The sequence below is a fragment of the Mixophyes fleayi genome, chromosome 11 (assembly GCF_038048845.1).
Source record: "Mixophyes fleayi isolate aMixFle1 chromosome 11, aMixFle1.hap1, whole genome shotgun sequence".
NCBI classification, from domain to species: domain Eukaryota; kingdom Metazoa; phylum Chordata; class Amphibia; order Anura; family Limnodynastidae; genus Mixophyes; species Mixophyes fleayi.
The window spans coordinates 6,987,848-7,106,405 of NC_134412.1; the positions used below are offsets into that span (position 1 = coordinate 6,987,848).

Sequence of the window (118,558 nt, forward strand, 5' to 3'; positions counted from 1 at the left end):
CTATCTTTTGAAATCTGTGCTGGTGTTAGATGTGGGATTTGGGTCCGTGACAACACTGTAGAATTTATATTTTTGAATTGTTTGTCATGTGGGACATCACATATCCTCTGTATAGCAGGGGGAGTGGTCCAGCCCATTATGTCATAGTATATTATAATATACAAAGAAAAAGTTATTTTTACTTTAAGACATACAGTGTACTTCTGGGAGGTTGTAGGTTTATCTTACATTATATTTTTATCATTTAGTGTTTTTATTAACTGATCACTAAGTCTTATCAAGCCCTTAGCCGGACTAATGGATATTTTCACATATTATATTGGTAATGCTGACTCCTTATTAATCATTTCTTCAAAATCTATGTTTAAAAAAATATACATATATATATATACTGTGACAAAGAGGATTATTTGCCACACCTCTTCTGCATCGGGAAAATCCCAAAGAGTCTCTGGGTACAGGCTGAGACAGGGTTAAATTTCCACACAGTCTTTCATAGAGCACATACATAGGTGCACCACATGGGTGTAATTTGATAGTTATTTCCTTTATTAGTTAAGTAGTGCTTGGGAGGAGAATAAAAGTCTGTTTTGTTGTTTTGGGGGCGACCGATGCCAGTTAGGTGGGCGGTGACTAGGCAGGAGTTCTTTATCTAGCCAAACCTATGGTCGCCTGGTGTCATCCTGACAAAAGTCTACTTTGTTACTTCTGATGTGAACAATAAAACCAGTTATTCAAGAAAGAAGCTGTTGTGTCTGTCATCTGCCGGGTGTCAGCATTTCAATATATAAATTGTCTTTTATTCCTCTTTTTCCTATTATTGCAGCCGCTAGTTCTACAACCATGGCAGGACAGTGGAAGCTATACAGCTTTGCTGCAGATTCCAGTCTCTGTAATGTGCAGCTGACATTGAAATACGGAGAATTCTTCTGTGACCTCCCAATATCCAACTGTTCCCAATCTGAGACCATCTGCAAGGACAAGGAATCAAAGCTGGTCTGGAATAATAACACCTTTCTGTATTTGGTCACAAGAAATCAAAGTAAATACATCCTGGAAATTGGGCACATGAGTTCTTTGAATTCACACCATGAAGGTACACCACAAACTTTTTACATACAGTACATTAATGGGGCCTGATTTCGAGCTAGATGTAAGTGCATTTGGCAACATAAAAATGCATTTTGGTTCAAAATTGTTGCACTGTGCACACATACAATTTGCATCTGTATTTAGCGTTGCATCTATCTTGCATTTGGAAAGGCAGATCATGGGTATTTATGTGTAACTGAAGTACAGTAATGGCATCAGGCTTACGTTAAGCACGTCCGTGAGATGCATCTCTTTTTAATCAACATGGATCTTGCAATATGTTAGCCACAAGACAAATATTTTGCATTAGCCGTTTGCAAGTTTTAACATTGAAGATGATTGTCGCATCTTTGCTTCAGACAAATTTATATGTTAGATTTAAGGGAACGCGCATCTGACGTTGCATGAAATGCAAAATATAGGTGTGAAAATGAGGGTGTGCAGAAGCACCCTTGCTCATATGCAAAGAGGGCAACTTTTTGTTCAACTCTAAGGGCCTGATTCATTAAGGATCTTAACTTGAGAAACTTCTTATTTCAGTCTCCTGGGCAAAACCATGTTACAATGCAAGGGGTGCAAATTAGTATTCTGTTTCGCACATAAGTTAAATACTGACTGTTTTTTCATGTAGCACACAAATATCAACTTTAAGTTTCAGTGTACAAATAAGCTATCAAGTATTTGTGTGTTACATGAAAAAACAGGCAGTATTTAACTTAAGTGCAAAACAGAATACTAATTTGCACCCCTTGCATTGTAACATGGTTTTGCCCAGGAGACTGAAATAAGAAGTTTCTCAAGTTAAGATCCTTTTTGAATCAGGCCCTAAGTGTGTAATCAACATTAGTAGTCAGAAATGAATATAAATGAATTTATGGAAAGTGAAATCTAGTGGTAGCTGAAACTCTCATATCCCCACCTTTAGTACTGCAGAGAAATGTTTCACTTCATATCTTGTTGTCAACCATAAGGGATCAAAAAAATTAAAAACATTTTCAGAAAGTCATCTCTTTATAAATTGGAGGGTAGTAGTTTCTTTTAGAACAAAAATCTGATTATATTACAAAATAACATTAATGTGTAACTGACCTGCTAAAATATAACTTTGTACATTTATTTTCTAGGGTCATTCAATGAATACAACGATGCTCTGGAATATATAAATCATAAAAGAGAAGACTCTCAAAACTTAGGCAATTCTACAATGGAAGAGGAACAGAGCCAAGGACTGGGACAAGAACCGGGACTGAGATCAAGACTGGGGATAGGAGTGTCTCTAGTGGCACTTCTGATCAGTGTCATAGTTGGAACTATTCTGTGTAAGAAGTGTAAGGAACACGGTAAGCTTCTGGCATTGAGTAACTTCATATTGCCGAAGGCCTTTGTACAGAAATGACCTTTGTGACCTATTTACAGGTACCTGAGTACATAATTTCGCATAGAGAGAGTTATGACCTGTTATAAGATGAACACACAACGTTTCGTCATACAGATTTGCTCCTGTCTTTGTTGTTATCCTGTAATCAACTTGGTTTTGTTTATTGCCGTCTTGTCATATCCTCAAATTTAATCTTCATTCTGCTGTTATATCATTTGTGTTTTTGTTTATTAACAGGACGTGGAGACAGATTCTCCTGGAGACCAACAATTAGAGTAATTTCTCTGAGAAAAAAACAACAATTAAGAAAACACTGACAAAAGACTTTGATATATTTATAGATACGTATTTTCCTCTCACAAATTGTAACACGGAGACAGATACATAAAGGGATGATGCAAACTATCTATAGGAGGTCTGATGTAACAGAAAATTCAAATTCTTTTAGATGGAGAAAACAGCTGTGCGCCCCCTAACAAAGTGCCCCAGTAAACCGCCCTCTCTACACTTTTACTGCATCTTAATAATCCTTTCTCACAACACGAGAATTAAGTGTTTGTATTGCGTAAGTATCCCTAAGGCGGCCTAGGATGTGACATCCGCCAAACACATTCCATCGCCCAATGCAAACTCACCTCAAGGTGCCGCCATCTTGTCCCAGAGATCCGTGATCTTCAGAGGAACATTAATCACACTGGCTTATACGTAGGCACGTGACATCTCAAAAGAACATTAGAACTAGGATTTTGCCCTTTTACGGTTTATAAATTACCTCACTGTTGGTATGTACATCCGTGGAACATGCAGTGGATGCATGTTCAATATTATCCGAAAGGCCAATCATTGGTTTGGTTGAGCAAGTGAACCATTATGGCCATTGTACCTGGTCTGACGAACTCTGTTTATTTTTGTGTTTCATGCTGATGGGAGGAGCAGGAAATGGATAAATATGAAATGAGTCCATGTATTCATCCTTCATGTGTCTTGTGGGAGGTGTTTTCATCGCAGACACTAGGGGTAATTGACCAACAATACACTTAGATGTTAAATGTGCTCTAAACCATGGCAGCCAATCAGATATTTCCTTTCATTTTGTAACTGGCGCTAGACAGATAAAAGTTCATTGCTGATTGGATGTCCACAATTATCAGCCCGTTTCGGCAAAAGGTGACTCAATGCGGCTGTCAGTCTGCATCTCTGAATGAAAGAAAGTCTAAAAGTCGCCCTCCCCCCATGATCACATACTTATCTCACAGACCTGCTGCTCTATTAATCTTCGGGAACCTTTCCATATATATAGTTGTAACTGTTATTAGTAATGTTACTTTGTAGGCAAACTCGTATATCAGGTTTGGTGTTTTCTAAATCAATGATTTTGCACTTTGCAGAGAAATATTTTCCTATAGGTCTTTGATGTGATGCAAACTGAGCTTAGTAACAATCAGTCTCTAAACTTTTATTGCTGATACCCTTATTTTATGCCTCTTTTAATCCTATCTGCATATCATAATAATCTATATTTTAATAAATGCTTTACTATAATAAAACAATACTTGAGAATTTCATATTTTGTTGAAATTGATGCACAAACAGCCCCAGCAGCCTGAGTCCTAGGGTCCAGTTCCGACCAGGGAGATTGTGTGTTCTGGTGGTTACCTGGGTGTCTACCCATAGCCCAAAATCATACAGACAGGGTACTTGGCTTCTTATTAAAATTGACCCTGCTGTGTGTACTGATGTGCTTGTGGTAGAGCTCCACCAGACAGGGACCGACGTACATGATTAAAATGCAGACTGTAAATTCCTGCTTAATAGGTTGGTGCGATATAAATAAAAGATTATAATAACAGAGGTAATGGGGAGGTAAACGCACTGTTTAACTTTGCTTTGATTTGAGACGTGTGAAGGTTTATTCTTCTGTGCACCTTCCCTCCCCTATATTCTATAATATCTATTTGAAGAGCACGGAAACAGTTTGGGGCAGATTTAATAAAGCTTCCAAAAGGAAAAAATAGAGGTGTTGCCCATAGCAACCAATCAGGCTCCAGCTATTATTAGCTAGCATATACTAGATAAATGATAGCTGGATTCTGATTGGTAGTTATGGACAGCAACTCCACTTTTCCTTTATAGAAGCTTTAGTAAATATATCCCTTTGAGTCTTCAACCAAACCTTCTTGGCCTCTGCGGTCTCTTCTGCTGCTGGTATTTAGCTGCAAGTGCTTCCAGTAAACGTTCCAGTTTAATATTCGTATCATTCTAACTCCCGACAGATGTTGGCCGTAGGTTGTAAATACCATTAAACCTTCCCAAAACTAAAGTTATCATACAAGAAGTGTTACACAGCCGACGTCAGCCAGTTTCCCCTTTAGAAACAGTGTAGCATGTGGGCAATAAAGTGACTAATCCAAATGTGTCAGAGTGGAATAGACAGGATGTAAATGATGTTGACCATGTTGTCACATATAAGTTATTAGGGAAGTTTGATGTGGCCATGTTTGGCTGACCACGTATGTGGTATACTTGGCGTAATATGTATGCCCACATCTTCTACATACCTGAGGTTCACCGAATGAAATGTTTGTGGGTGCAGTGACAGTACTCAGCCACTAGGGGCAGTTACAAATGATAACCCACTTCCTCTTTCCCCATTTTTGGTTTATAGGAAGAAAATAAGGGATAGAAAGTGACTTGAAGAGGATAAAGTAAAATGTAGGATGTCTTGGAGGAGAGAATTGAGTATACAGAGACATAAAGGGCATCGGGGGACATGCGCAGGTCTCCAGAGAAATATAAGCGGTGTAGCTGTGTGTAAATGTGCTCACAATGATAGTGCTAATGGGTACACCCGAAAGCTCCAAAAATATGTCATAAAATGTGATAAAATAGAGGCGATATTTATGAATAATTTCCACACTGGTAACTGCCCATTGTAGTTTACTGTAACATTGTATCTATTGACAGTGTTTTCTGATACACTCTCTGATGGCAAAGGATGAGATGGCTGTTAATTAATATATGAATGCATTGATTGCAGTGCAAAAAATATATACATAATAAACAAGAGTGAACACTCGAAAAAGATACAAAGATAGGATAAAAAAGCAACAAAGCCAAACACTATCAATATATTCAAAGTCCACAGGCTCTAAGTGAATAGATGGCCGCAATGGTGGATAAGACTGTCAGTGCTCTTTCAATATTGATGGGAAACAGGTATAAACAAACCTCGGGCGTACCTAATAAACCGAGTAGGTTAGATCTCCACCTTTAATATTTAATACAACTCAGAATAAACTGATAGAAATGGCACCAATATACGCCACCACCTGATTATCCCCAATACGTTCAACTTATTTGAAAATGTTTTATATTTCTCTTTTTTTCTCTGTTTCAAATTATTTTATTGACACGTCATAAAAGTTACATTTTAGTAGACGTTTTGTGTTTGGCCTGTTTGTAGATTCAGTAATCAGCTCCTATAGAAATACCCAGCAGTGCCTCTTAAATAGTAGCACTTTTTCTTACATCTATTGACTTATAATATATGAATTCAATCAGAAAATGAAAAAACTCACGACTGCACTAGCAGCACATATAAGGAAATCTAAAAACCCCCTGCCGACAAATCCGACAACATAACTAACAACACACTTTGTGGGTTTCTGATCTGAGAATGACATTGACACTTTAAACTATCCTCATCCTAGGTCCTTCTCCCACTGACATCTCTCCCCATATGCTTTTCTGTGGTCTAAAAACCTTCCAGCGTCCTCTGAAAACTCACCCCTTTAGGCAAGCTTATAATATTCCTCAACCACCCTCTTAACGTTACGAGGTTACCCTACTACCACCTTTTACACAATTCTCACAAGACAATAACCCTCTGACCCCCTGACCAACATTGCTGTGTGACTGTGTTATATCGCATACGAATCACTTTTATCTTTGCAATCTGGCTGGACCGAAATGCAATATGTAGATTTAAACTCATGTATCATTGACCTATAGATTGTCAGCTTGCGAACAGGGACTTCTTACCTCTTTGTCTGTATTACACAGTATTGCTTATTACTGTGTTTGTCCCCAATTGTAAAGCACAACGGGATTTGCTATATAAATAGATGATGATGATGATATGCTGACTATGGCACAAGTGCACAATATAGCTATATTGGGATAAGCTCACCTGACAACTTCAAGGCATCTCCTATAGGTGAGTCCCTAGCCAGTTTAGCATATTAGCCACATTGGCAGGTGAGCTTACCCCAATATAGCTATATTATGCACAAAATTTTCCTCTATGTGTATGCCGACACATAGTGATTTATAACTTTTCAAATTATTTTATTCACTTGTACACTTTTTTCTTTTTCTTTTGACTGTGTAACAAGTGGCCTAAGCTGAACCACAAAAAGGCATCGCTGGCGAGAACCCAATGACGCATTTCGCCCACACTCTGGAGTTCTTCCAGATCTTGCTGCCCTCCGGCAACTATATTTTAGCCCATATTAAATCAATTACTAGTCCTTTCATGGTTCATTTAACAGTGCAGTATGATTGTAGCTGTAAAAGAAATTTCCTCCTTTGATGGGTTTTAATCTCCTTAATATTCTGGCCATTTAATACCGTTATATATGACTATTATCGTCAACCAACTCCTCGCAAAGGAATTTTTGATTTAACCTAAGAAATATAATTCTTATATTCCTTTGAATCCACAGGATCAATAATCATATAATAGCTTATGCTCATATCTTCAAGAATAACCACAGCAAGATATAACTTCATTTAAAGTGTGTTGTATTATATTATAAAACAGTATATAGTATAACAATATTTTACACAAAGTATAGATTTTGGTGCCGTATATAACACTTATTGGCTGTATCATAAATATATAAGTCATTGTGTGTGTGTAAGTGTATGTGTGTGAATGTATTGTGTGTGTGTGCAGTGGGAGGAGGGGGAAGACCCATCTGACCTGGGGCGAGGGAGACCAAACAGACACAATCCATTCATTTCACATATCTCATTCAAAGTCCAACAACCATTTTACCACATAGTATTTCAACCACATACTAGATCCATTTCCTCTACTTTCCCTTTAAACCAACAGTCTAACAAAACAATCCCATCACTTGCTATGCATCTAAATCCTTAGCAACATAGCAGACTTTCCAATACCCTCTACGCGATTTCTTCACTATCCCAGGAAATGCTTTCTGACACCACAAATCTATTTAACAAACAAACTATGCACAACCATTTCCATACAATTACAGCATTAAACCAACACAGAACCACACAGGACTATGTATAACACAAATGCTCCCATTTAATCCAACAATCTATCCCAAACACAACAGGAATTCCAAGAATTGTACAGCACTACAGGAGTCAAACACAGTGTCAGCCATCTTAATACATCTGCTCGCAATGGCCTAATTTACTGCCAATGCATTCTCATTAGACTGCACAATCACATACAAATCAGACTAACACCATACCTATGTTATATCTATACAGCATTGCAACATTACTACAAGGCATGCATTTAAAATTATTCATACCAAACCGAGGTCTAACTTTTAAAACCAACACAATCTCGAAATATCTCTTGCACTAATACTTAGGCAATTCCGATCACATTTACCAACTGTATAAATGATCATTGATTCTCATATACTCTACACATATGACCATCTGTATAAATGATCATTCATTCTCATGTACTCTACACATATGCGTCCAGATTCAAAGTCCATCTTCCATTCAACAACACATTACAACATTTATAAAATTTATGTTTCCAGTCTCACACTCACCTTTCATTCATTCCATTCAAACTCCATCATTCCCACTAGTCAGGGCCTTTGTAGGCTCACTTCCCTGCATGTCCACCTAGGAGCAAGGGCAGCATGTCCCCTCAGTCTGGGGACCAAGCATGAAGAGACTCTTCTTCCTCTGTGTAAAGTGTAAAGTGTAAAAACCCTTTCTTGTGGGTGGAGACTACCTTCCACAGGAACTGCTCACAGCATTCATATGGTAATTACTGACCAATTGCTCCAAACCTGTTTCTCTGGTATTCAAAAGCCATAGTCCCAGGTAGGGGAGGATTTTTATGTGCACAATCACTTTCTAATGCAATTATAAAATGAAACATAAATAATAGATTATTTATGTACTCTTCATTAGTAGCCGTATTATCCGTAAGATAGATGTGAAGTTAAAGTACTTTAGAAATGAAAAATATAAGTGAGGAAAAGATGACACTTACAATATATTACTATATAGGGAATCATTGCAATTTTTTAAAGCACTAAAGTTACCTGCTTATTATAGATTGCTGGGGGCTGACAGGGGCAAACGCAGGACTTCAAGAGGGAGGTTTACAAATTCTGGGTTTCGGAATAAACCAGGAAAAAAAAAACTTGTTGCAATAGGCCAGACCTGAATCAAATTGTTTTACTGTAAAATAAAAGTACATTAGAGTCAGAAAATGCTGCTTATTCACACAGTGTATGATAGTATATTGTAAAGTGTAAAAATCGAAGAAAAAAAAATTAAACTAGCATAATATTTCGCAGTACTGTCCCTTAATATAACAAAATGTATCACAAACTTTCGGGATGGGGGGATTCTGGGCAACTGGAAACCCAGATTCCCCCAATTTAATAACAGTTCTGGGGATTTGCAAGACAGAAAATATTCTAGGAACCTCCCAGTTGGTGTCTGCATGAAATAAACTATAACACTGTGTGCAGTCAGTCAGGTGTATTAATAATCAAACCTTATAAAAAAAAAAGTAAAAGTAGATGTGTAACCTACAGCAACCAATCAGATTCTATTATGTTCTAGACTGGACGAGCTCCTAGTGTCAACTCCACAATATACAGAAGTGGTTATTTAGTTAGATAAATCTGTTTGGTTTTCCCCTCAAGTTAAATAAAACTGTCTAATAAGTGGCTGTGGTTTAGTGAATGTTTGCAGCTAAATACACTTATAGTGACATAGAAAGGACCTGGGCATTAAGCCATGCAAAACTAGCGTAAATTGTGTTTTTATAAATACATATGTAAATTGAGAATACACATGTCCGTATTTAACTAGATGCTGATCAGTAAAAACGGTCTCTTGTTGAATACGGTCTAGGTGCGCTCTCCATGAAATACATTTACCATTATATTATTAAGGTCTGCTGTACATAAAATGCACTTTACAGTTGCTCTTGCAGACACCCGCTCTGGCGGGTGTGGTAGGAATTAATGGCGGTGGTGTAAATGACAGTGACTATCACGAACCCTCAGAAACGAAACTCACTTGGCCGACTGATGATAAATGATGACTGACCTTAACAATGACACAACAAGTCCCCACAGTGTGATACCAAATCCCGGTTAGCAGTAAGAGCGGCAGCGTGTTATCAGCACCGTTAAAGTGACTACCACACGCTCTGGCATGCATACACAGCCGTCATCCCTAGTAGTCGGCAATTTAATGCAAAATACAGCACATATCAGCATTTACGTTCCTTAATAAATCAGGCCTACTGTCTTTACTTTTTCAGTTTGTATCTCACCCCCTCCCCTGTAAACCAGCCTTGTGTACTCATTCCTTAATCTTACAGAGGCTAAATTTAACGTCTTGTCAATGATCCTTTGCTACGGAAGCAGAGAGCGCAGTGACATTAAGGGGTCTCAACCAATCAGGTTCTCGCGAAGATCTCTTCAGTAAGTGGCCAATACAGTGGAAGTGGGATGAGCAGTAATGTGTTGCTGTACATTATTGAAGGGGTAGTGGGTACCAAGAACAAGCTTCAAGTAGAAGTGGTAGAAATGTAAAACATTTAGGAAGTGTTGTGATGTAACATTGGTGGGACAATTCTGTAGCCTTTGTGGCTGTAATGTTTATGTGTTTCCTGAATCCTCGCTGATTAATCGGATAAGCAGTCTGGCCCCTCTCAGATGGGGCTAATAGGTTGCTAACTAACTCCTAGAAACTGAACTGAAATAGTTCTATAAATTTGGCAGATATATGCACTTTTACCTAAACAATGGCTAATTCAGGAAGTGAAACACGCCGTATATCCCACAGGACCCCAAGAAATAGGAAGCAGTAGAAGTGTATTGCTACTCTCTGAGAAAACCACATTTTTGCAGTGGATAAACGCCTAAGAGATTTTATGCTTTATTTGTGGTTTTTAAAGTTTATTTTCTGGATGTACTTATCAACAACCCCGCATCTGTAATTGAAAGAGTTTAATACGTAGCACCGTACGGTCCTTATTTACAAAGGTGGGCGGATATCGCCGCAAGAGTCTGCAAGCATTGAATGTTAGAGGAAATCTCTGGCCAGAGTATTGCTACAAAAGGACCTGCAGGTAAGAATATCCTGCTCACTTCTAGGGGACTGATTAACAAGGAGCCGCAGGAGGAGTGATTCTCATTTCACACTAAAGGAGGAATATTGCTTTGTATCCAAGAAAGGTCTGTTTTAATCTCCAAGGCACTTTAAACTACATCAGTGGATTGTGGGCATCAAGAGCCTAGAATTTATTGAAGTATAAGTGGCTAAGGAACTAAAAGATCTTCTCATTGCTTTTTCAACCTGATTCCATATTATCTGAATTATTATCAGACTGCATGTAACACCCATGCTGGTTTTCAACTGACTTTTTCTTTGCGGGGAGTGTGTAATATGACTTTCCGGGGAGTGCACCCCCAGGATTGAATAAATAGTCCCCCTAGAAATAACTTACAAGAACTTTAAGAGGTGGATTTTTGTTACTATGTTTTATTCATGTTATCTGATAAATTGCAGTGGATGAGTATTTTATATGTTGTGGAAATGCAATGGCTATGTGTTATTGATGTTTACTTATATTAAATTAACGCTTTATTTACAAATTGGTTGGTGTTTTGAAATAATCAGAGAACAGCGCCTTTTCTTTGTCCCCCTTTTTTTTCTTGTGCACTACATTTGCTGGTTCCGAAAATTGGTTTAAAAATGGTCTTAACGATGTAACAAGCTATAAACACCCTTGTAAAAGCTCCACATTGGCCGACCAGCAGGCCAATGACAGGGGAGAGGGATTTTACTTTCCAAAGCAAATAAAATAGCTAAAGAGGTAACTATGTTAGTGCTTTATTTTGTTCTAAATAAATGTTATTCTTTAGAATATGGGGTTGGGCACATACAGGGTTTTTAGAGGGAGGGGGGGGGGGGGGGCGTTAAAATGCTTCCGATAGACCAATTTTCTCCGTAGATGTCGACTAAAAAATGTTTATTTAAATTTTAGCTGAGAGGCAAAAGTTTTTCCACCCAACAATTATACACAGAGATGAGATCATCTTCACTTGGCAGGAGATTCTGTAATGTTGACAGTGATCCAGTCTTTAAACTCATTAGAACTTTGTCTCTAATCTTTTGCAATCATTGGATTCCGGGAAAGAATTTGACCTGGCTATAATAATATATCAAGGTGGGAACACTGGAAAAATAATCTAGTATTATCAGTGGACCTTAAGCTGCTACTGGTTTCAAGGTCTGAGAAATGATTACCAGTAATAATAGACATTCTAAATATTTTTGGGATACACAGTGAACTGTATTACATCCACTCTAATGCCTGAGTCTGAACACCTGATCCCATTCCCCAATTGGCTTCCTCTGCAGACTATAAAAGGCCCCACCTACACTCAGCAAGTTGCCAGTGCAACACTTCCTAGTTCCAGAGCTACAGTGGCTGATGTTTTGTTGCTCCAAACTACCTGCTGAATAGAGATCTACTCTTCAGGTGAACTTAGCTTCATCCAGATTACTGCTTCTATTCTTCCGCTGTGTACAGGTCTCCACCATTACCTCTGAGTGAATTCAACCTCAACCTGCTGCGGTGCTATGGACTTCTGTCAGTGAGTTCAGCTTCTTCTGTTGCTATTACATGAACTGCAAACCTTTAACCATTCGTGTGAATTCACATTCATCTGTTGTTATCTGAATTGCAAACCATTAACCACTCGTGTGAATTCAGCTTCATTCTACTGCTGAAATAAATACCTTTGGTAGTTATTCCTCATGTGGATTCACCTTCTTTGCATCTGCAAGCAAGCTCTATGAGCAAGACATTTATCCAGCCCCCCAGTGTCCACTACACTCCTGCCACAGCTAGTCCCTGGGGTCCCGAGATGGATCCCAGAACCCCTATTGCCGTGACACACACTATACATGTTGTACACGATTTACCGTCAGATCTGTGATCTTCATCCGTCATAACCATCGGCTGAAAAGATGGTGACTCTGCACGGTCCATAGAGATCTATGGACACTGCCGGTCCTGAGTGCTTACACCAGGGTTTCCCAAAGTCAGTCCTCAGGGCTCCCTAACAGTGCAGGTTTTCCATATCTCCTTGCTGGAGCACAGGTGTATTCATTACTGACTGACATATTGTAACAGATCCACAGGTGATCCTAATTATGTTACATGTGATCCAGAAAACCCGCACTGTTGGGGAGCCCTGAGGACTGGGTTTGGGAAACCCTGGCTTACACACTGCAGGACTGGAACAAAATCATTCCATTATTGAACAAGATTTTTAGTTAGTTTTAAAAATCGAATGAAACAAAATGATGCGCTTTGGAATGATAATCGTTCATCGTTGGAATGTACACACCTATGTGATATCGGGCCGAACGGTCATTTATCGTCTGGGGAACCTGGCCGTTTCACCCGACTGCTAAATGGCCAAATCCATCCAAATTGGCCACCTATATGTGGGTTGAGTGAATTCTGGTAGAAATTTATTTTTTTTGTCTCTGCAGACTGGAAGTCATCTGACAGTACCGTGATTCCATTATATAGTAACTGAAGTCATTATAGTTAATTGGATTACTGTTGGCTGTAAATTAAATATAATATTCTTATTAATACAAAATACAACAGATCAGTTAGTTGACTAAAAGAGCAATCTGTGGCTTTGTCATAAATGACAGCCGAGAATATACCAAGCATACTAGGAAAATGTTTTAGTTAGTTGAGTAAGAAAAATAGTTGTTGTCTTAGCATAAAACCATAAATGAGACTATAAAGCTGATATTGGTATTCAGACGATACAAATTCATGTGATCACGATCATAAAATAAAACCGCACAATACGTTTCCTGGGTAGATAGCTCTGTGATAAATATCATTTCATAATGCACAATAATCTGTACATTGTCTATCAGAAAGTATTATATTATACACCCAGTAATAACGCCCGAGACCTGCTATCTTAATTGCTTTTATAATGTGGCATAACAATTACACACTGAGTGAAACAAAGACACACACAGACACAGCCAGACTTCTGTGCACTTTTCCTGTTCTTTGTATAACCCAGCACTCAGGAACTACGAGAAACACTTTGTAGCTCTGTAGGGAATCTGCAATTACTTCCCCAGAGGGTGAGAATATTGCAGTGAGGATATCATTCATTTTTCTTTTATTAATAAACAAGATCTTGTTCTGTGTGTCTCTTTATTAACAGGTTACCAGTTGTGTGCTGTTTTTACACATTATTTGCATATCTTTTATCACATTCCACAGTGTCCTGCAAACCCAGCTCTTTCAGCAATTTAGAACTCAGACAATAATTATTTACCATCTCAACGTAAATGTTGATTTTAGGACAGAGATATTATAAATATTTTTATATTCTTAAGTATGCTTTGTAATGTTTGTTTAAGCAATATATGAATGTAACAGTTTATATTGCAAACTTAGCTGTTATACTTAGAATAATACTGTCCATTACAGTATGGCATCAGCATTCACTATAATGTAAGGATTGTACAAGGATGGTTATTGTTCTCCGTTAAAGCATTCCTTGATGCATGATTCAGCTTGAGGGTGCTTGCTGAATATGGGGTCTGCATGCACTGATTCCGAGGAATTATGAGCTTGTCTAAAAAGTTATTGAAGTTAAGTTATTTTAATAATGATATTAATTGTTAAACACTGTTCTTATACATAGGCTGTGAGTGTATCATTATTTCTTTGTGCTAGTATTTCATGATACATTTTTAATTTAAAGATTTTCATCCACGATAAATACTGCAATAACCCAGCCACACTCCAAACTTGGAAATCACTGGAGAATCCAGATTTAAAAAGATAATTTCACACCAAGATGAAAATTCAGTCCTGTGTTGCATATTCTTACGTGAACACCAAAGCTTAATTACCTGGGGTCCAGCATTTGGACCCTACAGGGCGCTCCTGCGCACCTCCAACCCAGTACAGAACTCAAACACAGACGTTGGGCAGTGAGCGCTGAACAGGACATAGAACATTCTGAATCTATATCCATTTAGTATAATCTGTCACAACTTTATTTATATTAGTGTCTGTTGAGCTGTCTTCACCTAACGTTGAACGCATCTTGGAATAAATTTACACGTCATCCACACTTTGTTTGTTTTTTATTGTCATAGGGAAAGAATTCAGTAGCAGAAAGAAGTAATAATACCACTGTATAGGTCATTGGTACGGCCTCATCTAGAATACTGTGTTCAGTTCTGGAGGCCATATCTCCAGAAGGGTATAAATACATTACAGACTGTACATAGAAGGGCAGCTAAAATGGTGCATGGCCTACAGCACAAAACTTACCCGGAGAGACTAAAAGATCTTAATATGTATAGTTTGGAGCAGAGAAGGGAAAGTGGGGACATGATAGAAACTTTCATATATATCAAGGGTTATAACAAGGTGCAGGAGGCAAACATACTACAAAGGAAGAGAAGTATTAGAACACGAGGACATGTACTGACACTGGGGGGAAGTAGGTTCAGAGACAGAAGGGGTAGTGGATAAGTGGAATAGCCTCCCATCAGAGGTGGTAGAGGCTAATACAGTACAGTAATTGAAACATACTTGGGATAGACATGAGGATATCCTTACAAAGAACTAAGGATCAAATAGGGTTGGAGGTTACCGTGGGTTAAAAAATGGGCAAACTAGATGGGTCAAGCGGTTCTTATCTGTCGTCAAATTCTATGTTTCTATAAAACACAGCAGAGAACAGATCTGTTATTGTTGGGGAGAAGTCTGCATTTTAGATGGAAGACTGATTTATTTTCAGATGAGGAAATAATGGACAAATTGAGACTGCCCCACACTGATATCACTGGGACTCCCCACATCCCTGGGCAGTAGGTGTTGGGGTAATAATGTAATATTAGTATTATAATATGTGGCACTAGTGCAATAAAGGGATTTTAATACAATGTGGGAATGTTTCTTTGTAACTTACTAGTCCCAGCGGGCCCTGGATGCCAGGACATGCTGATGCTTGTAGTTCTACAAGCACCAGTACGGTGTAGCAGCAATGGGTAAAGTTCTGCAAGTGCCAGCATACTCCAGCAGCTTAGAGCTGTCAGGGCTTGCTGGAACCAGTGGTGCCACAGGTTCAAATCCTCACCAGGGCCTTTTATTTTTGTATGTTCTCCCCGTGATTGTGCCTGTTCCTCCCACACTCTAAAAAAACATACTAGTAGGTTAATTAGCTGCTGACAATATGAACCTGAATTTTCACTGCTGCTAATGAGAACAAATTATCCCTGTGAAATGTTCAGTAAGCCAAGTAAACTACAAACTTTAAATAGTACTATCTTCCGAATGTGGCCAAATTTTGTGTGCCAGGATCCAAAAGGAGCCTATTGATGCGCTTATCAGTTACTGCAACATGCAGGCAGATTTATGGACATGAGCAACAAATTATTGTCTATTTTGATCCGATAATTCTAGTATTGGTGACCTTTTTTGGCTCCCACATCCAAACTGAAACTAATGCATGTGTAGTCAGCTTTACTATCTGTATTTATTGCCCAATTCTCCTGTCTTCCTCAGTGTGAGGCTGGTGTTTTATGCCAAGGTTTCCGGCAATGACACAGAGAGCCTTGTGCCCACGCTCACAGGAACTGTCATTACTCAAAGAATTGAGCAACTTAATATTTTCTTTATTTAGGAGGAAACGTTATGTCAGCATAAGGCTCCATTACAGACCTCACTCTTTGTTTCCATATTCTCAAAACATTTGCGGATTCACCAATTACATTTAATCGAGCCATATAAAACACATTTGATTAGTGATAATGAGGTTTGCACGCGACACCCCAGTATTATTTGAAAGTATTGTTTGGAAGTAATCTTACACTGCTGGAAGCTATGATGCTTTGTGGTTTATGCATTGCAAAGCTTTTATGAGAAGTTTAATTAAACCTTATTGTCACATTAACAATGAAATCTGCTTCCAGCCTTATATTCCTAAAGAATATTGGTGTTTCAGGAAAGCCTGACGTTTGTGGTTGAGGTAGGGTATATCACTGTCATAGTGACCTTTTTGTGAGAACAAACATGTTTGTAATTAAACCAACACACAAGGAAACAGTTTGTATTTATACCGAAGGAATGAACAACTGGGTCCCTATAGAATACAGGTCGGGACAAGTGGCTGAATATAATCACGGACCTTATCCACTGTTTTGTTGCTGACGTCTCTAAAAAAAATTCCTGGTGTGATCGAGGGCCAGAGGGCCAGTTTTATTTCTTCTCAACTAGTTTGAAATTATTGCGTAATGTTGTTCTAAAATCAGCCAGTATATAAAGGGTTATTTGGCTATTTTGTTAAATCCAAACTTATAGTAACACACTTTCTGTACACCCCATAATTCTATGGTCCAAGTCTCCAGAGCGACCCATGTTTAAAAATAAACTCAATGGAAATTATTCAGAAACAACTAAGGGTAAATTAAATGTTAATAACAGACAACTTTGAGCCGCTGAAACACTCTGTTTGAGCTGTGGGAAAACACAGCGCTGAGGGGAGGAACCTCTATCGAATTGTTACGTGGAAGGTGGGTGTTTGGGAGGAGCAGGGGTCATCCCAAATCTGACAACTTCACCATAGTATAATTACTGGGGAGAAGAGATTTGTTGTCCTACATAAATTCTGTATAGGGATGTTTAATACTTACCGACCTCTCTAGAGATCTAGGGATTGTTGCTCTGTTCATACTACAACTCAGGAAAATAGATCTAGGGACTCATAAACCCTCTTCATACCTGAAATTGCGGGAGTGCTATATGAAATTTTGGGCCATCTTTGTAAATAAAGAGCTCTGTTGCAGGAAAAAAACACCCGCTTTTGCCGTCAACTCCTAACACATCGCCCAATATCTGAAAACGGTTGTCACCGACAATAGCACTGCTATCATTGCCGATAACCCCGCCAGCGGTAATATTCGCTAGTTTGCATGGCAAAGCCGAAATAAAAGGTATTTCAGCGACACCTATTCCTCCGCAGTACCTATTCTGCTATCGTTCATCTCAGGATGCTGATAAAAGAACAAAACAATTGACAGAATACTTTTTTATTTGGACAAAACTTTTTTTAGTGTATAAAGTTTTTTTTTAACGATTTCAAAATTGAATTTTCAAACTTTTTTTTTTAAAAGAACTGACATTCTAACCTCTCACACGCCCACATAAGACAGTATTTCTTTGTTATTTTGAATCAATAACTGATTTTTTTTATCCTTATTCTGTCAGAGGTTGTCATATTTTAATTATACTGATCTCTAGGCAAAAGTTTCCGATGCTACTGCAAACATTACAGGATACAGCCAGTCGAGCGAGTTTATTGTCTCTTACACAAACAATTTAAGTAAAATGTTTTGATTCATTCAAAGAAAGTTTTCACATGTTTCGACTATGTCCTTTGTTTTCTGTGTAAATAAACCTTTGAATCTACAACCCTTTGAAATTAACTTTTTTCACCTCTCAGTTATTGTCATATCATATTGATGTAATCAGGAAGTCCTGTATTTTATCTTCACTGGACATTGCCATATTTCCGGGACAATGTATCCCACTTGTGTCACTGACCTGAATGATGTATATACCTGGCCTGTTCTGCTCCTGTTCTCAGCCGTGTCTTCATATCATCCTGCAGATTTGGTTATTTTTTGCATAGGACACAAAGCTGATCTCATTAATTATATCTAATACAGAGAGCAGAGCAGAGGTGTCGTATCCAAGGGCGGTGAAAACATAAACCTAAAATCCCTGATTAATAAAAAAAAATGCTGAAACACACTGAAGGAAGACAGAAAGATAAAGCAATGTATTTAGTAAAAGTTGCATCAGGGTAACTAATAAATTATAGTGACTGTGACGAATGCCCAACCTGTCCCGGACACAACAATCTAAAGAGCTGACCGTGACTGGCGTCACCTTAGTCACTTAGCAATTAATACACATTTTCTGCCACCATGAAGGATTTATTATAGTGTCCTTACGTTCACCAAAACCACTTAATAATGTTTCACACTTAAATCACATACACATGTAGCATGAGCCTCGCTGGGCTTTGTAAGTTCACAAAGAATCCCAGAGAATACGCTAGATAAAATGTAATATCCCACCATTAGCCCGGAGGTTCCTGTAATTATACAGATGTATAGGACAAAAGCTACGGCACTACAAGCTTCAGTAGATGGGTGACAATGGCGGACTCCCCTTCCTCAGCAGTTGGATGTGCACAGCTATAATGACTGATGTGAGTGAGTTCTCTGTGCTTAATGGTAAAAGTTTTGTCATTCGGTGTCTAGTATTTGGTGTCTCATAAAAAAAATTGTGGCAGTTTTAAGTGAGTGACACTTCTCTATCTTTTATGATAAATTTTCACAAAAGTTTCACTTTGCAAAATGTGTTTTGCTGAAAACAGGTCTGCTAGTCCCAATATCTGAACCACAAACTCAAGCGCAGTTCATGTCGTAATAATTGAACCACAGTCCACAGAGGCAAGCCACTCATTCCAAATTTCTAAATTGCTCTGGCTGTACAGTAAATGTTATTCCTATACAGTTCTCCACACTGGACCTACAGCTGACTAAGTGGCACCATAAATCCTAGTGCAACTAGCCAACAGACAGATTAATGTCGGTACACAGCAGCTTGAGCCCAGACACATGGTGGCTCAGTGGTTAGCACTTCTGCCTCACAGCACTGGGGTCATGAGTTTGATTCCTGACCATGGCCTTTTCTGTGTGGAGTTTGTATGTTCTTCCCGTGTTTGCGTGGGTTTTTTCCCCCACTCCAAAAACATACTGGTAGGTTAATTGGCTACTATTAAATTGCCCTTAGTCTCTCTCGGTGTGTGTGTGTGTGTGTGTGTTAGGGGATTTAGATTGTAAGCTCCAATGGGGCAGGGTCTGATGTGAGTGAGTTCTCAGTACAGCGCTACGGAATTAGTGCCGCTACATACAGGGCCTGTGCTAGCCACCATGGCGCCCTAGGCATTTTTACAAAATCGGCGCCCTCCTCCCCCCTCACCCTGTCTTTCCTTACCTCACCACCGCCGCCTCTCTGCTCCGTCTCCTCCCCTCCTCTCACTGACACTAGTGAGTGGAGGGGAGGAGCTTGAGCAGAGAGGCGGCGGTGGTGAGCAATAGCCTCTTACCCCCCCTCCCCCGTGCATCTGAATGCTGTGCGGCGGCCGTGACAGGTATGGTCAGCGGTCGCCGCACAGTTTTAAAGTAATTTTCATTCTGGAGGGCGCCCTCCAGAGCCCGGCGCCCTAGGCAAGTGCCTAACCTTGCCTAATGGGAGCGCCGGGCCTGGCTACATAAACAAAGAGATGATGACACATCAGAGATATATTCAGTGTTATGGGGAAGTGTCCACTTTAGAGAGAGAATTTTAATTCACTAGATAACAGGGTTGAAAATGTGCAGTCAAAAGGAGATACAGCGAAGCTCCCTTTAAGACCATGAAGGATCCTCCCTCCGTTTCTCTACAGCTTTAGTGCAGGGACTGTAAATTGTAGTGTTTTTTAAATGTGTACGAGAACTGCATCCTCCAACATTTGTTCAATGTTGTTTAGCACGATGGCCCAATATGTAAAAAGAAAATAGCAACAATAAAACGGAGGGTGATGGTACAGTAGTGTCGTTTTGAGAAACTGTAATACGTTGCAAGAGGGTGTTGTGTAAGTTACACTGAAGGTTTGAAGATGATATATATGGAATGATACAGCAAATTGGATTTAATTACAAGTGCATGGCCATGTGGCTGCTATCCTGGCATAATTTTGGATTGTCAAAATCTCTTGCTGTGACAGGATGGGCTTACTTCACCTCTCTATCTGGACGGCCACCTGGTCAGGGGGTGTTGATCTCAGCCTATGTGACCTTGTCATTCACTATTGCACTATTTGTCCTATGCAAATCCCACATAGGCTGTGATCAATACTACCTGGGTGGCCGGACGAGAGCCCAAGGTAATCAGTAGAAGCTTATTTGTCAGTAGTGGGCTCCTCCTAGCCAGAAGTCTTCTGCTAGTACCCTGCTCCCTGCCATGGGGGGCTGCGAGGTGGGGTTCTAACTAGACCCTTGATCTTTGTATTATCTTTATTAGACCATGTGATGGGGTGTTGTGAATTTGTTACTGAAAAATATATTGTACAAATATAGAAACAGAAATGTTGAGTAAGAAGGGAAAAATTATTCCTGTTGTTTCACAAAAGATGCATAGAAAGGACAAATCTTTAAGGCTCACACTTGGGTAGAATGAACTCATTGTTTATAGTTTGAGGCGTATATCTAGGGGAAAAAAATAGCCCTTTGACATGTAACTTCAAAGGAAATGAAGTTTGTTATTCTTCACCTCTGGGTTAAGACAACATTGATCTAATATTAATAGTTAGTATGGCTAGACTAGTTATTCATGGCTTGCAATCTAAATCTCCATCACGACCAGTGGCGCACGCAGGGGGGGTTTCTGAGTCTCTAGAAACCCCCCCCCCTGCGCTAACTAAGTGGCCACTGTCCTATACAGCAGCCACGGCGCTGTCAAAGAAGCGTCCGCGGCGGTGCTGTATTGTATACAGCACCGCCGCAGACGCTTCTTAGACAGCGCCGCGGCTGCTGTATTGGACAGCGCTGGCGAAACGTTTTTTTTGGGTTTTTTTGGGTCGTCGGGGAGAAACCCCCCCCCCCAACAATCCTCCGTGCGCCCCTGACGACTCTGTTGTGTATGTGCAGCTACCAAAATAGACTCATAGTAATATATGGAATACTGCACGGATTGCAAGCTAAAATAAGTCAAATGTGGGACACCAATAGAATGAGTCCCACTAAAAATTTTGGGGATTGCTTGTAGATTGAGTCTGGAGGACTAGTGAGAAAACAATCTGAGTCGATTATTTGCTTTAGGCAAACCACACAATTCTTTCTACATATTTTTCGGTTTGCACAGCTGGAATTGGGGTGTATGAGTATGATTCAGCAGCTAGAAACAGGGGGAGTCCAACCTCCCTAGCGTAAAACAGCAAAATATTCTACGCTTGAATCAAGGCTGGGGATGAGCATGAACAAGGTGACTAAGATGAAAACCACTATTTATTAATAACAATCAGATGATAAAATTAATGCTAGATACCTGACATGATATAATAAGGACATGTATTCAACAATAGTGAACAGATTCCTCAAAGGAATTCCTCATCCCCAACCTTGACTCAAGCGCAGAATATTTTGCTGTATTAAACATCACAATCTATCTACAAGGTGCACGTTTTATTATATGTTTATATTGTGGTCCTTACAGTACTGACAAATACACAGCCAGGTTTACACTTACCCACACTAGGCCTATAATATTAGAGACAAAGGGCCTGATTCACTGAATAACGCAAAGGCCGATACATGCCGTATTTAGCGCAAAATCACACTGCCCGTGCCCAAAACCGGACTATACGCCTGAGAACGCAGCAATAACCAATTCATTTTCGAGCGCAATGAACCCTTACTACAGCCTATGATATCATGGGCAGAACGGGGAGAGGACTGGGCGTATGCCCGTAGTCAGTGTACAGTGAGGGCGTGCCAAGGTCGAGCGCACGCAGCAGCGTCCAGTTCAAGTTTTGGCATCTCTCAGGTAAGGGATTTTCTGTCGTATCACTTGCACCAGCTACAGGTCAGGTGTAAGTGGCGATTACTAGTGATGGCGGCTGTGTATACAGCTAGCACATGTGATGCAGTAGAAAAGAAACAAGCTCTGTAGAGGTAGAAGATAATAGAACAAGATCTTTTATAGCTAATATAAAATACAGAACAAATAGATCATATTTGCCAACTCTCCCTGAATGTCAGGGAGACTCCCTGAAATAGGGGTGATCTCCCTCACTCCCTGAAGAGTCTGGCATTCTCCCTGATGCTGAGCCAGTACAAGACGTGGTTGGCTTCGCCATCTGTGGCATGATGACACAGTTCAGAAATTGTGTCCTATGTCCATGTATTGATGCTTATGGAGGTGGTCATTTTCATGGAGACCAAGATTTAATCAAAGACTGACAGGTAAGACAACATGACTTCAGTAATGGAGACAGAAATGTAAAAGACACTTCAGTCTCTAGAGATTCATTAGCTGCTTTTCTATAACGCATAGTTGCCTACTCTCCCGGAATGTCCGGGAGACTCCCACATTTCTGGGAGACCTCCTGGGAGAGCAGGACGATCGGGCGTAATGATATTGCGTCATCTTAGCCCTGCCCCCTGCTGTAATTGGCCAAAATTGTGACAACCATTTAGTGGGCTGGGCCAAAATGATGCAATATATCAAGCCCCCCCCCCCCCCACACGCCCACCTCCCCCGGGATCTCCCTGAAGCCAAAGAGGAAAAGTTGACAAGTATGAAATAGATCGAAAAAATTTTACTTGGACATTGGAATATTTTATTAGGAGACCCGATTTTGGGTCCAGTACCTCCAAAGAAACTCCCAGTAATATATGAAAAAGCGAGAAACCTAAAATCAAATCTGGCCCCTAGTATGTTGCCAAAAATAGGAGAAAAAACTATTCAAAATGATAAATGACTCACAGAAAAGAAAAAAACAAGGTTGTTTTCCTTGTTTACATTGCACGTTTATGGATAAATAACTCTCGGGCTTTGTTTCTATCTCTAAGGAGAACTTTAAATTGAAACATTTAATTACATGTAACACAACTTATTTAATTTATCTTCTGTGGCCTGAGCCTCTAAGGGATGTATCTTTCTTCCTGCCCGCAAATAGGCTCTGCTTACAAACCTAGTCACCAAGGGACAGATCTGTAGATACATTTCATGTTGACTACGGGTTATTAATGTCGGGTTAACTGTTTAAACACTTAACCTTAGGGGTCCCCACATTGCTGCTTTCAGGGCCGGTGCTAGGGTCCATGGCGCCCTAGGCATTTTTACAAAATCGGCGCCGCCCCTCCCCCCCGCAAAAATCGGCGCCCTCCTCCCCCCTCACCCCGTCTTTCCTTACCTTGTCTCGCCACCGCCTCCTCTCTGCTCCGTCTCCTCCCCTCCACTCACTGACACTCACTGACACTAGTGAGTGGAGGGGAGGAGACGGAGCAGAGAGGCGGCGGTGGTGAGCAATAGCCTCTTCCCCCCTCCCCGTGCATCTGAATGCTGTGCGGCGGCCGTGACAGGTATGGTCAGCGGTCGCCGCACAGTTTTAAAGTAATTTACCATTCTGTGGCGCCCTCCAGGCGCCCTCCAGAGCCCGGCGCCCTAGGCAAGTGCCTAACCTTGCCTAATGGGAGCACCGGGCCTGGCTGCTTTAAATTTCTATAGACAGACTTCGCGATGACATCAGCCTGCACTGCTGAACACTTGTCCAATCGGAATCACTTGCTATCAGCTTGGTGCTTTCATCGGAGATGTCCAGCGTCAGGTTGAAGGTAAGTCTGTTTATTTTCCAATCGGTTTTTCATCATTTTGGATTTTCTTTGTAGGGCTTAAACATGTCGGAATAGTGGTAATCGGAAGCACGATTACCACCATTATAGTTGGGGTAGGGCATGTCCTAGATCAACTTTAAAATTCAGTGCAAAAATAATCATGTATTAGTGTCCTAGATGAAAAAGCAGCCAATATTTCCTTATATGCAGAATAATAAATGAATTTGCACCCCTTGCATTGTACCATGGTTTGTCCAGGAGCAAATTTACTCCTTTTTTGCTTACTTTCTTTAATAAATCAGGCCCAATATTTGGTATGAATGTCTAACATGTCTATTACAAAGTACAAAACAGGAAACAGTTTGACAAATTAATGTTACTATTTAAGTGAATACGTAGAGCAGTGAGAGGGTTAAGTGCCACTAATCATAAAATACATGTTTACTACAAGTAAGCTCTTCAAATACTTCTTATTCACAGTGATTGAAGGCATGTAACAGAGTTCTGGGCTAACCACACACTCCTGTCTATACAGCTGTCACTTAGAGGTGAGGTGATAAGTTTGTTTTAATATTGCATTTTGAGCACTTCAAAACACACCATTATGATGACAAAATAGAAAAGTGAAAGCTACTAGTACAGAATCATATTCAAACATTTAAAATAAATATGGAAAAAAAAGTCAGGTTCACTTCTGTAATAATATGACTGGCAAATATATTTGCAAAATTCCCTCTACAGTGACAGAACCTGGTATATGCAGCATGGTATGTACTGTAAGTCTGATGAGTGCAACATATAGCCATACTCAGCTTGTAGTCACTGGGTCTGAATCATTAAGGCACGTAAAACGAACGGAATTCAGACATACACGTCTATATTCAAGTAAACAAAACAATAAATTTATTCATAAAAACAAGCACAATATATCACAAATTATAATTGATAAAATCTTAATTCGGTTGAAATAAGCTATGAAACGGAAGGTATTTAAACAGTCACCATTAGAAATGATTCTCCTAGAACACAAATGTTTTTTCTCATACCAATAAACAGGTCTGTTAATATGGAAGGGAGGAATACACGTAACAAGCTCAAAATTTACAAAAAATCAACAGTGCTGTATTCAAGCCAAACATCTTACCATCAGAATATATGAGCAGACAGGAAAAGTATAAACACTGATGTAATGCTGGGATGAAATGCAAGAATTGTGTAGTATTGGGATAAACAATATCTCTTAAAGTTATACTGGAATAAGATAAACACTTTTTAGGCATGGCATGGTAATGCAGAATGTCTCTTGAAGCAATGCCTGTGCAAATTAACACAGAGTCCAGTAATCACTGTGAAGTATCTCTTTAGTACTACTGAAACACTTCTGGTAATACAAACAGAACCCAATAGCCAGGTAGTTCTGTAGTAAACAGGATTTATTTTGATATATATAAATCTAAAGTATCCAACAAGTGAAAGCAAAAGTCTCAAGGTCTGGTAGAAATATGAAATCATTGTAATCCAAATCACAAGAGGGAGCAAGGTTCTGTGGAAGCATCTTGTTCAGATACAAACACAATACTCAAGCAAAGGCTTCAAAACAGGAAGTGCCATTTTCTAGGCCCAAACAGGAAATGAGATCTAAGATGGAATCTTCATGAAACAGTCCCAGCCATCTTGAATGAGGGTCATAGTAAGGGCAAGTTCATACCAGGCAAGTTCATAACACAAACAATTGCTCTTGTAGTAATACTGGAACATATTACAGTACTTAGGCAATGCGAGATAGGAGTCCAGTGTAAGCACAGTCAGAATCCAGAAGATTTTGATGATGCAATCAAAATACATCAGAATACAGATAATGCTGAACCAGGAACTGGTGTAAGGACAGAAACAAACTTGAACAAGATACAAGAGTCTAGAAGCACACGACTCAAAACTCTATCCAACACGTTATCACTGCCAAGGCATGAAGTCTTTTTATAGTTCAGCTCACCAGTCCGATATTCAGGGAAGGCACACCGGCACATCAGCTCAGACATTATTGACAGCAAGATGCAGGGAACAGCTAGCTGAACCCTAACATACTGGTTATATGGGGACTAATCCAAGACAGCACTTTTAGTTATGTTTTGTGCAGCCTTCACCTTGGCCTTTTTTGGGTGCTGGGAAATTGGAGTGGGTCAGAAGCAGAAAAAATTAGCAGATTAGGAATAACAAGTAGCAGTGAAGTTTAAATTCCAAAATGCTATGAAAATCTATTGTCTACTGATGGGTGTTAATAAAACATAAGAATGAGGTTTCATTTTAATCCCAATGTGTGGAGATCAATGACATAAAGCAACGTATAATAATGATATCTGTAAACATATTATAACCACTTTATTGGTTTTATACGCTGCCAGTTCTGAGCTTTACCTGACTCGGACTGATCCATGGATTATTACGTGTCTTAACCTTTTCATTTTGGATCTAACCATACTCTGGATGGCCACCGGTCCTGAAGTTTCAACTGGATATTGACCATTTATGGTCTGCTGTCAATTAGATCTCCTCCTAAACAATCGACCTTATTCCAGACTTGTGCGAGTACCTGCACTTCCTTATATTTTATTCCTTTTACAGTATTGACTATTGTCTCCAATATATTCCTGTTTCATTCAGAAGGCGTATAAAACAGCTGTCATTCCATAGTAATCAGCCGTTAGGGCAGCACAGTGGCTTAGTGGTTAGCACTTCTGCCTCACAGCACTGGGGTCATAAGTTCGATTCCCGACCATGGCCTTATCTGTACGAAGTTTGTATGTTCTCCCTGTGTTTGCATGGGTTTCCTCCCACACTCCAAAAACATACTAGTAGGTTAATTGGCTGCTATCAAAATTGACCCTAGTCTGCGTGTCTGTCTCTCCCTCTCTGTCTGTGAGTGTGTGTCTATATTAGGGAATTTAGATTGTAAGCTCCAATGGGGCAGGGACTGATGTGAGTGAGTTCTCTTTACAGCGCTATGGAATTAGTGGCGCAATATAAATAAATGATGATGATGATTCCACATTATGACACTTGTGTAGTGGGGTATTGTCATAGCCGTTAAAATAAAATATTCAGAGGATCTTGGTAAGAGCCTTCCCACTAATCAGAGAGTCCTCCTTTTCTTACGAACACCTTTATCATCACACGTTCACCTGGATTTAGATCATGACATTTATCAATATCAGGTGGATGAGTATGAAGCAGTGCATCATGGATCTACTTTATTTGTCTGCTTACTTGATCCAAGTATTTAAACAGTCAAGTAATTTCCTGTGGGTCAGTCTAGTAAAGGACCATTGCAACCTTGGGGAGCTTCCCAAAAAGATTTTCATAAAGTAAAATATTCAGTGACCCTCTGGGTGTGATCCTCATGCTGTGTAACTGTTGCTTTATACCCATCAAATCACACATTACTTTAAACACTTTACCTGTGAAATGTATACCTTGGACTGAGGATATCACTTGTGCTAACCCTACCCGTATACAAATTCCTGAACTGTCCTTTTTTTTCAGTTATGTTCCATTTCTGCTTCTCTCTTCAAAAACATACCTTCTGACCTTCTACGACATACAGAAAAACCTCCTAGTTCATGCACTTGCTATGCGAATAGCCCATAAAGTCTAATGTCTCTTTCCAAAAAATAGTAGTTATTACTCAGTAGAGTCTACATCACTTAAATCTTTTACTATGGTCTACTTATTTTTGTTGTGGCTGTAGCCATGGGCCATGTCTCCACCTACCCAGAAAATAAATTCACGCATACCAAATCATATTGCAACCTTCTCCTCATTGGGAGTTGAATAAAATCAGTCTGGATTATCTGGAAGGGTCCCTCTGTAGCTGGTTCTGTGGGTACAGTGCGTCTAGGATTTACCTGTAAACAGGTTAAATAGCTAGCAAAGAATTTTGTAGCTACCATATATAATTCTGGAGCATACCAATAAGCCTTAATCAATTGAGTCATAGCAGTCTTTGAAAAGTGTGTTAAACCACGACTAAGATGTGTCAAAACCAGGTACAAATTTTTTTATTTTATCGCTTGTTTTGCTGCTGACTTTTCTACTTTGTCAGTTCTGTTATTACCTTTGGATACCACATCTATGTTTGTAGTATGTGCTTGGCATTTCATTGTGCCTTATTACTTTTGGTAGCATTAATGCATTCAACAGTTCTTGTTCCATCTTAGCATGTGCAATGGGTGTGTCATTTGCTGTGAGGAAGTTCCTCATTTTCCATAACAACCTGCAATCATGGGGTACACCAAATGCATTGTCCCTGCTAGACAGAGGTTGTGAAGCAGTGTTAGAGGGTAAACAAGTCTATTTGCAGAAAGGACACAGAACTGAGTGTGGAGTAGGTAATGCCTTAGATTCCATTACCTCATTGGCAGTGACTACTGCATATCCTGACAGTAAAACTCCTTGTTCAGATGTGTTGCAACTCCCATAACATACAGATTAGGATCAAACTGGCTGTAAACAAGATCTGACATTGGAGAAAGAAAATTTTTAGTTCAACAATTTGTAAACAAGTATGATGTTTGCCCCCATCCCCCCCCCCCCCCGCCCTTTGACAGTGATAACTCCCATCATCCCCAGGGGTGGTCAGAAGTGTGGCAGGATTAAGGTCAAGGTTATTTGAAGGAACCAACAAACTAAGTTTACATGTTGTAAGCCTGGCAGTAGAAATGATTTGTGTCTGTTTACAAGTTAGCAAAGCTTCTACTGTATGTGAAACATGCAAAAAAAAAAAACGATATCTCCATTTTTCAAATAGCAGTGCAGCTGCAGTTACAGCTCTGAGAAATATTGGTAGACCCCCTGAACAGGATCTAGGCCAGTGTTTCTCAACTGCAGTCCTCAGGCCCCACTAACAGTGCAGGATTGCCAGGTGACCAGTGAAATAATTATACCACCTGCTACACTGTGTCAGTCAGTAATGAATACACCTGTGCTCCAACAAGGAGATATGGAAAACATGTACTGCTAGGGGGTCCTGAGGACTGGGGTTGAGAAACACTGATCTAGGGGAACACTGTAGCATGCTACAGTCCTTTGTTTGTCACCATGTTCCTGTGTGAGAACCCATTATACATGTCCTAACTGCTCATGTGTAAAAGAAGATTATTTGTCATATGTTGGGATACCCACTGCGGGTGAACTACATAGAGCTTGTATCAGTGCAGCAAAACATCCCTTTTTTTCTGTAGTGTATATGACTGGATCTGGGGCTGTGCTCTTTCTGACCCTTTCTGTTATTTTGCCTGTGAGCCATTTTACAAATGGCTTCTGCAGCCTTAATTTAATAAGCACCTCTTGCTGTAATAGTATTATAATACGATATATAATTGTATTACTGGAAAAATGTGCATTTCCACTTCAGGCTTCAAAATGGTATTGAGGCAACTTAGGTGGGCAGGCATAGTTCTTAAGTGAAATTTGTACATGAGAGACTGTGGTAATCCAACCTACACAGGGCCGGATTTAACGCTAGGCAACCTAGGCAACTGACTAGGGCCCAGCGGTCCCCAGAGGGCTCCTCCAGTGCCGCCAGTGAGCAAGGTAGGCAAGGTGGGAGGGGCTCTCCCCTTGCCACTCCCCTCTGTCTGCCGGCATAGGAAAAAAATACAAACAAAAGAAGAAGAAAAAATAACATGTCCGCGGCTCCAAGCAGCCTCCTCTCTGTCCCACTGAATGTTGGGAGTGCCGTTCTCATGCCCAACGCCATATTCAGTGAGGACTCAGCGAGGAGCAGAGAGGAGCACATAATAAGAGAATAAAGAGAAGGGGGAAGAAAAGTATGGAGGGCACAGAGTGAGGGAAATAAGAGAAGGGGGAGCAAAAGTATGGAGGACATACCCCCAACAATGCAAGTCAAGCCCCCAGTGGTATGACCATGCGGCACAAAGCTTCTCTGCTTCTCAACTATAGGGGTATATTTTATGCTAAAAATACTATACTGCTATGGATTATTTTGTGGATGGACCCCCAAACAGTATCTTGCCTAGGGCCCCATGAGGTCTAAATCTGACTCTGATCCTACATCATGTGGGCCCTCTGTCCACAGTGCTGGAGGAACTGATGAGAGGAGTGTTTCATCCATATGTGTTTGCAACATGCACAATTTAGCCTCATGTATCCATAACAAATCCTGTACAAATCACTTATGTTTTTCAGGAATATAAAAAAAACACTTTGTTCAGAACAATGAATGACACATCCTAGTTTACACAGTAGATTTCTTTCTAATAAACTGACAGGAGCATCAGCAGAGAAAAATGTGACAGTCACAGCTTCAGATTCATTCAATTGCCCAACTCTTCCAGACACACCAACAGCATTCGTAGTTTCAGGAAAAAACAGGGAGAGATGTAACCTTAGCAATCAGAGCTAATGCAGCCTTCAAGTCAACCTAAAGGTTTATCACTGGTTCAGGAACATGATTATTGTCACATGTCATTGTCATGAGGGCGACTCTTTGTGAGGTTATACAGTGATCAATGTATGGAACCTTTTTTCTCCGGGTATAACTGCATTTTGTCTTTAGAGACCTTGGGGTAAATGTATCAAGCTGAGAGTTTTCCTGCGGGTTTGAAAAACCAATCAGATTCTAGTTATCATTTCTTTAGGACATTCTACAATATGACAGCTAGAATCTGATTGGTTGTTATAGGCAACATCTCCACTTTTCAAACATTATATATATCTTTTTTGAACTACAGTGTTCTGTGATTGGGATACAGAAGTAATCTTTATCTTATACAGCCATACACACCCACACAGTTCCTCATCCAAAAATTCACTTGCACACACCTGCAGTAGAACTAGCTGGAATCCCGGCACTTTATCACAAGTTAAATAGAAAAAAACCAAAAAAAAAAACCTTCATATTGGTATCCAGAGATGTAGCAAAATTATACTCATTCAAGTTTAGAAGGTAAAAAATTATATCTTCCAGCCTATACATATAAAAAATGAACAAGCAGAAAACAAACGTTATTCTACTAGTAATCCGCGATAAAACAAAACAAGTACACTCAAACCCTCACTGAGCGGCACATTTATCAAACTTACGTTAAAGTGAAAAATAGTTTTCAATCCTTATCGCATTGATGCCTATGGATTTCCTATGGGTCATCTTCATTTTTCTTTACAATGGATTTGCGCATGTGCAGTTCGAAGAACTGCACATGCGCACAGACATCTCTGCTCTGTCTCTGCAGCTATAGTTGCAGAGAGCGAACGGTGAGTGACAGGGAGGGATCACATGATCCCTCCACACATGCGCTGTCCAGCTCTGCTCTTCGGAGCAGAACTGACAGCACTGAAATCTTTCAATTATGATAATGTGTGCCAGCTTCACTTTGTCTAACTGTTTCACCTATACACATTTGTGGGACGTAAGGGGGCGGATGTTTTTAGCTAGTTTACTTTCTTCAAATCACAGATTATATGACATTCACCAAACTGTTTGCTTACAACATATATCTTTTTTTTTTTCACTTTTTCATCACCCAAAATTTCAACATGAAAGGTACCTGCTACAAGGAAGGTTAATTTGTCAGAAGTCTGCTCATGCCAACGCATTAATGTACTTAACAGCAATTAAACCATTGTTTCCTTTACTTGTAACTAAGTCTCCGACCCCCTCTGGGATATACATTAGCAAAGATTTTTCTTTCCCCATTAAAGTGACAAATTCACAACACAACAAACCTCAGAAGTTTGCACAACGCTAGTAATAAAATTACTCTTGACTTTGCAAGTCTTTGTCACCGCGTCCGGTGAAAAGGTCACACCACAAAACCAGCAAAAACCAATAAACCTCAGAAGTTTGCACAACGTTAGTTACAAAATTTAACTCTGTCTGGGGCCTGTACCCCTGAGGAACACACAGGACAAATTTCTCTTGACTTTGCAAGTCTTTGTCATCGCGTCCGAAAGGGTCACAATGACAAAAAATCAATAGCCAGTGGACACAAAAAGTTACCATCGCACCAGGTAATCGCTACTTTGATTTGTTAATTGCGATCTTTTTTAATAATACTAGTATCGGATGGTGCACCCACACATTGAAATATAGATGTATATATTCAAAAGAAAGAAAAGAAAGAAAAATGTGTTCAATTGGGGCACTCAGCGATTCCAAATCTGATAAAATTATATCTCTTTATTGTTACAATTTAGGTAATTCCTACCTAAATAAATAATTAGTTGCTAGCGAAATATTTGAAATCAAATACAGTGACTGAAGTGCAAGTGTGAATTAAAATAGCAATAAGATTGCTTTGCCTCTCTGCTATATATATATATTAAATATCACACAATGTTGTGTCTCTCATGTGTTATATCTGACTCCATTTATTGAGAGATATCACATCTGAATATATTATTTTGGTAATATTGTGTTGAGGGTATAATCCAGTAGTATAATAATAATCCCTTTATGTTGGAACCAGGATAATGATTTATAGGTGAACCCTTGTCTGTTATCTCACAAGAGAGGCCCTCGGACCAGTGCCCACTACAGAGTATCTCACAAGAGAGGCCCTCGGACCAGTGCCCACTACAGAGTATCTCACAAGAGAGGCCCTCGGACCAGTGCCCACTACAGAGTATCTCACAAGAGCGGCCCTCGGACCAGTGCCCACTACAGAGGGCCTCCGGTTGTGTGGCTTTCCTCCTATAACAACTCATATTTCCTTTTGCAAGGGCGCATGCAGGGGGGTTTCTGGTTCTCCAGAAACCCCTCCCCTCCGCGAAGATCGGGGGCTAAACAGTGCCCCTACATAGTACTGTACGGCTGCTGTACAATACAGTGCCGCCGAAATGGAGCTGTGCAGCTTTCTCTATTTTTTTTTTTTTCTGGGGGAGGACCCCCCCTTTTAAAATCCTGCGTGCGCCCCTGTTTTGGGGATAAAAAAACATAGAAAACCGGCTGCATGCTGGTCCTCGGGTTTTTCCCTGTGTCATCCTAACAGTAACACCTTAAATTCCAAAGCATTTTTGTTCAGAATGCGATAGTAACAAGCTCACTATTGGACCTAATTATGAAACATAATTCCTCAGTTAAATCCCTGCAAACTGACATTAACCGCAAAACTAATTTGAATTTATGATTATAACATCGCTCTGCTGCTGTGCATCTGCGTTCATTTTACTGAGCAGTCCCCACAAGATGTAACCCAGCTGAAGCTGGTGTACATTTTCGTAATTGAAAGCTTTCATTGCTGTCAGCTCTGCTCCGAAGAGCAGAGCTGGACAGCGCATGTGTGGAGGGATCACGTGATCCCTCCCTGTCACATGACTCACCTTCTTGCAGTCCGGGATCTCTGTGCGCATGCCCGAGGTTTTCGGTCGGCGCATGCGCACAGGGATTGAAAGGAGGAAACGCGATCGCTGTCAGCATCACATGGGAGGAGAGGAGAAGAGGCAGTGAAAGGGGAGTTTTGTGCTGTACAGGAACAGCCGTTTTTCGGAACTGGTGTTCCTGTGACGGTTTTTTCATAAATATGAACAATAGTTCAATCCTTGAGGAATGAAAGCTATCATGTTTTGCAGTGGGTCCTCTCTCACCTCTAAGCGACAACTGTATAACCAGGGGAGTGTTCTTAGTCTTATCTTTCATGCACTTTCATGACCTTAGCTTGTGGGTTGGGTTACAGAAGGTCTGGGAGCACAGGTCAGGCTAACCTTGCAGTCAGCATCAGCGCACACAGTAGCTCCTCTTATGGACTCGACGTCTGGTGACATCACCAGCGCCGGACGAGCCTCAGCCGCTATATCAACCGGGTGCACTGAGCACCAACTTGTCAGATTATTGTGTATCTGACCTCCGGCTCTGATGTGACCGCGAGGATCGGTGTTTCTCGTCGCTTACGTCTCCTGAGCGTATGTCTTTAACCCTGTCTGTGCCTAATATTGCACCCTTGCCTCTATTATTCACTAAAACCGGGATTAGTGCTCCGACCACAGTTCCGGACTCTGTTTTGACCATATTGTGTACACGGCCCTCGGCTTTCATCTCCACCACGATTACAGATATTTCCTGGTCCCTGATCTCTGCAGGCCACAATATATTTTATTAAGAAAAATGATCCCGATGTTTGGTTCCAATTTCCTAGGACCATGTTTGGTGTGGTCTCTCACATTAAATACCGCTCAAACTCCATTTGACCCTTATTATTAATTATTGACTTTAACTACAGGGGTTCATTACCTAGAACAATCGCTGTTTGCATCAGTTGTTACACCTCTGTGATATGTCTTTAATTACAGTTTCTGAGCTGCCCTCCAGGACTGACCTCTGACTCACACAAAGACACACACACACAGTAGCCTAAATGCTTCCGGCTGCTTGTGTTTCAGTTCTGTCAGATACATTTCCTTCTGCGGCTGCACTTGCCCCTCAGGACTGCTCACTCTGTAACCTGTCTAAACTTATCTATCAGATAAGGGCAGCACGGTGGCTTAGTGGTTAGCACTTCTGTCTCACAGCACGTGGGGTCATGAGTTCGATTCCTGACCATGGGCTTATCTGGGTTGAGTTATTGTGGGTTTCCTCCCACACTCCAAAAACATACTACATGATTAATTGGCTGCTCTCAAATTGATCCTAGTGTGTTTTCTGGGAGAACAGTGGTTATAAACGGTTTTATCATAGTCATGCATTAGGTGTTTGGTGGGGTGACCACCTCGTAATTGTTTCTAGAATAGCTTTAATTCCTGTGTGTTGTAGTTTTGCAATGAAGGAGGAATAATTGTCTGGGGCTGTTTTTTATGGTTTGGCCTGTGCCTCTTAGTTCCAGTCAAGGATCTTAATGCTACAGCATACAATGACATTATAGAAAATTGTATGCTTCCAACTTTGTAGCAACAGTTTGAGGAAGGCCCTTTTCCTGTTTCAGCATGACAATGTCCCCGTGTACAAAGCGAGGTCCATCAAAAAACACCTTTGGCATTAATTGGAAACTCCAACTGCAAGCCGGGCTTTATCTCCCAACATCAGCACTGCAGAATTAGTGGCGCTATATAAATAGATGATGATGATGATGATGATAATGATCAGTGCCCAGACTGTCTAATGCTCTTGCAGCTAAATGGTTGCAAATACCCACAGCCAAGTTCCAAAATCTAGAGGAAAGTCTTCCCAGTGTTTTGGCTGCCGAGACCCCGGGGACTCCACATCTTAAGTACGGATTGTCATCTATCTTTTCCGACTGCTATAGTGGAGGAAAACGTTCTCTATGCGCTATATGCGCTGGACTGATAGGACGGAAAGATTACCAGGTGAATTTCATTTACTAACTATACGGGACTTGCACATTATCCACCTCTTTGTGAGAACCGCGATCTCTGGAACATGCACACGTAGCTGTGCCAAAGAATAATTCAAGAGAGATAAACAGCTTTTTTCTTATAAGTCTCTTGGGATATTTGAACATACAGAATACAAGGGACTTTGAGATTTATTTCCACAGGCTGGAACCTCTTTGGATTCAGGTGACTCATGTTTCCCTAGTCCCTTATCTATCAGTATGGACTGTATTCATTCAGGTCCTTAATGAGTAATATCTCCACACTAGTATATATTGACAATTCTTCTATGGTGTGAACTAATTACTCTTTGAATTTTATTAGACTATATTTATATGTGATAGTCATTTGTATTGCTACATATTAATTTTTAATCTTGGTGTCTATGGCCATATTCACTATTTATGCTACTAGTGGTTTAATAAAACATTTTTATTGAAATGTCTACCTAGCGCTCCTATCCCCTTTTTTGTGTATATTGTTTCTAGAATAGCTTTAATTCCTGCGTGTTGTAGTTTTGCAATGAAGGAGGAATAATTGTCTGGGGCTGTTTTTTTATGGTTTGGCCTGTGCCTCTTAATTCCAGTCAAGGATCTTAATGCTACGGCATACAATGACATTATAGAAAATTATGTGCCACTAATGTCACACCTTGATTGGTCCAATGTACGGTAGTAAGGAGTGTAGTTTAAGGTACTTGTGCTAGATACTTTATAAACTTGCTCCACCTTCTCTCTGCGCCCCTGCCTGATATTAATCAAACACTCAAATACACTGTTAGTTTCTTAAATTCTTTTACTTTCCTTTGTCCAACTTTTGCCTTTTGGGTTAGTTTAGTTTTGGTAACATATCAACTAAACATTTGCTATGACCAGGATCCGTGCTGTTGATTATATCCCATCCTAAAATGGATTATTTACATCTTAGAGAGGTCTGGAGTCCAGTCCAGGGTGTAAAACCGACATTGCATCACCTAAGACTAAGGGGTATATTTACTAAACTGCGGGTTTAAAAAAGTGGAGGTGTTGCCTATAGCAACCAATCAGATTCTAGCTGTCATTTTGTAGAATGTACTAAATAAATGTTAACTAGAATCTGATTGGTTGCTATAGGCAACATCCCCACTTTTTCAAACCTGCAGTTTAGTAAATATACCCCTAAATGTAATACCAATAATACTTTTTACATTGCTCCTTTTCCCCATGAGTTTCTAAGTACTTTATACTTCCATTTGTGAACATTTTATGGAATGACAATAATTACAGTGATTAGCTTTGGTGAACAGTTGTGTATCTCGATACCTCTAGCGAGGGGACCTCCGGGACTGTGGGTGGTAGGGTTTCCAAAGGTAACCATAATGATATCCAAGGGGACTTTAGATAGACTTCGGGTATTTTTGGTTTGCCCTGAACAGGTGGTGCAGCTTTGTATCAGGAAGATTTTGGTAGAGGGCATTGTAGCAGACTCGCTACAAGAACTCAAGAACATGGGCTAGATTTATCACATACTTAGCTTGATACATTTACCCCCTGATCCCAGTTGAGAGTTTTCTGGTGGGTTTGAAAAGTGGAGATGTTGCCTATAGCAACCAATCAGATTCTAGCTGTCATTTTGTAGAATGCACTAAATAAATGATAACTAGAATCTGATTGGTTTTTCAAACCCGACGGAAAACTCTCAGCTTGATACATTTACCCCCAGGTGTTTTATGCTTGTGATAGGGTAACAAGTTGGATGTTTTGGGTCTGATTCATTAAAGAAAGGAGAGCAAAAAAAGGATTAAATTTGCACCTTGGCAAAACCAGGTTGCATTGGAGGGGAAGGTAAATTTAAAATGTGATGGCAGATTTATAGTTGGGGTAGGGCATGTTCTAGATCTACTTTAAATTTCAGTGTACAAATAAAGCTATCAAGTATTTGTCTGTTACAGGAAAAAACAGTCAGTATTTATCTTATGTACAAAATAATAAACTAATTTGCACCCCTTGTATTGTAACATGGTTTGTCCAGGAGAAAACTTACTCAATTTTCTGACTTACTTTATTAATGAATCAGATCCTTTATGTTTGGAATATTCTAATACCCTAATCAGCTATAGGCTACAGCTCTGTGAAAGCTTTAATGTTATTATTGTCTGCAGCTTAACTTACTCTCATAAACATTGTAGAACTATGAGTGGCTGCAGGGCCATCTTTTCCATTGGGCACAATGGGCAGGTGCCCGGGGGCCCCACGGGGAAGGGGGCTCCATAGGCAAGGCTCTTAATGCAAATAAATAATCCTGCAAAAAAAAAACTTCAAGGGTCACTGAGCGAGTACATTTAAAAAAAGCAATGCATCGGGGCCCATATATATATATATATAGATGGGCCCCGATGCACTGCTTTGCCCGGGGGCCCGTAATGTTGTTAAGATGGCCCCGAGTGGCTGTAGGTTGTTCTGTGAATGTTCTAATGGTTTGGTTATAGGATAATCTAGTCCTATCAATGTTGTCATTCAGGCCTGTACAGCTGGCTGAAAAAGTAGTATCAAAACAACTGCTAAACTTACTTATAATGCATTCCATGGACGGGCGGATTGGCCATAGGGCTTACTAGGAATTTAGCTGGTAGGCCGGTTGTCTAATGAGGACGACTGTAGGCCGCTAGATTTTTTTTTTCATTACATCTTTGTTTACTCTGTTTTCTTTTTTATTTATCATTGGGTGCCGGCCGACAATCAGAGCCCGCCTAACATGCTGACGGACTGAGAGGGGACAGCAGGGGCCCCCCTGATTAGGGGTGCCAGCGAGGGAGCATCATTGTGGCTGGTCCTTGTTTCTTGTGGCCCCGAAACTTATCTTAAACCCCGCCCCCCCATGCGTGGCCTTGGCCTCGTCCTATCCAATAATAAACAAAGATCACATGGGACGCGGACCTCGTGACAGGTGCCGTCACATGTGCACAGTGCAGGGAGCGAGGCTGGAATAAGGTAAGTGTAAGTGTGAGGGTGTTTTATGTCAATGTAGCGTGTGTCAGTATTATATCAATGTAATGGGGGTGAGGGCAGGGGGGGCTTATGTCACTGTAGTGTGTGTTAATGTAATGTGTGTGTTATGGCAATGTAATGTATATGTGGGCAGGGGAGCTTATGTCATTATAGTGTGTTTGGGCAGGGGGGCTTATGTCAGTAATGTGTGTGGGGGCAGTGGGGCTTATGTCACTATAGTGTGTGTTAATGTAATGTGTGTGTTATGGTAATGTAATGTATATGTGGGCAGGGGGGCTTATGTCATTATAGTGTGTTTGGGCAGAGGGGCTTATGTCATTATAGTGTGTTTGGGCAGAGGGGCTTATGTCAGTAATGTATATGTGGGCAGGGGAGCTTATGTCATTATAGTGTGTTTGGGCAGGGGGGCTTATGTCAGTAATGTGTGTGTGGGCAGTGGGGCTTATGTCACTATAGTGTGTTTGGGCAGGGGGGCTTATGTCATTATAGTGTGTTTGGGCAGAGGGGCTTATGTCAGTAATGTGTGTGTGGGCAGGGGGGCTTATGTCAATATAGTGTGTTTGGGCAGGGGGGCTTATGTCAGTATAGTGTGTTTGGGCAGAGGGGCTTATGTCAGTATAGTGTGTTTGGGCAGAGGGGCTTATGTCAGTATAGTGTGTTTGGGCAGAGGGGCTTATGTCAGTAATGTGTGTGTGGGCAGGGGGGCTTATGTCACTATAGTGTGTTTGGGCAGGGGGGCTTATGTCATTATAGTGTGTTTGGGCAGAGGGGCTTATGTCAGTAATGTGTGTGTGGGCAGGGGGGCTTATGTCAATATAGTGTGTTTGGGCAGGGGGGCTTATGTCAGTATAGTGTGTTTGGGCAGAGGGGCTTATGTCAGTATAGTGTGTTTGGGCAGAGGGGCTTATGTCAGTATAGTGTGTTTGGGCAGAGGGGCTTATGTCAGTATAGTGTGTTTGGGCAGAGGGGCTTATGTCAGTATAGTGTGTTTGGGCAGGGGGGCTTATGTCAGTATAGTGTGTATTAATGTAGTATGTGTGTTATGACAATATAATGTGTGTGTGGGCAAGGGGGCTTACATCACTGTAACAGGGGTGAGGGCAGGTGGGCTTTTGGCAATGAAATGGTGGTGAAGACAGGGGGCTTAGGGCAATGAAATGTGGGTGTGAGGTAGGTGGTGACTAATGGGTGATGGAGGGGCAAATTACTTTAATAGTGGGGGCCTTGTAATTTAAGATGAGTAGACAGGACTTTTAATTTAATGCTGGTTTGGGGCTATTAATTGAATGTGGGGCTGAGTTTTGGGAGGAGGGCTATTTATTAAATGTGAATACGAATAATTTAATGGTAGGGATGGTTTTGGGAAATGGTTATATTTATTAAACCTAAATGCTATTTATTGCTGGTCCTGTTTAGAGGTAGGGAAATAGGTTAATTTATTAAATGGGAATACTATTACTTTGATGAAGTTGGTTGTACGGAAATATCTCTATTTATCAAATGTGAATACTATTATTTTAATGGGGCTGGAGGGAGGCCTAATTATTAAACGTGTGTGCTATTGATTTAACGCCGTGGCACGTTGAAGTTTTCTTACTTTCATGTACCCATTTTTTCCCCAGGTAGGGCCCCAAAATTCCAGGATGCAGACAAGCAGCAACTGAGCTAAAGACACCAGCAGCCACAGGTAGGGAAAGCAACAAGAACAGGACACACATACTCGGGTACATACAGTGGGCGCACAGACACAGTAAGCGCACACACATACAGGGACATACACAGTGGGTACACAAACATACTGGGACCAACCTACCATTTATTTGGCCGCACTAAGTTCTTTAAGTTCCCAATCCGCCCCTGATTCCATGGGAAGCCGAGCATTAAGACAGAACCCTTGGCTTCCCTGCTGTATCAGGAAGCAACACGTGGTTTAGTTTTGCTTGTTACCGGGAGCCAAGTTGTAATGCGAAAAGTTTACTGTGAAACTGTTCCAGCTTCAGTACTGAAGATCATTGTAGTTTCCTTGGTTAAAATCATCTGTCATTTTCTTGGAGAGACTTCATCGGATGCACTGCCTGCTAGTGTGGACAGCTACCCCCGACAGGGAAGGAGAAAATACTGATAAATGTCATGTTTGGGACATTATGGGTTAACTAAAACTTCTAAAAAGGTAAGGTGGAGGCGTGGTCCATAGCAGCCAATCAGATTTTAGCTATCATTTTGAATGCAGAATCTAATTGGTTGCTAAGGACAACATTTGTATTTTTCCTTTGTTGATCCTCCCTAGGGACTTCTGCAAGAATTTCCCAACCACCAGATGTCTCTAATGTATAGGCAAAATTGTCAGGCAGGACATGCTGTGGCTAGTAGTTCAACAGCTGAAGAGCATGCAGCAGGCGTAGCAAACCAGTAGCACTCCAGAGTCTGACATGCCTTGCTGGGACTTTTTGTTCCACAACAGATGGAGAGCATGCAACACGTTAAGCCAACCAGTTCTCTGCTTGTTGTGAAACTACAAGTCCCAGCATGATCTGTCCGACTGTCAGATGTTAAACCTGGTCAGATGATCTGTCCGTGTATACGGTCTTCATCCAACCGTGATGTCGGCTGTGACATCATAGCCGGGTGTCTAACACTGACGGGGGAGCAGCATCGACACATGTAAAAAAATCTGCTGCAGCTACTCCTTACTGACAGCAGGTGGCGCTCTAGACAGTGCCATGTGTTAAAAGTGCATAATCCCTGATACAATTTAACAAGAGGCAATTCAAAAACAAAGGCCTATTCATCAAGGCACGTGAGCGCACACAGCCATATCCGAATCAAACTCTGGGCATCTCAAAGTTACTTGTTTTTCTGTCGCATCTCTTGCTCCAGCTACAGGGTTAGTCTAAGTCCTGATCACTAGTGATGACGGCTGTGTATGCAGCTATAACATGTGTCTGCAAACAGGAGCAACTGTAAAAATTTATTTTATGTACAGTAGTCATTAACAACATTCTAATAAATGTATTTCATGGGGGGAAAAACACTTTTTTTTTTTTTTTACTGTTTTAACATCAATGCCTTCATTATTATCTGGTAACAATAATGCATACTTGACAACTTTTTCTCGTTGGCTTCAGGGAGATCCCGAGAGAGGTGGGCATGCGGGGACGGGGCTTGACGAATCACATCATTTTGACCCCACCCCCTAAACAATTGTCACAATTTTGGGCAATTACAGTAGGGTGCGGGGCTGATATGATGCAATATTTGCATCATTAAGCCCCGCCCCCATTTATCTACTGCGGGGGCGAGAAACGGGAGGTTGCCCTGCTCTCCCAGGAGGTCTCCCAGAAATGCGGGAGTCTCACAGACATTCCGGGAGAGTATGCGTTATAGAAAAGCAGCTAATAAGTCTCTAGAGACTGAAGAGTCTTTTACATTTCTGTCTCCATTACTGAAGTCATGTTGTCTTATCTGTCAATCTTTAATGACATCTTAGTCTCCATGAAAATGGCCACCTCCATAGGCATCAATACATGGACATAGGACACAATTTCTGAACTGTGTCATCATGCCACAGATGGCGAAGCCAACCACGTCTTGTGCTGGCTCAACATCAGGGAGAATGCCAGACTCTTCAGGGAGTGAGGGAGATCACCCCTATTTCAGGGAGTCTCCCTGACATTCAGGAAGAGTTGGCAAGTATGCGATAATGAAAGATTTTTCTTTTTTTGTTCTTTTGCAAATTGATAATCCATATAAGTATTGGACGCATCCTGCTGTGTTCGGTTTACTAGAGCACGGCAGACCTGCCCCCAATTTTAAAGGCACATCTATCTTGAGATTTGTGCCTTGATGAATGATGTCTGCAAAGCCTAAATCCGTGCATATAGTACTGAACATGGGGTGCGCTCAGACTACATGAGGAATCAAGCCCAATATATGTAATTACTCATTGGCATAAGAAATCACCACTCCCAGGGCAGAGAAAGGCTGCACGTAGGCACCAAGGTCCTTGTTCCTAGATGTGCAGACTGATCTCTAAAAACAACATTCTCAATCTCACAGCTGCATTTGTCAGCAGTCTCGCACTGATCTGACGTCTGTTCTGATCCCAGGAGACCTCACCCCCTTCGTTTGGAAGAGTCTGGATATATGACTAATATAAACAGTTTGTATTTTGACAGCAAACCTGGGGAGAGAGCACAGACTCCAGACAGATAGTGTCCTGTTCACGACTGTGCCCCTGCAGGGGCTATACAGCGTATATTAGTTGTTACTGTGTCCTAATTAAATATATAATATTCTTTATTTATTTTTATTGATATAGTAATTTAATTATACAACCTCTAGATACATCCTACTATTATCCCTTCATTTGAGGATTCTGAAGTGCATCCAATTTATCCTCCCCTATCATACAGGACTGACAATTGTTAGACAAGGTCCATCCCAGCAAGAGCTGCAGGTCACAATGTCAGACAAGGTCAGAGACAGACAGAGGTCAACGTGTCAGTGGTCAAACACAAGGGTCAGTACTGAATCCCACAATGCTATAGATGCACCCAGGTCATATAGACTAAACCTATAATGGAACATGCAATGCAGCTTCTTAGTTTTGTAACATATATGTGTCAAAATGAAACCTGGGGGTAAATGTATCAAGCTGAGAGTTTTCCTGCGGGTTTGAAAAGTGGAGATGTTGCCTATAGCAACCAATCAGATTCTAGCTGTCATTTTGTAGAATGTACTAAATAAATGATAGCTAGAATCTGATTGGTTTTTCAAACCCGCCGGAAAACTCTCAGCTTGATACATTTACCCCGTGGTCTCTTCCATAAAACTTGGGAGCAAGAAACTATTTTTGGCTCAGATATGGCAGAGATTCCCGCAGTCTTCTGATGAGGACAGCTGCAGAGTTTTTCCCTAAAAACTTACCCAAGAGAAGAAAATAAAAAAAAAACATGTTAATAAAATACAGATAGGAGAATCTATCTGCTGCTGCAGAAATCCAGCTCTGGCTTTATAAGTAATAAATAATAAATAATAACCTTACATCCATGATCACAAGTTCAGGAACCCAGCAGCACATCCGAGGAGAGGTTAGTGTCTGTGACCTGAGCAATCCAGTGAACAAGTATAGAAAACACTAATAAAGTTAACTTAGTAATGCATAGTAATGTTTGCTTATCCAGTGGTACTCTGATATGGGGTAATACTCAGTTAGAGATAATTATGCAATTGCAATGATTTAAGTGGTCAGGGGTAGTAACAACAGACAATTGGTCAAATCCGGGGATTTTTTTTTTTTTTAAGTAGAAGTGAGAAATGCAAAGTGTGATTTGTGCCCCCGACAGCTGGATAGAGGAGGAGACACTGACCCCTCCATAATCACTTCTGCATTTTACACCTTAGGAGCCCCCACTTGTCCTCCTAGCAGTGTCACTATACAGATTGGTAATTGAACCCCATGCGTCAGAGGCAGGTACCCTGTCTGGCTCCGTGTGCAACAAGTCAGGGCATGCTGGGACTTATAGTTCCACAGCAGCTGGGGAGAGCCTAAGCAAAGAGATCACGTGTTCCCACGCCATGGCTGAAATGTTACTTTCATTTTGCAAAATTACATATTAATACATAACATCCGCCTATGTCATTACGTTCATTCACTAAGAGGAAACCCACTCAGAGTCAGAGTTCTGCAGCCAGGTAGGTGACGGGGCCCCCCAGCCTACACTGACCCCCGGGTGTCTGGCGTTATTAATTATAAACTATCACCTATATAACGTGCTTTCAGTTTGAAGAGGAAGTGAGTGATTGTTTTTTTTTATTATTTACTAACTTTACCCCCTTTCCACCCCTAAATTTCAATCAGAGGGCTTGTTGCAAGCGAAAAAGGGGCATTTATATATAAAACTATATATATATAGTGAGAGTATCAGAGGGGCAAGTTGTCTTAAACAACCACCCCTCCCCCCCCCCTCCATGTACCCCAACTGACTCTGTTCTGTACCCAGATATCTTTACAGATGTCCCTTTCTACATCTGATTTATAGATTTGCAGAAGTCAATGTCTTAGTATCGAGCTGTTGTAATTTTGTTTTGTACTTTAAAGTTGCAATATGTTTACTTGTCCCCCCAATAGCCCATGTCTGTTTCTTATAATCTCATGTTTTGGTGGCAGGGAGACCTCACTATTTTTTGTCATTTGTGTTCTTTTATTGACTTTTTCTGTTAATTCTAAAAAGTCTTAAGCTCAGATTCTATTTCCTGTAAATGACACTAGTTCTTTTTATTGGGTGTGTTCCTGGTCTCCATGGCACACTGTGCTACAATATAATAATAAACAGCAGTAACATGGGTATTTTGTATCTGTAGGGTATAATTATGTGGCTATTATGTATTCCTAATCTAAGGATCAGCAATCAGCAATAAGCACAGAGCTTATATTTATTAAAAAAAAAAGCAGGGCAGACAGTAAACAGTGAAAAACAAATGCTAAATATTTTTTTTTTGAACTGTGTAATATTATTAATCGCCTTTGCATGTTTTTTTTTCTGTTTTTATATTTTTTATCCCAGTGCTGGAGTGACACAAGTGATATAAAAAGTGGGCACAGCTTATCAACGCCCACCTGTGTCTTATTTATAATGTTACAGTTTGCGCTGGATTTTTTTAAGCAGCAAACGTAATGAAAATTCCTGAATACTTCTCACATTTGGGGATCATGTTAAGATGAACGCAAATTGCATTCTTAGGGGCATATTAAATTGTTTTGAATCCCCGCAGTGTTAAAACTAGTACCGTTATTACGGTAATAGTAAGCTGGATTTCAGCTCGCGGCTCAGCGAGAAAACTACCGTAATGATGGTAATAGTGTGTGCACCGCAAGATTTTGGGCGTTTTCACCAACAATTGAATATGCCCCTTAGTGTAGAATACATCTGAGGGTGCGCACGGAGCACTAGTTTCTGAACTAGTCCTTTATGCGCTTGTAAGGAAGTAAAAAAAAAAGAAGTATATTCTATAATAAGACCACAATCTGCATTCACCTTAATCTGAGCCCCATAGTGTCACAGTTGTGCAGGGTTCTTGATGTGTTTGATAGGGCTACAGTTGCATTTTTTTTCATTTTTACATAATATTTGTTATCGCATTGTGTTTCTTGTAATAATGTTGCGCCAATTGCTTAATTTTCCTCAATGTCACAGGACAGGTGTCAGTACATCAGCCGCCCCTGTTTTATAATTGTTGCTCTGTTCACTGTAATGATTTTTGAACTCTGCTTTGGTATCTTGGGTTGGAGTGTGGGTTTCTGTACTGACGTACGGTATCTGTCATGGTGAAGGCATGGGCACTGCATTTGATTTCCTGACCAAACTGGTAAAGAAAATATCGGTGTTTGAAGCCAACTTGAATTAGATAGAGCAGGTCATACTTCCCCGAAGATGAATCAGAGGACAAAGGCCTGGAGTGGGTCGGGGTGTCCACGGTTTACCCGACTGGTGGTGCCAAAATTAAGTAAAAGGAAATTAAATTAACAACGTTTGCACACAAAATAAAAAGTATCCCTTCATCGAGCGAGGGGTCCCTACCTCACAGTGGGCTTTTTCCAGACCTATCTGGAAGGGGAGGGTTTCGGTAGTAAGAGATTTTGACCCTAGGCATAGGCAAACCGAGGGGTTTTCCTAGAGCCTGGAAACCCCCCTCCAAGCCTGGGGCACAGTATAATTGAGGTGGCTGGACCCTGCTCCCGCTGCACATGGCTCTGATTGAAAAGGGAGAGCTGCGTGCACCTAACAGTAGTGCACCTAACAGTAGTGCACGCAGCAATGCCCATGTATATTATGGGGATTGGAAGAGTTGGAGAGCAGACAAGAACTGTCTAATATTATAGCCACGCCCCTATGCATTCTAGTCACGCCCACTGGTGGTGTGGTGTGGAAACCCCCTCTACAAATCCTGCGTTTGCCCCTGCTAGGAGTGACATCTTTACCATCTTTACCATAATGGGCAAATGCCCCTGGTCCTTTGCCCATTGTACCCAAAATGTAAAAATAAATAAACCACACAAATATCTAAACATCATAAATAAACTTCAGTTAAACAAAATAAAAGAATTGATGCTGTTTTGAAGACAAAGGGTGGTCACACCTAATATTGATTGGATTTAGATTTCTCTTCTGTTCATTCACTTTGCATTTTGTCAATTGATGATAATTAACTATTAACACTTCTATTTTTTGAAAGCTTTCTTACTTTGCAGCATGTTTTCCACGCCTGCCTAAAACTTTTGCACAGTATTTTATATAGAGTTTTCACAATCTTCTCCTGCTGCATAAAAGTCAATTATCTTTATTTTAAAATCAGCTGCGTAGAGGGTCCCATCATTATAGAGAGATGCAGAACATCATCTCTTAACTTGAATTACCCTAAGGCCTAACAAGTGAATCACATTTGAGCGCCTTATAAAAATAATAATAATTTAATTCCAATTAATTAATGAATCCACTGGCAGAATGTCTAAACTGTTGCAAATGCTGCATTCACTGATTGTCTGTTTTTTTTTTGGGGGGGGGGGGGGTCAATCTACTCGGTTCAGCATATAAAAAGCAATTGTGCATTAGAATGAGCAGAAATTTGCAATTTTTATGCCAGACAGAGAATGTGTTAACATCTTTATACCTAGTGACGTTTTGCCCAAACTGTTGCATACTGTATAGACAAGTGTTGGCTAACCTGTGACACTCCAGGTGTTGTGAAACTACAAGTCCCAGCATGCTTTGCAATATATATATATATATATATATATATATATATATATATATATATATATATATATATATATATATAGCAGCTTATTGCTAGAAGGGTATGCTGGGACTTGTAGTTTCACAACACCTGGGGTGTCAAAGGTTAGCCAACATTGGTATAGACACACACCAACACAGAGTTAGGCAATCTTAAGATAATTGGGGGTGGGGTAAGATGTTTTTAGGGGCATGACCTGGTTGATAAAATGGAAAATGACAGAGAGCAGTTGGAGACAGACCTCTGTACGGCTGTTTGTAGTGTGTAAATATAAACTGCACGTTCCACAGGGCCAAGTACCGTTGTGCATTATTGTAAGGATCTGACACAACATAAAATGTGGAAAAGACATATTTTTATTAAGAGTGTCAGATACAACAAGAAATATAGGGGCATATTCAATTAGCTTTTGGATTCGCGGTAACGCGCCGGAACAGCCGCGAAACGTAATACACGGTACCGCAATAACGTGGATTTTCGTTCGCAGCCCATAGGATTGCGAACGAAAATCCGCGTTAATGCGGTACCGTAATACCCGCAAGAACGCGCACTTTTCGCGGCAACGCGCGTTACCGCGAATCAAAAAGCTAATTGAATATGCCCCATAGAGTCATATAGTAAGTTAGTGCAAATCAGAACTGAATGGGGATAGTTGTGCAATAGCCATCACGGGAAAAATATAACATCTACTTTCTGAGCAGTTACTGGGAAACTTAAACAGAAGTTTAGTAAATCAACAACCAGGGCTGCGTGGAAGGATCAGGCTGCTGGGTAATGCAGGAACAGAGAAGCCACCATGACTAGGCAGACTAGGCCCGAGACCATGGTAGAAGCAGGAGAGGCCTCAGTACAGGAAGGCAGAACAGAATGAGAGCAAGGCTTAGTCATACATATATATATATATATTAGTCTAAATTACAAGGCTAGGCGCAAGAAAGAATGTTGAAGTAGCATTAACTCCAGGGGGTGTATTTACTAAAGTGCAAGTTTGAAAAGTGGAGATGAGGACTATGAAAGCCAATCAGATTCTAGCTGTCATCTGTAGAATGCACTACGTAAATAACTAGAATCTGATTGGTTGCTATAGGCAACATCTCCACTTTTTCCAACCCGCAGTTTAGTAAATATACCCCCAGATGTCCTGGGATGACACAGAGACTAATTCTGCAAAACAAAACGAAGGACCCTGACAATGATTAAAAATCCTCTGTAAGGCACTGCGGATTATGATAGACCCTATTTAAATATCTGTTACAAAATAAAATAAATAAAATGTAAAGATAGGCACAATATAGAGGTGCAGTCACAGTGTTTTTAATTTGAGCAGCCAGGGACAGAGCACTATGTACATCCCACTGCATGGACCTTATTGTCCTCTGTCCAGACCACGCCACGTTACTCTCCGCTACAGAGCCTACGTTGTCGAGTTGCCTGTAATGTGTTGCCCACCATGTGGCTATTATAGGATGAGCCTCTAGAGGGCGCTGTGCATTATACCGCTTCTGCCACCAGTACTAGAAATGGGAACACAGCATGGGTCATCACACCGATTGTCCCACCTTCAGAATACTTTCTTTTATTGGTCTTAAATATATTAATATATTCAGCGTATTATATTCTGGCTTCCTTCCTTCTGTGCATTTCAGCCATGTATTTATATCATCAGTCAGAATTGTTTTATGTTTGCTGTAGTGGATGTGACACGGATCTGATGCACTCTATTTCCAGGAAGCAGCTTTATGCTGTATCCCAAGGCAACAAAGATATAAAACCCCTGATGGTATAAATGCATTGCTGAAAAACAGAGAGGGAAGCAAAAACATAGCTCAGTGCATGGTAGTTTGCAGAATGGTAAAGAAGTTGAAGAATCTCATGCACACTGCAAAAGCCTGATGTTACCTTGGTCAGACTGTGGGGCCAGGAAACAATATGATTGTTTGGAGAAAACTTTCATAGAAGATTATGTGGGCATGGCAGAGTATGATCGCATGGAGAGGATTATTAGAGAAGAAATCTCCTGGCTGGAGAAAGAGTTGAGGGACTCAAAGCAGTATTGTGCTGAAAAGGTAAAAATCCAAATAGCTATTTCTGAGTCCCTGAGAATGTGGATTACAATAGTTGTTTGAGGCGATAGAAAGAGCAGTAGAAGCTCTTAAAGATGAAGTAGCAGAGAAAGACATTGCTGTGCTGAAAGAAGAGCTTGTCAAGGCTCATCCCAAAGTCACTCCCCGCACCGTTCATCCCGAGGTCTCTTCCAGCGCCGTCCGGTCCGTGGAACCTCATGGCGCCGTCCGGTCCGTGGAACCTCATGCTGTTATTCGGCCAGGGATGCTTTGTGGTACTGCTATTGTACGAGGTCCAGCTGTGAAATTGTTGAACCGAAGGTGTTTCAGGTATGGACAGCTTGGACACTTTGAAGCCGAGTGCATTGAACCCCATAAACATGATTGGAAAGAGGTCCGATGTGAGCAGGTCCGACTGGACATGCCGGCCATTAAGACACTGGTCAGAAGCCCATTCTTACTGGATCTGCCATGGAACTTGCAGCATGTGGATCTCGGTCGTTAGGACTTGCTATCTCTGAATGCTGTCCTTGGGGACATGGTAAAACTGGCCCAGAAGAGTCACCGTTTTGGCAAGCCTTGACAGACTAAATTGTCAGTGACTTGTGGCTTCTCGGGTGTGCCCGTCTCACCTGCTGGTGAGAGAATAGACTGGTCTAAGTATCCAGAATTGTTGAGTGTGACGAACTGGACATGAGACCAGAGGAATGATGGGACTTTGCAACATGTGTTTAAATTGGTTAATAATGTTGGGGTTATTGCGGAACCTGTTGACAAGACAGGCTGTATGCCAATGTATGTTGTAAAAGAAAATGTATTATTTTGTATTGTTACTGTGAAGGGGATGAGGGTAGAACAGATTGTGGTTCCAAGAGTTCATGTACGCCTAGTGTTGAAGGCTGAACACACACAGGTGGGTGGCGGACACTCAGCGGAAGGGAGAACAAGGGAACATGTTCTGTGCAGGTTTTATTGGCCTGGGGTCTACTTAGCCATTAAGAGGTTCTGCAAGAGAATCTACCCCAATGTCACAGTACAACCACAATTGGAGGGGCTCACAAACGTCTGTTGAGAAATGTAAGTGGCCATGAGTGGAAACAGAGAGAGGATAGGCTGTTCAGGAACATTATCAAGGTTGGCGACACTAAGGGGAAGGGTATGTGCCACACCTTTCCTGCATAGGGGCAGGTGAGGTTCGGGGAATCTTCAGAGAGAGGCTGCATACAGGGTTATATCCTTGCAGAGTCAGGCTCCTCGCCCACACACCCACACACACACACACACACACACACACACACACACACGTGGTACAGTGAGGTAATTAGACTTGTGCACTTAATCCTGAATTGTGCACTTGTTAGGGGTGACTGATGCTGAGCTAGCCGGCTAGCTATGAGAGAGCTGAACCATGTTTAGTTAGCATTAGTGTCACCAACAGGTGTAAATAAAGGGTATTGCTTGCTGGTGTTACCGTTTATTGTGATACAAACAATAAATGTACATTCCAAGAGGAAGTTGCAATATATATAATGTAAGTGACTGGAATGTGATAATGATACAATGTAGCAGTAAGAGAAGTGGCGATATGACATACCCCGTATACCCCCCACTTCCACCACTGAATTAAAATGTATAAACTATAATTGGGCTGATGAAGGATGTTGAATTCTTTCATATTCCTTTCAGATAAATTAATACAATGAACCTTAACGACACTGTGCATGAATCCTTCACAAGCATTACAGTCATCAACAGGGCTGTAACGAGGGTGGTGCGACCGCCCAGGGCGCCGTGCAGAGGGGGCGCAACGGCTGCCCGCCCGCTCTTTGCTGTACACAACTATGTGCAACATACCCAGCTGTAAAGCTTGCTGGAGACGGCAGCAGGATCTCGTTCACAATCAGGATTGGCCTCTGTATATGTGGCCTATGCTGTCTGTTTCTATATAGAAGCATCATGCGACCACTCATCGCACAGGCGCGCCCCCTGACCTCTCAGCTCCTCCTCTACATTGGGCACGTCTCCTTCCCCTGCTTTTCTGGTGTCTGTTTCCACTTCTCCCTCACCGTGTGTCTGCCTGTCTGTTTATCTATCTATCACCACGTCTCTTCTCCCGCTTTCCTCTCCCCCCTCCTTTTCTGTGTGTGTCTGTACTTTTCTCAGTTCTTACATGGACTCGTATCTTCCAGCTTCTTCTCCAGACAAGATTAGCAGTGAGTGGTAACCAGAGCCGGATTTAGACCTCATAGGGCCCTAGGCAGGATACTGTTTTTGGGCCCCCTCCCTGAAACAATCCATAGCACTATATTTTTGCAGCCTACCATATACCCCTATAGTTACGTAGATATGAAAGCATGTGCCGCCGCGCTTTGGCGGCACGCCGCCAAAGGAGGTGAGGGCGTGGCTTGCATCTTTGGGGGCGTACCTAACATGTGAAAAGAGCAAGGCCACCCTGCTGCAGAAAAAGGCTCCCCTTAATAATTACCAAGCAGTCCCGTTTTTTTAAGTAGTTGGGTCAAAACAACTTAATTAATATTGTCAGGGCAGAAATACTTACTTAAGTTGTTTGCAAAAATAATACGCATAAATCCAAGTATGTGCTCTTGTCACTTTTGTCCCTCTATCATCACACTGTGCCCCTTCATTGTCACTTTTGCCCCTTCACAATATCACATGTGCCCTTTCACCATCACCTCTGTGCCCATCACCATCACCACCTCTGTGCCAATCACCATCACCACCTCTGTGCCCATTACCATCACCACCTCTGTGCCAATCACCATCACCACCTCTGTGCCCTTCACCATCACCACCTCTGTGCCCTTCACCATCACTACTTCTGTGCCAATCACCATCACCACCTCTGTGCCCATTACCATCACCACCTCTGTGTCCATCACCATCACCACCTCTGTGCCAATCAACATCACCACCTCTGTGTCCATCACCATCACCACCTCTGTGTCCATCACCATCACCACCTCTGTGCCCATCACCATCACCACCTCTGTGCCAATCACCATCACCACCTCTGTGCCCTTCACCATCACCACCTCTGTGCCCTTCACCATCACCACTTCTGTGCCAATCACCATCACCACCTCTGTGCCCATTACCTTCACCACCTCTGTGTCCATCACCATCACCACCTCTGTGCCAATCACCATCACCACCTCTGTGTCCATCACCATCACCACCTCTGTGCCAATCACCATCACCACCTCTGTGCCCTTCACCATCACCACTTCTGTGCCAATCACCATCACCACTTCTGTGCCCATCACCACCTCTGTGCCAATCACCATCACCAATTCTGTGCCCCTTCACCATCACCAATTCTGTGCCCCTTCACCATCACCACCTCTGTGCCCTTCACCATCACCACCTCTGTGCCAATCACCATCACCAATTCTGTGCCCCTTCACCATCACCACCTCTGTGCCCTTCACCATCACCACCTCTGTGCCAATCACCATCACCACCTCTGTGCTCATCACCACCTCTGTGCCCATCACCATTTCTGTGCCTCTTCACCATCACCACCTCTGTCCCTCCGTTGTTTTACTTACCTTTCTATTGCCTTTCTTCTCCGGCGCTGCTCCTCCTCGGTCAGTCCAGATTTAAAAAAAAAAAAAAAAAGAGTCACATGATCGCTCGTCGGGTCCCGGCAGCCTCTCCTCCTCTCTCTATCACTGAGACACTGAGAGGAGAAGAGGCTGCCGGGACCCGACGAGCGGCACCCGACCCCCCCTCCCCCGACTCGCGGCACCCCTCCCCGCGAGTCGGGGAAGGGGCCGAATTTTTTTTTATTTTTTTTTAAAATTGCTCCTGTCCCCCCCAGCTGTGCCCCCGAGAGCCGCTAGGCCCTAGGCAGGTGCCTAGGTTGCCTAGCGGTAAATCCGGCCCTGGTGGTAACCCATCCATTATCATGTTTCTGATTAGACCAATAACGCTATAATGCAATCAGAGAATGCCAGTGTCTGACTTATAAAGCCTGGAAGAGAGGTCACTGTTCAATACCTTTACTTTGTTCTAAGCAGATATATAGCTCTGTAATACTGGAGATTCATGACACTGAGACCTGACCTCTGCAGTCAGTATGGGAAGACCGGTGAAATGGAGCAGTCTGTCCCACTTACAAACTCCTCATCAAAACATCCTGTACAGCAGCAGTCACTAAAACTTATGTCATGTCTACACAGTGTTGCTCTTTCTCCAAACAGATGAGGGGTTCTAAGAAATTAATTGCTTAAGTAACCCATATAAGTATTTTCTGTTCATACACTTGAATAAATTAAGAGTTCTGCAATTAATCATAATCATCACCATTTATTTATATAGCGCCACTAATTCCGCAGCGCTGTACAGAGAACTCATTCACATCAGTCCCTGCCCCCATTGGAGCTTACAGTCTAAATTCCCTAACATACACACACAGACAGACAGAGAGACTATGGTCAATTTGATAGCAGCCAATAACCTACTAGTATGTTTTTGTAATGTGGGAGGAAACCGGAGCACCTGGAGGAAACCCACGCAAACACGGGGAGAACCTAAAAACTCCACATGAAAGGGCCTATTACCAGTAAAAAGTAGAGTTTTTGCCGGAGATATATATATATTTTTTTTCTTTTTTATCTTAAACATTAAAGGTTTATTGCCAGCGACAACAAAGAAACATATATAGCACCAGGTAGACAAATCCTCTTTCCTCCTTGATTTTCCAATTTTTTATTTGATCAATTTATATTTATAGAGTCCTTTTATAGGTGCACCCACACAGTAAGTCATAACTTTAAAGGGGAAAGAAAAAAATAGAGCTGTGTTCAAGGGCACTCTTAAGTCAAAGTTAATAATTATAAATCTTTATTCATATGCATTAAAAATGTCCCTATATATGGAACACTCCTTATTTGTTAATAGAAATGAAATAGCGGAATATTAAAAAAAGGGAAACGCGCGTTGGCAGCTCAGCACGCCGCTATCCTGCTCATTTATACATTAAATTTAGATTATCAGATCCAGATACTCTGCGCTTGTATAGCGCTGTCTTTATTAAGCTTTCAAATATATAAATCATGAAACAATGCGTGAAGGGTAGCTTGTTCATCGTGACAGCTAATTATATAACTCTGGTGTGAATTTCTTATCCCAGTGAGCCTATCTTATACACTAAATTGATATCATTAGATCCAGATACTCTGTGCATATGTAGGGCTGTCTTCACAAAGCGTTTAGATAAACAAATTACAATACAATGTGTGAAGATTAGTTTGTTCATTGAGGCAGATAATTATACAGCTCTGGTGTGAATTTCTTATCCCAGTGAGCCTGTCTGATCTAATTATCAGGGACAGTGTTTATACTACGTATAGGAGGGATTAAGAAGGGGCTGTAGACAATAGATAGCTACCATCCCTCTTGTGTATGTGACCCTATTACTAACAGATCACTAGTATTATACGATATTTTTAGAATGGATCTCGTAACTTATACATAGCAGGTGTTACAGAAATACCACTTTTTATCAAAAATATAATATTGTTCTATTATGTCTATAGCGGCGTGCTAGGGTAGTTTTCAGCTACCTTTTTTAGCAGTTATTTTCAAATCTACAAAATTGCTTACATCCCCCTTTTTTAATATTTCGCTATTTCATTTGTATTAACAAATAAGGAGTGTTCCATATATAGGGACATTTTTAATGCATATCAATAAAGATTTATAATTATTAACTTTGACTTAAGAGTGCCCTTGAACACAGCTCTATTTTTTTCTTTCCCCTTTAAAGTTATTGCCAGCGATAACCCTGATTTTGTAAAGCACTAGTCTGTACATTAGCATTTTCCCTCCTCCAAGGTTCCCACCCACGGGACAAGCATAGAGTGCTAAATACGGGACTGTCCCATTGTAATCGTAATACACTTGTAATTACAGGATGTGATACACTTGTGGAACTGTCATTGAGATGAGCCACTGGTTGTGCAGGCTTGCTATTGTAATAAAAAAGTCTTGTTTTGTGTTTATTAATTATACACATTGGGCTGTAATTAGGGCAGTGTGACCTCCCAGGGCGCATATAGAGCATTTGTCACGGCTGGGAAAGGCAACCTACACCTAACAAGATAGGGTTGGGGGGGGGGGGGGGCGTCATTGCTCTTTTTTGCCCAGGGCACTAAAATCTCTAGTTACGGCTCTGGTCATCGATCTATACGCTGGGGCACCGGCATTGTAGCATTGTCCAATGAATTGAATGACTGGTCTGCATGCTGACATTTAGCCGTGTCAGCGAGCCCACAATGCGGCTAAGACAGTGGTCAGGGAACAAGGGTAAATTACCCCAAATGGGGTAAAAATGAAATTCCTGGGGGTAATGCTGCCAATTCACATGCTGTCAGTTGGATTGTAGACCCCTTTAAATGTGAAATTGCTGTTGTACCAGAAGAGCCTCAAGGGTTGGCAGAGGCACTTCTTGAGCTCTGATGCAATAATGAAGCACGTATTGCATTTGAAAACAAAGCAGATCTGTCATATTTTTGGATGTCAACAGCTGCAAAGGCATCAAAATTGCACATGAGGAGGTAGTCAAAAAGTTGCTGCCTTTTGCAACAACCTACCTTTGCGAACAAGGATTTTCCACTCTAACGAACATAAAAACAAAGCAGAGAAATCGATTGGACGCTGAAGACTGTATCCAAATTGCTCTGACATCAAAATGCCCCAATATTGATGCTCTCGTATCAAAAATGAAGCAACATCATTTCTCCAAAACCTGAAGTGTTTAAGTTGAAGCCTTCAAAGAAATTTTGAATAGATTCAATAAAATTTTGAATTCCAATAATTAATAATATATGATTTCCTTCCTTTCAAATCAAGGGGGTAACGTCGGCGTATCTAAATATATTTGGGGGTAAAAGGTAAAAAAGTTCCCTGACCCCTGGGCTAAGACATTACGGTGCTGTCTTTTTCAATGAGCTAACTACTGTTTTCAGTACTTGTGCCCAATAAAGCTTTTAAGTAAACTGTTTCAGATACATACCCGTGTATTATTAAATATGTGAATGAACCACTCGTACTATTAGAGACCTTACAAATGGTTGAATGAATGTGACAGATTCATTTAGGGGACAGTATTTCAGGGATTTTATTACTGACACAAATGTTTGTGAACATGTAATAAGAATCTAATTTACGTGAAGACTTGGCTCATACGAAATGTGAACTAGTTGGCTGCATTGTGTAACGACCTGCCTACTAGTTTGCTGCTTTGTATTGTCAGCTCCTGCCTCCTGGACTTTTGGAGTTTATCTGTGTTTCATTTTATGTGTCAGCAGCAGTACCTCTGATCACCAGAGGTGCTGCTATTGTGCCTGTTTCTTGTTCTTTAAGGGTTAACCTTGCGGAACTAAGTATTCCTTACACCTGGGTTTTCCCCTATGTATACTTGTCACTCCCAGCATACATTGCTGGTTATTGTTGTCACATCCTGTTGTTCATTATTGTTACTTCCTACTGCTATGCTCCTGGGTTTATGCTGCTTGGGATCTCTCCTTACATTCTGCTTACCTGCATCACCTGTGAACCTGGTAATTACTGCAAAGCTCATTATTACACCTTCTGTTTATACTCTTTAGCAAATAAACATTGAATGTTTTTCACCTTATTCGTGGCTCCTTAGCTGTATTCCTGCATTGATTCGTGACACATTGTGGTTATGGTTAATCTCAGTCTCCTACTGAGCAATGAAAGACCTTTGAAGAATTGCAAAATATATTCTCAGTGTAACTATAAATAATGATAATTTGTATCTATCTTATTCACAATAGTGGAAAACATTACTAGAAAATAGAAAGAGAATTTCAGAATTGTTGTTTAAACTTTGCAATAACTAAATAGCCACAATACCATTGACATATCTAGTATCATAATAAAAGTGCATTTCTACAACTAACCAATAAGCTATGTGATATAATAAAGGTAGATCTAATATCCGAATGCTCATAAACTAAAATTAATGTGATTAAATGTAGCCCCTTGTGAGAGATATACAATAATACAAGAATCTGATTTTTTATAATCTGATTAATCAGCCCAGATGCAATATATCATCTGATGGGGATATTGTTATTTATAAATATCACCACTGAAAAATTCTGCAATTCTAGAATAAGTAATCAGAATAAAATATAATGACACTTTAGGAACAAGGGGCCTGATTCATTAAGGATCTTAACTTAAGAAACGTCTTATTTCAGTCTCCTGGACAAAACCATGTTACAATGCAAGTGGTCCAGATTAGTATTTTGTTTTGCACATAAGTTAAATACTGACTGTTTTTTCATGTAGCACACAAATACTTGATAGCTTATTTGTACACTGAAACTTAAAGTTGATATTTGTGTCCTACATGAAAAAACAGTCAGCATTTAACTTATGTGCAAAATAAAATACTAATTTGCACCCCTTGCATTGTAACATGGTTTTGTCCAGGAGACTGAAATAAGAAGTTTCTCAAGTTAAGATCCTTAATGAATCAGGCCTAAGATCACTATTAATAGCAAGATTCTGCCCATAGGGAGATATAAGTGTGGATCGAATAAATGAAAGTTTATGAATAAATTGAGACAATTCGAGACTGAACACAACACATTGGCTGAGCTCTAAAAGGAATTCCTAGTATCCGTATTGAGCTGACTATAAAAGAATTCTACATCCTTCATCGGCCCAATTATAATTTATACATTTCAATTGGTTTTAATATTTCGCTCGGCAGTGTTAATACATTTTTAATGGATACTTAATGAAAATTATATATCTGCTTATGGTGGGTTACAAAAATTGATGTGAGGATCCTTACCAATGCTTAATCTCTCTATAGGACTACCCCAGGGGAACCTTGGGTGAAAAGTGGATCTTTATCTACTATTTAGTCTAAGCATTGAATTATTCTACTTTGAGAGCACCCAGATACATAAATCAAAGACATTAAGGAAACAATAATAAATTAAATTTTTTTGGGTTGATTTGAGACCACTGATTTCTAGGGTGGAGAGTTTTTCACATTTATTCTGCAAAAAATGTGTGTTTCCACCAGTCCCTAAGTCACTCTACTGTTGCCAGGCTTGACGCACTGCGGTAGTGTCTGATGACGGCGGCAGACGGGCGTTTAATGTGGTACCAATTTCCCCTCCGTTCCTTTCTTTTTATTTTTGTGTATCGTATGTAGTTTATGTATTTTAAAGTTTGCTTTTGGAAGGTTTACAAGAATAGATGATACTGTTTTATAATCATTGTGGGCTGATTTCTGAGGTTTAAGAAATAAATAAAAATAAATAAATTCGGGGGTTACTGTTTTACAAAGTTTCCAGGTGGTTTTATGAAGTCTTTAAAAAATGGATTAGGTGTTAGTGTATCAAGGTTATAGTTTGTGATAGATAAGTAGTAATGTATGGTAGTGTATCTTTAAGATTATTAGCAGACAGGTGACCAGGAAGTGAAAGTAAGAGAGACAGAGAAGAAAAAACGACGGCTGCAAGTCAATTGCAAGTATTATTACTAAGAAATAAACAATACCTGATGATTTATTATTATGATTATAACCAGACTCTGAGTATAAAACCCTTATTGATATTGTAAGAGTCATTGATGTCACGCCTGCATAGACATTAATAAGTTACTTGAGAGAATTTGGATAATTCTGGTCACTGGTGAAGCTTATTACACCAGTATATGAGGGGATCTCAGGCAAGTTCTGAGGGGCAATTTATCTCTGCTTCCGCCATTTTTGTGATGATAAATTGCAGAGATAGAAGTCACTTTATTCTGTTTTACAAAAAAACAACTTTTCCATTTCCAGCAAACCTGATTTGCTTTTGGTTTCACCTTTACTATACGTTCATGACCATGAGGTTGTTGAGAACACGTTGACGCGTTTCTTTATTCCATGTTTATTTGTTTGTTGGTTCTGCTAAAAAAAATATTCAAGTATTCTATACTTGTAGTGTGGATCCAGCAGGTTTCCATTAAATCATTATGTCTTTTCCTGATCATTTCTACTAGGGTTGACTTATAATTCTTCATCACCCACAATGTCATCTACAATCTGGATTTCATTCTCATAAATTATCAAATCTTAGCTCCCATTATCAATACTTATGTAACCCTCCCCATCACCATGTGTGTGTCATCCTGCGAAATGCGTAATGCATTTCCTCACTTGCAGTTTCCTTTGCCCCTGCTAGTTCTGGGTTTGGGCACGTGACCAGAGGGTCCACACAGATGAAGGGTTTTACTGCCTTGTCTGTTATGTGTGGAATATTCTCTGTACATCGCTACGGAATTGGTGGTGCTATATAAATAAATGATGATAGCTTTTTGGCCAATGAATGTGTGTATTTATGGTTTCACTTTATTGGGGTAGAATATATATTTTATGCTATGTATACATAATTAAATATTCTGAAATTTTGAATACTATAAAAGATTGTAACTTGTTTGTGCTACTGACCCGCTGAGCTTATTGAAATGGCAAAGGCACAATAAGGGTTACTTAAACGTCACTTAATAATAGTGTATTCCTATTGGTTATTGTGTATTTAGAAACGTGTCCATTAACCATGGTTTCCATGTACTTGTGAGGAAACCAACAGGGACATGGTGAAACGCGTTGAGTGGTCTTTCAAATAATATTGTCGAGAAAATATAGCTCAAATATATTTTTATAATGTATTTGTGGGACTGTTTGTTTTAATTAGCCTCTTGCATGGAAATCCATTTTTTTTTTTGTTAACTCGAAAGTTTTATTACACAAACACAAGTGACAACAAGCATTAAGGAAATAGTGGTAATAAAGAGACCTACCAGTGTCGCATTTCACAGTAAGAGGGCTATTTGTAGTAAAACATGTAAAAAATGATACGAGGGAACTAAATCAAGCTATAACAATGTAAGAACCACGGATCCTTTCAAACAGGGCATTTCAGAAGGGAGGAGAGGAGACCAGCAACCCTATCCCAGAAGGAGGGTGCATGGAAATCCTTTTATCATAAGGAGCCTCAACATTCAATAATACCTCCCGCTGGAGGCCACCTGAAATAGGATCTATTTTTGCAGCTATTATCATCAACATTTATTTATACAGCGCCAGCAAATTCCGTAGCGCTTTACAATTGGGAACAAACATTATTAATAAGACAATACTGGGTAATACATAGACAGAGAGGTAAGAGAACCCTGCTCGCAAGCTTACAATCGGGAGCAGATACAGTGTTTTACTAATCTCTAATTGGTGCCACATCTCTCACTATCGGCATACATAAGTGAGTGACTGCTTTACACTGATAGCGCTATTTCATTGATAACTTTATGAATGAAACTGTTACAATTACAAACATTAGTCAGCAGTGGTTTGTTAGTGGGACCGAAAGCTGATTCAATTTTTAACTAAAGTGTGGTCATAACATGAGTTTATGAATTACACTGTTTCACCATTCACTGTCTCAGTACTGATTAGTGGTGTGAACCAATTGAACTGGACGAAACTTATTATACTCCAGTTATATTAGTCATCTTAGATTGTGGAACCTATTACCTAAAGCCACTATACCAACTAGTGGTAATACATTTACATTCAGTGATTTAATAGTGGGAAGATATGTCTGTCAAAGATGTTTCTTAGTATACTGGTTAGATTGCATACCTCATGTATATGGCAATTGTTGAATTGATGAAATATCAGACCACAGCGCTACATAGACAGCTAATCCTGTATCACTAGGATCTGCAAATACAGATTGCTTTGTATTGCTCGTCATTGGCACAATGACTTAGCACGGTGGCTTAGTGGTTAGCACTTCTGCCTCACAGTGCTGGGGTCATGAGTTCGATTCCCGACCATGGCCTTATCTGTGAGGAGTTTTTATGTTCTCCCTGTGTTTGTGTGGGTTTCCTCCGGGTGCTCCGGTTTTCTCCCGCACTCCTAGTCTCTCACTCTGTTTGTCTATGTGTGTGTGTTAGGGAATTTAGACTGTACGCCCCAATGGGGCAGGGACTGTACAGCGCTACGGAATCAGTGGCGCTATATAAATAAATGGTGATGATGATGATGGTTGACAGAAGTTTGCTATCCATTACATTTTTTTATTGTAAATAAGTTGGGTGAAGATGCACTTCTCTTCTTTACTTCACCACCACTTACACTAGCATTGCTTCTTTTCTCGTACACTGTACAAGAAAATGCACAGTACTACTGTCTCACCATACTTTCTTCACTGCTGCTCTGTTATTACTATCACTGTTATTACAAGCCATTGCATTGCATGGGGTATCTTACCACTGATATATGGGCACTTTGTACAATGGGGAAACACCCAACACAGATCTGTTAGTCTCCAATTGATTATGAGTCAACATAGGAGGATGTTCTATAAAAAAATTAAACAGATTAGACAATGCTACTGAACTGTTCATACAGCTAATTACTAAATACAGCATACATAGAAGTGATGAATAGTCAAGCCAATGGTACAGCTTATGTTACGCTAACAAGTACCATTCACACATGTTTTCCCCTAGAACAATCAAGGAAGAATGAGTGGCACAGGTTCTGTAAGGGACTTTTGCAAGGACATCTGTGACATTAATTGATGATTGATAATTGGCTTCTTGCATTCTATGCACTGTGATTGGCCCTGATTCTTCAGTGGACATAAATTATTAAGCAAATTTGGTGCAAATCTAGACCCATTCACAAATTAGTCAGCAAATTGCATAAATTTGTGCGAATTAAGGATTCTGTCAAATTAATTTACCCAACTCAACATATCTTGCCAAACAGGCTTTATTTAGTTCATTTACATTTTTAAAAAAAATATTTTATGATTGTGTATTTGAAAATACTTTAGACCAAAACTGATTACTTGTTACTATTTCTCTTGCCTGGTCTCTTTTTGTTTATTAGGCTTTAAGCTAATATATGATATAAAGTGTAACTCTAACTGTTAATAAGTAGTGTTTAATATCTTATATCACTTAAGGCATAATAAGATTACCGGTGAAAGCCAAGAAGAACTTCAAGACAACAATATTTGTTGTGGTCAGAAGCTCCAGCAGTTGATAACCGTGTAGCCAGAGAGAGAATGATGAAAGATACAGTCAATGTGATGAGTTCCAACACCAACGTAGGAGAACCCGAGCAGGAGAACCTCACTTTGCTAGCTGGAGAACATGATGATCGGGACATCACTTTGGACATTTGTCCGGAAGTAGGTGAGGTCGATGATGAAATTGCTAAGAGCATCAAGATCGGAACGAGTGAAGTAGAAGATAAAGACATAACAATTACCGACCAAGAAGATGAAATCATGATAGTCGGTAACCCTGTAGAAGCTGGTGAGAATGAAGATACAGACGTTGATATAGAAGTGGGAGCACCGGATGACAGAAGCACTGCCTTACCGTTGGGTGAGTCTATGGCTGAAAATGGCAGCAGTGGCCCAAAATTGAATCAACACGAAAATGAGGATTTACCGGTAACCGACACTGATTACAATGATGGTTTAACGTTGGACATGGTTGAAGATAACAATATACTTATAGAGGAAAAAGATGATACTACTGATGTTTTAGAAGAAGCAAAAGCTTGTTCCCCCAACACTTCAAAGAAACTGTATAAGAACAAAAATCCAATTACAAAGAGCATCACCAAACCCAGCGTCGGCTTATCAAAGTATAAAGCCAAGAGTAAGACCAAAGGTACGGGGGTGTTGAGTAAGTCAGAGGCCACCGATCAGTTCATGATAGAAAGTAAACTCAACGACGGTGGTAGCACAGAATTGATTAAGAACGCAACGCCTTTGTCTCCGTCAAAGCGTCCAAGACAGAAGAGAAACCAGACTTCCCATGGTGAGTGATTTTCTAGTGGCGCCGTTAAACGTTTAAAGAGCACCTTTCATGTGACTATATGCTTAAATTAACTCCTACCACTTATCTATATATTTAAATAGTTATTTTGTATTATGGTTTATCTCAAGTCAGTTGAGTAGTTTATTTGGTACACTCGTGCCCTACAGTAGCCGGTGAAATGTTGCCCGGTGTTATTGCTAGCTGTGTTCCTATCCAGTCTTTTTTATAACTTATCTCATAACTGCTCTTGCAACTTACAAAACATAGGCAGATAAGTCAAATGAACGGCCCATCCTAAAACATTGTCCGTGCTAGCCGTCCCTGAATTAAGTTTCCAAGTGCTTTCATTGCATTTTGCATTGTTATAAATATTCCATTTTCTATCACACTCCAAAGTGAGAGGTTTTTCGCACCATCGTCTTGCTGTGTATTTCCATGTTGCTAAGCAAACATCTTATAAATGAATTGAAAGGTTCACTATATGTTTCGTCAGGTGGTCTTGAAGGGGAGTCCAGTGATTTTGAGCCTGAGGACAAGGTTGTGGAGGACTTGACATCCGACAAGGATGAAGGCAATGAACCAGGTGAGCCAGTGAATAGCGACTTGGTGAGAGTAACTAGACACCAGATTACTGCCCAAGGTTATAAACTGAAAGCATATCTGTTTATATTACACTTTTTAATTGTCTTATATTGAATAATATACAAGGGGTAAGGCACTGTGTGCTCCCTTTTTTTCTTTGGCATGAATGCATATGAGGATATTTAAGCACTGACCAGAGATTTCTAATTGGTCAAAGGTCTTAAGTGGAGTACCTCAAGGTTCCGTGCTGGGACCACTCCTTTTTAATATATTTATTAATGACCTTGGTGATGGTTTAGAGAGTAAAGTTTCTATTTTTGCAGATGACACTAAACTCTGTAAGGTAATAAAATCAGAGCAAGATGTAGCTTCTCTACAGAGGGACTTAAATAAACTGGAGGATTGGGCGGCTAAATGGAATATGAGGTTTAACACAGATAAATGTAAGGTTATGCATTCAGGGATCAAAAACAAGAACGCAATCTATAAATTAAATGGAATTAATTTGGGAGAATCTATAATGGAAAAGGATTTGGGAGTGCTCGTAGACAGTAGACTTAGCAATAGTGCTCAATGTCAAGCAGCAGCTGCAAGGGCAAACAAAGTATTGGCATGCATAAAAAGGGGCATAGATGCAAGGGAAGACAGTGTAATTTTGCCACTGTATAAATCATTGGTAAGACCTCATCTTGAATATGCAGTACAGTTCTGGGCACCACTCTATAAAAAAGATAATTTGGAACTAGAAAGGGTTCAGAGAAGGGCGACAAAATTGATAAAGGGCATGGAGTCATTAAGTTATGAGGAAAGGTTAGCCAGTTTAGGCATGTTTACTTTAGAAAAGAGGCGCCTAAGGGGAGATATGATTACTATGTACAAATACATTAGGGGTCAATACAGAGAGCTTTCATGGGAACTTTTTACCCCAAGGACCATACACAGGACATGTGGTCATCCCCTAAGGTTAGAGGAGAGGAAATTTCACAACCAGCATAGGAAGGGGTTCTTTACAGTAAGGGCAGTCAAGATATGGAATTCATTGCCAGGGAAGGTTGTGATGGCAGATTCAATAGATATGTTTAAGAAAGGGTTAGACAAATTTTTAGCGGAAAGGTGTATCCAGGGATACGACCGTTAATTTAAAATAAAGGATAGTAGTGGATATAGGGTAAAATTGGTTTGCAATATTGAGTCTGGGGGGATTTTCAAAATTGAAACAGATGGGCGGTTGCTCACTCTGGATTAATTTCAAATATAAGTGCAGGATCGCAGGAGATCCAAAATAGGTTGAACTTGATGGACTGGTGTCTTTTTTCAACCTCATCAACTATGTTACTATGTTACATCCATTGATGATTGACAGCTTGTATTTAAATGTCTTTAAATACCCTAAAATGAAGTAACCAGATTCACAAGGGGGAAGGGGGGATTTCAAGAAAAATCTATGTCACCGTCGGTGGTTGACGGTCTTCCTTAATTCATTTTAAGTAAGTGCATTGACAAAGGGGTGTGTTGGTGAACAGATAACACCTATTGATCATCACATTCCCTCTTCACTTTTTATTTTTATGAAAATACCATCCTATTCTCCCTTTTAGTTTTATTGAAAGTATTACACTGTATTATTTTTCTTGTTTCACCTTTCACATGTCCGTGAGACTTCACTTGGGTTGACGTTACATATTGATGTTTAAAAATAAAAAATTAGAACTTTCACCTTCTCACGAACATATTTGGTTGGATGAATTGATTTTCTAGAGGATTGATGGAAGTATTATTACACAATGTGCAATATTTATTGGGCAGAACGTTTACGTTTATGTAAATTCACTATTCTTTACGTGTACTGCACTTTTTGTCCACCTCTAAGGGTAGATTATGGAAGTAGAATCCTTATTTGTTCCACGGCCTATTCTTAGCCATCGTGGTCCTCTGGTTGATGAAGGTTCTTCACTATATTAGTTGCTCTGACACCGACACATAACTGCCCCGTATCTTGGAAATCCTTCTAGAGATTCGGTCATTGATAAAACACTTATGAGTGTATTTCCAAGTCATCCCATTGTCGTATGATTGCTAGAACATTAGGCTACAGTTGTTCGCTATCCTTGAGAGAACCAACTACATTGTGTAACTTCAGGTGGGAGCCTGAGAGTCATTTTTTGGAGTTGAATTATGTCATTCCTACTTCATTTTATTGAGGACGATTGTTTGCACTATTGTAGTGTCATGTACAAGCTTTTAGGAATGATGTCTCTATAGTCTGAAACCAAGGAAATTCCAGCCACTCAAGTTTTTAGATTTTTCCCTCCCTTCGGAAGGGGAACTTGAGCAGCTAATGAGAGACGCAGATCTTGTGCAGAACGGAGGTGTCAAGTTGGGAGATATTTTGAGTGAGGAGATGTATGTTGGTGTAGTTTTGTTGAAGGCCTCTTGTAGAAGTAATTTATTTTGGAATAGGTTAAAAAAAAACAGGCAACCAGACGTCTCCTTTACATTGGGAAGAATAAAATACAGCGATGATCTCATAGGAAAATGAAGACGTCAGTACAACACTCGTCTGCGTGATGTATTGGTGTATGATCAGACACAGCGGGAGTATGTGATTCACTGGATACAGCTAATGGATACAGTTTAGAAACATCTTCGACATTGATACATTCTAAGCTGCCGTACAATTAATTACAAAACTCTAACCAAGTTCATAATATGAATTTTCTCCTTTCTCAGATTATAATATTGTAAAGGAGATATGGAATTTTTTTCTGAATAATCTGACTGTCAACAGCACTAAGTGTAAGTATACTAGAGTCACTTTTATCTCTGTTAATATGGTGATATCAAGTGTGTATGGCTCTATAATTTGTGTCTAATTAATATTAATATAATATTCTGTTCTTTTTTTGTACGTATGGTTTGTCTATTACACTCCTGTTATTTGTAGATAAAATATTACCTCATTCTGTTGGTCGTTATTGTATATCATTGATACTGTGTGTGACGGTTACTACAAATGTTACAAGTTCTAATTTAATATCGAAACTGTTTTATTGAAGTGGATTATTCTACGGGGGGGTAAATTGTTTTGTTGTCATTTTATTTGAAAAGAGCTCAATAGAAATAATTGATTCAAAGAGTCTATTAAAAGCTCTTAAATATACTCTTTCTTTATTTCCTCTACATTACACTTTACTAGCTATTAAACGAGACTGTATGACATTATTATCATCGTAGATTTGTAAGACACCACAGTGCTCCGCAGCTCCGTACAATAGGGAAAACAGTACATACATAAAACAGGGACATACAAGGTATACAAAATAAATGCAGACATGAAAACAAAGGGTATGGAGGACCCTGCTCATTAGAGAGCTTACATTCTAAGTGGAGGAGGGCACAGCTGAAACAAGAGGAGCGAGTATGGCTCAGAGTGGAGATTGGGACAGTTGTGAGAGTGCATTAGTGTGAATAGTGTTATTGGGGATAAGGTCACCTCTAAAAAAGCGATGGATTTTCAATATTATAGACATTATAGGACACACACAAAAACACTGATATGTACAATGCTCACTGGTATATACACACAATCCATTAATACCAGTAAACAATTGGACAGATATAATGACTAGCGATATATATCACCGCTTCTTAGGGTAACTGCTATCTCAAAGGTAACAATTAAAATAAAAAAAATAAAAAAAACAGCAATGATTTAGACTTCTAATCTATGTGGGGTAGTTGACAAACAGTGAGCTAACTTGTTACCAAATAGCATTTAAAAAAAACATACAAGGAAAAAATGACATCAATATTAATGACTAATATCATCTTTAAAATAATGTATATTAGAATCAAGGCCTGGTTGAGCTAATTTCACATAGCATAGATTGATACAATTAGAAAAATGAATGCCAAATCTGCATATATAGATGGCATTAAATTAAAAGATAGTGTTATATTAGATCATATGGTTTAGAGCATTGATGGGCAACCTGATACGTCGGCACCCGCATGACCTTCAAAAAGGCCGCAACCTGTTTTAGATTCACAGTTCTGTTACCTAGGGGACTGCAAGCCAATTTATCAGCTTTGGACTTAAGAGTGACATAACAGGGACATCGAAAACACAAATGGCTTGATGATAATTATATTGCTTAAAGAGTTACTTCAGTTAAAATGTCATTTTTAACCAACATCCCTTCTTCCCTCTAACTACCGGATATGTGGTGTATCGGTGGTTCGCTGAAACTGGCCTCCAAATATTTAGCATCAGATGGACCATCCACACCAGTAATTAATTTATAACATGTTCATATCAATAACTTTAGTCCAATCTCTTAGTGGGCGCTAATGTCATTGAGAAAAAGAAAAGAGTATAGCAGTCTTCTTGTTATGTGTTTATTGGCAAAGTTAAATGAGAAATCATATACTTTATTTTATTTAAATAAAAATATGTCATATTATTACTGAAAGATATACTAAGCTAAATAAAAAAAGAGAGAAATAAAGACAACAAAAGGATTAGTAAATATATTTTGGTATTTCCAATAGGATCAATATTAGACCGAATCACCCTATAATGTCACCAAGGGGGGAAAGAATATTTTGGCTGTTTATTTAACTCCTCCAAAAATTCCTCTGGGCTTCCAATGATCCAATACTATATTGCTACATATATAACTTAATTGTAACTTTCAATATTGTTTCTGAAGTAACCCTCAGTCCGTGAGATACTCTTGGTATTAAGTACTGTTCCGCATATCAGAGACTTTACTAGTTAGATTACTGTTATACCAAAGAGGAGGGAAATTGTTTTTCTATAGTATATACAAATAATATTTTCTGGTTAGATTTATTATGATTTCCAGGTAATTGATATACTGTAACAATATTTCATTTAATCCCCTCCCTGATGGCTAATCTATATTAAGCTTAATAGGGTCACAATAACGCCATCTAAGTCATAATATTAATATTCTAGCTAAGAGGGGAGAGGGAGCCCCCCCAATCCTGGATCTACAGAGCCCATACAGGTACTACAATATTTGCTTTTGTTTCTGCCTACACCATGGAGGTACTTTGCAGAATTTTGTGCAAAATTTAATCTATCCTCCTGTTACACTATTAAAAAATAAAGCAAGTTATCCGTTCATCCCATGTTTTACTCCAGTAAACAGCTGGAACTGAGCCTCGTGGTGAAGGAAATGTTCTGCCGGGAGGAATAATGTGAACATATAATTATGGCACGCCGCAGAGCCTAAAACACTTTGTGAAGAGGCTTTTATGGTTTTATGCAATTTGCAGAGCATGGTTTAGAAAATGAAAGCAACCTGTTTGGTTGCTGTTTGCTATTGTATTAAATAAGTCCAGAACGCGGAGTTGACAAGTAAGGAAAGTCATTGCAGGGACATCCTCCTATCTGACCCCGGGATGATTGTTTAATAAATGGAGCCGAAAAGTCATCTGTCATCGTTGCAATGACACATTATAATTAACGGGGCAAAAACCTGTTAATTATTAAATAGGCCCTAAACAACTTGGCGCTGCCTGAAGAAATAAATAGTAGAACTCCTGGTTTGTTCGTTCTACTGAGAGGAAGTTCCTAAATAAACGTCTGGATCAGGTGAATAAACTTTTGTCTTACCGTCTGCTACTGACTGAGCTATACGAGTGGCAGCCATTTTTCTGGAGATGAAAATGCACTGAGACCTATGTAAATATGTCACCCACTGTGGCTTCTACATTGGAGACAAATTTGTTTGCGACAATTGATCACCAAGCGGTGATATAGACAAGCAGTGCAGATTTTTGCAAGGGTCATAGGTTTGCCAATGGATCAATTTGTAGAGGAGGAAAGCTTTCCGCATGGTCGAGACTCCTCTGCAAAATATTATTTTCTTTATCATTATTTCCCAAACTAATAAATCTTTTTTTATTTTTTAATTTTCTCAGGTTACTCCATTTAAATATCATGAACCCAAAAGACTTCTTGTCTGCATAGGTGTCTACACCGATCCTCACCTCTCTGTTAGTTTTATATGATATGTACAATGCACATTTAAATATGATCGATCAGATGTTTCTTTTGTGTTCAATAAATCTATTTTTTTAATTGTCTCTTAGTTCTACCCACATATTGTAATTGGCGACCACATGGTACATGATAAACTCCATATTGCAGTTAATGAAGCCTTTAATTTTATGTTACTTTTTATTTACAATGGACTTTACAATAGCTCTGTTCTCTATATGTCTATGTAATCTACCACATTACAGCCCATAGGTTTCTCTAAAGACAAATTTTCTGTTGTCTTACTTTTTTTTTAGGGTCAAAGAAATTCTGTGTCCAATTATTGGCTCTTTTGATGATCATTACTGAATCATCAGGTAAGATGACAATTGTCTTGTTATAAAATGGAATTATTTTTCTTAATAAATGTCTCTAATTTCATATGAGCAAAATACACAAGGACAATATAGAACAAAGCCTTAAAATAAAAACTGTTTGATTCAAATTATATTACATTCACTTGAGAAATTACATATGACAGCATATGGGGGCTAAGAGTTTAATTGATTAACGGACACTTTCTTTCTTTTTTGTATCTTTTAGCCTTTCCAACCTCTGCTAAATGGAAACGGGTGGCTTTTGAATCCATAACAGACTTAACGAACTGTCCTCTATCTATAAGAAAGGGCTTGAAGGAGATATGTTTCTTTAAACCACTATGCCCCGCACAAATGACTGATTGTACAGATGGCGATTCGTTTGCGGTTTTGACAAACAATTACATTTTACACCTGTTTACGCCTGACCTGGATACAGAAGCATTCAGTATGAAGTACGGACCAAGACTGAACATGGATCCGTCGAGGATAGGTATGAAATCGTTCTGTCATGTATACGGCTGTGGGTTGGAATAACGAAATGTTATGCAAGCATTATTTTTCATGCTCTACATACGTAGAAAAAAAATCTATATTGACTTAGTCTACTGTTCAGTGACATGGTGTATTGCCGTGTGCGGGTGGTTTCCATGAAAATAGAGATTATTGATCACAGATGTCCTTGCTGTTCATATGTGTAGAAGTGTCCTCTGGGGGGTGTTCTATAATTACTCTCTTTCTCCCTCTATTCTCAAACTCAGAGCCAACAATTGTTCCACTGGGTGCATAAGTTTTCCTTTTGCAACCCTCTGACCTGGCACACGAGAGCAGTGCATCCTGGGTGCTTTTGAAACATAGAAAACACACAAAAAAAACAATGTGCCAACTAGAGATGGGCGGGTCCGGTTCCCCGAGAACCGAACCCACCCGAACTTTGGGTATCTTACTCTGCCGCCCGCTCCAAATCGAGGCCGAACGTCATTGTGACGTTGTCGCATCTCGGGGCTCGGTTCTCGCGATACTTCAAGATTATAAATACACGGCTCCACAGCAATCCATCACCATTTGACAGAAGGAGAGAGCAGGGTGTAGTCACAGGCTGATAAGAGCAGGGACAGAGAATCCAATATTCTTATTCCAATTGCTGTAACAAAAATCGCTAGAAAAGAGAGGAGGATAGAGGTTTTTTTTTTTTTTTTTTTAATATTTGGCACTCCCCAGTGCTTTTTGGATCTCCCTCATAATTGTGCATAAATATTTCTGGCTGTCAAAAGTCATATCTGTCAGCAGTATCTTACCAAATAATTTTTACCACTACAAGTGCTTTGCACTCAGAATGGATTCAAAGCAGTCCACATATGATCAGAATGAGCAACCAGGTTCTGTCACCAATCCCGATGTTAGTGTTCCCAGTACGTCATCTGGGCAAGGTGATGTCAAACTACACAGTGTTTCGAAATCAGTCCAAAAAACAAAAACCCCCAAAAAATTTACTGTGTTGAAGCGAAAAAGAAGTGTTACTGAGCAAAAATTAAGTGCCAATAAAAAAAAAAATTGCCAACATGCCATTCTACACACGCAGTAGCAAAGGGAGAATGAGGCCTTCACCTTTGGCTATTAGTGGCAGATCCCAAAAAGTTACCGAGCCTACAATTGGTGCACAACTACTGTTACACATCAAAGCCGAGCTGCAAGATAACAGTAAGGCATTAGAGGATAATGTTTGCTCTGATTCACAAATGACACCAATCCCTGTGGAGAGTCCATCCAACAGTGAGTTGTCTAATCGTGAGCATTCTGTTAGTTTACCCATAAAGAAGGGCCCTTTCAGCAGTTCTGCTGATGTGTACCTGAACAGCCCGAGTGTAGCCGGTGATACACAAATGCCACTTTGGAAATAGAAGAGGATGAGGGGGAGATTTGTGGAGGTGACGAGGGCGCTAATGAGGATGTTGATGATTATGATGCAGACAGATACCAAATTGCCTTCCTCAATTTCTATTTATATTCTAGATAATATATAACGGCTGAATAGTTTTCTATTTTACTCCTAGTGGAGAGGGGATCTGATGCAGACAGATACCAAACTGCCTTTGTCCATTTCTTTGTATATTCGAATTTCTAGTTCCACAGTCTGTGCAGCCTCCTTTTTATATTCAACTACAAGTGGAGGGCGGGGGGGGGGGTTATAGATAGCCACCAAACTACCGTGGTCCATTTAATTTTACTTTCTAGTTCCACAGTCTGTGCAGGCTGCTTTTTTTATATTGAACTAAAAGTGGAGGGCGGGGGGGGGGGCATAGATAGCCACCAAACTACTGTGGTACATTTAATTTTACTTTCTAGTTCCACAGTCTGTACAGGCTGCTTTTTTTATATTGAACTACAAGTGGAGGGCGGGGGGGGAGGGGCATAGATAGCCACCAAACTGCCGTGGTCCATTTAATTTTACTTTCTAGTTCCACAGTCTGTGCAGGCTGCTTTTTTTTATAGTGAACTACAAGTGGAGGGCGGGGGGGGGGGGGGGCATAGATAGCCACCAAACTACCGTGGTCCATTTAATTTTCTTTCTAGTTCCACAGTCTGTGCAGGCTGCTTTTTTTATATTGAACATTGAACTACAAGTGGAGGGCCGGGGGGGGGGGGCATAGATAGCCACCAAACTACCGTGGTCTATTTAATTTTACTTTCTAGTTCCACAGTCTGTGCAGGCTGCTTTTTTAATATTCAACTACAAGTGGAGGGCGGGGGGGGGGGCATAGATAGCCACCAAACTACCGTGGTCCATTTAATTTTACTTTCTAGTTCCACAGTCTGTGCAGGCTGCTTTTTTTATATTGAACTAAAAGTGGAGGGCAGGGGGGGGCATAGATAGCCACCAAACTACTGTGGTACATTTAATTTTACTTTCTAGTTCCACAGTCTGTTCAGGCTGCTTTTTTTATATTGAACTACAAGTGGAGGGCGGGGGGGGGGAGGGGCATAGATAGCCACCAAACTACCGTGGTCCATTTAATTTTACTTTCTAGTTCCACAGTCTGTGCAGGCTGCTTTTTTTTATAGTGAACTACAAGTGGAGGGCGGGGGGGGGCATAGATAGCCACCAAACTACCGTGGTCCATTTAATTTTCTTTCTAGTTCCACAGTCTGTGCAGGCTGCTTTTTTTATATTGAACATTGAACTACAAGTGGAGGGCCGGGGGGGGGGGGGGGGGCATAGATAGCCACCAAACTACCGTGGTCTATTTAATTTTACTTTCTAGTTCCACAGTCTGTGCAGGCTGCTTTTTTAATATTCAACTACAAGTGGAGGGTGTAATATACACCCAAAGACGATGGCTACATTGCCAATAATCAAAGATGGAGGAGGTAGACAACCAGGTTTGTCTGTATAATTTGCAGACAAGTGTTCGAATTAAGGATGGCCTACCAGGGATTAAACTGTTTTTGTTCATAATTTACTAGCTATAGAATTACCCCACTTATCTAAGAAACTGGTGGAGCACTAAATTAGGTTATTTTAGACCAAATTTTTTTTATTTTTTTCAAGAATAGCAAAACAAAACCAAAACCAAAACACGCAAGGGCGGTTTTGCTAAACCAAAACCAAAACACAAAGCTAATCCAGATCCAAAACCGAATACAAAACCAAAACACGGGGGTCAGTGACCATCTCTAGTGCCAACACAGTCTATGCTGCAGTACACACTTTTACATTATTGTTTTTTAATATTATTTTTAGTTTTTTATTATTATTTGTTGTTGTTGTTGGTTTTTTCTCTTTTGCTGTTGCAGTTTTTCAGCAGTATTCTCGATGTTATTCGATGTGCTGTCCATTGTAACTTAAATCTGATGGAAAACGCGAAGCAAGAAAAATACATAAATAAAAAAGTAAACAAAAAAAAACCAGGGAAAATGCTGTCGGGTCTCCAGGCGCCGGTCTGTTTAAGGGGGTTTTCCATCTTCCGATGACTTTCACTCAACTTTTACTCAATCTATTGCTTTATATCTCAGACTCTCTTCTGTGCTTTTTAGCCAGGTATCTATATGATAATACAGAGTGGTGTTTGCAATTCTATCCAGAGAACAACTTTTGTGTTGTATCTGGGGAAAATTAACAAATCTTATATAAAAACCTTGCTAAAAGGCACAAAAGGAAACCAGAAATATAGAGAAGTGTATCTAGTAAAAGTTTCAGGAGGGTATATACAAACCAATGCGTTAAACTCCCCAGATGGTAGAAAAGCCTCCTCTAAACTCATACTTGCCAACTCTCCCGGAATGTCCAGTAGACTCCCGAAATTCGGGTCAGTCTCATGGACTCCCGGGAGAGCTGGCAAATCTCCCGCTACCCGCTGCTGGCACCCCGAAATGACGCGATTCGCGGTGAATTGCATCATTTTGGCGCGGGATGCGGGGCCAAAATGACGCGTTTGGCTGCGCCCTGCCCCCTCCCGCACTTCAGTCATGCCCCTTTCCCAGAAAGAGCGATGAGAAAGTAGGTAAGTATGTCTAAACTTAAAACATAACACTCGGCCTCCAATAACATAGCTCCTGCGATGTTTTTACATATATATTTTTTATATATATTTGCAAATGATATTAGTTGCTCTTTAATAAAAATAACTTGTGTTTTATTTGTATTTTATGTTTTCTAATCTTCATCTCTTTATAAGTAGAACCTGATTCTTGTTTCAGAGTACCAGTCTATAGATGTAGTGAAAGCGATATGGAATTACTATAAAGCGATTGTGACTACTACCATGGGTCCAAATCCTGCCAATAATTCACTGGTTGTAGGACAAGAAGATGAAAGGAGTCACGTTATAATTTTCATCCCATTATGTGTAATCTGCTGCTGCTTTTTCATTTGGTTCCTATGGTACATTTGTCTAAGGTACGTTAATATGTTCTTGTTACAGTAATGTAGAGTGTTTCACTTCAAGCAACTGAGTCCTGAAATTGTAATTATGTGACCTGGATGGTTTTGGATAACTATAAAACACCCCTTGTGTATATTTTGTAACGGATGAATGATGTCTGACACAGATCTAGTACCAGAGAGACGGACAGAAGTGACTTGAATTAAACAGAAAGATGGCGGCTGCTTTCGATACCCATTTCAATGCTGCGTTCTGACTTCCACTGTTTGAAGTCCGTTCTCCGTAAACACCATGGGCCTGATTCATGTCTGTACGCAGTTTTGCACGAAAGTTCGTGCGCAGTTCCACCCATACTCAAATCCTGACATATCTTCGCGATACATTTAGATTTGAATCTACGTTATGCCTAAACAGTACTTGTCGAATGTAGACGCACATAACAGACTGCAGTATACACACCTATATACCGTATTTTCCCAAGTATAAGACGCACCCATGTATAAGACGCACCTTAATTTTGGGGCCCAAAATTAAAAAAAAGATGTATTAAGGTACATAAAGAATGACAGCTACGAGACTGTGGGAGGCGCCAGAAGTACCTTAAGGTCCTTTTGCCAATCAGCGGGGACACGCTGTTCCATTCAGCCAGCGGGGACACGCTGTTCAACACAGCCAGCGGGGACATGCTGTTCCGATTAGCGGGGACTCCTCTCTCACACCAGGTGCCGACTTCTTCATTGAGATAAGTAGCGCTTGCAGTGTATAAGACGCACCTTTTTTTTAGACCCAAAATTTGGGGGGAAAAGATGCGTCTTATACATGGGGAAATACGGTAAGTACAATAAAAGGTTACAACACAGCACAAAAAACTTTTATTGTATCAGAAATTAAAATAACCACTGTTAACAGTATAATCATTTATATAAATATTTAACAAATTTATTTTCAAATACACATTTTTGTTATTTACATAAACGATGCTTTTAGTGCATACCGTAAATGCGATGCAGTTTAATAGCCTGTCTACGTTGCATATAGTTGTTGTGTGATAGCTAGCGACATGCATATGTGTGCGTCTTAATACATGACCGTCGGTCATGACTATCAGTCGGCATTTACACCTGACGTATAGTGGGTGTAAAAGTTACGGCTGAAAACAGGCGCACGAACGACAAACACAGGACCTCAATAGGCCGCAAACTGCATTGGAACCGCCTACGTTAGTCCGACCCCTCTCTCCCCCATCCGCCTCTCAAGTTGTAGGCAGTTGTACGTGGCAGTTGCGTGCGGACATGAATTGTCTGCAATTGAGTTTATTGGCGTAACATCCGTTTCTGTCCTCTTGCCCACCCTCTTACTTGTTGGCAAATGCCAAGGTAGGATGGGGTCTGTGCGGTCCAAAAGTGGGCTATTGGTTGCTTCATTGTGCATTTCACAGTGAAATTTTGTATATTTCACTCTCGGAATTTGTCCCTTAGTGTTTTTAGTGGGATTGCCCCTATCATGTTCATTCTGATATTTTGTACACAAAAATAATCCTGAAAAAATCTCCATAAAAACTATCTACCCACACACACTATCACCGACTATATTAAATGTTTAATGCTGGGAGTTCCTGGACCGCTAGCCAATAAGCAGTGTTTTCCCAAACTGGCTGCCACTGATTGGCTGTTGGGGAAGCGGAGATTTAAGCATTAGAATTGTTTCGCTTTGGTGGTTCATCGCGTACAGATGGGTCATTTCTATGGGGCTTTTTAGATCTGTTTTTGTTTAAATGAAATTCAACAAACTGTCACCAAAACTCTCTCACAGGGAAAGAGCAAATATATTAATAACCCAAAATAATCTATTTTAATGGGAATGACGCAGATATTTCTTGAAAAAGTGTATGAAGAGCCACCTATTTGTGTAACTTATGGACAGGAAATGGTGGAGGATTAACCGAATTTCCCTGTAGTACCCCCACATGATTGTGACACCTTTCAATTAGCCATGTCTCTAATTATGTATATTTAAATCTATTCATTTATATTGTGAACTGAACTGTGTATATTAGAAGGAATACTTCATATTGTAAGTCATAAGGATATTATAAGTCACCTCAGACTTCTCTGACTACCATAATGTCCACTTCCTCATAGGGTCACTGACCTCCTCTGTGACTTAAAATATCTATATATTTTACAGTTTAATGTTTATTTCAATATGCTGTACATCTTAGGACGTACCGTATCCAAGCCAGAGAATGAGAAAGGAAGTATATTTCACTCTCAGGGGGGTTTTCAATTGTCAGCGAGTTGTTTTTTTTTCAGAGTGTTAAGTCATTTTAACGCTGGTTTTTTTTATCATTCTCGAGTGGGTTAACGTTACCCGCAATTCAATTCCATTTTTATCACTAAATGTCTAACTTGTAAAAGTTGATTTTCTTGTGAAAAAATATTGAAAAAAACCCCATAAAAAAAATAAAAAATAAAATCACTAATTATCTATATTTATGTATGTTTTTGGTACAAATATGAATGTAGTATTGTGTTTTGACATGTTATAAATGATTGTATGGTAAAAAATAGTTAAATAAAAAAATATGCTAAAAGAAAGTACAAATATATGCTTAAGCCAAAAAATGTAAGGACGTCAAAACATGGTAACACAATAGTAATATAAATAAAAATGATTTCATTTCTTTGTCAGAGACCACTAATTTTCTAATAATTCACCCACTACAGTGAAATATGCGGGCATTAGAAGTCATACTTTATATGGTTACTCCACTGTTAATACTATTATATTTTAGAACAGGTGGGGTGCAACATCCTATGTATTATACATATTTACTAACGTTACTTTCCTATTGTAGTTACATGCAAGCATCTAGAGGAAATATGTCTTTGATCTGTGCTGATCAGTGAATGCCGCACCAACAGAACTGTAATATATATATTTCTATATCTTGCAGAAAAAACAGGGGCCTCTGTAAAACGTATCAGCCATCGGGATGCACGATGATGCTGAAGAAAATGGGAACAATACCGAACGCGAAAATGCCGGCTTGACATCTGAAATGCAAAACAAAGTCAACAGACATTTGGAAGGCTCTTAGTTGCACATTGTATGTTTTATGATCATTGAGTGGATTTTCCTTGCAAATCAAAAGTACAAAGTAGAAGTTAGTCTGATTTACCTCTTAAAGGGAAAATTCATTTTTACCCCCACCCCCAATTTATGTCCTGTCGCACTCATGTAGCAGTTAGGATGCGTTTCTCTCTGTCTCTCTCTGTCCCCCAATATTTTATGAACAGTGCTCTTCATAACACAGAGGTTGTTGGGATTTTTGTAGTGGGTGGAGGGAACAATTCTGCCCCAAATGCAGGGACTGACTTGTTATAAGGATATAGTTAAGTGCCTGGACTTGGGTAAATAAGAGGGGTCCCCCCACCTAATTTCTAGGGTGCAACAGATGATTAGAGAAAAGCAAAATGGTTCAGCATGATTCAGAAATTTTGGTTCATCATGAATATAAATCGTATCATATTATACTCCCATTCCCAGTAAGGAAATGGATCCTAAGCATTCGGTGTGCCACAATTATGTTCTTTGGCCATACTGGTGGTTTTTTTTAATTTTTAATTTTAATCTTCTATTTTTCTAATGGATATATTTATAAAACATGAATTTATAACAATATGTTTATTATAAGACTGCTGATTTTTAATAAAGATTGTCCAAATGCTGCATGTTGAGCCCTGCGTTCAGTAGACGGCCTGTCACACTCCGCTTCCCGGGTAATGCTACTGCTTTGTTGGATTCAGGAGCTGCGGGAAATTTTTATCTATCTACATCATGTTAAGCAGTTGGCTCTTCCTACAGTGCCTCTGGAGAAGTCTATCACGATTACTGGTATTGATGGAGCTCACCTCACTAATGGTCTTAATCAGCACCGTACTAGCCCACTCTGTTTCCAAGTATCGGGAGGAAATTTCTTTCCTTGTTCTTCCTCTTACCACGAGTCCGCTTATTCTAGGTCTACCATGGCTTCGCCTCCACTCACCGCATTTGGATTGGCCTTCTTCTCAGATTACAGCATGGGGTAAAGCTTCTTCAGGTAGATGTCTTACTCAAATCAAGCTTTTAAGGACTCTTCTTGCTTCACCAGATTCAAACCCGCCAGCTTCAGCCGCCTGTCCTGAGGCGCTAGCTTCAGCCGCCTGTCCTGAGGCGGCAGCTCCAGCCGCCTGTTTGGAGGCGCTAGCCTCTGCCTCCTGCTCCGAGGTCCCAGCTTCTGCCTCCAGCTCTGACGTGCCCTCCTCGGTCTCCAGCTCCAAGGTGCCATCCTCTGCCTTCAGCTCAGAGTCTACCGCCACTGTGTCCGGTCCTGAGTTTCCTGCCACTGTGCTGTCTGGTTCCGAGTCTTCAGCTGCTGTCTCTGTTCCTGAGCTGCCCTTCCTAGGGTACATTGTGTCTGGTACTGCTCTGCAGTTGAATCCAAAGTGTGTTAATACTATCAATCTTTCTGAGAATCCTATTCCCCCTCCAGGGAAAATTTTTGTTCCTCTCAATTTACGGAAGAAACTACTGATTTGGTTTCATGCCTCATGTTTTGCTGAACATCTTGGAGCTTGGAAAACCTTTGAATTAATTTCCCGGCAATATTGGTTGCCCAAATTTCAGTCTAAAGTTGAGGAATTTGTAGCTACTTGTGCAGTTTGTGCCCAACACAAGTCCTCTCTGTATAAAATTTTTGCTGATAGGAAACGTAGAACTGTGCCTCTTTTGAAGGTTAGTGACAAAGTCTGGCTGTTGACTAAGAATATTCGCCTCAAGGTACCCTGTATGGAGTTTGCTCCTCGTTTTATTGGTCCCTATAGGATCTCTCGAGTTATTTCGTCAGTGTGTTTTAAATTTCAGCTTCCTTCAACTCTTCAGATTACCAACACCTTCCACGGGGTAAATGTATCAAGCTGAGAGTTTTCCGGCGGGTTTGAAAAGTGGAGATGTTGCCTATAGCAACCAATCAGATTCTAGCTATCATTTTGTAGAATGTACTAAATAAATGATAGCTAGAAACTGATTGGTTCTTCAAACTCACCAGAAAACTCTCAGCTTGATACATTTACCCCCACATCTCTCTTTTAAAACCTTTAGTCATTAATCGGTTTTCTTCTCCCATTACAGTTATTGGATTCCAAGTATTGTATAGGGGTAGTGGAGTACCTAGTTGATTGGAAAGGTTGATCTCGAGGAGAGATCTTGGGTACGAGCATCTGATGTCATTGCACCTCTTCTATTGTAGGAATTTTATACCAAATTTCCCAGGAAGTCTGTTCCTAGGTGTTCGTTGACCACCTTTAAAGAGGCGGGTACTGTCAGACTCCGCTTCCCGGGTATCTCCACCTGAGTCTTTAACACTGACTATCACGTTAAATCTCTCTTCTTAGTACAGGTTGTCAGCCACATTTTCACCTGTGATTATTTCACCTGTGTGTTAGTCAGTTCTGCCTTTGGTCAGCCTCCCTTTATAAGGCCCATGCTTTCACCTTTTCCTTGTTGGTTCTTCAAGTCATACCTGACCTGGTTTTATGCCTGCTCTGTGATCCATATCCCGTGGTATCTGTGCTCCATCGCTGCTGTGTGTCTGGACTCTGCTGATCTCTGTGCACCTATTCCGCTTACCTTGGGTAATCGCTGTGATCAACACCTGCTGCCTACTTGGTCTGCACCACTGACTATCGCTGTCGTGTTCCACATCCCTGTGCTTCAACGCTGCTGGTGCCTGGACTATGCTGATCTCTACACATCGGTTTCGCTTACCTGTGGTAATTGCTGTGATCAACATCCACTGCCTACTCGGCCTGCACTACTGACTACTACTGCCGTGTTCCACATCTCCGTGGTAAGTTGTACCTCACTGCTGCTGTGTCTGGACTCTGCTGATCTCAACGTACCTGTTCCGCTACTTGTGGTAATCTCTGTGATCAACTTCTACTGTCTATCTGGCCAGCACCCCTGACTACTACTGACGTGGTCTCCATTCCCGTGTAATCGCACGGATCAACATCTATTGCCTACTTGGCTTGCACCACTGTCTACTGCTGCTGTGTTCCACACCTCCGTGGTAAGTTGTGCCTCATCGCTGCTTTGTATCTGGACTTTGCTAATTGCTGTACATCTGTTCCACTATTGTGGTAATCGTTATGATCAACGCCCGCTATTCATTTTGTTTGCACCACTGATTGCTGCTCTTTCGTTCCACGTCCTGGTGGTAAGCTGTGGCTCATCCTTGCTGTATGTTTCTGGACTTTGCTGTTTTCTGTGCACCAGTTCCACTGCTTGTGGTAATCACTGTGATCAACACCTGCTACCTATTTAGCCTGCATTACTGACTATTGCTGCCTTGTTCCATAATTCTGTGGTGAGCTGTTGTCCATCGTTGCTATCTACTCTATCAACATCATTGTCTATGCTGGCTCGTTTACATCTTTATAGTGAGCTGTTACTCATCGCTGATGCATATTTGGATTCATTGAGCTGTCATCTCCAGTACTTCATTAAACTTTGTATTATGTTCCACTCCTCAGTGGTATAGTGGTGATTTGCTATTGGCCTTCAGTTTGCATTAATGAATTTCATTGATGGTTCCTATTCTCTGTATATTATCGTGATCATCATCTGCAGTTTACTCAACCTTCAATGAACTTTGTATTATATTTTACAATAATGTGGCAATCGTTATTATCACCATTTGATGTCCGAATTGGATTTCTTCTGTTATTAAGTCATTCTCTATCGGTCTCACTGGGAACTTCCCTAGAGGGCCGCGACCTGCAGGGTGGAAGCCACTGAAGCCCAAATTCCGTTGCGGGATTCTCTGATGAATACCTTCCACGCGCCTCTGGGGAAGTCTAGCTAATACCTATTGAGACAACAGGATCTCACTCATCTATTCGTGAGCTAATCTGACACGGCCATTCTTTTTGTCTCTGTGTATGTTCTCTTTATGACCTCCAAGAGTGCTCAAATCAACCATCTTTATGTAGGATGGCAATAACTTATGGGACTGGTTTCATGACAAAGGGAGTGCAGCAGCCACTGCCCCCTTGTGGCGAATGGGTGTAGTCCCTTGCATCCTCAACTATCAACTCATCTCTTTTCAACCCATAATCCCTCAATCAGCCCCCAATCTCCCTTCCTGAGACCCTACTTTCAAATGGCAGTGTTGTGAATTTTCTGTATTCAAAACTTAATCAAAAATTTTAAACCAGATAAATATTTTATTTGACTGCCACTGCCAAATTGCTCAAGGGCGCCCACATTTCTGCCAAAGCGTCCAGGTTTGCAGAGCAAGGTGGCGGTGTTTGGGGTGGGGAGGAGTGATCTTATTTCTCACAAAATATGCACAGATTGAGATTTTATTCTGCAACACGTTATAATAATATTTTCTAAAGAGGTTGGGGGGGGGCGGGACAAGGTGATATAAATATTTTCATATAGAATATATTAAGACATTTGTAAAGTGTATATACAGTACTGTGCAAGGCTTTTAGGAAGGTGTGGAAAAAATGCTACAACGTAAGAATGCTTTCAAAAACAAAAGTTTTAATAGTTTTTTTTTTTTTATCAATTAACAAAATGCAAAGTGAATGAATAGAAGAGAAACTTAAATCAACTCAGTATTTGGTGTGACCGCCCTTTGCCTTCACAAGAGCATCAATGCATCAATTCTTCTAGGTACACTTGCACACAGTTTTTGAAGGAACTCACAGGGAGCTTAGTAATAAAAGATTTTTCTCAGCGAAGCCAACACAACATGAAAGCACAAAGATTGTTTCGGTCTTTAAGGTGTAATCTAGTTCTGTAATAGCTTAAAACGATCATTTAGTGCAGGTTTGGATTAAAAAACTAAATTATATATATATATATATATAGACTGTTTATTGCCACTTACAGCTCAATGGTAGCTGTTATCCGCTAGTACAACATTGTCTTATATGTTTGTTTTTTCCCAAATACATTTATTTTTAAACTTGTGTGTGTGTTTTATTTCCATTTTCCCTGGTTTGGTACAGGTCTCAGAGGGCCCTGGAGGCCAGGGCTTGCTGGCGCTTTTGGTTCCCCATGTGTCAGTATGCCATGACAGTTATGTGAATGCTGGCACCTGTAGTACTACAAGAGCAGCATGCCCAAACACTTAATGGCAGACCTGTGTGCTCGATGGACAGAATGCTTTTTTTTTACATCAATTTTTATACTCTTACTCTACACCCAAAAAAAAGATAAAAGAAAAGCTGGAATCTCGGAAGACTATGACCAAATGTATTCCAGAGCGTGTTACTAAGTATCAGACTGTTGTGCGTTGTTTGTGCGCTTTCAGGTTCACCCATCCGCGACTATCTGACATTCCGCAACGGGGTTGTTCAGGAAAAGCGCATTTTGTAGCAATAGACTAATGCGTCACCACTTCTGGTTAGGAAAGAGTTAAACAAACTTAACATCTGAAAATTGGAACAAATTTCAGCTTTTTCCATAAAAAGTATGACCGCTATTAAAAGTCATTGGTCATTGGGGGGGGTCTATATATCAAGGCAACTGTGGAGGAAAGAGCAGCGTCTTCCCAAAAGTTCTTCTGTATTTGCCTCCAGACAACCAATTTGCCTGACCATTCCTTGGGGCGGGGCATAACCAGAGGAGCAGTCGGGGTGGAGCAATGTCACCCATGCACGGTAATGAGATTAATCCCTTTCTATTGCTCCAAGACCCCCTGTCACCCCTGAGTTGATGGAGGTCTGCTGTTCTGTTATTGAGCAGAGCTTTATGCTGTGTCAATAAATTAGTACTAGGTCTTTATGTATTTTAGTACTGGCAACGTAGAGCAAAATGTATCTTTTTGGCAAGCAGTGATTTGCAGACGTAATTGTATTCTCTGCATTGCTAGGCTACGGTACTAGAAACATCTTCACACAGTAGAAACCTTGTGACCTTCAATTATTTTATTGGCACTTTGTCAAAAAAATGATTGCGACCAGGTGTCCTATAGTATAAAAGTGGAGAGAGGGGCACCTCATAGTGCAGTATTACTGGAAATATATGACAATAATAAATATTCTGCGTCAGGGGCGGATTGGGAACTTAAAGTGGCCCTGGAAAAGAGTCTGAAAGTGGCCTCATGTGGGCGGGGCCAAATAAATAGTAGGCGAGGCCCATTATGTGTGTGTACCCACTGTGTCTGCGCTCACTGTGTCTGTGCACCCACTGTATGTACCTGAGTATGTGTGTCCTGTTCTTGTCGCTTTCTCTACCTGTGAAAGCTCAGTTGCTGCTCGTCTGGATCCTGGAATGCTGTGAGTCCTATCTGGAAAAAAAATGGGTACACGAAATTAAGAAAACAACGAGCCCTGGCGTTAAATCAATCGCACACACGTTTAATAATTAGCCCTCCCTCCAGCCCCATTAAAATAATAGTATTCACATTTAATAAATAGAGATATTTCCCTCCAACCAACCCCATCATTAAATTAATAGTATTCCCATTTAATAAATTAACCTATTTCCCTACCTCCAAACAGGCCCAGAAATAAATAGGATTTAAGTTTAATAAATATAACCATTTCCCAAAACCATCCCTTGTCATTAAATTATTCAAATTCACATTTAATAAATAGCCCTCCGCCCAAATCTCAGCCTCACATTCAATTAAAGTCCTGCCGCCTCATCTTAAATTAATAGGCCCCACTATAAAACTAAATTGCCCCACCATCACCCATTAGTCACCACCTACCTCACACCCACATTTCATTGCCCTAAGCCCCCCTGCCCTCACCCCCATTTCATTGCACTAAGCCCCCCTGCCCTCACCCCCGTATAATTGCCATATGACCCCTGTCCTCACCCCCGTTACAGTGACATCAGCCCCCCTGCCCACACACACTATACTGACATAAGCCCCATTGCCCACCTGTGGCGGATCCAGGCAGGGGCTTGCTGCCGGCGGCTGCACACTGTGCAGGTCCGTTAGGCAGTGATAATGTGCTGCCCGGCTGCTCTGATTGTGTTTTAAACACAATCAGAGCAGCGGGACAGCACATTATCACTGCCTAATGGACCTGCACATACTGTGCAGCCGCCGGCAGCCTTAGAAGTTAGAAAGGGGACGGGGCTTAAATCGCCCCCCCCTATATCGCCCGGGGTAGAAAAAATTTCTAGATCCGCCCGTGGTGCCCACACACACTACATTAACACACACTACACTGACATAAGCCCCACTGCCCTCATCCCCATTACAGTGACAAGCCCCCCACACACACTACATTAACACACACTACATTGTCATAAGCTCCCCTGTCCTCACCCCCATTACATTGCCATAACACTGACACCTGCTACATAGCAAATCATTTGCATTTATTTTGTAAACCGAAAAAAAAGAAAAGAAAAAAAAAAGACTGATCGTTTTGGTCAACATCTCCTTCCACTAGTTACCTGTGGAACAGTTAAAAGCTGTTTAGTTGGTGTGACGAATGTGCATGCACAGCAGAGGAACATTTTTCAACAGTAAGCGGATTGGTAGAGGCCCATATGAATGCTATCCCTGCTTCTCTGCTCAGTTCTGTCTGAGCTACATTCACTAATTGGCAAATGCATCTTAACTGGCACTGCAGGTTAACATTGTGCCAACAGTACACAAGCAGAGTGATCACTGGATGGAACATGACACAAGACAACAAAATAAACTGCATTTACTTCAGTCCAGTTTTCATACTGAACCATCATGTATATTTTCAGCACTTCCTCCATCGGGTTCATTAAACCTCATCTGAAATGCTGGGTAATCTGCATTCACCAAATAGTGTGCCACTGGGAGCAAACTGAGTCTAAAGAACACAAAGGTGAACCACAATGGAATACAGAAGAGGGAGAGAGAGACACAAATACAGCAAACAGGGTGCTCAATACTGAAATGCGATCACTGCCTACAATAAATAATTACAAGATACATGCCATCAAGCGAATTCTAGCAGAGATCTCTCTTTGAAAGAGTAGATTTGATTCTATACATTCTGAAAGAAAAGCATGTCAGTCTCACAAGAACACAGACACCTTATGGGCAGCAGCTTATGATAAGGGGTCATTTAGAGACATCACCCTGGATCAGCTATCTCTTACCTGTGTCAGTAATAATGGCAGCGGACAACGAGCAACATGTGCACCACGGCTAATAGCAGGCAACATGGCGGCGCCGGGTATACTCACAGGCTGCTGCGGTCGCTGTACACATTCGCCACAGTCTCGATCCTCCGGCTCTGGCTACCACGACGTAGCAACTCTGGAAGCGCAGACCAATTCCCACCACCAACATGATTGCAGACAGAGACACTGACAGCTCACCGCACGGGGGATCCGGAGAGTGGCCACACTACGCCCCTCCACCGAGAGATGAATGCCTCTGTTTATTATTGGATAAGACGAGGATGGCGCCAGGTTTAAGATAAGTTCCGCGGCCACAAGCTGCAAGGACCAGCCACAGCGATGCTCCCCCACTGACACCCCTGATCCGCTGCCCCCCTCCCCCCCCAATTCACCCCTATGTTAGGCTGGCCCTGATTGTCGACGAACACCCAATGTTAAAAAAAAAAAAAACAGTGAAAAAAGATGTAAAAAAAAAATAATCAAGCAGCCTGCAGTCGGCCTCATTACGTCCCCGGCCTACCGGTAAAATTCCAGGTAAGCCTTATGGCCAATCCGCCCCTGTTCTGCGTACCCGGAGTAGGTGAACAACTCTTATCACTATATCATCAGCAACGCCGAGACTTGGAATCTATAAATTACAGGAACCAACCCGGAAGACGTGAAATGAATAGAGAAGCCAGAGATAGTGTAGTACTTTATAATCAAGGTGACAAAGTGATATCACAACAAAGGCTTATGTCCGTACCAGATAGATAAACATATAGGGGCATATTCAATTAGGTTTCCGGTCCACGCATGTGCGCAGTATGGACGGTAATACGGTACCTCAATAAGACAGATTTTACTACGCAACCCTATGCGAAAATCCACGTTATTACGGTACCGTGGACTGACTTTGCAGGACGTTCCAGTGCGTTCCCGTGGACCGGAAACCTAATTGAATATTTCCCATAGAGGCCTATCTATTTAGTCCTGCTGGATACTGTTCTCCCCAATAGTTCTGCTATATTGCTCCAAATAGAAAATAGGGCCTATATAGGGTAGGATGTAAAAAAACTTTTTTAATCAAAAAGCAATAAAATAATATTTACGGCAGAAAACATAAAATCATTCAAAGATCCCTCATGTGTACATTACTAAGTACGATAACATTATAAGAAATAAGCAAACAATGAAGGAATTGTTAAATAAAGTAATTATGGAAAATATAAAACTAAGAAATATAAAAGGAGGTCACTGATACTTCCTGATAACAACATGGCCAAAAAGTGCAGTTCAGGTATGGAGTAGATTAAGGGAGTATAACACTGGTTCCATAAACCATGCCCGTTTCTTTACACTCGCACATGCACACTAGGTTCTAATGAGCTCTGAATTGACATCTGACAAAACAGAAAAGCCCCAAATTTATTTTTGCTTGTGAGTGTATATTATTTTATTGTTTTTTGATTAAAAAATGTTTTTACATCCTACCTTATATAGTCCATATTTTCTATTTGGAGCAATATAGTTCTGTACTTGACCCCTTTAGGAAGACATAATTCATAATACAATGGTTATGCTACTTAAAGGTTGTGCCGTAAAAATTAGCTCTGACGCTTTGAGGCATGGACTACACAAGACCTCTGCTGGTGTAATGTGGTATCTGACACTCAGACATTAGCAGCAGATACTATAAGTCCTGTAAGATGTAAGGTGGGGCCTCCATGGCTCGGACTTGTATTTTAAGCACATTCCACAGATGCTCGATTGGATTGAGATCTGGGGAATTTGGAGGCCAAGTCAACACCTTGACCTCTTTGTCATGGTCCTCAAACCATTCCTGAACAATTCCTGCAGTGTGACAGGGCACATTATCCTGCTGAAAGAGGCCACTGCCATCAGGGAGTACCGCTGCCATGAAGGGGTGTACTTGGTCTGCAGCAATGTTTAGGTAGGTGGTACGTGTCACAGTAACATCCACATGAATGCCAGGATCCAAGGATTCCCAGCACAACATTGCCCAGAGCATCACACAGCCTCCGCCGGCTGCCTTCTTCCCATAGTGCATCCTGGTTCCATCTCTTCCCCAGATAAATGACGCACACACTCCCGGCCGTCCACATGATGTAAAAGAAAACATGATTCATCAGACCAGGCCACCTTCTTCCATTGCTCCATGGTCCAGTTCTGCTGCTCACGTGCCCATTGTAGGCGCTTTCAGAGGTGGACAGGGGTCAACATGGGCACTCTGACCGGTCTGTGGCTACACAGCCCCATACGCAGCAAGCTGCGATGCTCTGCGTGTTCTGACACCTTTATATCACAGACAGCGTTAACTTTTTTAGCAATTTGTGCTACAGTAACTCTTCTGTGGGATAGGACCAGACGGACTAATCTTAGCTCCCCACCTGCTTCAAAAAGCTTTGGGCACCCATGACCCTGTTGCTGGTTCACCGGTTGTCCTTCCTTGGACCACTTTTGGTAGGTACTAACCACTGCATACCGGGAAAACCCCACAAGACCTGCTGTTTTGGAGATGTTGTGACCCAGCCGTCGAGCTATCACAATTTGGCCCTTGTCAAAGTCGCTCAGATCCTTACACTGCCCCTTTTTCCTGCTTTCAACAAATCAACTCCAACAACTGACTGTTCACTTGCTGCCTTATATATCCCACCCCTTGTCAGGTGCCATTGTAACCAGATAATCAGTGTTATTCACTTCACTTGTCAGTGGTTTAATGTGGTGGCTGATCAGTGTATATACACCAAACAACAAGCATAAGAAATGACTTTCCTGACCTGGCACACAAAGGAAACCTTCTGATGTGACTTTCAAGAAGAAATTTCACAAGTGATCACACAGACAGGAAATGTTTTAAAAAATCAGGTGACACAAGAAAACAAACTATGCATGAAATGATATTTTTTTTTGTGACGTACAGAGAGGAAGGGGGCGTAGGTGGTAGTGTCAGAGGTGTCTGGTTTGAGCAGTGGCCTAGTCATAGCATTAAGGCATACTGGGGTGAGGAGTTGTTCAGCTGAAAACAAGGGACCCAAGTTTTGTTGTGGTATTCAGTTATTTTGCAGACCTTTAATGTTTGTTTACCATAAAGGAAATGTATCAAATGTGGTTTAGCAAAGTTGTTCTCCAAATTGCTGAGAAGAATGTCTGCATTCCCTAGCTATTAATTTAGTTGCATTACAAATAAGCATTTTTAGTTTGTTAGTGGGTTTGCTCAGAGATTTACACAGAATGTACACAGTATTATATCTAACTAGCTCCTTGTCAGTAATGACTTCCTCAGAGGCATAAACCAAATATATATTTTAACAGTGATAAATAATATAAAAGTCTAATGATTTCATACAGATATGTGAGACAAATTTCTATTACTCAAAAAGAACTAAACTATTGTGATGCTAGTGAACCCCTCAATAGTTATAATTGATAAAGAAAATGTTAAGGTCAAGAATACTAAACCTTATATATTAATAGAGATTATCACGGGCATTGGTACTCTTGTGTGTAGGAGTTTGTAACTTTCTGTTACTTATAATTACACAAAAAATGAATAAATCCAGTAATCTAGAAGAAAATCTGGGTATATGGTGTAAAAGAACATAATTATAATCTGCACAAATAAATATATGTAAGACTGCTTATAAACATGCATTTACAGAAATGCAGATGAACACATGTATATTCAAGCATACATACAAACACGTGTGTGTGAGTAGGCAAACAGGCAAAAACAGGACAGGAGATGACATTCCTGCAGATACAATTGTATTGTTCTTTCAGCTGTTTACTTGTATCATCTTTCTCAAAGGAATAATTTCATTCTTTGAAGCAATTATCTGCTACAAAATAGCCAATTTGTCTTTAAGACCTGTCATCCGCTACTTTGTGTCCTTTATATCTTGTTCTACAATGTTGTGTTTTTTCCTTTTTATGTTCTATTATCAATTTCATTAATTAAAAAAAAATAAATTATGCAAAATTGCGCAAAATGTATGCGCAATCCCCTTGGTAACCTATTAACCTCCAAATTATATTGTGGGAGGAGCAGGGTCCCCAGCAGCACAGAGTATATCAGGAGATGAGTGATGTGTTAGTGAGGACAGGACTACATGTGACAGGGGCAGTGACATGATGTGAGGAGGGAAATTGAGGCAGCAGGAAGCCACAGACGGAGAGTTATATAGTGGAAGGAGCAGGGTCCCCAGCAGCACAGAGTATATCAGGGGATGAGTGATGTGCTAGTGAGGACAGGGCTGCATGTGACAGGGGCAGTGACATGATGTGAGGAGGGGAAAGGAGGCAGCAGGATGCCACAGACTGAGAGTTATATAGTGGAAGGAGCAGGGTCCTCCAGCAGCACAGAGTATATCAGGAGATGAGTGATGTGTTAGTGAGGAAAGGGCTACATGTGACAGGGGCAGTGACATGATGTGAGGAGGGGAATGGAGGCAGCAGGAAGCCACAGACTGAGAGTTATATAGTGGAAGGAGCAGGGTCCTCCAGCAGCACAGAGTATATCAGGAGATGAATGATGTATTGGTGAGGACAGGGCTGCATGTGACAGGGGCAGTGACATGATGTGAGGAGGAGAATGGAGGCAGCAGGAAGCCACAGACTGAGAGTTATATAGTGGAAGGAGCAGGGCCCCCAGCAGCACAGAGTATATCAGGAGATGAGTGATGTGTTAGTGAGGACAGGGCTGCATGTGACAGGGGCAGTGACATGATGTGAGTGGGGGAATGGAGGCAGCAGGAAGCCACAGACTGAGAGTTATATAGTGGAAGGAGCAGGGTCCTCCAGCAGCACAGAGTATATCAGGAGATGAATGATGTATTGGTGAGGACAGGGCTGCATGTGACATGATGTGAGGAGGGGAATGGAAGCAGCAGGATGTTTATATTATATTTTATTAGCTGTTAGGTGTCAGTATTATGGGGGTATGTAGCACAAACACTTTCATTTTAGAAGCATAGATTATAGTTTCCTCCACCAGAAGGAAGAGGGGATACTAATTTGCATTAAGATGGGGGCAGATGCAAAAGTAAGATGTATATGGGCAGACTTGTCCAGTAGGCTGTTGCTTTATATTTATTATATTACTGAATCATTTCCTGTGTACCTTTATAGCTCAACTATGATCCTGTCCTGTTCATGCCAAACACCACCTTTACGTGGCCAATTCTACTCCTGCCCATCCCAGGTAAAGACTCGGTCATTGCAGGCGGAGGAACCTGTTTCTCCTGGATCACTGTGAGGACAGAACAGAGACTGAGCAGCAGCCTCACAAGGGGATATCAGTGAGTATTTTGCTACATTTTGATACATTTTCTGTCTCATTTGCTACATTTAGCCACAGAGGTGGGTCTGCAGATCATATGATACATTAATTAATAGCCACACCCCCTATGACATCATTAACATACAAAGATATGCATTGTCCTCTCTGTGCTATGCAATCTACATTACTTTACTCTTCACATCGTTTGATTACCATTTCAAGCTGATATTTGCTTGTCCCTGAGCGCTGTTATACAACAGGACCACTCAAAGCATTGTGAAAACCTGTATTTTAAAGAGGTTATCCACTTTAATCTGTGCTCCCCGTCTTTAGTCCCTGTCTTCATGTGTGGTCATTTATTTTCCGTCACTCCTCCGGGACCCTTAATGTACCCTGATAAGAGCCGTTATACGGAAACGTTTAATAGCTTGGAGAAAATTCAGCACTGAGAGAGAGACCTCAAGTTTCTAGATGGAAGTTGGGTGGTTGGGAGGGACCCAGGGGCCTCGGGCATCCAGGTGGCCCTTGCAGTGCTCAGCGGCATTATTGATCGGTGCGGGGGCAACCCAACCCGATCAATGCTGCTGAGCACTGTCACTATAGTCCCTCCGAGACGTTCAGTAATCTCCTTACTAAGGAGATCTCGTGAATCTTATTCCCACGAGATCTCCTCAGTAAGGAGCTTACAATGCGCCGCGGAGGGACTACAGTGACAGAACAACAGACAGAAGTAAGTGCTTGGGGTGGGGGTGGGGGGAGGCGGGCGTTTCACGGGGGGAGCGGCTCACGGTGGGGGGCCCTGGGGGGGGGGGGGTCCTCACAAGGGAATGAAGGCCCCTTTAGCCCAGGGGCCTCCATTTCCTTAATCCGGCCCTGGGTGTATATGCCAAATTGGACAACTAGGTGGGAGATGATGAGAGAATGGATGATAGTTTTGGTAGCATCTTGGGTAAGAAACGGGCGTATTCTGGCAGTAGTAGAGGTGACAGAACTGGGAGAGAGTCTGGATGTGAGGAATAAAGGAGAGGGAGGAATCAGTGACACCAAGGCAGCCAGCTTGGGAGACTGAGGAAATTGTGGTATTATTAACCGTGAGGGGGATTTGAGAGGAGCTGGTAATTCTGGTAGCAAAGAAGATGATATGTTCTGTTTTAGACGTGTTGAACTTTAAGTAGAATTGGTTCATATCTGTGGAGATAGTAGATACAAATTTGTCTACATGAGATAATACAGAAGGGGAGAGGTAAGGGGACGTTGAGAGGTAGATTTGGATATTGTCAGTGCAGAGTTGGTACTGAAGAGAAGAGGTGTACAATGAAAAAAGTAAAAGCGCGAGAACAGAGCCTTGTGGGATCCCAACAGATAGTGGGAGTGGAGGGGAGGATGTGCCAGAGGTAGAAGCACTAACGGAGCAGATCGATAGGTAGGAAATGAACCAGGAAAGAACTAAGTCATGAAGGTCAATGGAGTGAAGGGTGTGTAGGAGGAGAGGGTGATCAACAGTGTCAAAAACAGCAGAGAGGTCCAGGAGAATGAGTATGGAGAAATGACCCTTAGAGCTAGATTTATTAAGCTGCGGGTTTGAAAAAGTGGGGATGTTGCCTATAGCAACCAATCAGATTCTAGCTGTCATTTTGTAGAAAGCCCTAAATAAATAAATGAAAGCTAGAATCTGATTGGTTGCTATAGTCAACATCCCCACTTTTCCAAACCCGCAGCTTAGTAAATCTAGCCCTTAGACTTTGCAGTAGATCATTGATCACTTTCATGAGGACAGTCTTGGTGAAATATTGGGGGAGGTAGACCATGTACCTTTATCCCTATGAGCCCGGTTACCTCTCCTCCTACTTCAACTTCAGTGGACAGACAACGATGTTTGACTGACGTATCAGCTTCCTTGAGAGCTGGCTGTGTCCACCTATTAGTAGTACAGATCTTCATGCTATTGTAAGGAGTCAATAGGCAGTTAAAGAGGAAATCAGTCTAATAGGAAGTCCCTCTTTTGCATTTTAGCTTTCATTATACATATGTTCATATTATTGTCGACAGTAATTTTGCTTTTCTCTAAAACATGGCAGAACTTTCATGTCTGAGAAAACAATTGTTATGTGTACGTCTTATGAGTCATACTGAGTTCCTATTCTGAAGACTTCCTGTTATCTCCTGCGTTATATAAATATAGTATGTTAGCCCTTGGAATGCCAGAGTGTGACTTGTTGATACATTTGATTAACAAGCTGTGTGTGCTTGCATTTACATTTGTGTAACAGTCTGGAGGTGTGAAGAGTTAACCCTGTGTGTGCTGGTGTGGGTCTTGCTAGTCTGGGATTAGCTAGAAGCCTGTGTGCCAGTGTGGGACAGTATATTGGGGTCCTATTGCCCGTATTCAATTGGCTGCTATCAAAATTGATCCTAGTGTCTCTCTCTCTCTGTCTGTGTATGTTAGGGAATTTAGACTGTAGACTCTGTGTGTGTGTGTTAGGGAATTTAGACTGTAAGCTCCGATGGGGCAGGGACTGATGTGAGTGAGTTCTCTGTACAGCGCTGCGGAATTGGTGGCGCTATATAAATAACTGATAATAATAATAATAATAATAATAATAATAATAATAATAATAATATAGTGTAGCATCATGGAAATATTACACAGCCCAAAAATTATGTTTTGTTTATTTAGCTGCTAAGGATATTTGAGTGTAAGGTATTTTGTGGTTGCTGAATTAAAAAAGGAAAGTATTTTTTTTTTATTGGCTCTTGTTCTTGAGATAATGGATACCCTCAATTAATAGGGGGCTTAGCCATGAACGCAGCGTGCATATGGAAATCTACCAGAGCATTCTAGAAGGCGAGACACACAAATATTCTAGGGGCCTGAGTCATTAAGGAGAGCAAGGCAGAAAAAGGAGTAAATTTGCTCCTATACAAACCATGTTAAACCATGTAAACTAATTTGCAAGTGGTACAAATTAGTTTATTATTTTGCATGTAAAAGAAAATACTGGCTGCCTTTTCATCTAGCTCACGCATTCTTAATAGCTTTATTTTTACATTAAAATTTAAAGTCGATCTAGGACATAAATCAGTACCACATTTTAAATTTACCTCCCCCTCCAATGCAACATGGTTTTGCGCAGGTGCAAAGTTACTCTTTTTTTTTGCTTTGCTCTCCTTAATGACTCAGGCCCTAGGTGTTCACATTGCGGTCATTCTAGAATATTCCCCCTCCATATATAAGTATTTTGGCATGGTGCTTGCAGACCAAGACAAGCCTTGGGCTCCCCGTAAGGTTTGCAAAACCTATGTAGAATGCTTACAACAGTGGAAAAATTCGAGATAGGAAAAATGTAATCTTCGGTGTGCCAATGTTGTGGCGAGAGCCAAACAAACACCATGACGATGGTTATTTTATTGTGGTTAATGTAAAAGGTTTTATTTGATACATATAACTCATTCTCCCACCGCTTATATCAAGCTGGGACTAATGAAACAATTTGTTAAGGCTTTGGACAAAGATGGCGATTGTTTCAAATACGTTTGTAGATTGTTCCTGGATGGAAAAACTACCATAAATATACTCGAGTATAAGCCGACTTTTTCAGCACATTTTTTATGCTGAAAAAGCCCCCCTCGGCTTATACTCGAGTGAGTCCCTGTTCTCAGCCCTTAACTTCCACAGTGGAACACATGTGCATTCTACTGACAGGTAGTTCGGCATTTGGAACGCAAACTTGCGTTCCAAATCCCGAACTTTCTGTTAGTGGAACGCACATGCGTTCCACTGTGGAAGTTAAGGGCTGAAGAAAATCCCTCCCTCCCTCTCTACCAGGCACAGAGGAGAGTAAACACAGGGGGACACATCCAGAGCTCCTCGTCAATGAGAAAGAGATGCAAGATGTGTGTACTGTCCTAAAGACAGCCTAGTAGGAGACGGGCGCAGTACCTGGGGTGAGCAGTTTATCTAGTAATCATTAATGACAAACATATCCTCTCCAATATTTTCCAAATTGTGGCATCTGCAATCCCATGTGAACGCTATCTACACTATATATACACTATATATACACGCTATATACACCTTACTAATATGTTTACTGATTTTTTGGTACATTTGGAGACATTTTGGGAGCCTGAGTTTAGTAAAAAGAAGCAAGTCAGTTCCCACCCTAGGCTTATACTCGAGTCACTAAGTTTTCCCATTTTTTGTGGTAAAATTAGGTGCCTCGGCTTATATTCGGGTCGGCTTATACTCGAGTATATACGGTAAATGCTGAACTCTTTGATGGCCCTCAAATCCGTAAACTTATCAAGGATTCTGATTTTACAAAATTTATGAATGATGTTGAAGCTTCTGCCCGGTGCAGTTATGTCTCCGTTGTCGAGAACTTCTTGGGTAACCACAAAGCTGACAATTATGAAGAACTGGTGCAAAACATACTACAAACCTTAAAGATGTGGGTTCTAATATGAACATAAAGGTACTTTCTCCATAGCCAGTTACACAGATTTCTGATTAATCTTGGAGATTTCAGTGAGGAACAAGGGGAGAGGTTTCATCAAGATATAGAGGTGATGGAGGGAAGGTATCAAGACACATGAGACAGACACACGGTGGCAAAGTATTGCTGGAAACTCCAACGTGATTGTCCTGATGACCCTCATACAAGAAAATAATACAAATAGTGTTTTACTATGTATTAGTTGCAATTATTCGAATCAGCCTACTGAGCTTATGCTGAATAAAATGCCATTATGTATTTCATGTGGTTACTTTTGTATGATTTGAGACAATTTCAATGCGTTTTGTAAGTATACAGCATATATATATATATATATATATATATATATCTATAATATAAATGTCTAGTGGCGTGTGTTAGTCTGTCTGTGTGTGTAAAATATAAAACCAAGCTGCAGCGCCACCTGCTGGGCAGAGTTATACACTGATATACTGCAATCTATATTACTACGTTCACTGTTTCTGCAGTCCAAAAAAATAGGAACTGCGATCTATATTACTACGTTTACTGTTTCTGCAATCCCAAAGTGTGTGTGGTTTAGGGGTACGCTCTCTTGTGCTGCATATAAAGGAGTACAAAAATTTGGAGGATAAAGTAGGGAAAGATCAAGACCAATTTCCTCCTAATGCTGAAGCTGCTGCCACTAGTCATGACATAGACGATGAAATGCCATCAACGTCGCCTGCCAAGGCCGATGCCCAATCTCCTAGTAGAGGGCATGTAAAATCCAAAAACCCAAAGTTCACTAAAATTACCAAAAAAAGGAAATTAAAATCATCTGAGGAGAAATGTAAACTTGCCAATATGCCATTTACGACACGGAGTGGCAAGGAACGGCTTAGGCCCTTAGCCCATGTTCAGGACTAGTGGTTCAGCTTCACCCAAGGATCTAAGCCCTCCTCCTCCCCCCCTCTCAAAAAAAATTAATATAGTTAAGCTGTCATCAACAAAACAGCAAAGAACTCTGCCTTCTAAACAGATGGCATCACAAATCCCCAAGGCGAGTCCAAGGGTGTTGGTGGTTGCGAAGCCTGACCTTCCCATCACTGTACGGGAAGAGGTGGCTCCTTCCACCATTTGCAGCACGCCCTCTGCATATGCTGGAAGGATCACCCACAGTCCAGTTACAGATTTGGCTAATGAAGGTGTGAATGTTGTACACCGGGAGGAGGATATTGATGTAGCTGGCGCTGAGGAGGAACTTGACGAGGAGGATACTGATGTGGTTATCTTAAAGGAGGCACCAGGGGGGAGAAACAGTTGTTGTCTATGGGATGAAAAAGCCCATCGTCATGCCTGGTCAGAAGACCAAAAAATCCACCTCTTCAGTCTGAAATTATTTTTATCCCAATCCGGACAACAAATGTATGGCCATATGTAGCTTATGTAAAGCTCAAATAAGCAGGGGTAAGGATCTTGGCCACCTAGGGACATCCTCCCTTATACGCAGGGCCGGATTAAGGGAATGGAGGCCCCTGGGCTAAGGGGCCCTCCATTCCCCGCGAGGCCCCCAATGTGAGCCGTCCGCCGCCCCCCCACCCCCCGCGAGGACCCCCCCCCGCGGAGGACCCCCCCCAAGCACTTACCTGTCAGTGCAGTCCTCCGTCCCAGCGCGCTGTAGTCTGCTTACTGAGGAGATCTCGCGAGAGTTCATGAACTCTCGCGAGATATCCTCAGTAAGCAGACTACAGCGCGCCGGGACGGAGGACTGCACTGACAGTACCGATCAATAATGCTGCTGAGGAGTTTGAAGGGCCCCCTGGATGCCCGAGGCCCCTGGGCTATAGCCCAGTTAGACCTCGGGTTAATCCGGCCCTGCTTATACGTCACCTGAAGAACCTTCATAATTCAGTGTTTAGTTCAGGACCTGTGGCTAGGACCGTCAGCGGTCCAGGGACACCTAAATCCCTCGGTCCTGTTGTATCCACACCAGCAACACCCTCCTCGTCAATTTCCTCCACGATCTCGATCAGAGATAGTCCTGCAGTTCAGAAATATTAGTACCAGAGATTAAACTACGTTCACTGTTCCTGCAGTCCAGAAATATTAGTACCAGAGATTAAACTACGTTCACTGTTCCTGCAGTCCAGAAATATTAGTACCAGAGATTAAACTACGTTCACTGTTCCTGCAGTCCAGAAATATTAGTACCAGAGATTAAACTACATTCACTGTTCCTGATTGGTTTGTTAAAGTGCGAATGTCCTATTTCAACAACATCAGGGTGGGTGGGAGGGCCCAAGGACAATTCCATCTTGCACCTCTAGCAAACTCTTGCAAACTGCCATCCTGTCTGCCACTGCAGTGCCACTCCTAGATGGGCCACGCGTTTGTGCCGCCCACTTGTGTCTCTTAGCTTAGACATCCAGCTACCCCGGTGCAACCTTTTGGACTAAAAACATTGTGAGGTGTGAGGTGTTCAGAATAGACTGGAAATTAGTGGAAATGAATGTTATTGAGGTTAATAATAGTGTAGGAGTGAAAAAAAAAAACCAAAATATGGATTTTAGCACTTTTTATGCTTTTTTAAAAGCCCAAAACCCAAAATCAGAACCAAAACCTTTCGTGGGGTGTTTTGGCAAAACAAATCAGAACCCAAAACCTCAAGCTAATCAGAACCCAAAACGCAAAACCCAAAGCACCAAAAGTGGCCGGTGCACACCCTTACTCTTATTAGGGTAAAGTGGATTTAAATGACTAACTGTGTTGTTGGCTTTATAGTGCCACCTGCTGTTTATTCAGGAATACTTAACATAATGTTTTGCACGTTTATCACGTCCCTTTCTCAGTCACATTCCAAGCTCATAACACACTTGGAAAATGTGTCTGAGGCTCTCCCTGCTCTATTCTTAGACTTCATCATTAATATAATCATGTATTATACAAATTTCCTGTACAAGTGGGCATTGTACTCAGTTTTCCTAGGTTGTTTTTGCATGAAATAAAAGTAGTGCATCAACTTGAGAAATGTCCTTTCTGACATTTTACTGCAGTGATACAGACGTGTGTCTAGCATACAGGAAACACTGACATCACCTGTACAAATGTCTATGGATCAGACAATGGATGGAATCTCCATGAGTAAATGAATTGTGCAGTACCAGCTCTGGCCAGCAGGCAGATCTCCTACTGCCATATTAATGGAGACTGTACACTGTCACTTGTAGGCTATATACGACTGCTCTGTCATGTCATAAGCTGCATTAAATATGTGTCTGCCTTGTTTGTTCTTTAATTAAAGATATTTTTTTATTTCAGATCGCTGGAGTAAAATGTGCCCTAAAGAACAATAACATTGTATACAATGAATACATCAGCATTTACTGAGGAAACAGAATGGGAAAATGAGAAATGCTTTGGGTCTCCGCCACTGCTTCTAATAATTATGATCATTTTGCCCCTTTTGGCAGTAATTGTGACAGCTGTGTGTATAGGCTGCTGCATTTGGAAGAAGAAGTAAGAATGAACACCTTTATTTGGAAGTATGGTTTACATTTAATAATAGTCAAATGTCATTTTTGATAAGCCTAGCAAAAGTAAGGCTAATTCCTATTGAGACAGAGACCTGGGTCACATAGGCAAACCGAGGGGGGGGGGGTTTCCTAGTGTCTGAAAACCCCCCTGCAAGCCTGGGGCACTGCATAATTGAGGTGGCTGGACCCTGCCCCCGCTTCACATTGCTCTGGTGGAAAAGGGAGAGCTGTGTGCACCTAACAGTAGTGCACGCAGCATTGCCCATGTATATTATAGGGATAGGAAGAGTTGGAGAGCAGCCAAGCACTGTCTAAATGTATAGCCACGCCCCCATGCATGCTGGTCACGCCCACTGGCGGCGTGGTGTGGAAACCCCCCTCTACAAATCCTGCGTTTGCCCCTGGGTCAGATATATTGCAGGATTCATGTTAAAGTATACCGCCCAACATTTAAACATGCTAAATCAGGAAAAAATAAGCCCCTCCCCTGACGCATCCCTCAATCTTCCATCACGTGGTGAAACTCTCCCCCAATTCTATGAAAGCTCCTCTCATTTCTAGATCCATAAATGGGGGCAGTTGGGAGGTAAGTGTTAAGGGGACTTAATACTGAAAAAATGTGTTATAAATCTATTATAGAGCTCTTCTGTATTACTAGATATACTGTACCAGCCTGATTTACTCACTCTTGTTTACAAAATATGCAGCAAATTAATGAAACGCGTGGTCCTAATGCAGTTGTCGGCTGGACTTTGAAGTCACTTTTCACCCTTTCCATTGTCGGCATAGTCATAGAGATCTGTAAACTCACAGATGGAGGTGCAGACTGATTTTATGGGGAGCTTTCGAAGACCAGAAAGCGGAGGCGCATCTTAAAATGCGGACAAATGCGCTCACTTGCGCAAATAAAGAAGCAATGTGAAGTAGAGCTCATTGAGTACTAAGTTTTGAACAGTCTGTCTCATGGGTTACAGACTGGGTGGGTCGGTTATACAAGAAACATGACTTAAAAGTTTGATTGTTTGTACTGAGTGGTTTGAACAGGTCTTCATTTCTAGGCGTGCTATAAATCATTCTCCTTTTCTGTTGCTGCCATTGATGGTCTTTGAGCTAGAGAGGTGCTCAAAAACTAATTTAAGCTACAGCATTGACATAGTCCTAGAGAAGTACAATCCCAACACGTAGGCCATGACTCTCTCTATCCGCAGCGCTACTAGCAGAAATGTTTTTTTCCTTACAGGAAGAAAGCAAAACTCGCACAACTGTCCAACGACAAGTGAGTATAACCCCAGAAATGTCTAATAAATGTATTCATAGAGTATACACAAAATATAGCATGAACAAACTCACAGTATTAATAAACTTTATGTTAAACATATCTATGCTTCAGATGCATGCTACAATGTAAAAATATAATGCAACATAGACCTAAGACATAATAATATTTATAAACCTGCAATTATAAAACATCCTTTGTTCTCCTTGTCCCTTCTTTCCCTTTACCAAATCTCCTTCTGACTTCCGAACTAACCTATGTGACGGTTCCTATGGTACTATAAGTGGAGATTTTGTAATATTTTAGGCTCCATTGCAAGAGACATAAGATTTTTTCCGTATTTTACAACCATATTTCTTTGATTGATGTTATCCTAGGGCCCAATAGAAGAGAGGCCCCAGCGATGTGTGTCTAGAGCCCCCGACTCTGCTGTAATTGTCCTCATTCACTGAGTTAATAGAGCCTCCAAATCATTGGGGGAACCAGGTGACAGCTAGTTAAAATATGTTCCCTTTTTTTCTCAGTGTTCCTTGGCGAGCCATATATGCGAAGAAGTCACAGAGCCCATCCAAAGAGCATGGCTCCATAGATGAGAAATTTCTGATCATGAATAATGAAGAAGAGGTCTAAGCCCCAAATTAATGGAAAAATCTGGAAGGACTAAATATATTCTTGTTGGCTTGTTCACCACTGTGTTGCACTTGGGCAGTTGGTACTAAGAGAACGTAGCAGGCACTGACTATAGAGCAGATACCTGAATCATTAATTACACATGTTAAAGTACTGAGCCCCCCGAAAGTCCGTACATCACATCGGCATTGAGTATGATCACTTCTAAATAAAAAATGTAATTGAAAAATGCTGATGTTGTTTTCATAGTTCTATGCCGTATTGTAATTTAAGAAATGTTAAAAAAAAGCGTCTCTTTGCCCCCATGGAGAACGTTTTTACCGCTAAATTCATGGCTTAAGTCATCAACGTATTGGTGACATGGCAACGACAAAAGTTTAGCCCTTCAGATGGGGATAGCAGGCCAGTTACCGACACTGGGACTCATTTCATCCATTTTGTGCTCCGAACCTACGAGCAAAGACTCAAAAATGAATATGTGTGTATTTTGCTGGACACATATCTCACAATGAATCCAACTTAAAAACAGTAGCACCTGCATCAGGTTTACGGTAAACGTACAAATGTGTCTGATTATACCTAGCGATAGGGCAGAGATGTGACGGGACAGAGTTAGTAGTAAATGGTAAAGTTTCATTACCATATTTGTTCATATCTGTTGGCGCCCGCCCTTGCCACCACCACCCGGGGCATCTACTCCGCCCGCCCCGCCCATGCTGCGCCCCTGCTTAAGAAGTTACTCTAGCGTAAGTCATATTCTGCACAAAGTTACCCCATTTTAATGTGTTTTAACGGGGTGAACTTGTCTTGGTTGAGTTTATAGAATGACAGATTAACCCCTTTGTCGCTGAAGCATTCATTACCCCTATGCTAAGCACTTTGAGCTCATCACATATTAATGCCTGCATATCTAATATATATAAGCCTAGTGGCGTGTGTTAGTCTGTGTGTGTGTGAAAAAAAAAAAAACAAGCTGCAGCGCCACCTGCTGGGCGGAGTTATACACTGACCTACTAAATTCTTAGCGTGTGTGGAAAAAAACTCAGAAAGGGCTGAAATTTGGTATACTAAGATATTTTTAATTTGTTAATTAAATTTGTTAATTGTTAAAAGTGTTTATAAAGATTTTAAAAAAATATATATATTTCTTGAAGGAGAAGTGACAGTTGGGAGTGGTTGGTGGTTACCGGGGGTGACAGTTGGGAGTGGTTGGTGGTTGCCGGGGGTGACAGTTGGGAGTGGTTGGTGGTTGCCGGGGGTGATAGTGGGGAGTGGTTGGTAGTTGCCAGGGGTGACAGAGCGAGAGGAGTGTGATACTCAGGACCACTGAGAGAGATCCCTGTGTCTGGATAGACATCTGGATAGATGTGGCGATAAAGATGAAGGATGAGGTGATGGAGAAAAATGATGAGGTGGTGACATGTGGACAAAACCACGTTAAAAAAGGGCGCTTGCGTCGGGAAGTAACGCTCTTCCCCTGAGGAGGCCTGGGCTATGGCCCAAATGCATGACAAGAACCTTTTTAACACCTTAAGTAGCTTGATTTGACTAGAATGCATGAGTATCATGCACGGGTTAACTTGTCATAAATAATGATAAATAGATAAACAGGGGTACCATTATATAAAAGAGGAGACTTCCCTCTTGAAAACCAGGGTACCCCAGCCTTCTATGTGTCAGGGACAAGGAGATAGAGGCTCAAAAATATCCTCCCCCTATCCCTGGCATTTCCCATAGACTTTAATGGACTGCGGGCGAGGAGAGAGTCCTTTCCTCCGGCTACATCAGAAAAAAACAAAAGATCCTGGTGAAACGTGATCTGTGGTCTTTCTAAACCCTTAAATGCAGAGGACAAGTAGGACTCGTCCTTAGCACTCAAAGGGTTAAGTAAAAAGTTTAAAAAAAAAAAAAATTGCCAAATAAATACTCTGTAATGTGGTGTTCACTGTGTTATTAAAATATATTTGTCTGTTTGTAGGGAAAAAAAAAGAAGCAAAACCAAAAATCAATATATGGTACACTCAATATATTTTTGTTTTCTTTTGGGGAATGTTTTTTTATTGCACAAAAATAATTTGAAAACTTTTTTTTGAGTGTAATTCATTTTAAAGTTACTTTGCACTATTTTGCATTATTATTAATAAACACCCCTCCACAGTTTTTATATATCTCTCTGTAGGGCATCTCAAAGCTGCGTGATAGAATGTTTCATATGTGGCAGAGATTTTATATTACCAATAATTAAGAAAATTCATGATGCTAAACATCTGTACCCTTTATTTTCACTCATTTTTTCTGCATCTTGCAGCGATAGGATAATATTGGCTGGCGCGTTTGTTCAATAGTCTGAATTTATCATAGTAACCCCCTTCCCCATGTTAACATCTGCTTGAGCTGTGTTGAAATAGTTTGTTCATCAATCTGAGCGACCTTTACTTTCTTTATGAATTAACTGTGACTCAGTAGTAAATGCTAAAAAAAAGGTGTTCTCCCTTAAATCATGGTTATACTCTAGAAAACCAAGTCAGATGCTTGGTTGCATAGGGAGAGGAATCAGTAGCAGAAAGAAGTAATAATACCACTGTATAGGTCATTGGTACGGCCTCATCTAGAATACTGTGTTCAGTTCTGGAGGCCATATCTTCAGAAGGGTATAAATACATTAAAGACTGTACAAAGAAGGGCAACTAAAATGGTGCATGGCCTACAGCACAAAACTTACCCGGAGAGACTAAAAGATCTTAATATGTATAGTTTGTAGCAGAGAAAGGAAAGTGGGGACATGATAGAAACTTTCAAATATATCAAGGGTTATAACAAGGTGCAGGAGGGAAACATTCTACAAAGGAAGAGAAGTATTAGAACACGAGGACATGCACTGACACTGGGGGGAAATAGGTTCAGAGACAGAAAGGGTAGTGGATAAGTGGAATAGCCTCCCATCAGAGGTGGTAGAGGCTAATACAGTAGAACAATTTAAACATACTTTGGATAGACATAAGGATATTCTTACAAAGAACTAAGGATCAAATAGGTTTTGAGGTTTCCAGAGGTTAGACTGGGCAGACTAGATGCACCAAAGTTTATGTTTCTATAACTCACTGCTGGTAAATGGTACGAAACAGATTTATATCCAGAAAATACGTGACCTTAAAATGTGTAGCTGACAACTGTCCAGCAACAGCCCCAGGTTTTAAAGGAAAACGTTATTCTTGAAAATGGACCTATGATTTATTATTTGCCAACTTATTCTGAAATGTCAAATTATTTTGCACGCCTCATAAGGTTAAATAAGATGGAAAAAAATGTGCATTAGCTCTGAAAGTAGGACATGATGGGAATTGTAGTATTACATAACGACCAACATTTGTACAGAGGTATTCAGGACAAATGTAGCACGCCGTATACCAGAAAAGGTGTGATAACGACATGCTATGGGGAATGCAAAGTATCCAAGGGGCTGACAGAACATCAACTTATCAGTATTCTTTTAAATTATTTTCAAATATTTGTCAACTATTTAAAAAATATTAAGATGCATTTATATTATTATACTAAGAGTGAGGTGCAGTCCATATTCTGAACTAGACTCAGTCCTGTTTTGTGTATTGAGCCAATTACAGATAAACTGAAACTTTTTTAAAATAACCTACATTGTTTACTTTGGTATTACATAGAGCCTTGTGCGCACTAATTAATGATTTATAATTCAGGACAACCATGGCAACCACAGTCAAATGACACATGATGTAGTGAGCAGAGAGGCTTTGGAAAGCCCCTATGAGCTCTGTCCGCACTGTGACATCTTCCTTCTCCGCCCTCTGCCATCACATGACCTGCTGAGAGCAGTGAACCTGTGCCTGTGTCGCAGACTGACTGTGTCTGTGCTTGGCAACAATTTTTACTTTTATTTGCTAAGCGGAGATATTTTGAAAAGGAGATAATGATTTTTAGGAGGATAGGTAAAAAATGATTATCAGAAGCATGCTTAAAAGGTGCTAAATTTGTTATTTTAAGAAACGATCTCTTTGGGAATGCTGTTTTAATCTCTTGACCACTGAGGCTTTTCTCACTCAAGTGCTGAACTTATTTTGCCCATTTTTGGACTGGTCACATTTCAACATTTCCCATACAAATTATAGCCCTTTCTTAATAAGACTAGACTATCCACTTTAAAATGAGGGGTGCCCTTAGTTTCATGAAGCCAGAGTAAGGGAGATTTGGACATTACAACACCCCTTCCTGAGCTACTTAATGTTTTCTGTAGTGTAGGCTGTTATTGCCTGGTGATCATGTGCAGGGGCGGGCTGGGCCGGGGGGCAGGGGGGTATAGGCCCCCCCCGGGCCGCTCAGAATTTCCGCTTTTAGGGGAATATGACTTAATCCTATTGGTTGCCATCTTGAATCCTGCTTAGGTCCGTTTAAAGATGAAAAGTTACTGCAGACAGAGGTTTATGTCCTGAAGCCGTTTATTCTTTTCTGATTTCCAATGTGTGGTCGTTGTTGGTGGTCGTAATTCCAGCCACTTGTCTTTAACACTGGGCACACGCCTGACTGTGTCTATTGCAAGGATCTGTCATTTATATTATTATATCGAACCTTAGATTATCAAAGGCCTCCTATTGAGAGGGAAGAAAGTAAATTTGTTAGGGCCTGCGACCACCAGGATGAGCTTTTACAACAGAAGTGTAGAGATCTTCACCTTTAGCAGCCGCCTTTCCCGTAGAGCTTTATGTGCTCACAGGTACTCAGATGCCCCCAGGACTTAGGCTCAGAGTAGTAAAAGCTCATCCAAGATGGCCGCAGCACAGATAAAGCTGGGGGCGCTAGCCCAAACTGGAGCGGGTGGTCAGAGGCAGGCAGAGGTCAGAGGTCCGTAGCAAAACAGCCAAGTACAGAATACAAGCCAAAAGGTCAGGTCCACAGGCAAACAGGCAAGGTCCAAGGTACAGGCAAGGGTCATAACAGCAGATCAGGCAAATAGATATCCAAGAGCAGGTCAGCACAGCACAGGACTGGAACGCTATAACCGGCAGGGAGGATAAGCCCTTCCTGCCTTAAATACTGAAAGTAACCAATAAGAGCCTAGCCCTAAACTAACCCCAGTCACTACCTAACTAATTAATATAGTACTTAATTAGCCCACAGGCTTGCTCATAGTCAGCGCGCGCACCCGTTGTAAGCGTTGCCGGGATGCGGCGCTGTATTAGAAAGCGTCTCGACCATTGCCATGGAGACGGTCGGGGCAAAGGGGAAGCGGAAAAGACATCCCGGCTGTTGTCATGACAGCCAGGACGCTGGAGGAGGAAGCGAGCCGCGGATCACCGTGGCTCGTGACAAAAATTATCAACATTTCTAATATTTTACAGTATATGCGACTAAAGGCTTCATTTATTAGTTTCACCGGATATATCACTGTCATGTTATTGTTAGCACTTATCATTGGTACTTTCCCTCTGTTATGGCAGTGTTGCCAGAGATACCGTTACTAGTTTACTGCATGTGTAATCATTTACAGTTCTTCCTGTTTCACAACTAGCCATGGGACACAATATTTTGCAAACTCATTTGTCTAAAATCTGAACACAAGATGTTTCAAATCCTTTAGCAAGGAAAATATTTTCACACTCTTTACCGCAGAACGGGAAATGCAAAGGATATTATTTATTTGTGACCTTGTAGCATAAGGTTATTTTGTAACCATGTAACCCCTTTCCACAGGTGTCAGTAGTGGGAGTCTCCTCATTTCACAACAGGGGTATCTACCTTCCTCTCAGGGTGTTTGGGCTCGTCACATCCCTGGGGTCTGAGGACTGGTATATGTAACGGGTCTTGCACATGTGATATTGCAAACCAAGTTGACATAGGACATCATCAGAGCATCATCCTTAAATCATGAAGTTCACATCACACTTGGCATAATTATGGACATCAGACCATCTCTCGATAAAATCGACTCTTTTATTGAACACTTCTGGAACAAGAGCTGACACTCCACGTCTTGGGGGTGATCACTTGCACTATTGTCCTCTGCACTGTCCGTTCCTCAGTGTCTGGTTACTTACACACCACTCCAACGTCTCTTGTCCCCTCTTTGGACAAGGAAAATATGCACATGTTCATGTCATTACATTACATGGGTCAATTTTAGTTTGGGGCTTGGTGCCCCAACATGCCTGTAAATGCAGTTCGTTTCTCTGCCTCTCCGCATGGCTCTTACTAATCTCACACTATGGGCCTTACCTAGCTTATCTCCCGCCTGCGGACATCTCACTCAGCATATGGCTGTCCATAGTCTTCTCTGCAAATTTTTGGTTGGCTGCCAGACAAGACTATCTCGATGGGGTTGAACTTGTTTTGTACACCGCTCTAACTGGCTCTCCTGAACTTGGTTAAGGGTAGATGGCTAAACTGCTGGGTGGAAACTTTCTTTCCATTAGCTAGGATAAATAGTCTCTTGGCACATCGTAGGGTGGTCACAAGCCTCTTTACCCACTCGATACTCAAGATAACTTCTCTCACACTTACACATCGGCAACGGACAGAGCCCTTGAGGACTAGATAGAGTGAGTACTTTTTGGGTGATGGTCTCATATGCCACCATATCTGGGAGCAGATACTAAACTATATTGGCAAGTGGATATTTTGGTTTTATACTGGCATGTGAGTCCATATGGAGGTATTCTGGCTATATAGGGGATACTGGTTAGATGGATGCAGGTGAGTCAATATTAATGTATATGTGCTATTCGTATGTAAGGTAATATTGAGGATATTGTCTATGTGGTGGAGTCTGAGGCTACATGGAGATATACTGGCTATATGGTTGCAAACAAGGTTATATGGATGTATACTCTATTGTGGCTGTCTGTCAGGTAATATGGAAGCTATATGCAGGTATGTATTACTATGTGCTGGCATAGTGCAAGATATTTAAAGTGATAGATGTGGCTTATATACTTGTTATTTCTTCTGTGTATACTTTATATCTTAGCACCGATGCTAACAATACACCTCTATGCTGCAATAGGATTGTGTTTTTTTAATGTGAGACATTCCCGAACCACACCACCCAAGCGTCTCAATTTGGGCATGTGGTCTTCAGTAAAAGTGAACTTGTGTGGGGGAAAAGGGGTCCCGAGCAGCCGATTGTGTGGTGCTGCTGCACGGATCGGGGGGCATGACAAAATTATGCCACAATTTTGCCTTCTGCAATTTTGGCAAGTATGTGTTTTGTTATTTGTCCAATTCATGTCCCGGTTCTTCCATAACATGCCTATATTTAATTATGCCACACCCTCAAACGACTTGTCCCTACATCATAAATTGAGGCTGTCCAATATCAGTTTATTGGGGTACTAATTAGTCCTCTTTTCATCCTGTGAAGCGTACCACAAAACATATCTTGTAATGACTGCATGTTGATGTGAGCCATTAAAAGATAATGTAAATTTTTTTTTCAAATGAATAATTTAAAGGATAGTTCCACTTTTTGGTGAACATTTTCACAAAGTAACTCTCCTCTGGGAACCTCATCCTCATTGTTTTAGAGACCCCTGATAACATCAGGGACCAGTTTGGATTAGGCTTCTCTCTGTCGCCATGTTGCTACACTGAGACTTGACGTCTTAACGCTACTAATTATTATTATGCTGGGACCATTGTGTCTAAGGTCCCACCTGCACAATGGGAAGGGGGGTCGGGATGCGGGGCTATAATAGCGATCTCTCCCTGGCCTACTCCAAATCCAAAAACCGTGGGATCTGCAAGCACCTAATAATGCACCACAATCAGGACATTGTAATCAAAATATAAGAGTACAACATATTTCCAAAATCACAATTATTATAAACTCTCCTCATAAAAATATAAAGTTCAAATCTCCCACAGATTATTGTGGTTGCCTTGTCTCTTTATAGTGTAAAAAGGAATGATATAAGGCAGAGTTAACAAGAGACTACAATGAACTATGGTCATGGGCTCGGTTTAACAAGTAATTGTATTTGGAAAGTCCCATTCATGAATATTTTCCATAAATTTAGGTGTTATGACTTCCGAACAACATATGATACCAGCACGTTGTGCAACTTTTCAAAGTCAGCAAGATTGAAATATTCTCTGAGGGAGGGAGAGGTGTCGGACCTTCCCTTTCACCAAAATATGCCTAGTTAGTTTATACATTCTGCGTGCTGTGTTATGCATGGTCTGCCCTGATGACATTTACAAACACGTGTCAGTACAGTACAGAGAATTCTTTAGCGTGTGAATTGTATGGAGAAAAATATGCTGAATCATATGGGATCATCACAAGTAACACAGCACATTATCTAGTGCAGGAGAACAGAGCTCGTATGGATGGGACCAATGGGAATCGGACTAACAGGATAAAGGATGATCACTAAAAGGACGTAGAACGATCTCTCTTTATTCTATTAGAATTTTAATTAGAGCAAAGGCGCAATTGTCTAAGGCATTGCGCCATTTCCTCGTGAATTGGGGCTCAAGGACATTTGATGATTATTTCGATTTTAAAGTATTTATTTTAGAATACTCTACATTCTCCATATTGTGCCATTAACCTTCAGGAAAGAACTTTTTTATTTTACATTGGGTTTTTTTTACTTGTGAATGTTGTCTTGTAATATCCTTATCAGGGGAGTGTACTTGACGTGCTGATCATTTTTATCTTTTTTTAAATAATATTTTATATGTATTTAACGTCTACGCAAGTGATTCTTAAGATAAACTTTATTGTGCGCGTTCACCCTGTTGATAGCAGGGCCATCTTTTCCATTGGGCACGATGGGCAGCTGCCCGGGGGCCCCACGGGCAACGGGGCCCCATAGGCACGGCTCTTAATGAGAATAAATAATCCTGCAAAAAAAAGCTTCAAGGGTCCATGAGCAAGTACATCTATCTATCTCTATATATCTATATCTAGGGGCCCCGGTGCACTGCTTTGCCCGGGAGCCCATAATATTGTTAAGATGGCCCTGGTTGATAGCACACAAATTCCTAACATTACTTGGTATGTTTTGTGTTCTTATGGCATTACCCATACTTACCTGCTCTCCCTGGACATCTGGGAGACTCAAGAATTTCGGGGAGTTCTCCCAGACTCACAGGAGTGTAGGCCACCCTTCTCAACCCCGCCTCTCCTTGTAAAATGGGGCTGCAAGGACCCCATTTACATCATCATGCAAATGCGTCATTGTGCAGCAGAGGTGGGGCTGTGATTACGTGAATGACATCATCGCGTGCTAGTACTGGACCACTTCAAACATATTCTCCGCTGTCATTTCAAGTAATCAGAAGTTTATGCCTCGTTTGCCAACTCTTACTTGCGCTACTGGAGAAATTGCAAATATCAGTGTGGACAAAGGCGGTTACTACAATTCAGGACTTTTTAATGCAGGATTGATTAACCCTTGGTAGATTATGATAAAATGACACGTGAGGTCTGAGGTGGCCTGAGGGAGGTCATACAAAATCCCCTTTGATGATCGGCATCTTTGCTCCAAATATAATTATTAATTGCTGCCTGCCGGATCTCCGTGTTCCGTACTGTACCTGGACACCAGCTCCGTATGTTACTACTAGGTGACACCGCAGGCTGAGGTCCGGCAGACGCCGAATGCATAATGACATCAGTTAGTGAATTCTTTGACTTTCTGCCACCATTACTGTTATCCTAAACTATAGAAGGCCCGATTCATCTAGGAACGCAATTTGCAATTTTTAAAACCGGACAAAACTTGCGCGCATGTACAGCTGTATGCTAGTACTAGAATATATCTACAAACGTTTACATTGGAATCTGGTGTAACACTGATACCCGGCAGGTATCAGACACAAACAGCTTCTTGATGAATAAACGGTGCTTTTATTGTTAACGTCTTCATCTTCTCATATCTTACATGCCCCTGCTGCAGACAACAGGCTATCCAGACCTCTTCCCCAACTACCTATCAAACCTTGCAAAGTGGCTAACCCTCCCTGCTCCCCGGCAGGTGGATGTGACTGCTTGAAGCCTTGTGGGCTCAAGCAGGTAGCAGTACCCAGCTCCTGAGTTTGCCGGCCACTCCCCATTTCTGCCTGTATGACAGACCAAGACGGTAATAATGTTCTAAAGAACAACGCGGCTGATTGAACCTACCCCACAGCGTGTGGTTCTGTAATAGCAGTGATACAATAGCATCCGCTGGTGACAGTTCATCCTGGAGTCTGAGATTTCTGGAACGAAACACCTCAGAATTCCAGTGTCTTAAACTGCCGCTACCTTGCTCCCATATCTTGATACCTATTTACACATTATAAAGTGTGACCTGGACCTTTAGATAGGCCGACTCAGATGCACATCTTAATGTGGTCTCCGCCGTACAGGTCGTTCGTACCTCTGAAACGAGAGTCGATCCAGAGATCGTAAAACTGAGGTCTCAGAAATCGCCGGTGAGCGAATAGATCATTTAGGGGCACATTTATCATTCATCGGCAAAAATGAGAAATAGTTATCAATCCTTATCGCATGGATAAGGATTGAACTATTTCTCAAATTTATTAAAAACGGTGATAAAAAAAAATCACACTTACCCCCCTCTAAGGGACGCGCTGTCTCCGGATCTCCTACTGGTCATCTTCGTTCCTCTTCATTCTTCAATTGCGCATGTGCAGTTTGAAGATCCCTATGGTTGCAGAGAGCAAGCGGTGAGTGACAGGGAGGGATCATGTGATCCCTCCACACATGCGCTGTCCAGCTCTGCTCTTCGGAGCAGAGCTGACAGGATTGGATTTTTTCAATTTTGATAATGTACACCAGCTTTAGCTGACGTACATTAACATGACAAGTTCCCGAAAAAAAAATGTTTTTCGGGACTTGTTGAATGGTGACTGCTCGCAAAAACGATCAGGAGTGCAAAGCAGCAGTATCTGCTGCGATGCACCTTTAATAAATTTGCGGAGGGCACATCGGGACCTGATTTCCACGGTAAGTGCACGATAGTGCACTACCGTGATTTCTTAAATATACCCCATAGAGACCAGGATGGATGAATTGGTTACCTCACCTAACAATTTAATGACAGTGCACGATACCCTCTAAACAGAAGTCTCATGCCCTCTTGTTTGTCACTAGTCCAGAGACATCGTTGGTGCTCTTGTATCGCATATCGGATCAGTACAGCGATTCCTCTATACAAGCTCAACACCACTAAATCTGAGGCTCTGCCTTTTAATATTTCCAATTGCAACTTCACTAAACTACAAAGCACAGTTCCATACACATGGACAAGAGATTCTCGAATTCAGATTCCAGCTACTCTACCTAAGTTTTGATATGTTGTCCGTCGAAGGACTGTTACGACTCTACATATGTATGTAACTTACACGCGTATGGTATTCATAATCTTCACACAGTCTGCAATGCCCCCTACAGGTGGGGTTCTAAAATTTACCTTCCAAAGAAGTGTAGATTAATAAAAAAAATAAACCCTTTATGTTGATAGGTTACAGAAAGTTAGAAAATCCCTGAAAAGAAGAGACGAGGAAGTAAATTGACTAAGACGTCTGAAAAGGAAAAGTGCTGGTGTTGTCCATATCAACCAATCAGATTCTAGCTATCATTTGCCTAATACATGCTACAACATGATAGCTAGAATCTGATTGGTTGCTATGGGCAACACCTCCACTTTTCATTGTTAGAACTTTTAGTCAACCTCCCCCAACCTCTGTGGTCATCACATCCCAAACCCGGTTCTTCGTCTGTTGTGTCATCTAAGGATTGTGCAATGTGCTTGTTTCATTGCATCAGCTGCAAATTCCAATACTGGCCTGTCTTAGACAAAGACAAAACACACGCCAAGTGTGTTGTAAGCCCTAAAGGAAATAGTTTCAATACCCTAAAACAAGACAGTGAAACTTGTGACATTTTTATCTAAAATCACACAACATAACAATGAGATAAAAATAGCAATTCACTGCTCAGGTCACCGTTGCATGCTATAAGGGCACTCTGTGTTTTTATTTTTATTTGTGTATTTATGTATTATGTTCTTTTTGAAAACAACAAAAATTATAAAGACTCAGATGAAGATTAGCTACAGTCAGCACTGCTATCATTGAGGTAAGACTGTAGGAAGAGGGGAAAGCAGAGCGCCAGACTTGAAGAGAGATTTTGCTCATATAGATTTAGCTAAATCGTGCAAACTTGCTCCTGTATAAATCTGCAAAGTGGGAGGTGCAAATGTATTTGTTTTATTTTTTTTGCATGCAGGAAAATACTGGCAGATATATATTTACACCAAGATTTAAGAGTAAATTTATCAATTGGCAGTTGCTTAAAACACTGATTCTCTGTGGTTTGCCGACTCTGAAAGTAGTGGAACTACATGTGCCAGCACGCCCTGTCAGCCTTCTTAATATCTCCACCAGAGCCTCACTTTCTCAGGCTCAGCACTTGCAGTCAGTCCTTCCTAGTGTCCTGGGTTTATCGACGTTCATAAGTGCGCACAAGGGCAACTGGCTGTATTATTGTCTTGTCCCAGGCAATACTACATGACTGTATAGGGGTACAGATGTAAAAAGCCAGCACGTAAAACCATACTTGTCCACTCTCCTGGAATATCCAGGAGACTCCTTTCTGACAAAGATTTCAGCATCGAAACGCGTTGGTTAGGAGTTAGGCAGCGGTGGTCATTTTATTCCGGGTGTCTGTGGAGCAGCTGACGGCGTCCTGTTGCTCAAACTGCTATTCTCTTTCTACATGTGTGGTGTCATCTTAGGGCAGCACGGTGGCTCAGTGGTTAGCACTTCTGCCTTCCAGCATGGGTCATGAGTTCAATTCCTGACCATGGCCTTATCTGTGTGGAGTTGTATGTTCTCCCCATGTTTGCGTGGGTTTCCTCTTGCACGCTAAAACATAATGTTGTAAATGTGAAACTAAGAAGAGTCATATTTAAATCACACTGAAAACAAAGTCACAATGTTCGATTAATTTAAATGCACTTTATGTATAATCATGAGTTTATTGTTTTAATGGAAAGACGGTCTGCACTGTAATATATATCTTTTATTGAATTGCATATGGTATAGGTTGGTAGAGATACAGAGTATCTTATTGAAACAAATATAAAATATTCTGATTAATCAATATTTGCATTAATCAGAATGGTGAGATAACTGTTTTCAGATTGCTATTGACCAGCTGCCCTGACCATTGATTGGCTGACAGTGAATCTGTACAGATACGCTGTCACCACTCTGTATAATCAATCAGGATCATAAACTGACAGTCAGTTATAGATAAATATTTTCATACTGCAAGAGCACTTATGTGTTGGCATACACTATATGTGAAAGCCTCCTACATTTTACACCTGATTCTTCACTTGTACCTGGGCCAAGATTCGTGTATTCATGATTCATGGCCATATTTACTAATAATTTAATAATTTCCTGGTCTCAGGGGAATGTGCTAGGAAGTCATCAGGTTAACGGAGCTCAGAACAGGAAGAAAGCATTAAGAAGAACAACAAGGCGGAAATCCTAATATGCACTCACGCATTCCACACAGTTAACTCTGTAATTGCCTTAACATTGCCTCATTTAATGATAATCACATTAATGATCACTTATTTCACCTTCTATAAGCTCTAAGTATATTTGGCCTATGTATATCAGTTGACTTCTGATACTGGGATTGGAGACATTTCTGTACCTCAACCTATTTTGAAATATAATATTAATATTTGCGTGTGCAGAAAGTGCAGTTTTCCTCATTGCCAGGCTTGGCCTCTCTAATCCATACTTACCAACTTGAGATTCTCTCTTCTAACAAATCCTGGTGCAGTGGTAAGTACAGGGTGGCAAATCATATACATTTCTCTTCTCCACGGTTAAATGCTCCGATCGCACCATTTTGTTTTCGGCATGGAGCTAAAATGACACAATTCATTGCGAAGCGCGTCAGTTATTACAGTATATATTCAATTGACTACAGCATTTGTATGAAAAAAAATTGTAGTTTTAAAAACTGTTGACACATGTTGCTGGTTTTTCAGCATTATGTTGCTGACAAATTGCATAACTCTTACAGTATATGAATTAGAAGAGAAAGAGAGTTTTGACCTAAGAAGCACTCCAGGTGTGAAGTAAATAAACATTTAATACTAATATTTTAATGGTATGCATTAAAAAGGTGTATGTCAGTATACAACTGATTAAAAAAGCGAAATATTTAAAAGTAATAGTGTTGAAAAAAATAGAATTAAAAATAATGTAACCCTGTGGTGGAGCCAATCTTAAGAGTACTGATAATGGGGGAAGGTCTGCCAAATAGAAATTCCTTCCACATGTATATACACAAAAGATAAGGTGAGAAATAGCCAAGGAGAATGATTATAAGGTCCTATAGTATGGTAACTATGTTACATTCACCAAAACCCTATTCCTGTTGTATTCATGTGGACTCTAGATGGCAGTAGAACGTGAACTTCCTCCCTATGATCTTGACTCACTGGAGAATGTCCCTCTGTTATTAATAAATCAGAATCCTAACCATAGTCAGAAGCTGAATCGCTGGATATTCCCAGATAGACAAAACATATATAACGTGGCTTTACTTATTCCCTAATGGCATAACTTCAGGGAGACCACTCTTATGTGCGGTTTATATTGTTACCTTACCAATAAACTGTACAGTGTAGTGACAAAGCGCCTTATTTTATGTTATAATAGTGCGCTTATAACCAAAAGAATTTATAACCAAAGGGATTCACCCTAATAGGAGACAGTGTAATACAGTGAAACCACTCATTCATACATCCTATATTACTGCCATGCCACAAGGCTGCACAGTGCAGCGACAAGGTACATTATTCAGTGTTGTTATTGTGGGTTTATAGGCAAAGGGATTCCCCTGGTAATAGGTTATAAAGTATAGTAATAGGTCGCTGTACTTAAATTTGGTATACACTTGTAGAGAGAAAGATATCTACTCTAAAGGTCAGTTATTCCTTACAACGATGAAGCGCCGTAATTGTAGTTACTATGCGCCTGTGAGCAAAAGGATTTACTTTAAAGGTAAGTAATTCGGTTCAGCGGCGAGACACCGCACTGAGAATTATGTTATTTATTTTATTTCATAGACAGAGAGATTCCCCCTAGTAGTGAGTAGTTAGATAGAGAAGCACAGCGCCGCGATTGGCTCCGCCCACTTCCGGGTTTGACGTCACCTATTGTGACGCCGGCCCGACGTACGTTTCGCTTGAGAGCTTAGTCATGGAAGTGCTTCTTAGGTCAAAACTCTCTTTCTCTTCTAATTCATATGCTATATATATGACCTTAGCACCCCCTCACTAAGTTGAGTTATCCAAGCAGTGAGGTTGGTTGTTGTCTAGTGCGGAGCGGTTTTTCCCTTTCCCCACTTTCCCAGCTTTTCCCTTCGGGAATAACTCTTACAGTAATCTGCATCCACTGAGGAAAAGTGTGTGCAACCAAATATTTATGTATCTTGGTAATCATCCACCCCTATTTTTACATGGGACAAGCCATATGCCATGCAAGCAAGTTAGGGGAGCAGCTTAGGTGGGACAACAATCTGCCCCGGAGGTCTCTCCATGCTCCATTCTCAGCAGGCCAACAATCTTCCAGGATCCACTGATCCTTATTCACCAGCTCAGGTGTGTCTTGCAGGACGGTGAGTCTACCAAGCTCATGGATTCATGGCTCGGTATTGAAAGCAGCAAGACCTGTAATAGGCCAAAATGCAGCCACCCTTGCAGCATCATCGGCCTTGTGATACCACAATGCTCACAATGTCCTTTGGATGTGTGTGTCCCTGGCACTAAGTGACCACCGTGAAGTTATGAAGTTGTAGAGCTTTCAAAAGGGCAGAAACATATTGGAATTTTAATGATATACCAGCAAACAGTTTCGAACCCCGCATCTTCCCTCGTCACCTGTATTCATGTACTATTCCATCAGTATATCTTGAATCAGGGTAGATGATAACACTGAACTTTGGCAAAGACACAGACTCTGGTCAAGGCTACAAACACTGAAATTTGAACTGAAGTGGTTACCCCTTGTGGTGTAGCTACTGCATAGCTTCATGTCTCCTGTTACACTCTGCAAAACCTAGCAACCACAGATCCCAAGGCAGGCCTAATTGCAGTGGTTTGTAGGACATGTGCAATGGATGTCAGGTATGTGGTTCACCATTAATAGATCGCTATGCGGCTGTGTTGAGAACTGTGCACATCCTAACTATAATTTTAGAGGGATTGAAGAGGGCTAAATGGTATTTAGAAACCAAGTAGTGTGGGATTGCTGTGGTTTCCTGTGGAGCTTGTGAATCAGTTACCCAAATCAAGGTCAGCTGTTTCCTCAGTCATAATGACTGAGGCAGCTACATCTTGCAGACACACAAGTACTGCGCTAACAACCAGGTTTAGTTAGAGGCTGTAGTATAAGCGGTGTACGTCTGTGTCCATGTGTCTATGTAAGAACAGCAGATTTAAACCTTGCTTTGCATGACATAAAAGAGTAAAATGTTTTTGAAAGCCTGGGAGCAGGTGCAAGTACAAGAGCATCGTTGAGCTGACTAAAATCCATTGACCCAAAGACAGTCTTGTGTCCTTTCTAGACCGCCTTAACAATGGACCTGACGGGGCTGCAGCCCCAGGCCTCTCCACGGAGATAGGCCCAGTCCAGCTAGGGTGAAAAAATATATTTTTTTGTTGAGTGCACCTGGCGCGTGGAGGGGTTCAGGGTGATGAATGGTGCGGAGTGGTGTTGTGGACCGCTGGTGGCTTCCCTGGTTGCCAGGGGGCAGTCCCATCATTGGAGAGCAAAAGGTAGCCAATTACAAGGCTAACTGTTGCTGAGTGTGGAGGGTGCGGCACCTACAGAGGATGTGTGTGACTCATGCTGTACCAACTTCCAACCAGTCCCAGGCGGAGGTCAGCAGCACTCAGCACTACAGGTAGGAGCAATTTATTTTTAACAGGGGATGTGTGA

At 40.9% G+C, this 118,558-nt stretch overlaps 2 protein-coding genes and 1 long non-coding RNA gene across 3 annotated transcripts in view; all 3 read left to right on the top strand.

Moving 5' to 3' along the window:
* The window catches only part of LOC142107712 (uncharacterized), a 12,179-nt gene extending 8,144 nt beyond the window's left edge, over window positions 1-4,035 (top strand). The window contains exons 5-6 of the mRNA XM_075191302.1: window positions 827-1,096; window positions 2,217-4,035. Of these exons, the coding sequence (XP_075047403.1) occupies window positions 827-1,096; window positions 2,217-2,488 (542 nt within the window). The 3' untranslated portion in view covers window positions 2,489-4,035. The remainder of the gene's footprint in view (window positions 1-826; window positions 1,097-2,216) is intronic.
* A 40,150-nt stretch (window positions 4,036-44,185) lies between these two features.
* Window positions 44,186-78,990, top strand: LOC142106730 (uncharacterized). Its single transcript, XM_075189724.1, has 8 exons — window positions 44,186-44,268; window positions 62,468-63,335; window positions 63,829-63,918; window positions 66,648-66,713; window positions 70,245-70,304; window positions 70,531-70,797; window positions 75,003-75,201; window positions 78,144-78,990. Exons 2-8 carry the CDS (start codon window positions 62,570-62,572, stop codon window positions 78,238-78,240), a joined length of 1,545 nt encoding a protein of 514 aa, XP_075045825.1. The 5' UTR covers window positions 44,186-44,268; window positions 62,468-62,569; the 3' UTR covers window positions 78,241-78,990.
* Window positions 78,991-91,509: 12,519 nt separating this feature from the next.
* On the top strand, window positions 91,510-101,776 carry LOC142107888 (uncharacterized). The gene is made up of 4 exons (XR_012680035.1): window positions 91,510-91,668; window positions 99,425-99,622; window positions 100,880-100,915; window positions 101,440-101,776. It is a non-coding gene; the product is annotated as an uncharacterized LOC142107888 (long non-coding RNA).
* The last annotated feature ends 16,782 nt before the right edge of the window (window positions 101,777-118,558 follow it).

Bases quoted from the DNA above. Each gene is read 5' to 3' on its own strand.
- LOC142106730 (XM_075189724.1), top strand. From the start codon at position 62,570: ATGATGAAAGATACAGTCAATGTGATGAGTTCCAACACCAACGTAGGA. The intron at 63,919-66,647 runs GTGAGCCAGTGA...CTCCTTTCTCAG, and splicing joins GGATGAAGGCAATGAACCAG to ATTATAATATTGTAAAGGAG. The intron at 70,305-70,530 runs GTAAGATGACAA...TGTATCTTTTAG, and splicing joins GATCATTACTGAATCATCAG to CCTTTCCAACCTCTGCTAAA.